The sequence below is a fragment of the Paramormyrops kingsleyae genome, chromosome 25 (assembly GCF_048594095.1).
Source record: "Paramormyrops kingsleyae isolate MSU_618 chromosome 25, PKINGS_0.4, whole genome shotgun sequence".
Taxonomy (NCBI): Eukaryota; Metazoa; Chordata; class Actinopteri; order Osteoglossiformes; family Mormyridae; genus Paramormyrops; species Paramormyrops kingsleyae.
In genome coordinates this window covers 5,912,217-6,034,112 of record NC_132821.1, presented here as the reverse complement: position 1 = coordinate 6,034,112, position 121,896 = coordinate 5,912,217, and the positions used below count along the sequence as shown (strand labels likewise).

Here is a 121,896-nt window from a genome sequence, read left to right as displayed (position 1 = left end):
ACAGGGAGAACAGTAAAATAATAAAATATTTTTTATTTTTTTACCTGTGACTCCATAAGTAGGGCTGGCCATCTGACCATGACATCTTTCACCTGTGGAGCTACAACAGCTCCAACGATTTCTTGGCGACGAAGAGCATAGGATATGTTCATGAGCTTGCCTATGACTAATTGGTTTCTCTCAGTCTTTTCGACTTCATGTATGATTTCTTCTCTCATTGTTTCCAGAGTGGCTGGGGTTTGATCCTTCGGTAGGTTGATGATGTAGTTGACCTCAGCTTTTCCAGCTTTCTTTATATTTTGATGAGGGTGATCATTGTCGGGGTTGTTTCGGCTCCGCCTCCCTGTGTTGATGGCTACTTCTGCAACCCCAGCTTTGGCCAGATTGTTACGGTAAGACGCAAACTTGTACCCTATGTGACGTTTCCATCCCAACTCTCCGTCTTCACCAGCTGTCATTCTGAGACATGGATGAGCTGTAATCAAAGCTTTAGCAGCCATTGCCAATTCCTTTTCATGTGGGTATGGTTTAAAATTGTAGATCGTTTCTGCCATTTTTTTAAGGATTTCACTCTTATGTGACCTCTTTAACTTCAGCAATTTTCCTGATTCTTCATAAACACGATTTCCTTCTTCTAGAATATGCTCCATTTCATAACCAAAACCAGGAACAACAAAGTGATCAGGCCAACTCTTCTGCGGCTGTAACGCATTAGGGAGTATGTCTGTGTCAGAAGATGCGGTAGATGAGGTGTCACCTTCAGGTCTGATGACTCTCAATGTGCCCTTCTCTGGTAACTCCTTGATGTCCACAAGAAGACAAAGATCACCATCAAAGTCCGGATCCTCATAGTGCAGGCTAAAGTCCTCATCCAATCTCGGCTTGAACCTCTCTTGCATTATTTCTTTCAGCTCCTTCACTGACTTTGGTCGCTCAAGTAGAGTAAGTTTCAGGGCGGTGTCTCGTGCAACATACACACGCAGCACATGTTTCTGGGCAGCAGCCATCTTTTGGTTCCTAAAAGACAGAAACACATTAATTTTCATGGAGAGTAAAGGTGACACACACAACATTTACATGACCACATACCAACTGGTCCACACAGCTCCAAGAGAATGTTAGTCATCTGTTTACCTCCTTCAACAAATCTTCATTTTAATAATATGAAACAATTGGGTGTCAAGAGCAATCTTCCATCTATGTTGTAAGCACAGAGAGGTGTTTTGTCATTTAGCTCTGATAGGGTGTGAACAGTCGGATTGTTTGGGAAAAGTTCGTAAGATCTCAGGTGTTCAATGTAGTGTGATGTGTGCTCTTGGCAAAGAAAGACAACTGTACTGTTAACCAGGAGAACCTGTTGAATTCTACAGTAATTAGGCAGTCCTCCCTCTTGTCCCACAGACAAAAACATTCCTACATCATAATCAGTTCCATCAATGCAGACCTTTGATGTGCTGTAAATAACATTGCTTGCTGTTATTTGTTCAATGTATGTCTTGGCGACATTTGGAAGCATTGATACCAGTACAGAAGAGACATTTGATGTCTGCTGGTGAGGTTTGAAGAATCCTGAGGCACTGAGATGGTATGCTACCATGTATTGATGCCTGTCTGCAAGTGTTTTTAACACATTTTTAAAGTTTTGTGTGTCGTGCACAACTCTCTTAAAAAAACGATGTTTACCCTCAAACCTCATTGTCCACAAGTGCACAAGGGGCCCAAAACGGCGTACAAGATCAGGATAGTGTTCAACGTAGTGATGCTTAGGACGGAGTTTGAAATCTGGAAAGGCTTCTTTCAGCATCTCTTTATGATCCTGTATCGTGGACTGTAAATACTGGATGGACTCCTCTGTGAATTCTGAGCACAGCGATAACTCTACTACCTCTTTTAAGTCCATTAGCACAGTCCATGCTTCATCCTCTTCAGGAACTGCATTCCCAATAATTAAAGGGAGCAGTCTAAGCAATGTGGCATTTTCATGGCCATTAACACCAATGCTTTTCTTTACAGCAAAAGTCTGTGGTATTTTATGAGGTTTTTCAAGCTTGTCTGTGTGCTGGTATGGAAACGATAGAATTCTCTCGTTCAAATATTCAAGGGTGAAGTATTTGCGACGGATCATCTCTCCGATACACAGGGCAAGCTCTACAGGCACAATGCCCTCAAAAAGATCGTGGAGGGCATCAGGTGGAAAGCCAGTGACAGTATGAAAATGCTCTAGATGCTGGCTCAGGACACAATCTGCCTGAACACCATTCTGACTCTGACTTTCCCCATGCATTACAGCATGCACATCACTATTATGGCTGTCTTTTGTCCTAAAACTGAACTCGCCACTTGCAATGTCATGAGTCTGAAGTTGAGCTTGTGTTGCCATGTAGAATCTGCAAAAATATTCTGCTCTAAAAGACTTTGAAAAACCTGCCAAATCATGGGCTGCAAGATTGTCAGACACCACACACATGACTGTTCCTTGAACTACCTTACCAATAGACTCTATGAAGACCCCATCTTGTTCAAGGGTACGGAGGTCTCTCAACAAAGGACCAAGTGCTTTTTCATAGCCAAATGTCTGCATATCAGCCACTTTACATAAAGCTGCAAGCTGAATCACATGAAGGGCTGATCGGTATTTACTGGGAAGATCAGCAAGCGTCCAATATACTGAACATATTTTGTGTATTTTGCGTGATGTGCCAAGTGGATTGGCTATTTCCAAATCATCAATGTACAAAATTAGTGTTATTTTTAACTCATCTGAAGACAAGAATGTGTTCTCTTTGAAGTACAAACCATCTTGGTGGCTTACATAATGACCGTTTTGTGCCACTTTTCTTTCTTTAATTTTGTCCAAAATATCTGTATGATTGAAGATTTTTTGTATCATCTCAAGAATGGGAACATGCACTGCTGTGTGTCCTGGCTGTAGCAGATACTGTACAGGCTTTACCACAGGGTAATTATTTTCGATGAAGGTTTTCCTTTTCTTGGTTGAAGATAACTGCTTCCCCTTAGCTGTGGCACTGACTATAACATTACTGTCCATAACAGTACTGACAACCTCATTTAGAAGTGTTTCACTGACAGTGATGTCATGACTCTGTAAGACCTCTCTAATGTCATGTTTGAGTATCGGTTGTGACAAGGAAAATATCTGAGTCAAATGTTCCACTATTTCCTGAGATGCCATGTCAGATACATGACGAATAGATTGCATCTTTAGGAATAATGATGCCAAGTTATGGTTCAACTGGGCTCTTTAAGTGTCTGTGTCACACTGACTGTTTACCTCATTAAGATCAAATGTGTCCGCAGACCCTGCACTGTGACTTTCAGCAGGTTCCCCAAGACTTTCTGCTGCAACTACAACTGGGGCACTATCATTGTCTGCCAATACAACACTTTCACCAAAGTCTGAATCACCACTATGTTTTCTACTTTTGTGTGCATTAAACGCTGAGTAGCTATTTGTTCTGTAATTACAGTTCTTGAATGGGCATGCTACCATCTCATGACTTCGTAAATGACTTCTCAAATGACCAAATAGAATTTCCTCAGAAAAGGGCTGCTTCAAGTTACACAAAGGACATGTAAAAAAAACACATGCTCTTTCAGTTGGATCTACTCTACATGTATCATTATGAGATCTTGACAGATGAGCTTTCATTGCTTCAAATGATGGAAAAGTACAAATACAACTGTCATAGAGACATGGCAGGGGGGACACTCTTGAATATTGGCTATGCAGTACAGTATAGTGCCAAAATAATTGTCCCTGGGTATTTGATGTTGCAGAACACAACTTGCACTTCCACTCCATTGGGCCAACTTCAGCTAATAGTGTTAATAACACTATTTCATATAATACATCCTACCTGACCTGTTAAAATTATTTCGAGATGATCTCACAACCACACACTTGAGCCTACGAAGAAATACAAACACAGGTCTGGTTAGCATCATGATAACACACTGACATTATGTTATTTAGCATTGTTCGTTTTATGCTAGCACACACATACACACAGCTCGACAATGTAAAATATAGACTGTGTAACGCGGACACTTATTGAAATAAGTATACTCACAGTACTCACATGCATTACCGGCGAAAAGCGATAACAACAACCAGCAGAAACTGGGAAGCAAGGAAAGTTATTCTTCTGGTCCCCGCCAGAAAGTTCAGACTCGTGGACCTAACCGTCAGTGTCCCGGGCAAACATGCATTATGGGAAATGTAGTTCATACAGGAAACCCGCTGATAACATTTCACCGTTGTATGATTGTAAGACGTATTTGTCACCAGTGTTGGGGAAAGTTAATTTTAAATGTAATATATTACAATAGAGTAACTCCCCCCAAAAAGTAACTAATTGCATTACTTAGTTACTTTTTATGGAAAGTAATGCGTTATATTAATTTTGAGTTACTTTTGCGTTACTTATTTCTTACCTGGCTAAAGCTTTATCTTGTTCAGGCCTTAGACGTGTTTTTTTTTACTAAGAAATTCAGCATTCAACAACAGCCTTTATAACCCTCACCTTAATTTTCTTTTAAAAACACATACGGTAATTAAATATTTTTTTAAGCAAATTAATTAAAATAAAAAAGTAACTCGCGCTACTGTTTTAAAAAAAGTAACTCAAATATTAATGTGTAAATTTCTAAAGTAATACGTTATATTACTCGTTACTTAAGAAAAGTAATATTATTACGTAACGCACGTTACTTTTACGCGTTACCCCCAACACTGTTTGTCACATTCAACAACTTCTAAAGTTACAATTACTTGGATTTGTAAACTACTTACAAAAAAATTCACTGTGCACATTGGACAAATGTATTCCCAGTTCCAAATTTAAGACTATTTATCGAAATTCAATAATAAAATAAAAACCTTAGCGTTACTTACCAAATCAGGGCTGATGCTAAGACGGCGCTTAAGAAAACGAGGGCAATAACACTAATGGAAAAAAAAACTGAGGTGGTAGTGGTGGTGGTTTGAAGTGGGGGGATAAAAGTGCGCACTGCAAACAAACAAAAACAAATTAAACTGTGTTCCACATCCACATGGGCTGGCCAAGACTTCTCCGCATCAAGGTAAAATCAAGATGGCTGACTCAGCTTTCCTGAAGGAGAGATAAGACCCACCCACCAGAACGTCATGACGTCGATAACGTTATGACACTACTGTGTGGTTTCTAAACTTTTTGAGTGTTCCACACAAATTAGCTATAAAATATGGAGCCCTATTCAATTAAAGTGGCTCAAATCTCAACAGAGCTCAAAACTTTATAGTTTGGTCAACTGCATAATGACATTTTACTGTTATGACCCTATTAGTTATGAGCTAGTATGACTGTTTGGGATTACAGTGTGGGTTCAAATCCCAGCAGTGCCTTGAGTTTCACTGTAGGGAATGAGATGCTGTGAGGTTTCTGCATTTTTTCCACTGAAGGCAGTCATTGTGGGAAGAAGCTGTCAGAAGCAAATCATTTGCTCCAGGTGAGGCTTTAGTTCAGAATCTCCGCATGGCTCAACCAGTCACTGCCATGTGCATAGCAGACGCTGACTGATTACAGTACAGGAGTCTATGACTCAAGGCGTGTGAGTACACTATGTCAGTGTTTTCTCGAAAAATGTTGTCCACACAATAGTCTTGGGCCCATACCTTACTTTCCTTAAGTAGTAGATCACTGAAATCTGGCTGAAATTTCAGCAGATTCTCATTATCTCAATTGCCACCATCACGATCCACTGAGTGAAGAAGCAGGGGAGTCTTGACTGACTGACATAATGAAGAGTGTACAATCGGCTTGAATCTAAAAATTTTATGCTGTCAGGCTACTAGTTGTAGTACTTGGACAATCCCTGAAGTAAGAGGTGCAATTCTTACCTCGAGGTGCTGTGGCTTAGTTGCTTAAAGCACCTGTCTTGTAAACAGGAGATCCTGAGTCCGAATCCCAGCAGCACCTTGTTAATGCTGATGAATCTTTTGCCAAGAATAACCTTCATGTCTGCTGGAGGCATGGTAAGTGTAGACCTTGTATGTTAAGAGCAAAAGTGTCAGCTAGGCACTCGCACAACGTGTCTTTGCTCCTGCCATGGAGGCATTACAATAGTTCTGCTCGAGAATATAGTTCAATACTGAAGAGTTTGCTAGAAGCCATACAGCTACCTTCTTCGTTGGGCAGTGAACATGACAGAGGTGAACAGCAGTGGCCTGGAGAAGGATAGTTATGGAGAAGAAAGAATTTGAAGCATTTGTGTAGAGGAAGTGTTGACCAATTTCAACGGTTGGCAAGGATCATAGCCACGATCATGTAATTGTGAAATACGTAACTAACAGACAAGGGTAGTGGTGGTCCTACTTTTTCCTGTCTCTTGGTGCTGTGGCTTAGTTGGTTATAGTGCCTGTCTAGTAGGGGTGGCACGGTTCACAAAACCCACGGTTCGGTTTGTATCACGGTTTTAGGGTCACGGTTTTCGGTTCTGTACGGTTCTTGTTATTTTTTCTTTTAATCTTTAACACTCCAGAAATGTACTTCAGCATATGATATATAGCTTAATTATCCACAATTTAGGATACAGTATTAAAAAAGCTATATCATGTAATCATGCATAAACTGAATTTGACTTGACTTAAAGCACATTATTAAAATTATTAAACATTATTAATCCCAGAACAGTAATAAAATAAAAGTCTTGCCTTAACATAAATGCTAAAAGAATAGATCGCTTTAATCGCTATTACAGTTGGGTATGGGCATGCGGTCTTATTTAGAAAACATACAAAAAGAGACGCATATAATGTTTAATCATTCGTTTTGTATTTGTCCGGTCCACGGGGTTAATTTAATTGGGGATCCTTAAAATGATAAATCACCTATCTTGATTAAGCCTGATTCGGTTCGTTATATATATAAATATATATATATATATATATAACGTGAAAAAAATTGGTATTCATTATATTGAATGTTCTTGAGTAATCGATAAAATCCAGTTTCTGTGTATGTACAAGACATCAATCTGTAATAGTTCAAAATATGTCCAGTTGATATGTCTAGTATGATCATCTGGCAATAGCCTGTAGGTCTACTGCAATAAACAGAATTTTTAGGAACATGGCAAATGTTCACATTGCAGCATGGAAGCAGGCTCACTGTTACAACGCTGACCGGGGAAGCAGAGGCGAGGAGACCTAGGATCGGGGGAATGCGGGGTTTAATGAGCAAAAGGAACACAGACGAGCGGTAAAGCAGAATTGCAATATAATGACCGGACTGGAGAAAGAAACGGAAACGCGGACTAAATACAATGGAGTAATGACAAATTTGACAACAATCAGGAACAGCTGGTAAACACGGGGAATCCACACAGGGTTAACGAGGGGGCGTGGCACACGGAAAGAGCGGACGATCGAGGCATGACACTCACTGGAGTGCTTTGTCACAGATAACTTAATTTTCTTTAACAAAGTGCCTAACCGCACATTAAATAAAGTCACACAACAAAGGCGCACAACAGTGTTCAGATGTTGTGCTATCGGTTGGCTGAAATTTAAACGTTTTCTTCAGAGACGGTGGTAACGCCGAAAACACGAGCTAAACGCAGCAAACGAAAGGCTACCGGAAATTACTTAGCTGGCTGAACTTTTACCGGAACTACGTCACAACGCTCTGTGCATATAGCCTATTCTTTCGCGCGAAAGGGAAACACACTGACGTCACATACGGGGCACGAGGCTACATTGCGCATGTCATGAACCGTCGAACCGTGCGACGCATGCATGCTCCGAACCGAGACAAGCGAACCGAACGGTTCGGTTTTTTTTCATGAACCGTGCCATCCCTACTGTCGAGTAAACAGGAGATCCTGGGTTCAAATCCCAGCAGTGCCTTGAATTTCACTGTAGGAAATGAAATGCTGCGAGCTTCTTGCCTTTTTTCCACTGAAGGCCGTCATTGTGGGAAGAAACTGTCAGAAGCAAATCATTTGCTCCAGGTGAGGCTTTAATTCAGAATCTCCGCATGGCCCAACCAGATGCTACCACGTGCATAGCAGACGCTGACTGATTACAGTACAGGAGTCTATGATTCAAGGCGTGTGAGTACACTATGTCAGTGTTTTCTCGAAAAATGTTGTCCACACAATAGTCTTGGGCCCATACCTTACTTTCCTTAAGTAGTAGATCACTGAAATCTGGCTGAAGTTTCAGCAGATTCTCATTATCTCAATTGCCACCATCACGATCCACTGAGTGAAGAAGCAGGGGAGTCTTGACTGACTGACATAATGAAGAGTGTACAATCGGCTTGAATCTAAAAATTTTATGCTGTCAGGCTACTAGTTGTAGGACTTGGACAATCCCTGAAGTAAGAGGTGCATTTCTTACCAGGGGGTGCTGTAGCTTAGTTGGTTAAAGCGCCTGTCTTGTAAACAGGAGATCCTGGGTCCAAATCCCAGCAGCACCTTTTTAATGCTGATGAATCTTTTGCCAAGAATAACCTTCATGTCTGCTGGAGGCATGGTAAGTGTAAACTTTGTATGTTAAGAGCAAAAGTGTCAGCTAGGCACTCGCACAAGGTGTCTTTGCTCCTGCCATGGAGGCATTACAATAGTTCTGCTCGAGAATATAGTTCAATACTGAAGTGTTTGCTAGAAGCCACACAGCTACCTTCTTCATTGGGCAGTGAACATGACAGAGGTGAACAGCAGTGGCCTGGAGAAAGAAAGTTATGGAGAAGAATGAATTTGAAGCGGTTGTGTAGAGGACGTGTTGAGCAATTTCAACGGCTGGCAAGGATCATAGCCACGGTCTTGTAGTTGTAAAATACTTAACTGACAGACAATGGCAGTGGTGGTCCTACTTTTTCCTGTCTCTTGGCACTGTGGCATAGTTGGTTAAAGTGCCTGTCTAGTAAACAGGAGATCCTGGGTTCAAATCCCAGCAGTGCCTTGAGTTTCACTGTAGGGAATGAGATGTTGTGAGGTTTCTGCATTTTTTCCACTGAAGGCAGTCATTGTGGGAAGAAGCTGTCAGAAGCAAATCATTTGCTCCAGGTGAGGCTTTAGTTCAGAATCTCCGCATGGCCCAACCAGACGCTGCCATGTGCATAGCAGACGCTGACTGATTACAGTACAGCAGTCTATGACTCAAGGCGTGTGAGTACACTATGTCAGTGTTTTCTCGAAAAATGTTGTCCACTCAATAGTCTTGGGCCCATACCTTACTTTCCTTAAGTAGTAGTTCTCTGAAATCTGGCTGAAGTTTCTGCAGATTCTCATTATCTCAATTGCCACCATCACGATCCACTGAGTGAAGCAGCAGGGGAGTCTTGACTGACTGACATAATGAAGAGTGTACAATCGGCTTGAATCTAAAAATTTTATGCTGTCAGGCTACTAGTTGTAGTACTTGGACAATCCCTGAAGTAAGAGGTGCAATTCTTACCTCGAGGTGCTGTGGCTTAGTTGCTTAAAGCACCTGTCTTGTAAACAGGAGATCCTGAGTCCGAATCCCAGCAGCACCTTGTTAATGCTGATGAATCTTTTGCCAAGAATAACCTTCATGTCTGCTGGAGGCATGGTAAGTGTAGACCTTGTATGTTAAGAGCAAAAGTGTCAGCTAGGCACTCGCACAACGTGTCTTTGCTCCTGCCATGGAGGCATTACAATAGTTCTGCTCGAGAATATAGTTCAATACTGAAGAGTTTGCTAGAAGCCACACAGCTACCTTCTTCGTTGGGCAGTGAACATGACAGAGGTGAACAGCAGTGGCCTGGAGAAGGATAGTTATGGAGAAGAAAGAATTTGAAGCATTTGTGTAGAGGAAGTGTTGACCAATTTCAACGGTTGGCAAGGATCATAGCCACGATCATGTAATTGTGAAATACGTAACTAACAGACAAGGGTAGTGGTGGTCCTACTTTTTCCTGTCTCTTGGTGCTGTGGCTTAGTTGGTTATAGTGCCTGTCTAGTAGGGGTGGCACGGTTCACAAAACCCACGGTTCGGTTTGTATCACGGTTTTAGGGTCACGGTTTTCGGTTCTGTACGGTTCTTGTTATTTTTTCTTTTAATCTTTAACACTCCAGAAATGTACTTCAGCATATGATATATAGCTTAATTATCCACAATTTAGGATACAGTATTAAAAAAGCTATATCATGTAATCATGCATAAACTGAATTTGACTTGACTTAAAGCACATTATTAAAATTATTAAACATTATTAATCCCAGAACAGTAATAAAATAAAAGTCTTGCCTTAACATAAATGCTAAAAGAATAGATCGCTTTAATCGCTATTACAGTTGGGTATGGGCATGCGGTCTTATTTAGAAAACATACAAAAAGAGACGCATATAATGTTTAATCATTCGTTTTGTATTTGTCCGGTCCACGGGGTTAATTTAATTGGGGATCCTTAAAATGATAAATCACCTATCTTGATTAAGCCTGATTCGGTTCGTTATATATATAAATATATATATATATATATATAACGTGAAAAAAATTGGTATTCATTATATTGAATGTTCTTGAGTAATCGATAAAATCCAGTTTCTGTGTATGTACAAGACATCAATCTGTAATAGTTCAAAATATGTCCAGTTGATATGTCTAGTATGATCATCTGGCAATAGCCTGTAGGTCTACTGCAATAAACAGAATTTTTAGGAACATGGCAAATGTTCACATTGCAGCATGGAAGCAGGCTCACTGTTACAACGCTGACCGGGGAAGCAGAGGCGAGGAGACCTAGGATCGGGGGAATGCGGGGTTTAATGAGCAAAAGGAACACAGACGAGCGGTAAAGCAGAATTGCAATATAATGACCGGACTGGAGAAAGAAACGGAAACGCGGACTAAATACAATGGAGTAATGACAAATTTGACAACAATCAGGAACAGCTGGTAAACACGGGGAATCCACACAGGGTTAACGAGGGGGCGTGGCACACGGAAAGAGCGGACGATCGAGGCATGACACTCACTGGAGTGCTTTGTCACAGATAACTTAATTTTCTTTAACAAAGTGCCTAACCGCACATTAAATAAAGTCACACAACAAAGGCGCACAACAGTGTTCAGATGTTGTGCTATCGGTTGGCTGAAATTTAAACGTTTTCTTCAGAGACGGTGGTAACGCCGAAAACACGAGCTAAACGCAGCAAACGAAAGGCTACCGGAAATTACTTAGCTGGCTGAACTTTTACCGGAACTACGTCACAACGCTCTGTGCATATAGCCTATTCTTTCGCGCGAAAGGGAAACACACTGACGTCACATACGGGGCACGAGGCTACATTGCGCATGTCATGAACCGTCGAACCGTGCGACGCATGCATGCTCCGAACCGAGACAAGCGAACCGAACGGTTCGGTTTTTTTTCATGAACCGTGCCATCCCTACTGTCGAGTAAACAGGAGATCCTGGGTTCAAATCCCAGCAGTGCCTTGAATTTCACTGTAGGAAATGAAATGCTGCGAGCTTCTTGCCTTTTTTCCACTGAAGGCCGTCATTGTGGGAAGAAACTGTCAGAAGCAAATCATTTGCTCCAGGTGAGGCTTTAATTCAGAATCTCCGCATGGCCCAACCAGATGCTACCACGTGCATAGCAGACGCTGACTGATTACAGTACAGGAGTCTATGATTCAAGGCGTGTGAGTACACTATGTCAGTGTTTTCTCGAAAAATGTTGTCCACACAATAGTCTTGGGCCCATACCTTACTTTCCTTAAGTAGTAGATCACTGAAATCTGGCTGAAGTTTCAGCAGATTCTCATTATCTCAATTGCCACCATCACGATCCACTGAGTGAAGAAGCAGGGGAGTCTTGACTGACTGACATAATGAAGAGTGTACAATCGGCTTGAATCTAAAAATTTTATGCTGTCAGGCTACTAGTTGTAGGACTTGGACAATCCCTGAAGTAAGAGGTGCATTTCTTACCAGGGGGTGCTGTAGCTTAGTTGGTTAAAGCGCCTGTCTTGTAAACAGGAGATCCTGGGTCCAAATCCCAGCAGCACCTTTTTAATGCTGATGAATCTTTTGCCAAGAATAACCTTCATGTCTGCTGGAGGCATGGTAAGTGTAAACTTTGTATGTTAAGAGCAAAAGTGTCAGCTAGGCACTCGCACAAGGTGTCTTTGCTCCTGCCATGGAGGCATTACAATAGTTCTGCTCGAGAATATAGTTCAATACTGAAGTGTTTGCTAGAAGCCACACAGCTACCTTCTTCATTGGGCAGTGAACATGACAGAGGTGAACAGCAGTGGCCTGGAGAAAGAAAGTTATGGAGAAGAATGAATTTGAAGCGGTTGTGTAGAGGACGTGTTGAGCAATTTCAACGGCTGGCAAGGATCATAGCCACGGTCTTGTAGTTGTAAAATACTTAACTGACAGACAATGGCAGTGGTGGTCCTACTTTTTCCTGTCTCTTGGCACTGTGGCATAGTTGGTTAAAGTGCCTGTCTAGTAAACAGGAGATCCTGGGTTCAAATCCCAGCAGTGCCTTGAGTTTCACTGTAGGGAATGAGATGTTGTGAGGTTTCTGCATTTTTTCCACTGAAGGCAGTCATTGTGGGAAGAAGCTGTCAGAAGCAAATCATTTGCTCCAGGTGAGGCTTTAGTTCAGAATCTCCGCATGGCCCAACCAGACGCTGCCATGTGCATAGCAGACGCTGACTGATTACAGTACAGCAGTCTATGACTCAAGGCGTGTGAGTACACTATGTCAGTGTTTTCTCGAAAAATGTTGTCCACTCAATAGTCTTGGGCCCATACCTTACTTTCCTTAAGTAGTAGTTCTCTGAAATCTGGCTGAAGTTTCTGCAGATTCTCATTATCTCAATTGCCACCATCACGATCCACTGAGTGAAGCAGCAGGGGAGTCTTGAATGACTGACATAATGAAGAGTGGACAATCGGCTTGAATCTAAAAATTTTATGCTGTCAGGCTACTAGTTGTAGTACTTGGACAATCCCTGAAGTAAGAGGTGCAATTCTTACCAGGGGGTGCTGTGGCTTAGTGGTTTAAAGTGCCTGTCTTGTAAACAGGAGATCCTGGGTCCGAATCCCAGCAGCACCTTGTTAATGCTGATGAATCTTTTGCCAAGAACAACCGTCATGTCTGCTGGAGGCATGGTAAGTGTAGACCTTGTATGTTAAGAGCAAAAGTGTCAGCTAGGCACTCGCACAACGTGTCTTTGCTCCTGCCATGGAGGCATTACAATAGTTCTGCTCGAGAATATAGTTCAATACTGAAGAGTTTGCTAGAAGCCACACAGCTACCTTCTTCGTTGGGCAGTGAACATGACAGAGGTGAACAGCAGTGGCCTGGAGAAGGATAGTTATGGAGAAGAAAGAATTTGAAGCATTTGTGTAGAGGAAGTGTTGACCAATTTCAACGGTTGGCAAGGATCATAGCCACGATCATGTAATTGTGAAATACGTAACTAACAGACAAGGGTAGTGGTGGTCCTACTTTTTCCTGTCTCTTGGTGCTGTGGCTTAGTTGGTTATAGTGCCTGTCTAGTAGGGGTGGCACGGTTCACAAAACCCACGGTTCGGTTTGTATCACGGTTTTAGGGTCACGGTTTTCGGTTCTGTACGGTTCTTGTTATTTTTTCTTTTAATCTTTAACACTCCAGAAATGTACTTCAGCATATGATATATAGCTTAATTATCCACAATTTAGGATACAGTATTAAAAAAGCTATATCATGTAATCATGCATAAACTGAATTTGACTTGACTTAAAGCACATTATTAAAATTATTAAACATTATTAATCCCAGAACAGTAATAAAATAAAAGTCTTGCCTTAACATAAATGCTAAAAGAATAGATCGCTTTAATCGCTATTACAGTTGGGTATGGGCATGCGGTCTTATTTAGAAAACATACAAAAAGAGACGCATATAATGTTTAATCATTCGTTTTGTATTTGTCCGGTCCACGGGGTTAATTTAATTGGGGATCCTTAAAATGATAAATCACCTATCTTGATTAAGCCTGATTCGGTTCGTTATATATATAAATATATATATATATATATATAACGTGAAAAAAATTGGTATTCATTATATTGAATGTTCTTGAGTAATCGATAAAATCCAGTTTCTGTGTATGTACAAGACATCAATCTGTAATAGTTCAAAATATGTCCAGTTGATATGTCTAGTATGATCATCTGGCAATAGCCTGTAGGTCTACTGCAATAAACAGAATTTTTAGGAACATGGCAAATGTTCACATTGCAGCATGGAAGCAGGCTCACTGTTACAACGCTGACCGGGGAAGCAGAGGCGAGGAGACCTAGGATCGGGGGAATGCGGGGTTTAATGAGCAAAAGGAACACAGACGAGCGGTAAAGCAGAATTGCAATATAATGACCGGACTGGAGAAAGAAACGGAAACGCGGACTAAATACAATGGAGTAATGACAAATTTGACAACAATCAGGAACAGCTGGTAAACACGGGGAATCCACACAGGGTTAACGAGGGGGCGTGGCACACGGAAAGAGCGGACGATCGAGGCATGACACTCACTGGAGTGCTTTGTCACAGATAACTTAATTTTCTTTAACAAAGTGCCTAACCGCACATTAAATAAAGTCACACAACAAAGGCGCACAACAGTGTTCAGATGTTGTGCTATCGGTTGGCTGAAATTTAAACGTTTTCTTCAGAGACGGTGGTAACGCCGAAAACACGAGCTAAACGCAGCAAACGAAAGGCTACCGGAAATTACTTAGCTGGCTGAACTTTTACCGGAACTACGTCACAACGCTCTGTGCATATAGCCTATTCTTTCGCGCGAAAGGGAAACACACTGACGTCACATACGGGGCACGAGGCTACATTGCGCATGTCATGAACCGTCGAACCGTGCGACGCATGCATGCTCCGAACCGAGACAAGCGAACCGAACGGTTCGGTTTTTTTTCATGAACCGTGCCATCCCTACTGTCGAGTAAACAGGAGATCCTGGGTTCAAATCCCAGCAGTGCCTTGAATTTCACTGTAGGAAATGAAATGCTGCGAGCTTCTTGCCTTTTTTCCACTGAAGGCCGTCATTGTGGGAAGAAACTGTCAGAAGCAAATCATTTGCTCCAGGTGAGGCTTTAATTCAGAATCTCCGCATGGCCCAACCAGATGCTACCACGTGCATAGCAGACGCTGACTGATTACAGTACAGGAGTCTATGCCTCAAGGCGTGTGAGTACACTATGTCAGTGTTTTCTCGAAAAATGTTGTCCACACAATAGTCTTGGGCCCATACCTTACTTTCCTTAAGTAGTAGATCACTGAAATCTGGCTGAAGTTTCAGCAGATTCTCATTATCTCAATTGCCACCATCACGATCCACTGAGTGAAGAAGCAGGGGAGTCTTGACTGACTGACATAATGAAGAGTGTACAATCGGCTTGAATCTAAAAATTTTATGCTGTCAGGCTACTAGTTGTAGGACTTGGACAATCCCTGAAGTAAGAGGTGCATTTCTTACCAGGGGGTGCTGTAGCTTAGTTGGTTAAAGCGCCTGTCTTGTAAACAGGAGATCCTGGGTCCAAATCCCAGCAGCACCTTTTTAATGCTGATGAATCTTTTGCCAAGAATAACCTTCATGTCTGCTGGAGGCATGGTAAGTGTAAACTTTGTATGTTAAGAGCAAAAGTGTCAGCTAGGCACTCGCACAAGGTGTCTTTGCTCCTGCCATGGAGGCATTACAATAGTTCTGCTCGAGAATATAGTTCAATACTGAAGTGTTTGCTAGAAGCCACACAGCTACCTTCTTCATTGGGCAGTGAACATGACAGAGGTGAACAGCAGTGGCCTGGAGAAAGAAAGTTATGGAGAAGAATGAATTTGAAGCGGTTGTGTAGAGGACGTGTTGAGCAATTTCAACGGCTGGCAAGGATCATAGCCACGGTCTTGTAGTTGTAAAATACTTAACTGACAGACAATGGCAGTGGTGGTCCTACTTTTTCCTGTCTCTTGGCACTGTGGCATAGTTGGTTAAAGTGCCTGTCTAGTAAACAGGAGATCCTGGGTTCGAATCCCAGCAGTGCCTTGAGTTTCACTGTAGGGAATGAGATGTTGTGAGGTTTCTGCATTTTTTCCACTGAAGGCAGTCATTGTGGGAAGAAGCTGTCAGAAGCAAATCATTTGCTCCAGGTGAGGCTTTAGTTCAGAATCTCCGCATGGCCCAACCAGACGCTGCCATGTGCATAGCAGACGCTGACTGATTACAGTACAGCAGTCTATGACTCAAGGCGTGTGAGTACACTATGTCAGTGTTTTCTCGAAAAATGTTGTCCACTCAATAGTCTTGGGCCCATACCTTACTTTCCTTAAGTAGTAGTTCTCTGAAATCTGGCTGAAGTTTCTGCAGATTCTCATTATCTCAATTGCCACCATCACGATCCACTGAGTGAAGCAGCAGGGGAGTCTTGAATGACTGACATAATGAAGAGTGGACAATCGGCTTGAATCTAAAAATTTTATGCTGTCAGGCTACTAGTTGTAGTACTTGGACAATCCCTGAAGTAAGAGGTGCAATTCTTACCAGGGGGTGCTGTGGCTTAGTGGTTTAAAGTGCCTGTCTTGTAAACAGGAGATCCTGGGTCCGAATCCCAGCAGCACCTTGTTAATGCTGATGAATCTTTTGCCAAGAACAACCGTCATGTCTGCTGGAGGCATGGTAAGTGTAGACCTTGTATGTTAAGAGCAAAAGTGTCAGCTAGGCACTCGCACAACGTGTCTTTGCTCCTGCCATGGAGGTATTACAATAGTTCTGCTCGAGAAAATAGTTCAATACTGATGACTTTGCTAGAAGCCACACAGCTACCTTCTTCGTTGGGCAGTGAATATGACAGAGGTGAACAGCAGTGGCCTGGAGAAGGATAGTTATGGAGAAGAATGAATTTGAAGCAGTTGTGTAGAGGAAGTGTTGAGCAATTTCAACGGTTGGCAAGGATCATAGCCACGATCATGTAATTGTGAAATACGTAACTGACAGACAAGGGTAGTGGTGGTCCTACTTTTTCCTGTCTCTTAGTGCTGTGGCTTAGTTGGTTATAGTGCCTGTCTAGTATACAGGAGATCCTGTGTTCAAATCCCAGCAGTGCCTTGAATTTCACTGTATGAAATGTTGTGAGCTTCTTGCCTTTTTTCCACTGAAGGCCGTCATTGTGGGAAGAAACTGTCAGAAGCAAATCATTTGCTCCAGGTGAGGCTTGAGTTCAGAATCTCAGCATGGCCCAACCAGACGCTGCCATGTGCATAGCACACGCTGACTGATTACAGTACAGGAGCCTCTGACTCAAGGTGTTTGAGTACACTATGTCAGTGTTTTCTCGAAAAATGTCCACACAAAAATCTTGGGCCCATACCTTACTTTCCTTAACCCTTAAGACCCCAGACCTATTTCTACTTTCATGAAAATTACGGGGGTTGTAAGTTATATCAAATGAATCATATATAACACATTTCTGAAGTTTTTTTTGTAATAGCACCACCTACTGGCCCAGATCTGAAATGTCACATATGCGTCACATTGGGCAAACAAGGTACATTTGTTCCATATTTAGAAAGTAATTCTGTAAACACTTTCTTGCTTTTAAAAACAGAATTTCCTTTTTATTTTCAAATTCTTAACATGGATAATGATGGTAACACTTCTTGGTTTACTTCAACAAGCTTCTTGGGAAAAAAAATAAATAAATCAGCCCAATGTTGGAGGTACAATTGAACATGTCACTGAAAAAACATTAACATTAGAGAGGTGTAATGAACTAAAAACATGAGCATATAAAAACATTTTGGCAAAATTGAAAAGAATGTTACATAAAGTCAATAACTTGCTCAAATGGCTTTTTTCATTGCAGTTGTTAGAAGTTTACCTTTGGTAATGGTAACTTTTGAAGCAATTTCTTTCCTCTGTGAAACAAAGACGTACATCACATTTTTCACAGAGGGTGGTAGTTGCATTCACCTTGCAATTTTTGCACCGACCTCGCTTTTCACATTTTACCGGCCAATGTGCAACCTCATCAGTCCGGACATCCTCTGGAACTCCAACACGAACTCTCTTGGGTGGTGGAGGTGGTGATGAGATGTTCTGTGATGGGCGCCCCCTGTGTGATTTCCAAAGGATCAGGCTTGTGGCAACTTCTGCCTGGAAGGTTCTTTGTTTCAGTGGCTTTTGGACACCAAGTAGCTTGCAGTCACGACGATAAATCAACCATGCGTTGACAACACCGAGCATGATGGTTTGCCAGAACAGGTAGAGATACCACCTCTGTGACTTCATGTGGTACTTGTACCTTGCAATGCAGGCGTCAAGCAGGTCAATACCCCCCATGAATGTGTTGTACTCCTTCACAATGTGTGGCCTTTTGACCTCAACAAATGCCTTGTCCGATTTGCTCCAGCGACGGACTGTATCTTGAGGCTCAGTTGCACAATAGGATGAGATGAGGGTAACAGATTTGTTGTCATACCACTTCACAATAACCATGCTCTCCTCCTTATTCACCCTGGCATCAACAGATCCTCTGCCTCTCTGGGCAAGACTTTTTTCATCTTCAAGCTGACAACCTGCTAAGCGATTTCCACGAAGTGTTCCTACAAAGTAGATCTGTCGCTGAAGAAGTGTGAGCACAAGTGGGGCTGAGGAGAAGAAGTTATCAGCAAAAACTTTGTAGTTTTGCTCAGCTGGCAGAGTTTCACACAACTTCACCACAACATCTCCTCCAATCCCAAGTAAAGTCTTCTTCCCAGTACCACCTTGATAAACAACAAAATCATGGAGCATACCAGAGGATGAGCACCGGGCCCAGATTTTCAATCCCCAGGGGTGGGGCTTTCCCTTCACATACTGCCTTATTGGGCTGTGTGTCCCCTTGAAGGGTACCATTTGCTCATCAACAGAGTTGTACTCCTCTGGGACGATATCCAGGCATTGTTTGCGAAACATTTCAAGCCATGGACGGATCTTCCAGCAGTTGTCTTCTGCATCTCTGTGTAATAAATCTGTATTGTCAGTGAAATGTAGAGATCCCAGCAGGGTTTGAAATCGGTTGCGGGACATGTTATCTGCTACCATAGGACACCTGGCGTCATTTTCCCAGTATGCTCGATTTCCAGGCATTTGGCACAGACCCATCCTCAGATAGAGACCAATGAGTATTTCTAGTTCTTTAACAGTGGTATTTACATTTCTCAGATGGTTGGATTTTTGTACACTGTATAAATTTGTTTGTTCCATTAACAACAGCAGCATATTATCTGTGATGAAGTTTTTGAAGTACTCCAGTGGAGTGTGGATCTCATCTGGAGGTTTGGCACAGGGTCCCTTGAATGTGGTCTCAGGGGTTTTGAACGTTTTCTTTCTCCAGGAGAATTTTTGTCCTTTGATGGCTGCCTTGGGCTGCCCAGTGTCCATATGGCTTGAATGTGGCTCTGTCTCTAAATCACTTGAATCACAACTGTCTGAATCACTGGATTCACTTGATTCATCACTCTCCACGTCTTTGTGGGGGATGTAATTAGGGTCTTCAGAATCTTCATCTGAGCTACTTTCACATCCCTCATACTCACTGTCCTCTGCAGCGATAAACTCCAGCGCATCTTGAACACTATATTTTTTCTTTTTATCCATTCTACTAAAGAGTGAAAATGACAAAAAATGGGGCGTAACTGAAAAACGCCTCGACAAAGCTAAAGTAAAGTTCCATCACAAATTTAGGTAATTTAATAAATTAGTTATGCTTGAATTTAGTTAAATATGACTGAGAATTAACAACAAAGAATACATTTACTTAAAATAACTGAATGAGCTAAACTGACTAAGCAAATGATCAGTTTTTGTCTTTTTGTGACAAATACTGTATGTCACATCAGTTTTTTAAGAAAATTTGGAGTTTAATGCCTGATGTGACATATTTGTCACAGCGATATTTAACAAACTGATTCTAGATCAAATTGTTTCAGAAATATTACCAAACTAGGTTACAAGTGACCTATGACATCTTATCTAAAGTTTAGAATTGCTGAATGAGTAAAAGCTTACCTTTGCAAAAAGAAAAGAAAGTTTTTAAAATTAGCACAGTGGTCTCATTAGCTAACCAGGTAGACCAAGACTTTGAAAATGGTGTCTTGAACACCCAGAATGCCTCACTTGTCACATGACTGAACTAGTTTGTGCAGTAGACGTCACTTAGGGACTTTATTAGTTAAAAGTCAAAGTTAAACCATTATAAATAGTTTTTCTCTAAGTGTAAAGGGGCGGTGACACCATCTGGTTGAAGTTTCAGCAGATTCTCATTATCTCAATTGCCACCATTACGATCTACTAATTGAAGAAGCAGGGGAGTCTTGACTGACTCAAATAATGAAGAGTGTACAATTGGCTTGCTTCTAAACATTTTCTGCTGTCACGCTACCAACTTTAGTAGTTTGATAATGCCTGAAATGTGAAGTGTTTGCAAGAAGCCACACAGCTACCTTCTTCATTGGGCAGTGAACATGACAGAGGTGAACAGCAGTGGCCTGGAGAGAGAAAGTTATGGAGAAGAAAGAATTTGAAGCGGTTGTGTAGAGGAAGTGTTGACCAATTTCAACGGTTGGCAAGGATCATAGCCACGGTCTTGGAGTTGTAAAATACGTAACTGACAGACAAGGGCAGTGGTGGTCCTACTTTTTCCTGTATCTTGGCACTGTGGCTTAGTTGGTTAAAGTGCCTGTCTAGTAAACAGGAGATTCTGGGTTCAAATCCCAGCAGTGCCTTGAGTTTCACTGTAGGGAATGAGATGCTGTGAGGTTTCTGCATTTTTTCCACTGAAGGCAGTCATTGTGGGAAGAAGCTGTCAGAAGCAAATCATTTGCTCCAGGTGAGGCTTTAGTTCAGAATCTCAGCATGGCCCAACCAGACGCTGCCATGTGCATAGCAGACGCTGACTGATTACAGTACAGGAGTCTATGACTCAAGGCGTGTGAGTACACTATGTCAGTGTTTTCTCGAAAAATGTTGTCCACACAATAGTCTTGGGCCCATACCTTACTTTCCTTAAGTAGTAGATCACTGAAATCTGGCTGAAGTTTCAGTAGATTCTCATTATCTCAATTGCCACCATCACGATCCACTGAGTGAAGAAGCAGGGGAGTCTTGACTGACTGACATAATGAAGAGTGTACAATCGGCTTGAATCTAAAAATTTTATGCTGTCAGGCTACTAGTTGTAGTAGTTGGACAATCCCTGAAGTACTGTAAGAGGGGCGACTCTTATCAGCGGGTGCTGTGGCTTAGTTGGTTAAAGCGCCTGTCTTGTATACAGGAGATCTTGGGTCCGAATCCCAGCAGCACCTTGTTAATGCTGATGAATCTTTTGGTCTCTTGTTGGACCACATTAGTATGGAGCGAATGTCTGCTTCCTCCAAGAATCAATTGGCCAATTTCAACTTGTAAAGGCTTCAAGGCTTTTGATGTTGTTCCCCACAAGAGGCTCTCATTTAAACTCAAAGCGACAGGTATTTTAGGAACTGTAGCGACCTGGATTAACGGATAGGAAGCAGCGAGTAGTTATAAGAGGCTCAATGTCACAGTGGGCCTGCGTTCATAGTGGGGTACCGCAGGGTTCAATTTTAGGACCACTTTTGTTCCTAATTTACATAAATGATATAGACACCAATATATACTGTAAACTGGTGAAATTTGCAGATGACACCAAGGTGGGTGGTGTAGCAGATACTGAACTAGCGGCTCAGCAGCTACAGCGGGATCTTAATTTAATTAGTGACTGGGCTGACACCTGGCAGATGAAATTTAACATAGACAAATGTAAGGTACTCCATGTAGGGAGCAGAAATATAAAGTACAGGTATTTTATGGGACCTACTGAAATAAAGGTAGCTGATTATGAGAAAGACCTTGGTGTGTATGTTGATGCTTCCAGGTCTCATTCTCGCCAGTGCGGGGAAGCAATAAAAAAGGCCAATAGGATGTTGGGGTATATCTCCAGGTGTGTGGAGTTTAAGTCAAGGGAGGTAATGCTAAGATTATACAATTCCTTGGTGAGACCTCACCTAGAATATTGTGTACAGGTTTGGTCACCATATCTTAAAAAGGACATAGCGGCCTTAGAAAAGGTGCAGCGTAGGGCCACAAGAATGATTCCTGGTCTTAGAGGAATGTCATACGAGGAAAGGTTATTTGAGCTAAATCTGTTCAGCCTCAAGCAAAGGAGACTGAGGGGGGACATGATCCAGGTCTATAAGATTCTAACAGGTTTGGATGCTGTTCAACCGAATAGTTACTTCCGCATTAGTTCCAATACAAGAACTCGTGGCCATAGGTGGAAATTAGCGGGAGAACATTTTAAACTGGATTTAAGGAAGCACTTCTTTACACAGCGTGTAGTCAGAGTATGGAATAGTCTTCCTGATAACGTAGTGCAAGCTGAATCCTTGGGTTCCTTTAAATCAGAGCTAGATAAGATTTTAACAACTCTGAGCTATTAGTTAAGTTCTCCCCAAGCGAGCTCGATGGGCCGAATGGCCTCCTCTCGTTTGTATAGTTCTTATGTTCTTATGTAACTCTCTCTGGTCCCCAATAATTGACTCCATCACTTAGTGGGTGTGTGGGGTCATGGCTTTGTTGTTCCTTGTGTCCTTTGGATGGTGGGGGGGCTCTGGGGGGTGTGGGTGCCGGTGGCTCCGTGGGGCTGGGGGCCTGCGGTTCCTGGGCTGGGGGTTGTGGGTCGCTCCTGGGTTGGCAGGGTGGGGGGGCTGGGGGCGTCTACCCGGTGGGCGCGGGGGGGGCCTGGCGGCCTGGGCAGGGGGCGCCGGCCCTGGCCGGGTGGCTAGGTCCTCGTGGGTGCAGGGTGGGGCTCGGGGCTCCGGGGGGCCCGCTAGTGGGGTGGGGGCCTCGTCCGTGCCGGGGGGGCCAGTCTCTCCCTGGGCGCCCCTTCCCATGTGGGACTGACTAGGGTGTCGCTCTGGGAGCCTCTGGGCATGCTGGCCTCTGGGGGGAGGGCACCGGGGCAGGGTACAGAGGGTACAGGTCCCAGGTCAGTCTGTCTGGCGAGTGTAGGTGTTTGTATGAGAGCGGCTCGTCAGCGAGGCCTTCGCAGATGAGGCTCCGGATACCCCCCTCGGGTTGGGGCGGGGGTGCTGCGGCGGGGGGGCGTAGAGCCCGCGTTGGCGTCGCGCTTCCGGGCGCGTCGTGCTGGATGCCCGCTGCCCTGCTGCATTACCACCTATTCCCCCACAGCCCCCTACAGCCCACACCCACCTACACCACACTTCATATAGGTACTGGGGGGTGATCAGCTAGTCACCCCCCATCTCTTTTAATTCCACTTTAGACACCACACCCACAACACCACACTGCATCACAAAGATGGAAGGGGGGGGTGACTGGCCAGTCACCCGCCCTGTATTATTTTAATTGCACTTTAGACATACATCCATGTCACACCACTCTTTCACATAGGGCATTGGAGGGTGGGGGGAGCTGTGCAGGTCCTGGGTCGGCTGCTTTGGCAGCCCACAGCTGGACAGCGCGGCTCCCTTCCCCTCTATTTTAACTCCACTTTAGACATTGAGGGCCTGTGGGGGCTGGTGGAGGAGGACCGCAGCTCTGGCTGGGGTATCCATCCCCCACTTGTGTCCCCCCACATTTTAAGTGCACCCTAGCTCCACACACACGCCCATTCCCACTGATCAAGGGGGGTGGTGGGCGGACCGGGGGAGTCGGGGGATGGCGGGGGCGGCGGGTGTTGGCTGACGGGCCCGGGTGCGGGGCGGCGGCGTCCGCGGGGGGCTGCCGGTCTTCTGCGGGGTGCCGCTAGCCTGCGACCTGGGGGGTGGGGGAACAGCCTCTGGAGCCGTCCACTGGACAATTCCAGGGCATCTGCTGTTGGGCCTCGAGATGAGTGTCTGCGTGTGTGCGTGCGTGTCTGTGCGTGTATCTGGTGAGTGTGTGGGCGTTCATGTCTGTGCTATGTATCTGGTGAGTGTGTGCGTGCATGTCTGTGCGTGTATCTGGTGAGTGTGTGCGTGTGGAAGTGCGTGTCTGTGTGTGTATCTGGTGAGTGTGTGCGTGTGGAAGTGCGTGTCTGTGTGTGTATCTGGTGAGTATGCATGCTCTGTTTGTCTGCATGTATGGCCTGGGACGGGGGAGCACGTCGGTGTTGGGGTGGTGCGGGTGTGGTGAGGTACGAGTGTTTGGTGAATGAGAGTATCTGGGTATGAATGGCTCGTCGGCGATGCCGGCGCAGATGAGGCCCCAGACACCTCCTTGGGTTGGGGCGGGGGGGGGCGCTGCGGCGGGGGGCGGGGGTGTCCCCCTGGGTGTTGGCGCTGTGCGTCCGGGCGTGCCTTGCCCGGCGCCAGCTACCCTGCGGCACTGTCGACTATCACCCCACGCCCCCCCTGCCGGCCCGCATCCACCTACACCACACATAGGTAATGGGGGGTGATCAGCTAGTCCCATTATCTTAACTGCATTTTAGACATACATCCACGTCACACCACTCATCCACATAGGGCCTTGGAGGGAGAGGGGAGCTGTGCAGTTCCTGGGTCGGCTGCTTCTACAGCCCGCAGCTGGACTGCACGGTTCCCTTCCCCTCTATTTTAACTCCACTTTAGACACTTAGGGCTTGGGGGGGCCGGTGGGTGTCTTTTCCCCATATGCTCCCCCATATCTCAACGACACCTTAGCTCACACACATGTACACCATCAATGATCAAGGTGGGTGGGGGGCGGACGGGGTGAGGGGTCCTGGGTGCGGCGGGGGCGGCGGGCGCCGGCGGGTGGGCTCGGGGGTGGGGCGGCTGCATCTGTGGGGTGCTGCCGGTCTCCGGCGGGGTGCCCGCTTGCCTGCGATCTGGGGGGGTGGGGAATATCCTCTGGGCCGTCCACTGGGCAAGTCCAGGGCATCTGCGGCCGGACCTCAAAGACGAGCAGGTGTGACTGGGAGTGTGTGTCTGAGTGCATGCATGGATCTGTGTGTCTGCATGTTTGTCCTGGTACGGGGAGCACGTGGATGATGGGGCGGTGTGGGGGCGGCAGTGAGTGGACCGGGGGGAGGGAGGGTGCGGGGGCTGGGGAGGGAGGGTGCGGGGGCTGGGGAGGGAGGGTTGGGATCTGGGCTTGGGGGAGGGGGGGTCGGGGTAGCCAGGGGCTGCCGCCTGTGGCCGTGGGGTTCCTGGCTCGTGCTCGCCGGTGGGGGGCGCCCGGTGCCTCCCCCCCTGCCTTCCTTGGGTGGGCGCACAGCCTTCCGGTGGCGGGGGGCCCGGGTACCTGGCCGCTGTGGGGCGGCTGGGTCCATGACCCGTCAGGGCTCTCCCGGCCGTCTGGGGGCTCCGGGGCGGCGTTGTTGTGGCCTCACACACTCACTGGGAATCATTCCATGTTAACCTGCACACTCATACATACACTCACAACACACAAACATACACACATACACAAATGCGTACACACACACATACACGTATGCGTACACACACACACATACACGTACATATGCACACGCACACATACACACACTTTCATATCAACACACATACACTTAGACATGCACACACACATAGACATGCACGCACACATACACACAAGAGAGCCTAAGGCTCTCATCCCCTATTTTATCCCTTTTTTCTCCTTGTCTGGGTGTTTGTGTGAGAGTATGTGTGAAAGTTGGTGTGTGGCTTCCACTCCCTCCTCTTAGATGCAGATACGGGTACGACGATATTTAGACAGTGTTCCTGGTGGTCTGCTTATGCATATGTATATATGTGTGTGTGTGTGTGTGTATATGTATGTATATATATATATATATGTATATATATATATATATATATATATATATATATATATATATATATATTTATATATTTATTTATTTTCGCTGGTATTAACGTATTTCATTCCAGGAGCAGATACTGACACAAGCACATTCCCATGTCATAATAGTACCACTGGTTTCTTTGTGTGTATACTGTTTCTGTGTGTCCCTGGATCTTATCTTTCAGATACAGCAGCTGGTGTGATGATACAGTGTCCAGCAGTAAGATGCAGAAGCTGTCCTTTTATTACTCTTTCTTTCTTGTTCTACTGTCAGTATTATTTCTCTTTCCCTGTCTCTCTCTCTGACCCCCCTCCTTATTTTATTTTTATTATGTATTTATTTATTTTTCTACTTCCTCTGTCTCTCACCCCTTTCTCTCCTTTCTCACTTTCTCTCTCTATCTCTTTCCCACTAACCCCCCCTGTCAGCTCCGGCTTTGTGGCGCAATGACATATAACTGATTAATAAAGAGTATACCTCAAGTAACAAGAGGAGCTTAAATCCGAAGCTCCACTTGGCAAAATAAAAGTGTTGGCACAATAAGGCACCCAGACTAACATCCTGGTTGCTAAACTGCCGACACGACAGGGGAAAAAAAAAAAAAAAAAAAAAAATATATATATATAAACAGTCATATTAAGAAAAATGGCCACAGCATCTACAGTTTAAACTACTAATTATAAATATATTTCAACGATATTGTGCCGCAATATTTGCATGTACTATATCAGGACATTCACTGTAGGGAATGAAATGCTGTGAGCTTCTTGCCTTTTTTCCACTGAAGGCAGTCATTGTGGGAAGAAGCTGTCAGAAGCAAATCATTTGCTCCAGGTGAGGCTTGAGTTCAGAATCTCAGCATGGCCCAACCAGACGCTGCCATGTGCATAGCACACGCTGACTGATTACAGTACAAGAGCCTCTGACTCAAGGTGTTTGAGTACACTATGTCAGTGTTTTCTCGAAAAATGTTGTCCACACAAAAATCTTGGGCCCATACCTTACTTTCCTTAAGTAGTAGACCACTGAGATCTGGTTGAAGTTTCAGCAGATTCTCATTATCTCAATTGCCACCATTACGATCTACTAATTGAAGAAGCAGGGGAGTCTTGACTGACTCAAATAATGAAGAGTGTACAATTGGCTTGGTTCTAAACATTTTCTGCTGTCACGCTACTAACTTTAGTAGTTTGATAATCCCTGAAATGTGAGTTTCAGCTTTTAATAGTGGGTGCTGTGGCTTAGTGGTTTGAAGCGCCTGTCTCGTAAACAGGAGATCCTGGGTCCAAATCCCAACAGCACCTTGTTAATGTTGATGAATCTTTTGCCAAGAACAACTGTCATGTCTGCTGGAGGCATGGTAAGTGTAGACCTTGTATGTTAAGAGCAAAAGTGTCAGCTAGGCACTCCCACAACATGGCTTTGCTCACGCCATGGAGGCATTACAATAGTGCTGCTCGAGAAAATAGTTCAATACTGAAGTGTTTGCTAGAAGCCACACAGCTACCTTCTTCATTGGGCAGTGAACATGACAGAGGTGAACAGCAGTGGCCTGGAGAAAGAAAGTTATGGAGAAGAAAGAATTTGAAGTGGTGGTGTAGAGGACGTGTTGACCAATTTCAACGGCTGGCAAGGGTCATAGCCACGGTCTTGGAGTTGAAAAATACGTAACTGACAGACAAGGGCAGTGGTTGTCCTTCTTTTTCCTGTCTCTTGGCGCTGTGGCTTAGTTGGTTAAAGTGCCTGTCTAGTAAACAGGAGATCCTGGGTTCAAATCCCAGCAGTGCCTTGAGTTTCACTGTAGGGAATGAGATGCTGTGAGGTTTCTGCATTTTTACCACTGAAGGCAGTCATTGTGGGAAGAAGCTGTCAGACGCAAATCATTTGCTCCAGGTGAGGCTTTAGTTCAGAATCTCTGCATGGCCCAACCAGACGCTGCCATGTGCATAGCAGACGCTGACTGATTACAGTACAGGAGTCTATGACTCAAGGCGTGTGAGTACACTATGTCAGTGTTTTCTCGAAAAATGTTGTCCACACAATAGTCTTGGGCCCATACCTTACTTTCCTTAAGTAGTAGATCACTGAAATCTGGCTGAAGTTTCAGCAGATTCTCATTATCTCAATTGACACCATCACGATCCACTGAGTGAAGAAGCAGGGGAGTCTTGACTGACTGACATAATGAAGAGTGTACAATCGGCTTGAATCTAAAAATTTTATGCTGTCAGGCTACTACAGTAGTTGTAGTACTTGGACAATCCCTGAAGTAAGAGGTGCAATTCTTACCAGGGGGCTGCTGTGGCTTAGTTGGTTAAAGCGCCAGTCTTGTAAACAGGAGATCCTGGGTCTGAATCCCAACAGCACCTTGTTAATGCTGATGAATCTTTTGCCAAGAATAACCTTCATGTCTGCTAGAGGCATGGTAGGTGTAGACCTTGTATGTTAAGAGCAAAAGTGTCAGCTAGGCACTCGCACAACATGTCTTTGCTCCTGCCATGGAGGCATTACAATAGTTCTGCTCGAGAAAATAGTTCAATACTGAAGACTTTGCTAGAAGCCACACAGCTACCTTCTTCGTTGGGCAGTGAACATGACAGAGGTGAACAGCAGTAGCCTGGAGAAGGATAGTTATGGAGAAGAAAGAATTTGAAGCAGTTGTGTAGAGGAAGTGTTGACCAATTTCAACGGTTGGCAAGGATCATAGCCACGATCATGTAATTGTGAAATACGTAACTGACAGACAAGGGTAGTGGTGGTCCTACTTTTTCCTGTCTCTTGGTGCTGTGGCTTAGTTGGCTATAGTGCCTGTCTAGTGAAGAGGAGATCCTGGGTTCAAATCCCAGCAGTGCCTTGAATTTCACTGTAGGAAATGAAATGCTGTGAGCATCTTGCCTTTTTTCCACTGAAGGCCGTCATTGTGGGAAGAAACTGTCAGAAGCAAATCATTTGCTCCAGGTGAGGCTTGAGTTCAGAATCTCCGCATGGCCCAACCAGACGCTGCCATGTGCATAGCAGACGCTGACTGATTACAGTACAGGAGTCTATGACTCAAGGCGTGTGAGTACACTATGTCAGTGTTTTCTCGAAAAATGTTGTCCACACAATAGTCTTGGGCCCATACCTTACTTTCCTTAAGTAGTAGATCACTGAAATCTGGCTGAAGTTTCAGCAGATTCTCATTATCTCAATTGCCACCATCACGATCCACTGAGTGAAGAAGCAGGGGAGTCTTGACTGACTGACATAATGAAGAGTGTACAATCGGCTTGAATCTTAAAATTTTATGCTGTCAGGCTACTAGTTGTAGTACTTGGACAATCCCTGAAGTAAGAGGGGCAATTCTTACCAGGGGGTGCTGTGGCTTAGTTGGTTAAAGCGCCAGTCTTGTAAACAGGAGATCCTGGGTCCGAATCCCAACAGCACCTTGTTAATGCTGATGAATCTTTTGCCAAGAATAACCTTCATGTCTGCTAGAGGCATGGTAGGTGTAGACCTTGTATGTTAAGAGCAAAAGTGTCAGCTAGGCACTCGCACAACATGTCTTTGCTCCTGCCATGGAAGCATTACAATAGTTCTGCTCGAGAAAATAGTTCAATACTGAAGACTTTGCTAGAAGCCACACAGCTACCTTCTTCGTTGGGCAGTGAACATGACAGAGGTGAACAGCAGTAGCCTGGAGAAGGATAGTTATGGAGAAGAAAGAATTTGAAGCAGTTGTGTAGAGGAAGTGTTGACCAATTTCAACGGTTGGCAAGGATCATAGCCACGATCATGTAATTGTGAAATACGTAACTGACAGACAAGGGTAGTGGTGGTCCTACTTTTTCCTGTCTCTTGGTGCTGTGGCTTAGTTGGCTATCGTGCCTGTCTAGTGAAGAGGAGATCCTGGGTTCAAATCCCAGCAGTGCCTTGAATTTCACTGTTGGAAATGAAATGCTGTGAGCTTCTTGCCTTTTTTCCACTGAAGGCCGTCATTGTGGGAAGAAACTGTCAGAAGCAAATCATTTGCTCCAGGTGAGGCTTGAGTTCAGAATCTCAGCATGGCCCAACCAGACGCTGCCATGTGCATAGCACATGCAGACTGATTACAGTACAGGAGCCTCTGACTCAAGGTGTATGAGTACACTATGTCAGTGTTTTCTCGAAAAATGTTGTCCACACAAAAATCTTGGGCCCATACCTTACTTTCCTTAAGTAGTAGACCACTGAGATCTGGTTGAAGTTTCAGCAGATTCTCATTATCTCAATTGCCACCATTACGATCTACTAATTGAAGAAGCAGGGGAGTCTTGACTGACTCAAATAATGAAGAGTGTACAATTGGCTTGCTTCTAAACATTTTCTGCTGTCACGCTACTAACTTTAGTAGTTTGATAATCCCGGAAATGTGAGTTTCAACTTTTAATAGTGGGTGCTGTGGCTTAGTGGTTTAAAGCGCCTGTCTTGTAAACAGGAGATCCTGGGTCCAAATCCCAGCAGCACCTTGTTAATGTTGATGAATCTTTTGCCAAGAACAACCGTCATGTCTGCTGGAGGCATGGTAAGTGTAGACCTTGTATGTTAAGAGCAAAAGTGTCAGCTAGGCACTCGCACAACATGTCTTTGCTCACGCCATGGAGGCATTACAATAGTGCCGCTCGAGAAAATAGTTCAATACTGAAGTGTTTGCTAGAAGCCACACAGCTACCTTCTTCATTGGGCAGTGAACATGACAGAGGTGAACAGCAGTGGCCTGGAGAGAGAAAGTTATGGAGAAGAAAGAATTTGAAGCGGTTGTGTAGAGGACGTGTTGACCAATTTCAACGGCTGGCAAGGATCATAGCCACGGTCTTGGAGTTGTAAAATACGTAACTGACAGACAAGGGTAGTGCTGGTCCTACTTTTTCCTGTCTCTTGGTGCTGTGGCTTAGTTGGTTATAGTGCCTGTCTAGTAAACAGGAGATCCTGGGTTCAAATCCCAGCAGTGCCTTGAATTTCACTGTAGGAAATGAAATGCTGTGAGCTTCTTGCCTTTTTTCCACTGAAGGCCGTGATTGTGGGAAGAAACTGTCAGAAGCAAATCATTTGCTCCAGGTGAGGCTTGAGTTCAGAATCTCAGCATGGCCCAACCAGACGCTGCCATGTGCATAGCACACGCTGACTGATTACAGTACAGGAGCCTCTGACTCAAGGTGTTTGAGTACACTATGTCAGTGTTTTCTCGAAAAATGTTGTCCACACAAAAATCTTGGGCCCATACCTACTTTCCTTAAGTAGTAGACCACTGAGATCTGGTTGAAGTTTCAGCAGATTCTCATTATCTCAATTGACACCATCACGATCCACTGAGTGAAGAAGCAGGGGAGTCTTGACTGACTGACATAATGAAGAGTGTACAATCGGCTTGAATCTAAAAATTTTATGCTGTCAGGCTACTACAGTAGTTGTAGTACTTGGACAATCCCTGAAGTAAGAGGTGCAATTCTTACCAGGGGGCTGCTGTGGCTTAGTTGGTTAAAGCGCCAGTCTTGTAAACAGGAGATCCTGGGTCTGAATCCCAACAGCACCTTGTTAATGCTGATGAATCTTTTGCCAAGAATAACCTTCATGTCTGCTAGAGGCATGGTAGGTGTAGACCTTGTATGTTAAGAGCAAAAGTGTCAGCTAGGCACTCGCACAACATGTCTTTGCTCCTGCCATGGAGGCATTACAATAGTTCTGCTCGAGAAAATAGTTCAATACTGAAGACTTTGCTAGAAGCCACACAGCTACCTTCTTCGTTGGGCAGTGAACATGACAGAGGTGAACAGCAGTAGCCTGGAGAAGGATAGTTATGGAGAAGAAAGAATTTGAAGCAGTTGTGTAGAGGAAGTGTTGACCAATTTCAACGGTTGGCAAGGATCATAGCCACGATCATGTAATTGTGAAATACGTAACTGACAGACAAGGGTAGTGGTGGTCCTACTTTTTCCTGTCTCTTGGTGCTGTGGCTTAGTTGGCTATCGTGCCTGTCTAGTGAAGAGGAGATCCTGGGTTCAAATCCCAGCAGTGCCTTGAATTTCACTGTTGGAAATGAAATGCTGTGAGCTTCTTGCCTTTTTTCCACTGAAGGCCGTCATTGTGGGAAGAAACTGTCAGAAGCAAATCATTTGCTCCAGGTGAGGCTTGAGTTCAGAATCTCAGCATGGCCCAACCAGACGCTGCCATGTGCATAGCACATGCAGACTGATTACAGTACAGGAGCCTCTGACTCAAGGTGTATGAGTACACTATGTCAGTGTTTTCTCGAAAAATGTTGTCCACACAAAAATCTTGGGCCCATACCTTACTTTCCTTAAGTAGTAGACCACTGAGATCTGGTTGAAGTTTCAGCAGATTCTCATTATCTCAATTGCCACCATTACGATCTACTAATTGAAGAAGCAGGGGAGTCTTGACTGACTCAAATAATGAAGAGTGTACAATTGGCTTGCTTCTAAACATTTTCTGCTGTCACGCTACTAACTTTAGTAGTTTGATAATCCCGGAAATGTGAGTTTCAACTTTTAATAGTGGGTGCTGTGGCTTAGTGGTTTAAAGCACCTGTCTTGTAAACAGGAGATCCTGGGTCCAAATCCCAGCAGCACCTTGTTAATGTTGATGAATCTTTTGCCAAGAACAACCGTCATGTCTGCTGGAGGCATGGTAAGTGTAGACCTTGTATGTTAAGAGCAAAAGTGTCAGCTAGGCACTCGCACAACATGTCTTTGCTCACGCCATGGAGGCATTACAATAGTGCTGCTCGAGAAAATAGTTCAATACTGAAGTGTTTGCTAGAAGCCACACAGCTACCTTCTTCATTGGGCAGTGAACATGACAGAGGTGAACAGCAGTGGCCTGGAGAGAGAAAGTTATGGAGAAGAAAGAATTTGAAGCGGTTGTGTAGAGGACGTGTTGACCAATTTCAACGGCTGGCAAGGATCATAGCCACGGTCTTGGAGTTGTAAAATACGTAACTGACAGACAAGGGTAGTGCTGGTCCTACTTTTTCCTGTCTCTTGGTGCTGTGGCTTAGTTGGTTATAGTGCCTGTCTAGTAAACAGGAGATCCTGGGTTCAAATCCCAGCAGTGCCTTGAATTTCACTGTAGGAAATGAAATGCTGTGAGCTTCTTGCCTTTTTTCCACTGAAGGCCGTGATTGTGGGAAGAAACTGTCAGAAGCAAATCATTTGCTCCAGGTGAGGCTTGAGTTCAGAATCTCAGCATGGCCCAACCAGACGCTGCCATGTGCATAGCACACGCTGACTGATTACAGTACAGGAGCCTCTGACTCAAGGTGTTTGAGTACACTATGTCAGTGTTTTCTCGAAAAATGTTGTCCACACAAAAATCTTGGGCCCATACCTACTTTCCTTAAGTAGTAGACCACTGAGATCTGGTTGAAGTTTCAGCAGATTCTCATTATCTCAATTGACACCATCACGATCCACTGAGTGAAGAAGCAGGGGAGTCTTGACTGACTGACATAATGAAGAGTGTACAATCGGCTTGAATCTAAAAATTTTATGCTGTCAGGCTACTACAGTAGTTGTAGTACTTGGACAATCCCTGAAGTAAGAGGTGCAATTCTTACCAGGGGGCTGCTGTGGCTTAGTTGGTTAAAGCGCCAGTCTTGTAAACAGGAGATCCTGGGTCTGAATCCCAACAGCACCTTGTTAATGCTGATGAATCTTTTGCCAAGAATAACCTTCATGTCTGCTAGAGGCATGGTAGGTGTAGACCTTGTATGTTAAGAGCAAAAGTGTCAGCTAGGCACTCGCACAACATGTCTTTGCTCCTGCCATGGAGGCATTACAATAGTTCTGCTCGAGAAAATAGTTCAATACTGAAGACTTTGCTAGAAGCCACACAGCTACCTTCTTCGTTGGGCAGTGAACATGACAGAGGTGAACAGCAGTAGCCTGGAGAAGGATAGTTATGGAGAAGAAAGAATTTGAAGCAGTTGTGTAGAGGAAGTGTTGACCAATTTCAACGGTTGGCAAGGATCATAGCCACGATCATGTAATTGTGAAATACGTAACTGACAGACAAGGGTAGTGGTGGTCCTACTTTTTCCTGTCTCTTGGTGCTGTGGCTTAGTTGGCTATAGTGCCTGTCTAGTGAAGAGGAGATCCTGGGTTCAAATCCCAGCAGTGCCTTGAATTTCACTGTAGGAAATGAAATGCTGTGAGCTTCTTGCCTTTTTTCCACTGAAGGCCGTCATTGTGGGAAGAAACTGTCAGAAGCAAATCATTTGCTCCAGGTGAGGCTTGAGTTCAGAATCTCCGCATGGCCCAACCAGACGCTGCCATGTGCATAGCAGACGCTGACTGATTACAGTACAGGAGTCTATGACTCAAGGCGTGTGAGTACACTATGTCAGTGTTTTCTCGAAAAATGTTGTCCACACAATAGTCTTGGGCCCATACCTTACTTTCCTTAAGTAGTAGATCACTGAAATCTGGCTGAAGTTTCAGCAGATTCTCATTATCTCAATTGCCACCATCACGATCCACTGAGTGAAGAAGCAGGGGAGTCTTGACTGACTGACATAATGAAGAGTGTACAATCGGCTTGAATCTAAAAATTTTATGCTGTCAGGCTACTAGTTGTAGTACTTGGACAATCCCTGAAGTAAGAGGTGCAATTCTTACCAGGGGGTGCTGTGGCTTAGTTGGTTAAAGCGCCAGTCTTGTAAACAGGAGATCCTGGGTCCGAATCCCAACAGCACCTTGTTAATGCTGATGAATCTTTTGCCAAGAATAACCTTCATGTCTGCTAGAGGCATGGTAGGTGTAGACCTTGTATGTTAAGAGCAAAAGTGTCAGCTAGGCACTCGCACAACATGTCTTTGCTCCTGCCATGGAAGCATTACAATAGTTCTGCTCGAGAAAATAGTTCAATACTGAAGACTTTGCTAGAAGCCACACAGCTACCTTCTTCGTTGGGCAGTGAACATGACAGAGGTGAACAGCAGTAGCCGGGAGAAGGATAGTTATGGAGAAGAAAGAATTTGAAGCAGTTGTGTAGAGGAAGTGTTGACCAATTTCAACGGTTGGCAAGGATCATAGCCACGATCATGTAATTGTGAAATACGTAACTGACAGACAAGGGTAGTGGTGGTCCTACTTTTTCCTGTCTCTTGGTGCTGTGGCTTAGTTGGCTATCGTGCCTGTCTAGTGAAGAGAAGATCCTGGGTTCAAATCCCAGCAGTGCCTTGAATTTCACTGTTGGAAATGAAATGCTGTGAGCTTCTTGCCTTTTTTCCACTGAAGGCCGTCATTGTGGGAAGAAACTGTCAGAAGCAAATCATTTGCTCCAGGTGAGGCTTGAGTTCAGAATCTCAGCATGGCCCAACCAGACGCTGCCATGTGCATAGCACATGCAGACTGATTACAGTACAGGAGCCTCTGACTCAAGGTGTATGAGTACACTATGTCAGTGTTTTCTCGAAAAATGTTGTCCACACAAAAATCTTGGGCCCATACCTTACTTTCCTTAAGTAGTAGACCACTGAGATCTGGTTGAAGTTTCAGCAGATTCTCATTATCTCAATTGCCACCATTACGATCTACTAATTGAAGAAGCAGGGGAGTCTTGACTGACTCAAATAATGAAGAGTGTACAATTGGCTTGCTTCTAAACATTTTCTGCTGTCACGCTACTAACTTTAGTAGTTTGATAATCCCGGAAATGTGAGTTTCAACTTTTAATAGTGGGTGCTGTGGCTTAGATGTTTAAAGCGCCTGTCTTGTAAACAGGAGATCCTGGGTCCAAATCCCAGCAGCACCTTGTTAATGTTGATGAATCTTTTGCCAAGAACAACCGTCATGTCTGCTGGAGGCATGGTAAGTGTAGACCTTGTATGTTAAGAGCAAAAGTGTCAGCTAGGCACTCGCACAACATGTCTTTGCTCACGCCATGGAGGCATTACAATAGTGCTGCTCGAGAAAATAGTTCAATACTGAAGTGTTTGCTAGAAGCCACACAGCTACCTTCTTCATTGGGCAGTGAACATGACAGAGGTGAACAGCAGTGGCCTGGAGAGAGAAAGTTATGGAGAAGAAAGAATTTGAAGCGGTTGTGTAGAGGACGTGTTGACCAATTTCAACGGCTGGCAAGGATCATAGCCACGGTCTTGGAGTTGTAAAATACGTAACTGACAGACAAGGGTAGTGCTGGTCCTACTTTTTCCTGTCTCTTGGTGCTGTGGCTTAGTTGGTTATAGTGCCTGTCTAGTAAACAGGAGATCCTGGGTTCAAATCCCAGCAGTGCCTTGAATTTCACTGTAGGAAATGAAATGCTGTGAGCTTCTTGCCTTTTTTCCACTGAAGGCCGTGATTGTGGGAAGAAACTGTCAGAAGCAAATCATTTGCTCCAGGTGAGGCTTGAGTTCAGAATCTCAGCATGGCCCAACCAGACGCTGCCATGTGCATAGCACACGCTGACTGATTACAGTACAGGAGCCTCTGACTCAAGGTGTTTGAGTACACTATGTCAGTGTTTTCTCGAAAAATGTTGTCCACACAAAAATCTTGGGCCCATACCTACTTTCCTTAAGTAGTAGACCACTGAGATCTGGTTGAAGTTTCAGCAGATTCTCATTATGTCAATTGCCACCATTACGATCCACTGAGTGAAGAAGCAGGGGAGTCTTGACTGACTCAAATAATGAAGAGTGTACAATTGGCTTGGTTCTAAACATTTTCTGCTGTCACGCTACTAACTTTAGTAGTTTGATGATCCCTGAAATGTGAGTTTTAGCTTTTAATAGTGGGTGCTGTGGCTTAGTGGTTTAAAGCGCCTGTCTTGTAAACAGGAGATCCTGGGTCCAAATCGCAGCAGCACCTTGTTAATGTTGATGAATCTTTTGCCAAGAACAACCGTCATGTCTGCTGGGGGCATGGTTAGTGTAGACCTTGTATGTTAAGAGCAAAAGTGTCAGCTAGGCACTCGCACAACATGTCTTTGCTCACGCCATGGAGGCATTACAATAGTGCTGCTCGAGAAAATAGTTCAATACTGAAGTGTTTGCTAGAAGCCACACAGCTACCTTCTTCATTGGGCAGTGAACATGACAGAGGTGAACAGCAGTGGCCTGGAGAAAGAAAGTTATGGAGAAGAAGGAATTTGAAGCGGTTGTGTAGAGGACGTGTTGACCAATTTCAACGGCTGGCAAGGATCATAGCCAGAGTCTTGGAGTTGTAAAATACGTAACTGACAGACAAGGGCAGTGGTGGTCCTACTTTTTCCTGTATCTTGGCGCTGTGGCTTAGTTGGTTAAAGTGCCTGCCTAGTAAACAGGAGATTCTGGGTTCAAATCCCAGCAGTGCCTTGAGTTTCACTGTAGGGAATGAGATGCTGTGAGGTTTCTGCATTTCTTCCACTGAAGGCCGTCATTGTGGGAAGAAGCTGTCAGAAGCAAATCATTTGCTCCAGGTGAGGCTTTAGATAAGAATCTCCGCATGGCAGAGGTGTAAAGAGTACCTGAAAACCATACTTGAGTAAGAGTACAGATACCTTACTGTATAAATTACTCCATTACAAGTTACAAGTCACCAATTCCAATAAGACTTGAGTAAAAGTCGTAAAGTATCCAATTTTAAAAGAACTTAAGTATTTTACTCGTACTGAATGTAGGCTCAAAGAACACCAAGAAATGTAGAAAACAAGGAACTATTTATTTATGAGGCTTTATTTCCTAATATAGACATTAAATTGAACACCTCAATGTTTCAAAATGGCAGAAGAAGAAAATAGAACAAAAAGTCAGTCTCAGTCAAACTCAAATGTTCAAAAAAAAGGTAAAACAATAAAAAAACTAATAAAAAAACAAATTCAGAGCTGACTTTAATGGTGTCTTAAGGGCAATTCTTAAGGGCAATTCTTAAGGGTATTTCAAGCAAAAATGGAGCACTCCTAGTAATAAAATAATGACTTGAATTACACCATGATAATTATCAATATCGTTTGATATGATCATGATAAAAATATTTTTGCTATATCGCACAGCCTTAATGGATGCTACCACAGTGGCTTTGCTAACTAGCTAATAACTAGTAACCCATAGGAAGCAAGCTGAACAGTCGTTTGAGCAGACAGTAATATCTGATGACGCACAAAGTCTTTAAGTGTCAAGTCTTGTTAACTACATGGAAGCTATATTATCAGCAAGAAGGTCTTTACCTAGTTACCATAGTTTTGGTAGTGAGTCGGCTAGATAGTCAGCTAACTGATGGAAACGTTTAACCAGCAGCAAAACAACCACAAACAACCATGCGGGTCCCACAGTAAAATCTTTGTGCAGTAATTGACAGTCAATAGTGTGTCTACCAGAAACATTAACAAACAAAATAATAAATAATAGATAGCACTGTTATTACACTGGGATACTAAAGATTTTTAACTTAATGACATAACAGGTACTACAATGATTCCGTTCTGCGAGTTCGCTTTGGCTTCCGCTTTAAGACGTGTTGGACAAGGGCGTGGCTTTCGCGTTACGAATGGGCCGGGTTGGATGTGGGCGGGGTTGGATGTCCAACCCCGCCCTCCTGCAGGCTGCAGCCAGACATACTTGAAGAAATTAGCCGTGGTAGATAAAGATCCTGACTTGTCGCACGCAATCACAATGTAGCGAGTAACGGTAAGCGTCCGTTCAAATGTAGTGGAGTAAAGAGTACATATATTCAGTCACAAATGTAGTGGAGTAGAGAGTAAAAGTTGCTTATATTTTTGATACTCAGTACAAGTACAAAGTAGCCAAAAAAATACTTAAGTACAGTAACGAAGTCCATTTACTCAAGTACTTTACACCACTGCCGCATGGCCCAACCAGACGCTGCCATGTGCATATCAGACGCTGACTGATTACAGTACAGGAGTCTATGACTCAAGGCGTGTGAGTACACTATGTCAGTGTTTTCTCGAAAAATGTTGTCCACACAATAGTCTTGGGCCCATACCTTACTTTCCTTAAGTAGTAGATCACTGATATCTGGCTGAAGTTTCAGCAGATTCTCATTATCTCAATTGCCACCATCACGATCCACTGAGTGAAGAAGCAGGGGAGTCTTGACTGACTGACATAATGAAGAGTGTACAATCGGCTTGAATCTAAAAATTTTATGCTGTCAGGCTACTAACTGTAGTAGTTTGATAATCCCTGAAATGTGAGTTGCAACTTTTAATAGTGGGTGCTGTGGCTTAGTGGTTTAAAGCGCCTGTCTCGTAAACAGGAGATCCTGGGTCCAATTCCCAGCAGCACCTTGTTAATGTTGATGAATCTTTTGCCAAGATCAACCTTCATGTCTGCTGGAGGCATGGTAAGTGTAGACCTTGTATGTTAAACTAAGCCTGCTTTCTTCTCCTTAGTCATTTCTTTTCTTAATTGTATCAGTGTAATTACCACACACTCGTGTCATTTATGGCAGCTGTGTCTTGTGGTGCTAAATGAAGCAAATTATATTTGTTTCTGACAGACGACCGACTGTTTTATCTTGCGCCAAACCGCACAACATAAACATTGCAAATAATAGTTCTTAACTATTATTTTGGTGTGTTTTTTTTTTTTTTTTAGAAAATCCTGTACATTGCTATACTGATTTGGGAAGATCGGCTCTCAGTTGCCCCATGACTAGTCAATGTACTTCATGATGACAGGTATGAGTGCTACAGGGTGGTTGTCATTCAGGCAGGAGACAGAAGACTAATTCAGCAAAGGTGTGATGGTGGTATTGTTTAAGCACGTGGGGACGACTGCCTGGCTCAAGGAAACGTTAAAGTTATCTGTGAAGACATCATCCGGCTGGGTGTTACACTCCATGTCACATGACCAGGTAACGTTGTGTGGTCCCGCTGCTGTTTGTAAGTTTACTCTCAGCAGAGATCTTCTCACATCAGCTGTGAACAAACACAGTGCCTGTTGAAGAGAGATAGATAGATAGATAGATAGATAGATGATAGATAGATAGATGATAGCATCAGCCTTGGAGGAAATCTCCCGTTTGCGTGTTTCACCCATTAAAACACACCTCACATATCTGTCCAAGTCTCTGGGGCTTTTTCAGCAGCATTTAATGTCTGATGCTCATATTTTTGTGGAATGAAAGAAGCAATAAAGCAGTTTAAGGCACATTTACTCAGCTTTGAAACCAGGGTTACCGACTCTTACGCATCTGGTGTGACGCTCACACTTCTTGACTGTCAGGCTCAGGAAATCTATAATATTCTATTATAAACTCATAATTAGCTACACCAAAAGCGTTGGGGTAGTTCACAAACCCTACAGACTATTTACAAGGTAATAAAACTGTTACATGCATGTAAATGTGTGTGCAGACTTGTCTCCAATTGGAAATGTCACACCAGCCAGCTGACCAAAGTTGGCAGCCCTGTGAACCTCTGAAATATATGTAAATAACCAGGAAAACCTTAGTTTTTCATTCAGGCCACACACTGGATTGTGTTAAATGTCCTAGACAAAAAGTAACGATTAGGCTAAATAAAGATGTGACTCAGAAATGTCTGAGTGATTAGGTATCCAAGGCCTATGAGATACTGGCACCATATCCAATGTCCCCCATTGTGGGGACCCAGATAAACAGCTTTTGGAAATGGATTCATGCATTTGATCTAACTCAGTACAGAAAATCACCTCCATATATCCATATGCATCCACAGGACATCGAGGGCTGTGCTGCATTTAATCGTAAGCTTGTTAAGGTATAGAGGCCTTCATAAATGTCTAGTTTTGCAAGAACAATGTGGTCAATCCTCTTTGAAAGCTGCCAGCTGGGAAAGCATGTTGGATTATTGGACAAGACATACAGTCATAATTGCTTAAACAAGTTGATTTATCAGTCTGTTTTATAATAATACACTGGTCCTTTCTGAATAACCCCTCACTCTATTGAATACAGTGATCTGATGCCCATTGCTAAAATATGGGCTGCAGCACTTGATACACACTCACAGGATGATAATTCATTGCATGGAGATTTCGGTTCACTTACATTTTCTTCATATTGTGTGTGGTAAGTGCAATAACATGATAATCTACTCAAACATGTCTAGGTCTGTTTTAGACATCGAGCCAAGGCAAGAGAAAATGTTATTTACTGATTTTCAAAGTGTTCTCTCATCGGTAACACTTTTCCTGAGGGGGCACAAATAATGTAGCATTATGCTGTTACTTCTGTATTACTTAACCACAAAATAAGTCTTAGTGATCAGCTTGATTTTGTCCGTGAATATGGCCGCTGCACACGCTGCATCGAACTGCTGCTGTCATGGATTTTTAAAGGTCACCGGGCAGGAAACGGCAACATCACGTTCATCTCAAACGGGAAAGTACTAAACTTCAGCGGCGCGATGTCTGTTCCTGCAAAATATCCGAATAATTTATGGCTTATAATATTTGATTTATTTTTATTATAAAAGAACGCAAATGACTGCTAATTACAAACTGGCACAAAAAGAAGCGTCTATTTAAAATGGAGTAATCATGGCATTTTACAAATATTGCGAATAGATCCGCTTTTTTATCATTTAATACTGAAGCTATTATATTTAGTAATCTATGTTTTGATCCACCTATAGTGGCATCCCTGAAAAGTACACATTTGTTGCGGGAATTGCCGTCTTGTGTGTGGCTGGGTGCAGAGAGGAGTGTATGTGATGTGTGTGAGCATGCGCAAGAAGGAAGCGCGGAAAAAGAAAACGAAATTAAACAAAAGAGAGAGTGCGCGTCACGGGTAGAGGGGGGGGACCGGGAGCAGCGTTCTAACGGGCTACAGCCTATGCCGTGTACCTGGAAGTGTGCAGTACTGCCATTAAAGCCTCGTCTCTTCAGTACTCTCCGGTGTCTCGGCTGATTTCTGCCTGCCTCACTACTCCACAAAAGTGAAGGGAGTTAACCCCGAAGGAGGATAAACTTCGGCCCTGGAGGAAGCATCTCCCCTCGCGTCTCCCGACCATGGTCAGGGGACTGAAGGCGAGGAATGGTTGACACTGGCGACCACGAAGGGACTCTTTCACGCTGTTAAAGGAGTGGTGAGCACTGAGAAAAACCGACAGGCTAAAGCGGCTAACGATAAAGCCGAGTGACCGTAATTACAAGTGTACTGGCCCGTAGCTGAGCTAACTCGCGATGGCCGCTGCTCGCCATTCTCGTGTAAACTACGGAATTGAGACTAATTACTTCAACCCATTCATATCGCTGACCAGTGTCTCCGAGGGTGCCGCAAGCATTAGGGAAGCTAACAGAGACAGAGCTGTGGCTAAATGTGAACATATAAACCCATTCCTGTGTGCCGAAAGTTGTACTAACACACACGCTAATGGAGATGGTGTATTCGCGCCGCCCGATGGTCCTGCCCAGCCGCAGTTTTCCCGCACGAATCCCTTCGTCGATGCTGAATGCTACAGCTACGGCCGTGAGGGAAACACAGGCAGCAGCATGAACTATTATCCAGCTCCTACTCCCCAAATTAAAGTGCACTATCCAGTCTCAAACCCATTTTCCCCTGCTCACATGGACAGTTTTGTACACAGCACACCGGCTCAATTTAATGCAATGTTAAATACACCCATGCAATGTTTGCCTTCCAGCAGCCTTAATGAAGCCATAAGCTATGGGCAAATCACTGCACCGCATAAACCCCGCTCAAAACCAGGCAAGACCCGCTGTGTACCCCGTCAGCCACCATCTGACAGTGAAGAGGACGGTGATCCTAGAGAGAGAGTCCCCACTCTACGTCCAGGCCAATATGACGGCACCACACCGTGGAAGGAATTTCTGCACAGGTTTGAGAGCTGCGCTGAAGCCAACTATTGGTCAGAGAAGACAATGACAACTCAGCTTAAATTCTGCCTAGTTGGAGCAGCAGGGGCCATTATCCACAGAAATCCCCGCTCATCCAAATGGAATTACCGCCGCCTGGTGGACGAACTGGAAACTGCATATGGCCCTTCTTCTGACCATGCAGCTGCTGTTGCTGTAGAACTGAGGCAGCGAGTGCGTAAACCTGGTGAGGCCCTGCATGTTTTCAGAGATGACATTTATGGAAAAGTGGCTGTTGCATATGGTGATAGAGCAGAGGTTGAACAAGACTCTATAGCTGTTGAAGTTTTCACCAATGGGCTGGGTGATGCAGAAATAGTACAGAAGTTGCTAGAGAGGCACCCAGCCACACTTGCCTGTGCATACGAAATAGCCCACCGACACGAAACCACTAAAAGGGCTGCATCTTATGTAACCAGTGCCATGCAGCAAGGAGCCCGTAATGCAGCTGAACGCTGTCCCCGAGCTGCCGTCGTCAGAGAAAAAGACAAAGATGAGACTGTTGCTGAGTATGCACCTGCAGCTAGCCCCTCACCAAATCGTTTTGTCCCACACACACCCTCGACAACACCGAACAATCACAGAAATTTTAAAAAGAGCGGGGTTCGCTGCCATAACTGTCAAGGTTGGGGCCATGTCCAAAAGCAGTGCCCTTCCCCTCATAAAACCACCAAGGCCTTAACATTGAATAGTAGCCCTCGGGACAGCCCAAAACACACCGTGCTTCACCTTAAGTGCCAAAGCCAAGAAATGAGTATCCCCATGCGCCTCTACGAAGTGGAGGTATGTGCTGTCTTGGACAGTGGGGCCCGGAGGAGTGTGCTGCCGCTGCCCTACTACAACTCCATCCACCCAGACGTGAGGCCACCACTACAGCCCTCAGTTGTTGAGACCTTGCTTGGTGTGGGACCTGGGAACGTGCCGGTGCTAGGTGAAGCCCAGATACCTGTCAGTATCAACAATCGGCAGGTGGATGTTGATTTCCTGGTGGCAGATATAGCAGGAAATGAGGTGCTGCTCGGGCATCCCTTCCTCACTCAAGCTGAAGCACGTCTTGATTTCGGCAAACGCCGCATCATCCTGTTTGGTGAAGAGGTGCTCTACTACCAAACCGAAGCCAGTACGAGGACACACGCAGTGAGAATAGCTAGAACTGTGGTGGTGGAACCGGGGCAAGAATATATGGTGAAAGGCAATGTGCATCCTGGTGCAGCAGCTCGAGGTGACATGATGCTTAGTCCCACCAAAGGTTTTGTTGAGAAGCACAGAGTACTTATTGCCAGAGTCCTAGTCAATGCACAGCCTTCTAAAGCTGTCCCACTTCGCCTTTTTAACCCCGGCAATAAGGCAGTAACAATTAAGGAAGGATCCATTGCCGGGCTCCTCCAGCCAGCTGAGGCCCTGGAACCCTCCATGGTCTCCCCAGCTGCAGACTCACTGACCAGCCCTCCTGTGGTTCCTCTGCACCTGCAGGAGCTTTATGCCCAGAGCTCCACAAACCTCAATGACTATGAACAGCTCCAACTGAAACGCTTGCTTTGCACTTATGGACATGTGTTTTCTACAGGGCCTGCTGACCTGGGCCGAACCAGCCTTGTGCAGCACGACGTCATAACCCATCCTGGTGCTCCAGTCAAACAACATCCACGAAGAATGGCTGGAGAAAAGCAGCAACACGCTGATCAGCAGATCTACGACAGCTTACAGAGCGGTCTCGCCCAACGCAGCTGCAGCGGCTGGGCCTCGCCCATCGTTATGGTGCGCAAGAAAGATGGGACATACCGTCTCTGCATTGACTACAGGGCTCTCAACGATCTCACCATGACAGACGCCTACCCGCTGCCCCGCATTCAGGACACGCTGGACACGCTCTCGACTGCCAGATGGTTCAGCACATTGGATCTCGCATCAGGCTACTGGCAGGTTGAGCTGACGCCTAGAGCACGCAGGGCCGCCGCTTTTTGCACTAGGACAGGCCTCTTTGAGTGGAACGTCATGCCATTTGGACTATGCAATGCCCCGGCGACGTTCCAGCGTCTGATGGACCGCGTCCTGGCTGGCATGCAGTGGGACACCTGCCTGGTCTACCTGGACGACATCATTGTGCTGGCTAGGGACGTGTCGGGGATGCTGCAACGGCTTGGCCAGGTATTCTATAGACTTCAACAAGCTAACTTAAAACTGAAACCTGCCAAATGCTGCCTCTTTCGCCGCGAAGTTGCTTATCTTGGCCATGTGGTGTCCGAGCATGGTGTGGCTACCGACCCCAGCAAAGTTCAAAAAGTTCAGATGTGGCCTACACCTACGTCCATCCAGGAGGTCAGACGCTTCATCGGCCTGGCCTCCTATTATCGCCGGTTCGTGAAAGATTTTGCCTCTATAGCCGAACCCCTGCACAACCTGACCAAGAAGAACGCACATTTTCAGTGGCATGCTGAGCACCAAGCAGCTTTCGATGAGCTAAAATGTCGACTCACCTCTGCCCCTGTTCTTGGCTATCCACTTGACCATGGTGAAATGATACTAGACACTGATGCCAGCGACACAGGCATCGGCGCGGTGCTGTCACAGATGCAACAGGGCGTGGAACGTGTGCTGGCATATGGCAGCCGTAAGCTATCAAGAACTGGACAAAACTACTGCACCACACGACGTGAACTACTAGCTGTCGTGGATTTCACGTCCCATTTTCGCCAGTACCTCCTCGGACGGCCTTTCAAAGTGCGCACAGATCACAGCAGCCTGCGCTGGCTAACAAAAATGAAAGAGCCAGAGGGACAGTTAGCTCGATGGCTCGAGAAGCTTGCCGAGTACGACTTCGAGATCATCCACCGTCCAGGTCGAGTGCACACCAATGCTGATAGTCTCTCCAGAAGACCCTGTCGCCAGTCCTGTCCATGCAGAGTGCTGGACCCCTCCAAGCATCTCGGGGGGACCAGTCATCAGGCGGTCCAATGTGAGTTGGACTCTGACACCAGCTCCCTGTTGCTGAGTCCGGTGAGGGTGGAGGGACAACCGGCTACTACAGCGGTGTGTCCAGTGGGGGTAGGTCATAACACCCCTACACCAGACACAAAGACTTTAGACCAAACTGCTCTTACTATGTCAGACATTTTATGTCAGAACACTCCTACCAACACAGACGTCTCAGAACAGATAATTCACACCAGCTCAGACATACAACACCAGAACATTTCCACTGGTACACACACTGTAAAGCTGACTGAGAAAGTATATGTGGCTAAAACTCTTGATACTGCTTCTCTGTTTCATGGCTGGACCATGGGGGAGCTGAGCCAAGCCCAGGACGCTGATGCAGACATTGCACCCATACGCGCCTGGATGGAGGCCAGCAGTGAGCGCCCCCCATGGACTACTGTTTCGCCATGCAGCCCGGCCACTAAGACATTCTGGGCTCAATGGAAACGGCTCTACTTCAGAGATGGAGTTCTGGTCCGTCGCTTCTACTGCCTTGACGAGACCCAGTTCTATCCCCAGATCGTACTTCCACGCAAGCTACAACCAGAAGTGATGAGCCAGACGCACGAGGGGCCAGTGGGCGGACATTTTGGTGTCGAGAGGACTGTGGCCAGGCTACGAACCCGATTCTATTGGTATCACATGAGGGAAGACGTCGCTCTTTGGTGCCGTACTTGTACCAGCTGTGCATCCAGAGCCCGACCCCAGAAGACACCACAAGCTCCCATGGGAACTGTCCGGGTAGGAGCCCCAATGGAGCGCATTGCGCTGGACATTATGGGACCACTGAATGAGACAGAGCGCAGAAACCGATATGTGCTTGTGATACAAGACTACTTTACAAAGTGGACTGAAGCCTTTCCTATCCCAGATGAACGGGCTGCAACTGTTGCCGAGGTCGTTGCATCTGAGTGGGTGTGCTGCTACGGGATACCTCAAGCACTGCACAGTGACCAGGGGCGCAATTTCGAATCTGATGTGTTCCAGGGGGTGTGCAGTTTGTTTGGCATAGACAAGACTCATACAACGTCATTCCGACCCCAGTCAGATGGCCAGGTTGAACGTTTCAATGCCACTCTCCAAAAGATCCTGGCCTCCACAGCAGAGCGTTGCCATTGGGACTGGGACCTGATGATCCCATACGCTGTTATGGCTTACAGGGCGAACAAGCACAGTGCTACAGGTTTCACCCCGAACTTCATGATGTTTGGCCGAGAACTGAGTGAGCCAGTGGACCTTGTCGCAGGTCTACCTCCTGATCCAGACAACCAACCCTCAGCTCCAGAGTATGTGCAGCAAATGCGTGAGCGGCTGGAGCTGGCCCACCTCATCGCCAGGGAAGCCCTGCGTGAGTCAGTCACGCGCGCAAAAAGGCAATATGACAAGAACTGTTGCCACACACAATACAAGACTGGAGATCCTGTGTGGTATCTCATCAAAGGAACACGTCACATCAAGAATAAGGTCAAAAAGTTCCTCCCATCGTATGAAGGACCATTCTTTGTCCTGGGGCAACTGGATAACCTAGTTTATCGGATCCAGAAGAACCCAAGGTCTAAAGTGAAAGTTGTCCACCATGACCAGCTAAAGCATAATCGCTGCCGCGAGGCCTTGGACAATACCTGGGTCCTTGATCAAGCTCATCGGTGGTCACCTACGGAGGTCCCACCACCAGCTTTAGAGGATGACCCAGCAGACCGTGATCTGGGTCTGCACAGTCTGTTCTCTACTGCAACTGGCAATGGCCCCAGCTCCTCTCAGTCGTCTGTCTCTGTTGCAGCTGATCCCGCTCCAGTTGTGGTGATCCCATCGTCCCCTTCCCATGTGGACCCTGAGAATGGTGGGGGTGTGGTGGGTGAGCCAGACCACCTGGGCCAACAGTTTCAGCGACCAACTCGTCGGCGCAGAGCACCAGACCGATATGGGGTGTGGATCACTTAGCTTGGTTTACCTACCATGGACAGTTCCAAGTAGGACTGAAGATTCAGTTCAAGTTTAAATCGTTTCAGCCTCCAACACTGTTAGCTACAATGGTTTAAGAGAGTTATATTTTTCATTGTTCCAGTGTTTACATTTAAAAAAAATAAGGGGAGTAAAGTATCTGAAGGACCTGCGGGGTTATCTACATGCACCTATCCATTTGTATGTGTGCCTTCCTAGATGCTAGGATAAGTTAGTTATTCCCGGTCGCCATGTAATAGTTGCAATTGTGTTATTTCTTTCCTACTTAGCAACACTTGAAATGCTTTGTTTTGCACATGTATGTACACCTTGCTCGAGCCAACGTTTTGCCACTGAAGTGCACTAGTTGATACTATACCTCACCTTATATGCAGTAAGGGCTAACACTTTTATCTCCTGTGGGCTCCAAGTGGTAAAGGGGATTGTGTTCCGGTTTTATGCCTTACGATGCTGGAGTGGAATTATTGTTTAATTGCCATCCAGAGTGGGGGTAGTGTTGCGGGAATTGCCGTCTTGTGTGTGGCTGGGTGCAGAGAGGAGTGTATGTGATGTGTGTGAGCATGCGCAAGAAGGAAGCGCGGAAAAAGAAAACGAAATTAAACAAAAGAGAGAGTGTGCGTCACGGGAAGAGGGGGGGGGACCGGGAGCAGCGTTCTAACGGGCTACAGCCTATGCCGTGTACCTGGAAGTGTGCAGTACTGCCATTAAAGCCTCGTCTCTTCAGTACTCTCCGGTGTCTCGGCTGATTTCTGCCTGCCTCACTACTCCACAAAAGTGAAGGGAGTTAACCCCGAAGGAGGATAAACTTCGGCCCTGGAGGAAGCATCTCCCCTCGCGTCTCCCGACCACGGTCAGGGGACTGAAGGCGAGGAATGGTTGACACATTGTTTCTGGATGGCTTGTTCTGTGAAATGTAAGATGTCCAGTGGATGTAAGAAATATGGCAGCAGCTTGAAAGACATTATAAATGACTACAGTCACCGTAGAGAATGTTAATCTGCAATAACAGGGGTAGAATTACTTTGTTCGGGGGGCACAGCAATGTTTGCCTTTTATCCCCTCAAATATAGGAGGGCACTAAGGCATTTTCCCGTAGGTTCGGAGGGCACCAAAGCAATCAAGAATTACTGGCCAGGGCACTGAGGCAAAAAGGTATATAGCCGGATGCATGAAATATTTAGCATTCTGACATTTTCAAGGGAAATAAATGCATTAGCACCCTGTGAAATAGTGTTAGACTAGCTATTGAAAAAAAGATGCTGTTGCCTTCATTCACCTACTCAGTAATGACGAAATGTTTTATGAAAAAAAACAGAACCAGCTATTGTCAGTGATAAAAACTTTTATTTAATGAACATTATTTTTACTGAGACATTGACACTAACATGACTAACAGAACTTCAAAATAATGCATGAGTGACCATATTCAAGCCAACTAACTAACTCGCCAACTGTCCCGAGCCACTCAAACACTGTCCCGAGACACTCAAACACTGTCGCGAGCCACTCGCTAACTGTCTCGAGCCACTCAAACACTTCCGCGAGCCACTACGAACTGTCCCGTGACAGTAGCTGCAGGACAGTACAGTTTATGCTCTAACTCCTTCTCTGTTTTCACTTCAATTCAATGCACATCTGGTATCAATTATTTCAATCTTCTATGAATTATTACAGTCTATTATAAATTATTACAACGTCAAGTAATGACAGATAATTTCCATAACAATAGATGCGGTATGATTGGGATAGACATGCAAAACCAGCGAAATTACCTAAAAAATTTGGTTATTTTCAGGGTCTTAGAAGCAGCGGCCGTCATTTCAGCCTGCTTTCTTTTTTTCACCCGATCTTTGGTAGGCATTTTAATTGGAACTTTGTGGCCTTATAACAGGTCCTTAACATGTATTTGTTGATGTAAATCGATGATTGTTCACGTGCCAAAAATACCACCAATACAGCCTCACTTTCAAAAGAACTTCTAAACCTTCTCACCCTCCCTATTCTATGAACATGTTGCTATTAGTTTCGGAGGGAGGTACGCATCGGCTAGAATAGCCGCTCTGAATAATTTAACCATGGAGGCGTGGCTAACGTAAAATTATGGGATGCGCTTATCAACCCAGACATCATGGACATGGCGACAGAGAAGTAAAAAACGGAAGAACTTCTTGATTTCATAAGTTTATTGACTTTATTATGATCTAAACATACACAATAGGGCACAAAGGCAACTGAGGAAGAGGGCACTGCAAGTATCTGCTGGCAAGAACTTGTAAATATTCAGGGCAGCACGGCAAATTGCTAAGGCACGGCGGCTTTTGCCGTCGATAAATTCGATCCCTGCAATAGATAATGAATTGAATGGCTTAATGGATGGCTGTGCATATTCTTACACGTCTATTATTAATAATTATGCATTGTTGGAGTCAGAACTCCGCCAGGTCCGTTGATGAGAAGAGATTCACTGCACAGTCGAGGAGTAGTTGCAAGTCACCAGCTTATTCTCTGACAGATTGCAATCCAGGAGCAACCATCTGACATACATTCAGCATGTACAGGAAGAAGCTCGAACCATAGGTGTCGGCTCTAGGTCTTTATAGGCCTTTTGGGGTGTGGCCCCCCTTTTCTGTACTTTTCCACCTACGTGACTACCACATACATTGACATTTACTCTAGTTAGCCATTAAGTACGTGTCCCCCCTCCCCTTTTATATTGTGCAAAAATTAGAAAAAGTATTAGTTCAGCCTGTCCTCTGGCACAGGTCATCTCGACCTGTTCTCTCGCTATCAATTCCTGATTTCTGCCAACTTCATGAAGTGAGATCGCCCCATCCTGCAAGCCCAGTATCAGTTCCCATGTCCAGTGTCTGCATTATATTCAACACTGTGTTATTAGACATTAGTAAATTAGTATTGGCATTATTGTATAATTAACCCCTCAGCATGTAGATAAATTTAGTGGTTTTTGCCAGTCGGGGTTGGATTCAGTATCTATCTTATGGAATATTATTTAGCACTATGAAACGAAGAATATAATCATTATGGTATTATTAAAAAGCATGCCAAATACCCATGATGTAATCATTACAATGTAATCATTATAATGTAATCAACACAATGCAATCAATTGAGTATGTATTTGCACCTCGTGTTAGCCCAGGGCTGGGCTGGCCATCTGGCTTACCAGGCAATGCCCAGTGGGCCGACGCACATTATACGTATTTTAAACATGCACTTTAAGGAGTGTTCCAGAAGCACCCTGTAAAAATGCAAATTCACATTTTGCACTGAAGGAGAGAGTCCTCACTGCCTATGGGTGCCGTCTTAGGACAATACTAACGAATCTCGCACAGAAAACACATACACTCACGGCATGCGCAAAAAGAACAAATGCAAAGAATTCTTTTCTTGTGAAATTAAAGATGTACAACTACATCAGAATATATTTTAACCATCTTACACTCCCACACAAAAACAAAGACAATATGAGCAGCTATAAAGTATTTGTAAAAAAATATTTTTTAAAACAATTAAATGAATTGATAGTGTTTTTGGTGATGATTTTGATGTTTTATTTGTCTCATTTGGATGTTGTCTAAAATGACACACAGAAACTCACCTAAAGACAAACATGGAAATCCATCTACACACAATGCAAAAAGACACACTCATCACAACAATTGTGTGAATACAACCATAACATAGTATTAATGGTATTATTAAAAAAAAAAACATGCAAACACACTTACATTTCTGTATGCCTGGTCTGGTCCTGCACTCTCCACTCTGGTCCACACTATAGGAGATGCAGAATGACATAGTGCTGCTGTATCCATTTATTTATTGGTGCCACTTCTTCACATACATGCATAAGTATCTGTAGCGTGTCAGACTCACACTCTGTACTCACTTCAGCTTCTCCAGTTTACAGCTGGGATCCTCCAGTACAGCAGAGAGCAGCTTCACTCCTGAGTCTCCTGGGTGATTGTAGCTCAGATCCAGCTCTCTCAGGTGTGAGGCGTTTGACCTCAGAGCTGAAGCCAGGGAAGAACAGCCTTCTTCTGTGACTCTACAGCCTGACAGCCTGCAGAGAGACAGACAAAGACTCCCCAATAAATAAGATCACCTCACCATTACAAGCATTGGGCCTCATTCACCAATATTCACCAACTAAGCCACAGTGCCAAGAGACAGGAAAAAGTAGGACCACCACTGCCCTTGTCTGTCAGTTACGTATTTTACAACTCCAAGACCGTGGCTATGATCCTTGCCAGCCGTTGAAATTGGTCAACACGTCCTCTACACAACCGCTTCAAATTCTTTCTTCTCCATAACTTTCTCTCTCCAGGCCACTGCTGTTCACCTCTGTCATGTTCACTGCCCAATGAAGAAGGTAGCTGCGTGGCTTCTAGCAAACACTTCAGTATTGAACTATTTTCTCGAGCAGCACTATTGTAATGCCTCCATGGCGTGAGCAAAGACATGTTGTGCGAGTGCCTAGCTGACACTTTTGCTCTTAACATACAAGGTCTACACTTACCATGCCTCCAGCAGACATGACGGTTGTTCTTGGCAAAAGATTCATCAACATTAACAAGGTGCTGCTGGGATTTGGACCCAGGATCTCCTGTTTACAAGGCAGGCGCTTTAAACCACTAAGCCACAGCACCCACTATTACAAGTTGAAACTCACATTTCCGGGATTATCAAACTACTAAAGTTAGTAGTGTGACAGCAGAAAATGTTTAGAAGCAAGCCAATTGTACACTCTTCATTATTTGAGTCAGTCAAGACTCCCCTGCTTCTTCAATTAGTAGATCGTAATGGTGGCAATTGACATAATGAGAATCTGCTGAAACTTCAACCAGATCTCAGTGGTCTACTACTTAAGGAAAGTAAGGTATGGGCCCAAGATTTTTGTGTGGACAACATTTTTCGAGAAAACACTGACATAGTGTACTCAAACACCTTGAGTCAGAGGCTCCTGTACTGTAATCAGTCAGCGTGTGCTATGCACATGGCAGCGTCTGGTTGGGCCATGCTGAGATTCTGAACTCAAGCCTCACCTGGAGCAAATGATTTGCTTCTGACAGTTTCTTCCCACAATGACGGCCTTCAGTGGAAAAAAGGCAAGAAGCTCACAGCATTTCATTTCCTACAGTGAAATTCAAGGCACTGCTGGGATTTGAACCCAGGATCTCCTGTTTACTAGACAGGCACTATAACCAACTAAGCCACAGCACCAAGAGACAGGAAAAAGTAGGACCACCACTACCCTTGTCTGTCAGTTATGTATTTCACAATTACATGATCGTGGCTATGATCCTTGCCAACCGTTGAAATTGGTCAACACTTCCTCTACACAACCGCTTCAAATTCTTTCTTCTCCATAACTTTCTTTCTCCTGGCCACTGCTGTTCACCTCTGTCATGTTCACTGCCCAATGAAGAAGGTAGCTGTGTGGCTTCTAGCAAACACTTCAGTATTGAACTATTTTCTCGAGCAGCACTATTGTAATGCCTCCATGGCGTGAGCAAAGACATGTTGTGGGAGTGCCTAGCTGACACTTTTGCTCTTAAGTAACTTCACAGCACATCGAACTGGGTGTAATACATAATGTTAATTTCATTTAGCACATAGAGAAGAACATTAAAGTAATGTCACCTTTGACTGTAAAATTGATGGCCATACGCCATATTTTACGTCGCTCCTTCTGAGGCACATTAGACATTAATGCCCTGTGTGAAATAAAATCTTTTAAAGTTGAAGGTCTCCATCATTATCCGGTTAAATCTCTTTCCTCTCGCTGTTGACATTCTCATCAAAAATCAACAGATGATGAGATGTGACAAGATGCCGTAAAAATAGCACGCCTCCTTCCAGAAGTCGCAAGCCTGCGCATGCGTAGTAGCGGAAGTTACATTTACGGTTGGTGTAACATTTTCGGTAGTGACAGTAACGCTGTCTTATCTTGCGAGAGGATGTAGCATAAGGCTGCGCTGCTAGCGTTAGCATTAGCAAACCTGGCTGCCTAGCAGTGTTGCTAGTAACGCGTTAGTATAATTCCACTGCTTTTGTCTGTAAGGAGTAATGTAACTAATTACCATATCACATTTTTTAAAAAAGCAAAGTACTTAAATTTAAATGGGCTCTTTGGCTTTGTCTTGCATGAAAATATTAATGGACGAAGGCAGCACGTTCCCCTAATTTCCTGTTTATGATGTAACGCCATCCGACCTCACCGTGGCGCAATGAATGGCTGATATTATAGGTATGGTGATAAATACAATTAGACAGTTGTATTATCTGGCATTGTCATAGCTGCAACACTAAAATAATTGGTTTAAAATAATTTATAACTACCCAGAGAGCACAAATGCATTGGTACTATGTCTCCGCGATGCTTGAAAATCCACCGGCAAACATCTCTGTGTTGCAGAAACATTTGGTTCCATATTCCCCCGATGTCTGCGCCATGTATTTCAACAGCGACGCCATGTTAATGTGATCACTAGGCAGCCTTTAGCCCGCTGTTATTTTCTTTTATTAGGTTATTATACAGGACAGGTCAGGCCGGGGGAGCAGGCGCTGATGCAGCGCGGTGCTGCATCCACCACACGTTGGAACTGCTCGCGATCCCGGCCTGCGACCCCTCAGTCAGACACACGCTCCAGTCCCACCCTTATAATTACTTTCATATGAAGTAATTGGTAACTAGTACTTTTCAGTAATTTGCACAACGCTGCTGGCTAGTAACGTTACCCGTTGGCTGAATCCGAAATAGTTGTAGTCCTACGATGCTGGATTGTTATAGGTACTGTGATAAATGCAAATGCAGATCCCTCTATTCTGATTGAGTTAAAAATCAAATGCTTTTACTCAGATTTCATGCATTTGGCGGTGTGCTCTTTATACTATAACAAGTTTTCCTAAAAGCAGAATTTTTTTTAACGGCAAAATAGAGCAGCGTATTGAATTGTAATCCCTGTATCGTGAAACGTAGCGTGTAGCCAGACTCTCCGATACACAGCTCTATGGTCCATACAGAGGAGATGAGGAACATGCAGTTTGCTAAATCACCAAGTTACCTTTTGTTCGGTGGCTACGTTTAAATGCCTTAATGCAATTAAGATGTTTTCATGTAAACAGATTAATCGGGGAGCTCATTTATAAAGGCTCCGTGTGACTGAAAAAGATGAGAAGAATTTATACACACATTTATAGGAAGATTTTGGGATTTATAAAGAAAAACGTTTTGTGAAAAAACGCACATTTTGTGAATGAGGTTGAAGGAGATGCTGTTTCGACAGGATCCTGTAGAGGGCACTGTGTATGCAAAATCGAAGGCTCCAGGAATGCAATCGGCATTTATAATAATAAACAATAATAATTCAAATATTTATGGGCACATGGCATTTGGCTCTGAAATTAAACAGTACTTTGAAATAAAAAAAATTAATTTGTAAACTGAGTTGTACAGTATGCTGTGTTTGAATGTTCATATATTATTATTAGATATTTCACTGTGTATTTTTCAACTTAATGCCCTCTGAAATTGGTACTCTTTCATTAAGACCGACTTACAAACAATGTATTTTATGCCTAGGTTAAAGGCTACTTATACACAGTTACTGTACGGGGGATAGTGCTCACAGCGGAACATGATGTGCAGTTTACAATAAAGACATTTTGAAAATACAAAATAACGTATGAAAAAAATGATTAAGCTGTAGCACATACTTTTATTTCAAATATGAGTTTCACAAATATCTCTGTAATGAAAATTGTGAAATGACCCAGGCTTAATGTGCTATTTCATTTGTAACACATTTGTTCTCCAAACTTCTAAATTTTTAGCCTTTGGCCACAAGATCTTCCTCTTCCTGCCAGGATCTTTCCTTTCCTTTGATCCTCGCTTGTTGAGATCTGCTCTGCTGCTTGGAAGTTCCCCGGGGAGTCAGTGTTGGGGGGTTCTGGTGGAATGTGACCATCGGCAACCATGGGCTGGATAGCGCTGTGGTACCCAACCTGGCTCTGTGCCCTTCTTCTTTCATCTGCCCGGGCAGTGCCAGTTTGCCTGTAGTCGTCCTGGAGACACTTCGTCTTCCCTTGGCGTACTCTCAAGACTCTGAGACAAGCACAATTTAAGTTAAATGCTTATTAAAATACTTATTTTAAATACATGCCTCAGAAATTGATCATCCCTGATTGTGCATTACCTTCATGTTGCCTTGAAACTTTTGTTTTCTTTATTGTAGCCCTCTTGTAAGACATGTTGTCAATGTTAACTTTAATCCTCTGTAAGTATTATAATGTACTATACACTGTGCGGTTGAAAAAAATAACTGGCAATGCACCGAGACTGAAAATGCACAAAGATGGCAGCATGAGACGATTGCACAGGTTTACCTGAGCTGTGCACTGGACCTGGTTGTACAAGAGGCAGAGATTGTTCAAATAGTTCTGAGGAACAATCACATAGGACTATGGGAAATACAGACAGCTGTAACTGAAAACACCACAATGTACAACTAACAGTCAGCATTTGTTTTTAAATGATCATTTTAAATGAATGACGCTATATATACCAAACTATCTATTCTTATAAATATTTAGGTTAGAGTTGTGCGTAAGGACAAGTCAATGCAGGCCGCAACATGTGTGCCCCCATATATAATAGCATCATTATGGTGTAAAGTATTTAGCTTTGTTTGAGGACGTTGTGTGTGGCCAAATATGAAAAGAGGGAGTATTTACAGATCACAATGATTATTTTCCCAGTGATGATTTGTGGCTTATCAGCTGTTTCAGTGCCAAGAGTGATTCTGATGGGATTGAGTGATGAATTGGCCAACAAGAACCGGCAGATAGATCAGGGATATCCCAGCCCATTCTGAGCTCCATTAATCCTTAGGCTGTGGCTGGTTTTATCCGACTGTCAAGACAGTGTTTTAAGATTCTCTAGTTTGGATGTTTGGACCAACATTACAGTGGAATTTGCAACAGTGTCCAGCTCCCCTAATGCTGTCCGTGATCTTGTCTGCACGCAAACACATGGCAATTAACACCAGAATTACTGAGCTTTTCATTTTCTGGTGGGCTGGGCCGGTGGCTCCCCATCCGGTGTCCTCTGGTGGGTTCCCTCATGCGGGGGGGCTGTTGTCCTGGTGCTGAAATATATGGAATTGAAATACTGCCCATCTCTTTACAAAAGCAATTTCAATCTCTGATGCTAGAACTACTAAGCCTGCACAAATCTGCGTAAATTCCCTTGAAACTGTAAAAGGCCTACCATTAGTGGTCTGTATTTGAATGCTAGGAGTATTAGAAACAAAATTAATGACTTAGAGGCTTTAATTTCTTCAGACAATTATGACATTATAGGAATAACTGAAACATGGATGAGTGACAATGATGGTGATGAATATAATATGGATGGTTATACGTTGTTCCGTAGAGACCGGATAGGCAAGAAGGGAGGTGGTGTTGCAGTATACGTAAAAGAAAACTTGCAGGCAAGGGAACTCACTGATAAAAATAAAAATTCAGAAGCTGTATGGATCAAACTTGATGCTAAAGATTCAAATGGCCTAATTGTCGGGGCTTGTTATAGAGCACCTAATGTAGCTGTAGAGGAAAGCAGAATGTTATATGATGATATCAGGATTATGAGTAATAAAAATGATGTGGTGGTTATGGGTGATTTTAATTTACCGGGGATACAGTGGGACACAGTCTCTGGCTCTTCTGTAAATGAACTTGAGATGGTGGAATTAGTACAGGATTGTTTTTTTACTCAGTTTGTTAATACTCCTACCAGGGGAGAAGCCCTTCTTGATCTTGTTTTCTCTAATAACCAGGATAGGATTGGAAAATTAGAGGTTTTAGACCCATTGTACGGTAGTGATCATAACATGGTTAAATTCGAGGTTAATTTTAGTGTCCGAAGAGCATACCTGTCAAGTTTTGGATTTGAAAATAAGGGAAATTTTCCGGCGCCCGCTACTTCCTGAACTTCAGGCAGCTCCTTTGTTTCCTGTCTGCCATTACTGGACAAACTGATTAATCCAGGTGATCAGTTTGTCCAATAATGGCAGACAGGAAACAAAGGAGCTGGCTGAAGTTCAGGAAGTAGTGCAGCTGTTCATAAAGCCAATGATAGGCCTACCTTTGTTGATATTGACATGCTGTGAACATTCATAGCCTAAATGAAAACGCAAAAGGGTATATATGAAGAGCATTTATTTAAAGGCTTATTTGCATATTTTCTGTTCATTTAACATTGCTTGTCTTTACATTTCATTTTCATTCCACATTCTTTTCACATTCACACACTCATTCATTTCATATTGCTTTTTTGTACAGTTTTTCTTTTCATTTCACATAACTTTTCTTTACTCTTTTAGTGACTTATTGTAAAATAACCAACTAAGCCACAGCACCCCCTGGTAAGAATTGCACCTCTTACTTCAGGGATTGTCCAAGTACTACAACTAGTAGCCTGACAGCATAAAATTTTTAGATTCTAGCCGATTGTACACTCTTCATTATGTCAGTCAGTCAAGACTCCCCTGCTTCTTCACTCAGTGGATCGTGATGGTGGCAATTGAGATAATGAGAATCTGCTGAAACTTCAGTGATCTACTACTTAAGGAAAGTAAGGTATGGGCCCAAGACTATTGTGTGGACAACATTTTTCGAGAAAACACTGACATAGTGTACTCACACGCCTTGAGTCATAGACTCCTGTACTGTAATCAGTCAGCGTCTGCTATGCACATGGCAGCGTCTGGTTGGCTCTTGCTAAAGCTTAAAGTTGCAGGGATTTTAGGAACTGTGGGAGCTTGGATCGAAAACTGGCTAACTGACAGGAAGCAGCGAGTAGTTATTAGAGGCACAATGTCACAGTGGGCCTCCGTTCATAGTGGGGTACCGCAGGGTTCAATTTTAGGACCACTATTGTTCCTAATTTACATTAATGATATTGACACAAATACATACAGTAAACTGGTTAAATTTGCAGACGACACCAAGGTGGGCGGTGTAACAGATACTGATCTAGCAGCAGAGAGGCTTCAATGGGATCTGGATTTAATTAGCGAATGGGCTGATACTTGACAGATGAAATTTAACAAAGATAAATGTAAGGTAATCCATGCAGGGAGCAGAAATATAAAGTACAGGTATTTTATGGGACCTACTGAAATAAAGGTAGCTGATTATGAGAAAGACCTTGGTGTGTATGTTGATGCTTCCATGTCTCATTCTCGCCAGTGCGGGGAAGCAATAAAAAAGGCCAATAGGATGTTGGGGTATATCTCTAGGTGTGTGGAGTTTAAGTCAAGGGAGGTGATGTTACACTTATATAATTCCTTCGTAAGACCCCACCTAGAATACTGTGTGCAGGTTTGGTCACCATACCTCAAGAAGGACATTGCTGCCTTAGAAAAGGTGCAACGAAGAGCTACGAGAATGATTCCTGGTCTTAGAGGAATGTCTTATGAGGAAAGGTTAGCGGAACTGAATCTGTTTAGCCTTGAGCAAAGGAGACTAAGGGGGGATATGATTCAGGTCTATAGGATTCTAATGGGTCTGGATGCTGTTCAGCCAAATGACTATTTCAATATTAGTCTAAATACTAGAACTCGTGGCCATAAGTGGAAATTAGCGGGAGAACATTTTAAAACAAATTTGAAGAAGCACTTCTTTACAGCGTGTAGTTAGAGTATGGAATAGTCTTCCTGCTAGTGTAGCGGAAGCTAAAACCATGGGTTCCTTTAATTCAGAGCTAGATAAGATTTTAACAACTCTGAGCTATTAGTTAAGTTCTCCCCAAACGAGCTTGATTGGCCGAATGGCCTCCTCTCGTTTGTAAATTTCTTATGTTCTTATGTTCTTATACCAGATGACACAACAAATCTGAAATCTAAATGAACCAATTTCTTCAGCAAGACTGTTGGCCTCAACTTTCACTGTGGAGTCTTTAGTCTGTTCTCTGACCTCCAACAAAGCTTCTCTCACCTTGCCTGCTTGGTAGCGTAAATGTTCAATACTGTTCACCCGGCTCTACCATCGCGTTTCACTCCAAGATTTTAGTGTGACATCCACATACTTCTGCAAGATGGCCCATCTTTGAGGAGACCCTGAGAAGAGTCTGTAAAGTTTTTCCACATTTCCAAAAAAAACAAGTGGCATCCTTGGATGCTTTAGCAGCATCTGAAACCATCAGATTTAATGTATGTGCTCCACAAGGCACATAAAAAGCACGTGGATTTTTTTCTAACAGCCTAGCCTGCACAATCGTAAGATTGTCCCCTACAGTCCTGGAAAGGGATGTTCAATTCTTCAAGCCTTTTAAGAATTAGTGTGGACAAGCCTAGACCAGTAGATCCAGGAGCTATTAGAAATCCCAAGAAGTGTTCCTTTATCTCTGGTGTTTTGCCAAGACTTACAATGCGCACAACAACAGACATCTGTTCTTGGTGACTAACATCTTGGGTGCAATCCAATATTATGGCATAATATTTTGAATCTTTGATTTCGCCACCATTGTGTCCAGTATTTTGTCACTGACACAGCTTATCAGCTCATTTTGGATAGTTTTCCCTAAGTATGTGATATGCTGTGCTCCACTGTCAATTCGTCTCACGTGATCTCTCAAAACAGGATCAAATTTAGCTAACAGTTCCACTTCTTTCAGAAAGTTCCCATTGTTTTCCTGATGTAATGTATCAACAGATCCCCTGAATGCTAGATTTCTTTCTGCCAAGGACTGAATAATACTGATTAGGCGTGTGAGAACATCTCTCCAACGGTTCTTTTCTGCCTCCAAGAGGGCCATTTCAGTGCAAAATCCTTCCATTTCACCATGTTTTTGCAGTGATCAAGGCTATTTCATGCTGTTTCAGTAGTGCACCTATATTGACCCAATCCTGTTGTCCCTCTGTTGCCAGTTTTGTGGACTTCTTGGAGAACAATTTGCAGCAGAAGCAGTAGACTGCATCATTTGTTTTTGAATAAGTAAGCCAGCTCCGCTTGATTTTTTCTCCATTAATTAGCTGTCTGTATGTGTAGTGGTAGTGGAAGCTTCGACCATCAGGTTTTTTAGGGAATGTGAAGTTTTCCTTTATAGGCAATGGTCCTCTACTTACAAGATCAGTCCTTTCAGAGTCAGACAGGATAGATGACCACTCAGCTGGGTCAACTGGAGGAGCTGCTGATCCATGGTGTAGGCTGGAAGTAGCTGAGGGAGTAGATGTGACATTGATCCCAATGGCCACAGAACTAGAATGATCTATATGGAAATTAAATTAAAAATTATATTTAGAAATATTAATCACAGGATATTCTACAGTAAACTGAGCAAACACACAGTGCTACTAACTTACCTGCCACCTCCACTGAGGTTGAGACAGACGTAGAAGGAACTGTAGGATCAGTGGATAAAGGTGCTGGTGAGTGCTCCTCACCTGCAGAGGATATACCTTATTAAAGATAAAAATAATAATTATTATTATAAAAATATAGTAATATAAAATAAATGTAGCCATGTTAGATTTCATACTGAAAGGTGATGCTGTCTGCCAAAAACAAACAAATGAACAACAAAAAAGGTATAAACAAATTGATCTAGGATTGTTTTAAATATCATCATCAGCTGTAGCACTGGTACTTGAGGCAGATGGCATTGGTTGTGCCCCACCTCCAAAATATTTCAACAGTGCTCCTAAAAAGTTTCATAAGAGTATAGTTGAATGAACAGAATGTTATTTTAACAGAAAAGCTATTTCAACAACAATAACAACAAACAACAGTTATTTTAACATCAACCTATATGGCGCTGCAGCAAGCCATCTGTACACCTAAAACATTAAGACATAATGATATAATAACACAAACGTAGGCCAGTCCAGTGTAAGTAATGTTAAACTGTTATCAGTACCAAAGTTATAAAACAGAAGCTTATTTTTTATTATGCATCGGTAATTTTTGTCCGTCTCATCCTTTGCATGAATTGACGAGCTGTTAGCTGCCGCTGGTGATCGCTTAAGCGGAAGAAGTAACATTAGCTTGCAATTTAGCCTCGTTTAGTTTATACTCATTTTTTTTATCTTACCTTTATCTTGCTGTTTTTTCTCTTCCTCTGATTTCTTCCGTTTTCTTTTCTCTGCACCAGAAAGATATGTCCTTTTTTGTGACATTATTAGTTGTTTTGCTGCAGTGACGCTGCTTCTTCAATGAATTTAAGTTAACTTACCTCAGGCATCGTATGGCTGTCATACTCCAACTGTGCATGCATCCTGCAGCAGCTAGTTAAAATAATATTGCGTTGTTTTTTTAATTGAATAATGCATTTCATTACCAATATGATATCAGCTGAAATATTAAACATATATAAATGAAAAAAATAAAAATAAAAAACCGATGTAATTTCATGTACTCTTGGGGGCCCCCTGGTGGCCACGGGACCCTAAGCAGCCGCTTAGTTCGCTTATGCCTTGGGCCAGCTCTGCATATGGGCAAAAAAGAAACATCGCACATGCTCCTCACTGTCCTAACCATCGGCAAATAAACAATCCTCGTGAACTGGAAGTCAAAAGAGAAATTAACCATAATTTTCTATTGAGAGAATGTCTGCCTGTACAAAAAATCGACTGACAGAATTTGAATACACTTGGAGCCCAATAATTAATTTCATCATAGTGTTGTTGGGGGTAGTGGGGCTTCGCCACTCCGGCCTCGATACACCTGGGAGGGGGCGTATGGGATCCGGCCAGCGGTGGAGCCCCTGCCCGGACCTCCCCCCCCCTTTTTATGCACCACAGTTTTTAGTTTGCACACACTTCAGTTCACACACTCAATCACACACACCCACATGTACACACCTTACACACACACTGAGCGGGGGGGTGATGGGGGCCTGTGGGGGGGGCGGGTGTCTGGCTGGGCCTTCTTGGTTCTGGGTCCAGCTCGTGACGGGGCTGGGGGTTGTGGGCTGGGCCGGTGGCTCCCCGTCTGGTGTCCTCTGGTGGGGTCCCTCATGCAGGGGTGGTGGGGGGAGGGGCTGTTGTCCTGGTGCTGAAATATATGGAATTGAAATACTGCCCATCTCTTTACAAAAGCAGTTTCAACCTCTGATGGTAGAACTACAGACTACAGAGTCACACAGACTGCTTCAGTGCAACTCTACTGGACACGGTGAATAAAGTTCGCCGTGAACTTCCTCCATCGGCGCGCATGTATTCAGTATGAGCAGCAACACGCAGGTGGCCAGTAGCTGTATTTTACAACATGCTGGACCTGGCGGCGGTGAATGCCTACGTTCTGTACAAGGCATGCACAGGGTGGAAAGGAAAAAGAAGATTGTTTCTGAGTCTTCTAGCCAAGGAACTCCGTTGCCGATTCATGCAGCAAAAGGCAATGGAGACAGAGAGGAACGCTGCTGCAGCGTTTGCTGCTGCTGTGCCAGGACCTGTACAGACAACTCAGTGCCAAGTACAAGAGAGCTGCAACAGAAATCGCAGCAGGTTTACCTGTGTAAAGTCTCACAAATTCACCTGCGCCAAATGCAGGGACGATGGTCACTGGGTCTGCAAACGCTGCAAACACGGACCTAAACAGACAGACAGACTGTGTGGGAAAGTAACCACTGAGAGAAAAGGCAGAAAGATGATGAAGAGATGAACCTGGAACTGAGGGACTGATACAATTTTTTTTTTACATTTGTGTACAAACATACATTGGAGACTGATGTCTTAGCATGTTTTCATTCTATTCATTTCATTTTATTAGCAACTTTTTATTCTATTTTCACTCTATTTTTTGTAAATAAAACAGACTTGTGTTTGCATTAGGGCTGTCAAAATTAACGGGTTAACGTGGATTAATCCATCATCATGATTAATCTGATTAAAATTTTTAATGCAATTAACCCATCTGCAGCGCAGAATGACTCAAAATCCCAGAAATGTCTCTGTCAACCCATTTTGGGCAGTTCTGGTGCGTTCCATTTGCCCTGGGAACTCGTATTCCGAGTCGAATTCCGAGTTTTGAAGCCGGAAGTGACAACGTGCACTCCCGTTTCTCGGAGATCCGAGAAATATCTCAGAGCAGCACAGAGGATCCCGAGTTCAGAATCCAAGATGGCTGTGCCCTTTATCAACAGAAGGGAAAGTTGTAGTTCTATACTGTTTAAGCACTACTTCTCATTTGTGACTCATTAAATCGGTCGCACACACTATATTGTCCAACTTATCTGTGGACGTGTTGCAAAAAAGATTGCTTTTTGATATGGGTCCATGGTATTGCATTTCTGTGGCAGATTGATTGCATCCGACTCATGTTCAGGATGTTCTATAAACATGTTAAGTGCATATATATTCCCTTTTTCTTGAGTCTGTTTGGTCATGCAAAATGAAATGCAGTTAAGATTAAAAATGAATGATATTTGATAGTGATTAATCGAAATTAATCCACAGAAACCCTGTGATTAATCTGATTTAAAATTTTAATCGTTTGACAGCACTAATTTGCATGTATTTTGTGAATGTGAGTCTTTCTTATTTGCAGGTCAGTCAGTGTGTGGGATATATTGTATAGATATCACAGGCTTTTGTGAAGGTTTCCATGTCACACACATAGGTTTGGACTGCCTTGTATTTGAACTAGGAGTCTGAGTAAATAAATGCAAATGTGCCAGGATTCACAGGTAATTAGTGTGTTTGCTCAACAAAAGCAGGAGGACAATGGAGCTGAAGACCTGAACAAATCTGCGCAGGTTTAGTAGTTCAAGGGAATTTACGCAGATTTGCGCAGGCTTAGTAGTTCTAGCATCAGAGATTGAAATTGCTTTTGTAAAGAGATGGGCAGTATTTCAATTCCATATATTTCAGCACCAGGACAACAGCCCCCCCGCATGAGGGAACCCACCAGAGGACACCGGATGGGGAGCCACCGGCCCAGCCCACCAGAAAATGAAAAGCTCAGTAGTTCTGGTGTTAATTGCCATGTGTTTGCGTGCAGACAAGAGCACGGACAGCATTAGGGGAGCTGGACACTGTTGCAAATTCCACTGTAATGTTGGTCCAAACATCCAAACTAGAGAATCTTAAAACACTGTCTTGACAGTCGGATAAAACCAGCCACAGCCTAAGGATTAATGGAGCTCAGAATGGGCTGGGATATCCCTGATCTATCTGCCGGTTCTTGTTGGCCAATTCATCACTCAATCCCATCAGAATCACTCTTGGCACTGAAACAGCTGATAAGCCACAAATCATCACTGGGAAAATAATCATTGTGATCTGTAAATACTCCCTCTTTTCATATTTGGCCACACACAACGTCCTCAAACAAAGCTAAATACTTTACACCATAATGATGCTGTGTGTGACATATGTAGACAGGGGTCTTTTTATACCTATTATATATGGGGGCACACATGTTGCGGCCTGCATTGACTTGTCCTTACGCACAACTCTAACCTAAATATTTATAAGAATAGATAGTTTGGTATATATAACGTCATTCATTTAAAATGATCATTTAAAAACAAATGCTGACTGTTAGTTGTACATTGTGGTGTTTTCAGTTACAGCTGTCTGTATTTCCCATAGTCCTATGTGATTGTTCCTCAGAACTATTTGAACAATCTCTGCCTCTTGTACAACCAGGTCCAGTGCACAGCTCAGGTAAACCTGTGTAATCGTCTCATGCTGCCATCTTTGTGCATTTTCAGTCTCGGTGCATTGCCAGTTATTTTTTTCAACTGCACAGTGTATAGTACATTATAATACTTACAGAGGAGTAAAGTTAACATTGACAACATGTCTTACAAGAGGGCTACAATAAAGAAAACAAAAGTTTCAAGGCAACATGAAGGTAATGCACAATCAGGGATGATCAATTTCTGAGGCATGTATTTAAAATAAGTATTTTAATAAGCATTTAACTTAAATTGTGCTTGTCTCAGAGTCTTGAGAGTACGCCAAGGGAAGACGAAGTGTCTCCAGGACGACTACAGGCAAACTGGCACTGCCCGGGCAGATGAAAGAAGAAGGGCACAGAGCCAGGTTGGGTACCACAGCGCTATCCAGCCCATGGTTGTGTAGCGCACTTCGTTTCACGCCACAAAGAACTCCACGACACCACTGGCTTCGGTGGCCCACGTCTGCAGTTTATTAAAGACAGGACAGGGATTAACACCACGCAAACACACTCTCAATTCTTTGATCTGTCTCGCTCAAGTCCGAAGCTGTTCTGACTACACTAAATAATAAATACATCTGGTCTCACTCACTTTCTTTCTTACACATGTCAGGTATCACACACACAATTCAATCTGATAACCGTATCGTGAAAATAACGAACGTACTATACTGTAGTTTCACACTTTGAAAATACAGAAAACTGTTCTAACTTAACATTACAATAACATATGATCGTATAGTGGTAATTATTTTACTGGGATCTCATACCTGCAGTTTATTAAAGGGGGATTAACACCACGCAAACACACTCTCAATTCTTTGATCTGTGAAAGTCGAAAGAAGAGAGAATAGTGAACCGCTGTCCCCATTAACACGATAACTGCAACCAATTAACAACTCAAAAGATAATACGTCTACAAATCCACACAAACATAAAATGACAATATACTTTTTACAAATTTAACTGCACGATGTTTTTTAAGAACGTAATCCACCTTTTTAATTTTATCTAAGAAACAAAGGTCAGTAGAAAATTAAAAAATGGCGCGGCGGCAACTTGAACCAAGCCATTAACAGCTCACAAACACAAAACTCACGATATAATGAAAAAATAATACTAAACGAATCCACTGTTCGACTCAATCCAGCATTAAAACAAATCATCCACGGATATCACTTAACATTTTGACTCAATCTTAAATATTTTAACACTATGTCACGGAGCACATTCACAATGTACCTGTCTCGCTCAAGTCCGAAGCTGTTCTGACTTGAGCGGGACGCGATTGGCCAACTCGACAACAGGAAGTGACATCACATGACACAAAACTTAATACATTAATTTAAAACAAAAATACATATCCTTCACATACTCTCATAAGGTTGCAAATAATATTACTTATAGAAAGAAATGAAAATAAAGAACGAAATAATTATAATCTATTCATTAAACAAATAGTTTGCTGGAATGGTCAAAATCAAAACACTACACTCTCCCCTCCTTACTTTCAGCAAACTTTAAGACCGTGGGTGAGACACTTTCCTTAACAAGGGGCCCCCTGACTCAAGTCATTCAAAGGAATAGCAAAGAGACATTGCTAGGTAGAAATATGCCCTTATACATATTACCATACAACCCCAAATTAAGTACTTCTCAACCCCTATTAAAGCTCACTCAGGTCCAACCTTGAATTATCTCCTGAAATTCAACTTTAAACATCAGTTGAACCCTCTATAAAATTTGCTAAAATTTTAAGCAACTCTGCCCAAGGATCTTTCTGTCCTGATTCAGTCATTATTATGCTCATACACTCAAGCAGGCGTCTCACAGGCCTCACCAGCCTTCCTGCCCTGGTTCTCACTGCTCCTTCACCTGGTATCAAGGCAGTGTCTACTGTAGGCTTTGTTCCTGGAGATTTCCCCTGTGAACGTACACAACTCGAGCCTTTACACTTAGAGCTTCCGACTGATCTACTCCTTGAACTGGCATCATTTAACACAGCAACTGACGCAGCCCGAACACTCTGGTTGCTCACAGATTCTCGGGACCTTTCCCCATTACTGGTGCACACTGGATCTGGTTCCCATCCATGTACACTACCGTCAGCGTCAGACTGTTCACTGTCAGAGGTCACTCCCCTTGCGTCACATCCATCACCAGAACCTTCAGTGTGCTCACACCCACTCCCGGAAGGAAGATTCTCCTCTCTAGGCTGACACACACCGTCTGATTTTCCCAACTCTGTGACGTGTCCTCTGATCCTCTCTTTCACAGTACCTTCCACAGTACTCCGTGATACTTTGCGGCCTCCACCTTGTAGAATCCATACAGCAGTTCTACTGTTCCTGGACTCTCTATCCGAACTGAACAAAGATCTTTCGCTTCTGTCCTTTGTTCCATACATTTCCTCTCCTGACACCTCAGATGGAACTGTAGTTCCACTGTCCGGCTCTTCCAAAGGAAGGAAATTAACTGGCAGGAGGAAATTACGATGAACCACTTTGCTGTTCTTCGTAGTGGGATTCTCAACCCTGTAAATGGGCAACGATGAATCTTTCCAAGTCACTACATGAACTGCTGAGTTCCACTTATCCGCCAACTTTCCCTTTCCTCTTTCCTTCTTATTTGCCAGGAGGACATGATCACCAACCTCCAGAGGAACACCTTTAGACCTTTTATTATACCCTTCTGTCTGTCTTTTCTGCGCGTCCCTAGTGTTACCCTTAGCAACCTGTACAGCTTCCCTGAGATCGTTCTGAAGGGACTTCACATACTCATCATAAGTCTGAACGTCCTCATCTCTCAGAGCACTCCCAAACATGACGTCTACAGGTAACCTAGGAATCCTTCCAAACATCAAGTAGAACGGCGCAAACCCTGTTGTTTCATGGGTAGTACAATTGTAGGAAAACGTGAGCGTCTGGATCATTTGTGGCCATCTTTCTTTCACTCGAGGAGGTAAAGAGCGGATCATGTTTCCCAGGGTGTGATTAAATCTTTCTGTCTGTCCATTGCCCATGGGATGGTACGGTGTAGTATGGGACTTATCAACACCAGACACCAGCAACAACTCAGCAATCAATTTGCTCTCAAAATTTGCACCTTTGTCAGAGTGTATTCTCTGTGGGAATCCATACACACAGAAAAAGTTGTTCCACAATTTCTGAGCCACGACTCTAGCTGTCTGGTTGGGACAGGGGAACGCATGGGCTAGCTTTGTGAAATGGTCTGTAACCACAAGGACATCAACACTCTCTCCATGCATCCCTTCTGCAGACCAGAAGTCTATACACACAAGTTCAAGAGGTGCACTCGTCCTGATAGACTCCAGTGGAGCTCTGGCCTCCGGTTCCTGAGTCTTCCCAACCACGCATCTTTTACAGTGCGAGACATACCTCTTGACATCTGTGTCCATCCCAGACCAAAAAAACCTCTGACGGACAAGGTGAAGTGTCCTACTCTGGCCTTGATGGCCTGCATCATCATGAGTTCCTCTCAGCACAACAGTTCTCAACGTCTGTGGAACCACAAGCTGGTACCTGACTTTACCAACCCTATCTTTGGACCTGCGATAGAGCACTCCGTCCTTTACCTCAAGCTTCTCCCAATGCTTTAGTAGTCGCATTACTGGTGCAGTTTCATTGTCCCTCTCTCTACGTGATGGTCTCCTTTTCCTGTCAACAAAGAACACAACACGCAATACAGTGGGATCTGCACTCTGCCTCCTGCGTATCTCATCCATAGAGAAAACTGGAAGAGTACTGACGCCTCCGTGGACACAATGACTGTTCTGCGCCAGATGGACTCTATGAACTGGACTGCCAGCTTCCCAGGTAAGACAGGACTCGAAGACAGCTTTCACCCCTTCACTACTGACTGTCCTCAAATCTCCAGCTTGGGAATCTACACTGCTTCCGCTCATCTGATTGTGCACATTCACTGACAACCGAAACGTTTCCTGGATAGTCTCAGAAGTCACGTGTTCAGCTTTTGTCTTCAGAGCATCACAAACCTCTAACGTCCTGGTAAATGGCCGGCGACTCAACAAGTCAGCTGGAACATTCTGGGTACCAGGTATGTATTTCAGATCGAAATCAAACGGGGCAAGCTTAGACACCCATCGTTGTTCGCAGGCGTCTAACTTGGGCTTTGACAGTATATACGTCAGAGGATTGTTATCAGTTAGCACTGTGAACTTCGTCCCCTTCAGCCAGTGGCCAAACTTATCACAAACTGCCCACTTTAATGCATAGAATTCTAACCTATGGGCGGGGTAATGGGACTGGGCTTTCGACAGAGTTTTGCTCGCAAAAGCAACTGGTCTAGGTTTTGCCTCACCTTCTGGAATCTGACTCAAGACTGCACCAAATCCATCCATTGATGCATCTGTGGACAGCAGGAAAGGCCTTCTAAAGTCTGGATGGGCAAGGACAACAGCATGAGAAAAGGCTTGTTTTATCTTCTCCACAGCTGTGTCACACTCTGCAGTCCAGTCTTCAGGCCTTAGATGCCTAGAATTGGGAACGTAGCGGGTTTTCTGTCCACTTTTCCTTCTAACTTTCTGTCCAGCTGTCAGTTTGAACAATGGTCTAGCCAAAGTCGAGAGGCCTTCAATGAAATGTGAACAGTAATTCGCCATCCCCAGAAAAGACTTAACTTTGGTTGGTGATGGAGTCTCTCCATCTGCCTCCATCAGGTCTGTAGATTTGATGTCATTAATCGCAGACACTTTAGTGGGATCAGTTGCTATGCCACTCTCTGTTACGATATGTCCCAGAAATCTGACCGTCTTCCTTAAGAAGTAACACTTCTTTTGCGCCAGTTTCAGATTATGATCTTTAAGCCGAGAAAACACCATTCCAAGGCGGTCGAGTGCTTCTCTCTCAGTTTTGCCAAAGACCAATAGGTCATCTAAATAGCAGAGAAGTGACAAGTAGTTCTGGTCTCCAAAAATCGATGTCATCATACGTGAGAACGTTGCTGGGCTGTTACACAAACCCTGAGCCATCCGGTTATATTCATAAAGCCCCACTGGAGTTGTGCATGCCGTATACTTGCGGTCATCCTCATGGATCGGAATGTTATAAAAGCCTGATGTTAAGTCCATGGTGCTAAAATAACAATTCCCTCCCAATGACGCAAGGGCATCGGCCTGATGGGGTAAAGGATATGCATCCTTCTCTGTCCTTTGGTTAAGCCACCTAAAGTCAGTACATATCCTTAGCTCTCCAGAGGGTTTCCAGACTAAAACTAAGGGTGAAGCCCATTCAGTGTTCGATTTTCGAATAATGCCACGCTCCTCCATTTCATCCAGCGTTTGTCTTAACTTCTGGTAATGGGTAGGCGGAACTCTTCTGTAGGGCAAACGGAAAGGCTTTTCGTCCTTGAGTCTTATCCGGTGGACAGTATTCTTAACTTCCCCACAATCTAATTTGCCACGAGAGAAGGAGCTCTCATACTGTCCTATGAGGTCAGCTAGTTCTCTCTTCCAGTACTCACTCACTTCACAAGATTCAATGTCAATTTCCGTCAGCCCTAATTCTCTCAGCTTCACTTTATAGTCAGTCCGCAAGTCACTTTTCTTATTAAGCCTACTGACCTGTACAACATTCCGCCGAGCTCCTACATGCTGGTAGTCTGTGCGCTCTTCCGTGAGATCCATCTCCTCTAATGCAAGACACGGGTGTACATGCGCTATTTTAGTGTTGCGTCTCAAAACAATGGGGCGGTCAATCATGTTGATCACTCTCATAGGAATCCATTTATCGCCCCTGAGAGGGCAAACACTGCGAGCCACCATGACATTTCTTGGTGCAGACCGGGAAGTGGAAGGTTCAAGCATTACTGTGCTTCCAACAGATAAGGGAACCTCCTCCTTTAACCTTCCCCAAACCAAATGTTCGTGTTGTGGCTCTAGCGTAACACATTGCCTCAATACTACTGTGCCAACTCTCTGTGGTATCTTTTCTCCATGCCAGCGGTCAACATTAGAAAGCAAATTCAGCAGAGGTTCCTGCCTATCCCCTTGAACTGGTTGAGATAGACTTTTCCAGTACCAATTGGTTTTCTTCATCTGACGAGTCACATGCCTGATGACATTTGACCCAACTATCATGTCGTCCTTCTGACCTGGAACAACTAGGAAATTGACCGTCATTTTGCATTCAAGCATATCCACACTTAACTCATATGTACACTTTGGTCTTGTTTCATTCCCTCCACAACCAGTAAGTACTTTCGTCGTGGGTTTACTTGAATCCGTGCGAATCAAGTTCCACTCTCTAAGTGTGTGCTCAGCTGATTCACTCAACGTACAGGTAACAGATCCACTATCCACGAGGGCTAATAGTTTCACTTTCCCTTCTACCATTACCGGAGCATAAAACAAATCATCTTCGTCATTAATTCTCTGATAGGTAGTTTTTGGAATACCACCAGGAGTTTTCTTCTGACCTGCAGTTACTTGACTTATACCATCTTGACTCAAGTGGTCACTAGTAGTTAAGTGAACAATCAGAGGGACTGGGGACTCTACTTGTATAGCACCCACACTGCTCCCCTCACGGTGCAGGTTTTCTAGTTTAAATGGCGTTCAGTTCCAATGGCATTGGCTGTGCCTGGTTTCGGTTGTCTTTTGTCAGGGCACTCAAAACCTCTGTGCCCAGTCTTGAAACACTTAAAACATAGCCCTTCCTTAAAACAATGAGCCTTGGTTGTATGACCTAAGGCTTTACATATCTTACAGGGGGCTGCAGGGTCTACAGGCACTACCTTACCCTGTTCAGGTTTCTGTTCTTGCCCCTTTTGCTGAACAAGGAACTGCTCTAGTAGAGAAACTACTCGGCCAAGGACAGCTGAGTCCGAACCGCTTGCCTGATTAGTGGCAGTGGACTGCTGCTGTGCCATGCACCAGGCATTAGGAGAAGCGTTACCAGCCCTCTTCTCCCTATCTACTCGTACGGACTGCTTGTCTCTGTGGTGGCTGTCAATCAACGCTTGAATTTCACTTACGTTCCAAGTCTCCAGTGGTTTACTTCGAAGCGCTGTATATAAACTGGGTTCAGGGCAATGCCTTACAAACATCATTGTCACCTCATGACTTGGGTCTTCAACTCTTTTCCCTTGTCTTCTCAGGCATTCATCAGCCAGGTCAACAGCCTTGTTCAGTCTAATCCAATACTCTAAACTACTCTCTGACTGCTTTGGCAAGGTCTCATAGAAGTCTCTCATGGGTGTCGTGGAGGAAATAGCATCTCCAAAATGCTGCCTTAGAATCGAGAAGATGACATGTGGGTCTCTAGCCACATCTATCAGAGGATTGTTGCGAATACATATCCTCACTATGTCCTTGGCATGGCCCATTAGCTTGTCAAGGATCTCTTGGCCCTGCTGAGATGCACTGAACCCCTTCTTGTTCAAGTAGGTCTGCATCAGCTTTTGCCATTCACCGATGGTGCATCGATCTGTCTTATCACCCCTAGAGGTAGGCGGTTCCTTGAGGTCTTGATGCCTAACAATAAGGTTAACTCTTTCATTGTCGCCGCCTAGTGGTTCGGACGCATACGTCCAAATTTTCAATAACAAAAAAAAATGACGTTCAATAAAAGAAACAAATGTATCAAATCAACCAAAAACGGCTTGTTACACTACAAAAAACCTTTCAGATAATATCTGTAGAAAGTTGCGCAATTTTTGTGCCATGGTTTTTTTGTAACAAGTAAAAATAAAATGACCATGGTAGCCATCTTTAAACGGGTCGAGTGTCGGGAAGTAAAATATAAGTGTTAATAAAATGAAAACTAAGCACTTCAAACTATTTCTTTCACGGCCAATACTTCATAAACCGTCACAGTATTAAGACAAAACACGCATTTTTCCATAAATATGACTGTAATGCTCTCAAATAGCTTGCTCACTCATCGCGGAAAAATGTCAGTCGGCATTCTGTACATTCGTGCAATGTTTTTTATCTTAGGAGTTTTAGAAGAAAACCAATGAATAAAATGACAAAGTTACCCTCGTTTGAAAGCTTGATCTCTTATGTACATAAATCAATCACTGTAATCCTTCATTGTCAAGTATTTTTTCAGATATATGCTCTGCTTCCCTGCTAGCACATTATTTTTTACGCACTGAACCTTTGCCCATGGTTATGTTTCACCATAATAAACTTTTTACATGAACATCAAATTACAGTGTCATTTGCTTCATCCAATAGAGGTGTGTCTAAGGTTTGCAAAATGGTATGGGATGTGCTGATTGGGCATTGTTTTTCGCGCTGGGGACATGAATGCGCAACTTATTATCTGCAGGTGCAGTATTTGTGGGAGTGTCTCGATTACGCATTGCGCACGTAGTCTCCGTGAGTTTACCCAGTTATTTTCGGACAACAACTTTTTTGACTGAAGAAAAATGGCTCGGATGACTTTCACTGTTGAGAAAGCACAGAAGATGATTTTGAAGAGTGGTTCGGGGGAAGAAAGTGTCGCTTTTATCCATTGATTCGATGGAGGAGGACGCTTTTTTGCGCGGAGAGGATGCAACGCTCGACATAAGTACATTTATTTACAGTTTACTCTTTTATTCTATAGATTTTTATAATTCCGTGATTCAGTAAATTACAATTAACATTTGCTTTGGTAACACTTATATTGTGGTACATTGGGAAAAGTTCCGCATCGCCTTTGTCAAGCTTTGAAGTGTGCAAAGTAATGCAGCGCTTTTGGCTTTCACTTGGGCAAAGTTACGCGGGGCTTTGTTTGGGCAAAGTTATGCGGGGCACTTGTCGGCCTTGTTTGAGCAAAGTTATGTACAGTACTTGTCGGCTTTGTTTGGGCAACATTATGTACGGTACTTGTCGGCTTTGTTTGGGCAAAGTTATGCGGGGCACTTGTCGGCTTTGTTTGGGCAAAGTTATGCGGGGCACTTGTCGGGCTTTGTTTGGGCAAAGTTATGCGGGGCACTTGTCGGGCTTTGTTTGGGCACAGTTATGCGGGGCACTTGTCGGGCTTTGTTTGGGCACAGTTATGCAGGGTTAGGGTTAGAAACAAAATGTTTCTTATGACCCATAAGTGGTAATGCATTTAGAAAGAAAGACGCTATCCCAAAACACTGCTAGTTACACTGCGGCCATTTTGGATAGGTTTTGGATAGGTTTGGCACAAGTCGTGTGAATAAAATATAGATTTTCCTACAAATGTGTGGTGATTTTGTGTGACAAAATGTTACTTATGACCCATAAGTGGTAATGCATTTAGAAAGAAAGACGCTACCCCAAAAAACACTGCTAGTTACACTGTGGCCAGTTTGGATAGGTTTTGGATAGGTTTTGGATAAGTTTGGCACAAGTCGTGTGAATAAAATATAGATTTTCCTACAAATGTGTGGTGATGATGTGTGACAAATTGTTACTTATGACCTATAAGTGGTAATGCATTTAGAAAGAAAGTTGCTACCCCAAAAAACACTGCTAGTTACACTATTGCCATTTTGGATAAGTTTCAGATTAGTTTAGGTTAGGTTTTGGATAGGAAAGGCTCCCAGTTGCACCATTTGCTCTTTCCTCCGTAAAACCTGTTGGGCTGCATCAAATGATATGAAATTGGGCACACATGTAGAAAACAAGTTTGGGAACCAGATTTTTAAAATTGGACCTATTCCATCATGTAGTTTTTGAAATATTTACAAAAATCCAAGACACAAAGACAGGTTTTTGTATTTTTCCAGCTGTTTTTGTTATATTCGCATGTCCATAAATTATACACAGGTTATTCATTTCGTTATTGAACTTCCTACAATCAATTGTAAAGGGGTCCACATTTATTTTAGGTATCAGGCATGTGTCTGTGACTTTTATATCTGAAGTTATAAGGTAATTATTCCAAAGAGGGAAGAAATGCCCCCCCATGCAAGGGGCCCCTGGTGCCCTCCATAGAGTTAAAGTTGGGCAGCTCAGGACTCTGGGGTGAGGACTGTTGGGCACCCACGTAATCTCTCGGAGCACTTTGCCCTTCGGATCTAAGGTTTGCAGCAATCTGGTTGCCTATCTCACTGCCCATTTGCTTCATTAGATCTGCCATCGTCTGCCACTGATTAACTTGTTCACCCTCAGGGGTACTATACAACCTTCCCCTTTGAGGTACTGTTGCTTCACTATTCACACCCTGCACCATTGCGCTACCAGTTGGTGGGCGAACTGGTGAAGCTACCATGCTCTGTTCCAACATACTGTTTAATTGGGCCCCCCTCCCAATCCCAGTAGGAAACCTCTGCGAGCTCAAAACACCACTCCTAACACAAAAGGGTGTCACATTCGCAGAATCTGCACCTGACATATCTTCTTGTGTTTTATTGTGCGTAGAACCGTAACTGTCCATATTTAAGTCACCCTGCAGAGTTACCCCGAAGTTCAGTTGACTGGTGATATCGATGAAGATGACTTCCCCCGGAGTTCGGCAGCGGCTGATCCCTTGAGATCCGGGTCACGGCACCAATTTTGTAGCGCACTTCGTTTCGCGCCACAAAGAACTCCACGACACCACTGGCTTCGGAGGACCACGTCTGCAGTTTATTAAAGACAGGACAGGGATTAACACCACGCAAACACACTCTCAATTCTTTGATCTGTCTCGCTCAAGTCCAAAGCTGTTCTGACTACACTAAATAATAAATACATCTGGTCTCACTCACTTTCTTTCTTACACATGTCAGGTATCACACACACAATTCAATCTGATAACCGTATCGTGAAAATAACGAACGTACTATACTGTAGTTTCACACTTTGAAAATACAGAAAACTGTTCTAACTTAACATTACAATAACATATGATCGTATAGTGGTAATTATTTTACTGGGATCTCATACCTGCAGTTTATTAAAGACAGGACAGGGATTAACACCACGCAAACACACTCTCAATTCTTTGATCTGTGAAAGTCGAAAGAAGAGAGAATAGTGAACCGCTGTCCCCATTAACACGATAACTGCAACCAATTAACAACTCAAAAGATAATACGTCTACAAATCCACACAAACATAAAATGACAATATACTTTTTACAAATTTAACTGCACGATGTTTTTTAAGAACGTAATCCACCTTTTTAATTTTATCTAAGAAACAAAGGTCAGTAGAAAAGTACCGCGCCATTAAAAAATGGCGCGGCGGCAACTTGAACCAAGCCATTAACAGCTCACAAACACAAAACTCACGATATAATGAAAAAATAATACTAAACGAATCCACTGTTCGACTCAATCCAGCATTAAAACAAATCATCCACGGATATCACTTAACATTTTGACTCAATCTTAAATATTTTAACACTATGTCACGGAGCACATTCACAATGTACCTGTCTCGCTCAAGTCCGAAGCTGTTCTGACTTGAGCGGGAGACGATTGGCCAACTCGACAACAGGAAGCGACATCACATGACACAAAACTTAATACATTAATTTAAAACAAAAATACATATCCTTCACATACTCTCATAAGGTTGCAAATAATATTACTTATAGAAAGAAATGAAAATAAAGAACGAAATAATTATAATCTATTCATTAAACAAATAGTTTGCTGGAATGGTCAAAATCAAAACACTACAGTTGCCGATGGTCACATTCCACCAGAACCCCCCAACACTAACTCCCCGGGGAACTTCCAAGCAGCAGAGCAGATCTCAACAAGCGAGGATCAAAGGAAAGGAAAGATCCTGGCAGGAAGAGGAAGATCTTGTGGCCAAAGGCTAAAAATTTAGAAGTTTGGAGAACAAATGTGTTACAAATGAAATAGCACATTAAGCCTGGGTCATTTCACAATTTTCATTACAGAGATATTTGTGAAACTCATATTTGAAATAAAAGTATGTGCTACAGCTTAATATTTTTTTTCATACGTTATTTTGTATTTTCAAAATGTCTTTATTGTAAACTGCACAGCATGCACCGCTGTGAGCACTATCCCCCGTACAGGAACTGTGAATAAGAAGCCTTTAACCTGGGCAGAAAATACATTGTTTGTAAGTCGGTCATAATGAAAGAGTACCAATTTCAGAGGGCATTAAGTTGAAAAATACACAGTGAAATATCTAATAATAATATCTGAACATTCAAACACAGCATACTGTACAACTCAGTTTACAAATTTAAAATTTTTATTTCAAAGTACTGTTTAATTTCAGAGCCAAATGCCATGTGCCCATAAATATTTGAATTATTATTGTTTATTATTATAAATGCCGATTACATTCCTGGAGCCTTCGATTTTGCATACACAGTGCCCTCTACAGGATCCTGTCGAAACTGCATCTCCTTCAACCTCATTCACAAAATGTGCGTTTTTTCACAAAACGTTTTTCTTTATAAATCCCAAAATCTTCCTATAAATGTGTGTATGAATTCTTCTCATCTTTTTCAGTCACACAGAGCCTTTATAAATGAGCTCCCCGATTAATCTGTTTACATGAAAACATCTTAATTGCATTAAGGCATTTAAACGTAGCCACCGAACAAAAGGTAACTTGGTGATTTAGCAAACTGCATGTTCCTCATCTCCTCTGTATGGACCATAGAGCTGTGTATCGGAGAGTCTGGCTACACGCTACGTTTCACGATACAGGGATTACAATTCAATATGCTGCTCTATTTTGCTGTTAAAAAAAAATCTGCTTTTAGGAAAACTTGTTATAGTATAAAGAGCACACCGCCAAATGCATGAAATCTGAGTAAAAGCATTTGATTTTTAACTCAATCAGAATAGAGGGATCTGCATTTGCATTTATCACAGTACCTGTAACAATCCAGCATCATAGGACTACAACTATTTCGGATTCAGCCAACGGGTAACGTTACTAGCCAGCAGCGTTGTGCAAATTACTGAAAAGTACTAGTTACCAATTACTTCATATGAAAGTAATTATAAGGGTGGGACTGGAGCGTGTGTCTGACTGAGGGGTCGCAGGCCAGGATCGCGAACAGTTCCAACGTGTGGTGGATGCGGCACCGTGCTGCATCAGCGCCTGCTCCCCCGGCCTGACCTGTCCTGTATAATAACCTAATAAAAGAAAATAACAGCGGGCTAAAGGCTGCCTAGTGATCACATTAACATGGCGTCGCTGTTGAAATACATGGCGCAGACATCGGGGGAATATGGAACCAAATGTTTCTGCAACACAGAGATGTTTGCCGGTGGATTTTCAAGCATCGCGGAGACATAGTACCAATGCATTTGTGCTCTCTGGGTAGTTATAAATTATTTTAAACCAATTATTTTAGTGTTGCAGCTATGACAATGCCAGATAATACAACTGTCTAATTGTATTTATCACCATACCTATTATATCAGCCATTCATTGCGCCACGGTGAGGTCGGATGGCATTACATCATAAACAGGAAATTAGGGGAACGTGCTGCCTTCGTCCATTAATATTTTCATGCAAGACAAAGCCAAAGAGCCCATTTAAATTTAAGTACTTTGCTTTTTTAAAAAATGTGATATGGTAATTAGTTACATTACTCCTTACAGACAAAAGCAGTGGAATTATACTAACGCGTTACTAGCAACACTGCTAGGCAGCCAGGTTTGCTAATGCTAACGCTAGCAGTGCAGCCTTATGCTACATCCTCTCGCAAGATAAGACAGCGTTACTGTCACTACCGAAAATGTTACACCTACCGTAAATGTAACTTCCGCTACTACGCATGCGCACGGTTGCGACTTCTGGAAGGAGGCGTGCTATTTTTACGGCATCTTGTCACATCTCATTATCTGTTGATTTTTGATGAGAATGTCAACAGCGAGAGGAAAGACATTTAACCGGATAATGATGGAGACCTTCAACTTTAAAAGATTTTATTTCACACGGGGCATTAATGTCTAATGTGCCTCAGAAGGAGCGACGTAAAATACGGCGTATGGCCATCAATTTTACAGTCAAAGGTGACATTACTTTAATGTTCTTCTCTATGTGCTAAATGAAATTACCATTATGTATTACACCCAGTTCGATGTGCTGTGAAGTTACTTAAGAGCAAAAGTGTCAGCTAGGCACTCGCACAACGTGTCTTTGCTCCTGCCAAGGAGGCATTACAATAGTACTGCTCGAGAAATTGGTTCAAATACTGAAGAGTTTGCTAGAAGCCACACAGCTACCTTCCTCGTTGGGCAGTGAACATGACAGAGGTGAACAGCAGTGGCCTGGAGAAAGAAAGTTATGGAGAAGAAAGAATTTGAAGCGGTTGTGTAGAGGACGTGTTGACCAATTTCAACGGCTGGCAAGGATCATAGACACGGTCTTGGAGTTGTAAAATACGTAACTGACAGACAAGGGTAGTGGTGGTCCTACTTTTTCCTGTCTCTTGGCGCTGTGGCTTAGTTGGTTAAAGTGCCTGTCTAGTAAACAGGAGATCCTGGGTTCAAATCCCAGCAGTGCCTTGAGTTTCACTGTAGGGAATGAGATGCTGTGAGGTTTCTGCATTTTTTCCACTGAAGGCCGTCGTTGTGGGAAGAAATTGTCAGAAGCAAATCATTTGCTCCAGGTGAGGCTTGAGTTCAGAATCTCAGCATGGCCCAACCAGACGCTGCCTTGTGCATAGCACACGCTGACTGATTACAGTACAGGAGCCTCTGACTCAAGGTGTGTGAGTACACTATGTCAGTGTTTTCTCAAAAAATGTTGTCCACACAATAGTCTTGGGCCCATACCTTACTTTCCTTAAGTAGTAGATCACTGAAATCTGGCGGAAGTTTCAGCAGATTCTCATTATCTCAATTGCCACCATCACGATCCACTGAGTGAAGAAGCAGGGGAGTCTTGACTGACTGATATAATGAAGAGTGTACAATCGGCTAGAATCTAAAAATTATATGCTGTCAGGCTACTAGTTGTATTACTTGGACAATCCCTGAAGTAAGAGGTGCAATTCTTACCAGGGGGTGCTGTGGCTTACTTGGTTAAAGCGCTTGTCTTGTAAACAGGAGATCCTGGGTCCAAATCCCAGCAGCACCTTGTTAATGCTGATGAATCTTTTGCCAAGAATAACCTTCATGTCTGCTGGAGGCATGGTAGGTGTTGACCTTGTATGTTAAGAGCAAAAGTGTCAGCTAGGCACTCGCACAACGTGTCTTTGCTCCTGCCATGGAGGCATTACAATAGTTCTGCTCGAGAAAATAGTTCAATACTGAAGAGTTTGCTAGAAGCCACACAGCTACCTTCTTCATTGGGCAGTGAACATGACAGAGGTGAACAGCAGTAGCCTGGAGAAGGATAGTTATGGAGAAGAAAGTATTTGAAGCGGTTGTGTAGAGGAAGTGTTGATCAATTTCAACGGTTGGCAAGGATCATAGCCACGATCATGTAATTGTGAAATATGTAACTGACAGACAAGGGTAGTGGTGGTCCTACTTTTCCCTGTCTCTTGGCGCTGTGGCTTAGTTGGTTATAGTGCCTGTCTAGTAAACAGGAGATCCTCAGTTTAAATCCCAGCAGTGCCTTGAGTTTCACTGTAGGGAATGAAATGCTGTGAGGTTTCTGCATTTTTTCCACTGAAGGCAGTCATTGTGGGAAGAAGCTGTCAGAAGCAAATCATTTGCTCCAGGTGAGGCTTTAGTTCAGAATCTCCGCATGGCCCAAGCAGACGCTGCCATGTGCATAGCAGACGCTGACTGATTACAGTACAGGAGTCAATGACTCAAGGCGTGTGAGTACACTATGTCAGTGTTTTCTCGAAAAATGTTGTCCACACAATAGTCTTGGGCCCATACCTTACTTTCCTTAAGTAGTAGATAACTGAAATCTGGCTGAAGTTTCAGCAGATTCTCATTATCTCAATTGCCACCATCACGATCCACTGAGTGAAGAAGCAGGGGAGTCTTGACTGACTGACATAATGAAGAGTGTATAATCGGCTAGAATCTAAAAATTTTATGCTGTCAGGCTACTAGTTGTAGTACTTGGACAATCCCTGAAGTAAGAGGTGCAATTCTTACCAGGGGGTGCTGTGGCTTAGTTGGTTAAATCACCTGTCTTGTAAACAGGAGATCCTGGGTCTGAATCCCAGCAGCACCTTGTTAATGCTGATGAATCTTTTGCCAAGAATAACCTTCATGTCTGCTGGAGGCATGGTAGGTGTAGACCTTGTATGTTAAGAGCAAAAGTGTCAGCTAGGCACTCGCACAACGTGTCTTTGCTCCTGCCATGGAGTCATTACAATTGTTCTGCTCGAGAAAATAGTTCAATACTGAAGACTTTGCTAGAAGCCACACAGCTACCTTCTTCGTTGGGCAGTGAACATGACAGAGGTGAACAGCAGTAGCCTGGAGAAGGATAGTTATGGAGAAGAAAGAATTTGAAGCGGTTGTGTAGAGGAAGTGTTGACCAATTTCAACGGTTGGCAAGGATCATAGCCACGATCATGTAATTGTGAAATACGTAACTGACAGACAAGGGTAGTGGTGGTCCTACTTTTTCCAGTCTCTTGGTGCTGTGGCTTAGTTGGTTATAGTGCCTGTCTAGTAAACAGGAGATCCTGGGTTCAAATCCAAGCAGTGCCTTGAACTTCACTGTAGGAAATGAAATGCTGTGAGCTTCTTGCCTTTTTTCCACTGAAGGCCGTCATTGTGGGAAGAAACTGTCAGAAGCAAATCATTTGCTCCAGGTGAGGCTTGAGTTCAGAATCTCAGCATGGCCCAACCAGACGCTGCCATGTGCATACAGTAGCACACGCTGACTGATTACAGTACAGGAGCCTCTGACTCAAGGTGTTTGAGTACACTATGTCAGTGTTTTCTCGAAAAATGTTGTCCACACAAAAATCTTGGGCCCATACCTTACTTTCCTTAAGTAGTAGACCACTGAGATCTGGTTGAAGTTTCAGCAGATTCTCATTATCTCAATTGCCACCATTACGATCTACTAATTGAAGAAGCAGGGGAGTCTTGACTGACTCAAATAATGAAGAGGGTACAATTGGCTTGCTTCTAAACATTTTCTGCTGTCACGCTACTAACTTTAGTAGTTTGACAATCCCTGAAATGTGAGTTTCAACTTTTAATAGTGGGTGCTGTGGCTTAGTGGTTTAAAGCGCCTGTCTCGTAAACAGGAGATCCTGGGTCCAAATCCCAGCAGCACCTTGTTAATGTTGATGAATCTTTTGCCAAGAACAACCGTCATGTCTGCTGGAGGCATGGTAAGTGTAGACCTTGTATGTTAAGAGCAAAAGTGTCAGCTAGGCACTCGCACAACATGTCTTTGCTCACGCCATGGAGGCATTACAATAGTGCTGCTCGAGAAAATAGTTCAATACTGAAGTGTTTGCTAGAAGCCACACAGCTACCTTCTTCATTGGGCAGTGAACATGACAGAGGTGAACAGCAGTCGCCTGGAGAGAGAAAGTTATGGAGAAGAATGAATTTGAAGCGGTTGTGTAGAGGACGTGTTGACCAATTTCAACGGCTGGCAAGGATCATAGCCACGATCATGTAATTGTGAAATACATAACTGACAGACAAGGGCAGTGGTGGTCCTACTTTTTCCTGTCTCTTGGTGCTGTGGCTTAGTTGGTTAAAGTGCCTGTCTAGTAAACAGGAGATCCTGGGTTCAAATCCCAGCAGTGCCTTGAGTTTCACTGTAGGGAATGAGATGCTGTGAGGTTTCTGCATTTTTTCCACTGAAGGCAGTCATTGTGGGAAGAAGCTGTCAGAAGCAAATCATTTGCTCCAGGTGAGGCTTTAGTTCAGAATCTCAGCATGGCCCAACCAGACGCTGCCATGTGCATAGCAGACGCTGACTGACAGGGTATCTGCAGGTTTCTACGAGTTATATTTAAGACTTTTTAAGACCTTTTTAATACCGTACAGAATGAAATTTAAGACCAATTTTGTAGTAACAAATTTGCAAAAACCACACAACACAACCAATTACCTTAAACTCTTTATTGATTTACAGAAAGAGTGAAACAAAATTGCAAAACATAGTCTTTGCACTGACTAATCATTAGGAAGAATATTGACAGCCATGGGCTTATGAAGATTTCAAACAAACACTGCACAGCAGTAAGTACACTGCATGCCATTAACCTGAACATTTGTTTTTTACTGTATTGATCTCAGTTCTTTGCCCTTTGCCTCCAACTCGGTCTCAATTTGCTGTAATTCACTTGTTTTTTCTTTATATCTCTTCCTCAGTGTGTTTGATTTTGTAATGAGCTGTGCCATCAAGGTGCCAGCTTTTCCTTCAGCTTCTTCTGCAAGCTGATCTGCATCCCTCTGCAGGCTCATAGATACCTGGACCAGAATTTTCTTTTTCTTTTTCAGGTGCTCGATGTTTTCTTCTAAAGATTTCCGTTTCTGTGCCTGGACATCTGTAATTTTCTTAGCCTTCTGCTGATCAAGGTGCATTCTATATCTAGACCTGGCAGATGCAGCTGAGGCCAGTAACTCTTTAGAAATAGGCACATTGAGGAGCCCCCCACAGATGTTGACATAATCGCATACCAGTCGATGCGTGACCATTGTCTCCTCCTGCATATTGCAGGTCTCCACTTCTTTGTTAATGGAGAATCCCCTCTCCACTGTAGCCTGCCCATGGGACAGGAGAAGCAGTTTCTTGCAAAAGCCCCACAACTCATCATAGCGCTCGGCAAGTACACCATGCAAGAACGTATCTAGCCTGGTCTCTGTGGATCGGTATGAGACAAGGGTCTCATTTTCAGCAGATAACATGTCACTAAACTGCTGGATTATCACATCACCTACAGAAAACAACAGTAAGGAAAAAATACTATTAATTTTATTTTTTTTTAAAAAGTATGCATATAAAGTATTAATACAATGTTTACACAAGCCATTTTTTACATTTAGAATAATGGCATATTTCACAACTTGATTTACTACACTTCGATAGAACTGAACTATTCTTTCCTACCAGCAGACACCCCTCCTGACAACTGTTGGGCTTGCAAAAACTTCTGCACCAGTTTTGTCATGTTGCTCTTGCACCAGTCAGGGTCAGACAACATCATGCTGGGATCCAAACAGGCCACCTGCCTCACTACAGGATACTTTAATGGGCTCTTTTCCTGTACTTTCTGGATGATGGTAGACATCATTTTAAGACAGTCTTTCCTAAACTCCAGAACTGTGAGTTCCCCTATCTTTTTCTGTTTCTGTAGTTCCTGATTGGAGGATGCAAAAACCTATTATAACCTATTATGACCTTTTATGAAATCAAGCTTTTAGCCGAATAAAAATAACTTGAAAACAATACCTTAAGAAGAGATTCTGCACCCAAGCCTATGTTTACTTCCTTTGGGTTGACCCAGCTCTGATTGTCACTGACATCCAATCTGACCAGCTGAAGTGGACTGATATCCTTGAGTACTTCTTTCTTGACAAAACGCCTCAGCATACTCTGCCAAAACACACAAAAAAGTTACATTTACTTGAGTTCAATTTTAGTATACTACTGTAACAACTATTGTTAGTGTTTGCTTCATCTCCTAGTTCCATAAACTATGTATGCCATTAAATGGAAAACTTCCAAACAAGATTTAAAATTAAATAAAATTATTAGATTAATTATTATCAATATGAGAGTGCTGTACTGGAAATACAATACCTTCAACAGCTCAGCCAAGTCTTTGGCAAAGAACGGAATCACAGGCACATCTGTTTGATAGAAGGTAAGGAAAGGACTGAAGGTCCTTGTGATAGCCATGTAGAAATGTAGCTTTGCCAGAATAAGAGGATCTTTTTCAGCAGCTTCAAGAGTGTCATAAGATGCCGTTCCTGGATTTGCTATCTTCTTTTTCCTGACTGCATCCATGTACATGGTCACTGATGGCCAAACCTCCAAAGCTCTCTCCACGACTGGTAGATTTTCGAGCCACCTGTGTCCACAGAACGGAAGTGGAAATTTTGTGCATTTGGTTAGAGCTGTGAAATCCTCTCTCCTAGCTGGCGCATTGTGGAAGAGTATGTGCAAGGCCCTTAGAACCTTCTCCATGTGCCAAATGGAGAAGCCACGTTTGCAGGCATTGTGGAGGGTGTGGAGGCCACAGCTCCCCACCACAATTAGCTGTGTGCCACCAAACTGCTCATGATGCTCCTGTTGCAGGAGATCTAAAAACCTCCAATTAACATTTGGTCCATCCATAGAAACAGATAGAAGGTTTTTCAAGTCCAACTGCAATGCACATTCCTAGGGAAAAGGTAAATAAATAAAAATATAAAAGTGTATATATACACACACACACACACACACACACACACACATATATATATATATATATATACATATACACATACATATACATGTGTGTGTATATATATATATATATATATAAAACTTTTATACATAAAACATGTTCTATTAAAACCATAATAGATTGATTGTTAATGAAACAAAATTAAACACACACACACATACATACCTATCTATCTATCTATATCTATCTATCTCTCTCTCTCTCTCTCTCTATATATATATATATATATATATAGAGAGAGAGAGAGAGAGAGAGAGAGAGAGAGACTCCATATCATATAAGAATAATTATTGCTTCCAATGATACATAAAAATTTGATTTGTGATGGGTTGGTACTTACTTTGAAATGGTGAAGCAAATCCTGAGCTGTTCCATGTCCCATGAATTGTGACCCTAGGTATCTTGACTGGACGCGATCCTGCCCCCAAAATCGAACATGCAAGTCCAACTGCTTACTTTTGGACGTTTCATTAAGGCTCTCATCAAACATTAAAACAAACATTTCCTTGTTAACATCCGCAACGAGGAGCTTGGTTATGTAAGGAGCCAGTCCAAATCTGGCAATGTATGCGGTTTTGTCTTTGCCACACTTAAATGTACGAGCGATTTCAGAGTCTGGAAACATAGTTCGGAAAACGTCACCGACAGCTTCGTTAGCAGTATAGGACTGATGCTTCGTTATCGTATGCAGACACCAGAGTACCTCGGCTCTGAGTGTTGTGGTAGAGGCAAACGTTGCTCTGATGTCTGCTGGAGCGGAAACCGCAGTGCTTGAAGTTGAAGCTGATGCAGTCGCCGATGTTTGGGATGCAGCAGCGCTCTGTGGTAGGCCGACTGTTGTGGGCTCGACGGAGCAGAACTGGTAAATGCCAGGTGTTTTCCGACAGGTTTCCGCAGCCACTTTGTGTTTTTTACACTGCATGTGCGTCTCCAAAGCTTTCACTCCCATTGTTCCGAGTTTTAAGTTTTTTTTGCATAGTATGCACCGGACCTCGAACACACTGCCACTAACTGCTCTTAACCACGGCGCAAAATTAGGGTTATGTAACCAATTTTCACTAAATTTACATTTCCCCATGGCTAAACAAGGCTAAAGCTCAAACTTTACCATGGTTCACGCAGCGTTACCGTAAAGCCTGTGTCACGCGAACTCCCCGCGAACGCGTATTTTAATTGGTTCCGCCCATTATGTGATACGTGACAAATAGACGAAAAGAATTCAAATTGAATAAATAAAATCTTATTTACAGGGTCGGTTAGATTTCATTTTTAAGACCTTTGAAACGCGAATTTAAGACATTTTAATGCTAATTAAGGCCTTATTTTTAAATTATCGAATTTAAGACTTTTTAAGACTTTTTAAGGATCCGCGGATACCCTGGACTGATTACAGTACAGGAGTCTATGACTCAAGCCGTGTGAGTACACGATGTCAGTGTTTTCTCGAAAAATGTTGTCCACACAAAAATCTTGGGCCCATACCTTACTTTCCTTAAGTAGTAGACCACTGAGATCTGGTTGAAGTTTCAGCAGATTCTCATTATCTCAATTGCCACCATTACGATCTACTAATTGAAGAAGCAGGGGAGTCTTGACTGACTCAAATAATGCAGAGTGTACAATTGGCTTGCTTCTAAACATTTTCTGCTGTCACGCTACTAACTTTAGTAGTTTGATAATCCCTGAAATGTGAGTTTCAACTTTTAATAGTGGGTGCTGTGGCTTAGTGGTTTAAAGCGCCTGTCTTGTAAACAGGAGATCCTGGGTCCGACTCCCAGCAGCACCTTGTTAATGCTGAAGAATCTTTTGCCAAGAATAACCTTCATGTCTGCTGGAGGCATGGTAGGTGTAGACCTTGTATGTTAAGAGCAAAATTGTCAGCTAGGCACTCGCACAACGTGTCTTTGCTCCTGCCATGGAGGCATTACAATAGTTCTGCTCAAGAAAATAGTTCAATACTGAAGACTTTGCTAGAAGCCACACAGCTACCTTCTTCGTTGGGCAGTGAACATGACAGAGGTGAACAGCAGTGGCCTGGAGAAGGATAGTTATGGAGAAGAAAGAATTTGAAGCGGTTGTGTAGAGGAAGTGTTGACCAATTTCAACGGTTGGCAAGGATCATAGCCACGATCATGTAATTGTGAAATACGTAACTGACAGACAAGGGTAGTGGTGGTCCTACTTTTTCCTGTCTCTTGGTGCTGTGGCTTAGTTGGTTATAGTGCCTATCTAGTAAACAGGTGATCCTGGGTTCAAATACCAGCAGTGCCTTGAGTTTCACTGTAGGGAATGAGATGCTGTGAGGTTTCTGCATTTTTTCCACTGAAGGCAGTCATTGTGGGAAGAAGCTGTCAGAAGCAAATCATTTGCTCCAGGTGAGGCTTTAGTTCAGAATCTCCGCATGGCCCAACCAGACGCTGCCATGTGCATAGCAGACGCTGACTGATTACAGTACAGGAGTCTATGACTCAAGGCGTGTGAGTACACTATGTCAGTGTTTTCTCGAAAAATGTTGTCCACACAATAGTCTTGGGCCCATACCTTACTTTCCTTAAGTAGTATATCACTGAAATCTGGCTGAAGTTTCAGCAGATTCTCATTATCTCAATTGCCACCATCACGATCCACTGAGTGAAGAAGCAGGGGAGTCTTGACTGACTGACATAATGAAGAGTGTACAATCGGCTAGAATCTAAAAATTTTATGCTGTCAGGCTACTAGTTGTAGTACTTGGACAATCCCTGAAGTAAGAGGTGCAATTCTTACCAGGGGGTGCTGTGGCTTAGCTGGTTAAAGCGCCTGCCTTGTAAACAGAAGACCCTTGGTCCAAATCCCAGCAGCACCTTGTTAATGCTGATGAATCTTTTCCCAAGAATAACCTTCATGTCTGCTGGAGGCATGGTAAGTGTAGACCTTGTATGTTAAGAGCAAAAGTGTCAGCTAGGCACTCGCACAACGTGTCTTTGCTCCTGCCATGGAGGCATTACAATAGTTCTGCTCGAGAAAATAGTTCAATACTGAAGAGTTTGCTAGAAGCCACACAGCTACCTTCTTCATTGGGCAGTGAACATGACAGAGGTGAACAGCAGTAGCCTGGAGAAGGATAGTTATGGAGAAGAAAGTATTTGAAGCGGTTGTGTAGAGGAAGTGTTGATCAATTTCAACGGTTGGCAAGGATCATAGCCACGATCATGTAATTGTGAAATATGTAACTGACAGACAAGGGTAGCGGTGGTCCTGCTTTTCCCTGTCTCTTGGCGCTGTGGCTTAGTTGGTTATAGTGCCTGTCTAGTAAACAGGAGATCCTCAGTTTAAATCCCAGCAGTGCCTTGAGTTTCACTGTAGGGAATGAAATGCTGTGAGGTTTCTGCATTTTTTCCACTGAAGGCAGTCATTGTGGGAAGAAGCTGTCAGAAGCAAATCATTTGCTCCAGGTGAGGCTTTAGTTCAGAATCGCCGCATGGCCCAAGCAGACGCTGCCATGTGCATAGCAGACGCTGACTGATTACAGTACAGGAGTCAATGACTCAAGGCGTGTGAGTACACTATGTCAGTGTTTTCTCGAAAAATGTTGTCCACACAATAGTCTTGGGCCCATACCTTACTTTCCTTAAGTAGTAGATAACTGAAATCTGGCTGAAGTTTCAGCAGATTCTCATTATCTCAATTGCCACCATCACGATCCACTGAGTGAAGAAGCAGGGGAGTCTTGACTGACTGACATAATGAAGAGTGTACAATCGGCTAGAATCTAAAAATTTTATGCTGTCAGGCTACTAGTTGTAGTACTTGGACAATCCCTGAAGTAAGAGGTGCAATTCTTACCAGGGGGTGCTGTGGCTTAGTTGGTTAAAGCGCTTGTCTTGTAAACAGGAGATCCAGGGTCCGAATCCCAGCAGCACCTTGTTAATGCTGATGAATCTTTTGCCAAGAATAACCTTCATGTCTGCTGGAGGCATGGTAGGTGTAGACCTTGTATGTTAAGAGCAAAAGTGTCAGCTAGGCACTCTCACAACGTGTCTTTGCTCCTGCCATGGAGGCATTACAATAGTTCTGCTCGAGAAAATAGTTCAATACTGAAGACTTTGCTAGAAGCCACACAGCTACCTTCTTCGTTGGGCAGTGAACATGACAGAGGTGAACAGCAGTGGCCTGGAGAAGGATAGTTATGGAGAAGAAAGAATTTGAAGCGGTTGTGTAGAGGAAGTGTTGACCAATTTCAACGGTTGGCAAGGATCATAGCCACGATCATGTAATTGTGAAATACGTAACTGACAGACAAGGGTAGTGGTGGTCCTGCTTTTTCCTGTCTCTTGGTGCTGTGGCTTAGTTGGTTATAGTGCCTGTCTAATAAACAGGAGATCCTGGGTTCAAATCCCAGCAGTGCCTTGAATTTCACTGTAGGAAATGAAATGCTGTGAGCTTCCTGCCTTTTTTCCACTGAAGGCCGTCATTGTGGGAAGAAACTGTCAGAAGCAAATCATTTGCTCCAGGTGAGGCTTGAGTTCAGAATCTCAGCATGGCCCAACCAGACGCTGCCATGTGCATAGCACACGCTGACTGATTACAGTACAGGAGCCTCTGACTCAAGGTGTTTGAGTACACTATGTCAGTGTTTTCTCGAAAAATGTTGTCCACACAAAAATCTTGGGCCCATACCTTACTTTCCTTAAGTAGTAGACCACTGAGATCTGGTTGAAGTTTCAGCAGATTCTCATTATCTCAATTGCCACCATTACGATCTACTAATTGAAGAAGCAGGGGAGTCTTGACTGACTCAAATAATAAAGAGTGTACAATTGGCTTGCTTCTAAACATTTTCTGCTGTCACGTTACTAACTTTAGTAGTTTGATAATCCCTGAAATGTGGGTTTCAACTTTTAATAGTGGGTGCTGTGGTTTAGTGGTTTAAAGCGCCTGTCTCGTAAACAGGAGATCCTGGGTCCGAATCCCAGCAGCACCTTGTTAATGCTGATGAATCTTTTGCCAAGAATAACCTTCATGTCTGCTGGAGGCATGGTAGGTGTAGACCTTGTATGTTAAGGGCAAAAGTGTCAGCTAGGCACTCGCACAATGTGTCTTTGCTCCTGCCATGGAGGCATTACAATAGTTCTGCTCGAGAAAATAGTTCAATACTGAAGACTTTGCTAGAAGCCACACAGCTACCTTCTTCGTTGGGCAGTGAACATGACAGAGGTGAACAACAGTTGCCTGGAGAAGGATAGTTATGGAGAAGAAAGAATTTGAAGCGGTTGTGTAGAGGAAGTGTTGACCAATTTCAACGGTTGGCAAGGATCATAGCCACGATCATGTAATTGTGAAATACATAACTGACAGACAAGGGTAGTGGTGGTCCTGCTTTTTCCTGTCTCTTGGTGCTGTGGCTTAGTTGGTTATGGTGCCTGTCTAGTAAACAGGAGATCCTGGGTTCAAATCCCAGCAGTGCCTTGAATTTCACTGTAGGAAATGAAATGTTGTGAGCTTCTTGCCTTTTTTCCACTGAAGGCCGTCATTGTGGGAAGAAACTGTCAGAAGCAAATCATTTGCTCCAGGTGAGGCTTGAGTTCAGAATCTCAGCATGGCCCAACCAGACGCTGCCATGTGCATAGCACACGCTGACTGATTACAGTACAGGAGCCACTGACTCATGGTGTGTGAGTACACTATGTCAGTGTTTTCTCGAAAAATGTTGTCCACACAAAAATCTTGGGCCCATACCTTACTTTCCTTAAGTAGTAGACCACTGAGATCTGGTTGAAGTTTCAGCAGATTCTCATTATGTCAATTGCCACCATTACGATCTACTAATTGAAGAAGCAGGGGAGTCTTGACTGACTCAAATAATGAAGAGTGTACAATTGGCTTGTTCTAAACATTTTCTGCTGTCAGGCTACTAACTTTAGTAGTTTGATAATCCCTGAAATGTGAGTTGCAACTTTTAATAGTGGGTGCTGTGGCTTAGTGGTTTAAAGCGCCTGTCTCGTAAACAGGAGATCCTGGGTCCAATTCCCAGCAGCACCTTGTTAATGTTGATGAATCTTTTGCCAAGATCAACCTTCATGTCTGCTGGAGGCATGGTAAGTGTAGACCTTGTATGTTAAACTAAGCCTCCTTTTTTCTCCTTAGTCATTTCTTTTCTTAATTGTATCAGTGTAATTACCACACACTCGTGTCAGTTATGGCAGCTGTGTCTTGTGGTGCTAAATGAAGCAAATTATATTTGTTTCTGACAGACGACCGACTGTTTTATCTTGCGCCAAACCGCACAACATAAACATTGCAAATAATAGTTCTTAACTATTATTTTGGTGTGATTTTTTTTTTTTTAGAAAATCCTGTACATTGCTATACTGATTTGGGAAGATCGGCTCTCAGTTGCCCCATGACTAGTCAATGTACTTCATGATGACAGGTATGAGTGCTACAGGGTGGTTGTCATTCAGGCAGAAGACAGAAGACTAATTCAGCAAAGGTGTGATGGTGGTATTGTTTAAGCACGTGGGGACGACTGCCTGACTCAAGGAAACGTTAAAGTTATCTGTGAAGACATCATCCGCCTGGGTGTTACGCTCCATGTCACATGACCAGGTAATGTTGTGTGGTCCCGCTGCTGTTTGTGAGTTTACTCTCAGCAGAGATCTTCTCACATCAGCTGTGAACAAACACAGTGCCTGTTGAAGAGAGATAGATAGATAGATAGATAGATAGATAGATAGATAGATAGATAGATAGATGATAGATAGATGATAGCATCGCCTTGGAGGAAATCTCCCGTTTGCGTGTTTCACCCATTAAAACACACCTCACATATCTGTCCAAGTCTCTGGGGCTTTTTCAGCAGCATTTAATGTCTGATGCTCATATTTTTGTGGAATGAAAGAAGCAATAAAGCAGTTTAAGGCACATTTACTCAGCTTTGAAACCAGGGTTACCGACTCTTACGCATCTGGTGTGACGCTCACACTTCTTGACTGTCAGGCTCAGGAAATCTATAATATTCTATTATAAACTCATAATTAGCTACACCAAAAGCGTTGGGGTAGTTCACAAACCCTACAGACTATTTACAAGGTAATAAAACTGTTACATGCATGTAAATGTGTGTGCAGACTTGTCTCCAATTGGAAATGTCACACCAGCCAGCTGACCAAAGTTGGCAGCCCTGTGAACCTCTGAAATATATGTAAATAACCAGGAAAACCTTAGTTTTTCATTCAGGCCACACACTGGATTGTGTTAAATGTCCTAGACAAAAAGTAACGATTAGGCTAAATAAAGATGTGACTCAGAAATGCCTGAGTGATTAAGTATCCAAGGCCTATGAGATACTGGCACCATATCCAATGTCCCCCATTGTGGGGACCCAGATAAACAGCTTTTGGAAATGGATTCATGCATTTGATCTAACTCAGTACAGAAAATCACCTCCATATATCCATATGCATCCACAGGACATTGAGGGCTGTGCTGCATTTAATCGTAAGCTTGTTAAGGTATAGAGGCCTTCATAAATGTCTAGTTTTGCAAGAACAATGTGGTCAATCCTCTTTGAAAGCTGCCAGCTGGGAAAGCATGTTGGATTATTGGACAAGACATACAGTCATAATTGCTTAAACAAGTTGATTTATCAGTCTGTTTTATAATAATACACTGGTCCTTTCTGAATAACCCCTCACTCTATTGAATACAGTGATCTGATGCCCATTGCTAAAATATGGGCTGCAGCACTTGATACACACTCACAGGATGATAATTCATTGCATGGAGATTTCGGTTCACTTACATTTTCTTCATATTGTGTGTGGTAAGTGCAATAACATGATAATCTACTCAAACATGTCTAGGTCTGTTTTAGACATCGAGCCAAGGCAAGAGAAAATGTTATTTACTGATCGGTAACACTTTTCCTGAGGGGGCACAAATAATGTAGCATTATGCTGTTACTTCTGTATTACTTAACCACAAAATAAGTCTTAGTGATCAGCTTGATTTTGTCCGTGAATATGGCCGCTGCACACGCTGCATCGAACTGCTGCTGTCATGGATTTTTAAAGGTCACCGGGCAGGAAACGGCAACATCACGTTCATCTCAAACGGGAAAGTACTAAACTTCAGCGGCGCGATGTCTGTTCCTGCAAAATATACGAATAATTTATGGCTTATAATATTTGATTTATTTTTATTATAAAAGAACGCAAATGACTGCTAATTACAAACTGGCACAAAAAGAAGCGTCTATTTAAAATGGAGTAATCATGGCATTTTACAAATATTGCGAATAGATCCGCTTTTTTATAATTTAATACTGAAGCTATTATATTTAGTAATCTATGTTTTGATCCACCTATAGTGGCATCCCTGAAAAGTACACATTGTTTCTGGATCGCTTGTTCTGTGAAATGACGTGTCCAGTGGATGTAAGAAATATGGCAGCAGCTTGAAAGACATTATAAATGACTACAGTCACCGTAGAGAATGTTAATCTGCAATAACAGGGGTAGAATTACTTTGTTCGGGGGGCACAGCAATGTTTGCCTTTTATCCCCTCAAATATAGGAGGGCACTAAGGCATTTTCCCGTAGGTTCGGAGGGCACCAAGGCAATCAAGAATTACTGGCCAGGGCACTGAGGCAAAAAGGTATATAGCCGGACGCATGAAATATTTAGCATTCTGACATTTTCAAGGGAAATAAATGCATTAGCACCCTGTGAAATAGTGTTAGACTAGCTATTGAAAAAAAGATGCTGTTGCCTTCATTCACCTACTCAGTAATGACGAAATGTTTTATGAAAAAAAACAGAACCAGCTATTGTCAGTGATAAAAACTTTTATTTAATGAACATTATTTTTACTGAGACATTGACACTAACATGACTAACAGAACTTCAAAATAATGCATGAGTGACCATATTCAAGCCAACTAACTAACACTCGCCAACTGTCCCGAGCCACTCAAACACTGTCCCGAGACACTCAAACACTGTCGCGAGCCACTCGCTAACTGTCTCGAGCCACTCAAACACTTCCGCGAGCCACTACGAACTGTCCCGTGACAGTAGCTGCAGGACAGTACAGTTTATGCTCTAACTCCTTCTCTGTTTTCACTTCAATTCAATGCACATCTGGTATCAATTATTTCAATCTTCTATGAATTATTACAGTCTATTATAAATTATTACAACGTCAAGTAATGACAGATAATTTCCATAACAATAGATGCGGTATGATTGGGATAGACATGCAAAACCAGCGAAATTACCTAAGAAATTTGGTTATTTTCAGGGTCTTAGAAGCAGCGGCCGTCATTTCAGCCTGCTTTCTTTTTTTCACCCGATCTTTGGTAGGCATTTTAATTGGAACTTTGTGGCCTTATAACAGGTCCTTAACATGTATTTGTCGATGTAAATCGATGATTGTTCACGTGCCAAAAATACCACCAATACAGCCTCACTTTCAAAAGAACTTCTAAACCTTCTCACCCTCCCTATTCTATGAACATGTTGCTATTAGTTTCGGAGGGAGGTACGCATCGGCTAGAATAGCCGCTCTGAATAATTTAACCATGGAGGCGTGGCTAACGTAAAATTATGGGATGCGCTTATCAACCCAGACATCATGGACATGGCGACAGAGAAGTAAAAAACGGAAGAACTTCTTGATTTCATAAGTTTATTGACTTTATTATGATCTAAACATACACAATAGGGCACAAAGGCAACTGAGGAAGAGGGCACTGCAAGTATCTGCCGGCAAGAACTTGTAAATAATCAGGGCAGCACGGCAAATTGCTAAGGCACGGCGGCTTTTGCCGTCGAAGCCGTCGATAAATTCGATCCCTGCAATAGATAATGAATTTAATGGCTTAATGGATGGCTGTGCATATTCTTACACGTCTATTATTAATAATTATGCATTGTTGGAGTCAGAACTCCGCCAGTTCCGTTGATGAGAAGAGATTCACTACACAGTCGAGGAGTAGTTGCAAGTCACCAGCTTATTCTCTGACAGATTGCAATCCGGGAGCAACCATCTGACATACATTCAGCATGTACAGGAAGAAGCTCGAACCATAGGTGTCGGCTCTAGGTCTTTATAGGCCTTTTGGGGTGTGGCCCCCCTTTTCTGTACTTTTCCACCTACGTGACTACCACATACATTGACATTTACTCTAGTTAGCCATTAAGTACGTGTCCCCCCTCCCCTTTTATATTGTGCAAAAATTTGAAAAAGTATTAGTTCACCCTGTCCTCTGGCACAGGTCATCTCGACCTGTTCTCTCGCTATCAATTCCTGATTTCTGCCAACTTCATGAAGTCAGATCGCCCCATCCTGCAAGCCCAGTATCAGTTCCCATGTCCAGTGTCTGCATTATATTCAACACTGTGTTATTAGACATTAGTAAATTAGCATTGGCATTATTGTATAATTAACCCCTCAGCATGTAGATAAATTTAGTGGTTTTTGCCAGTCGGGGTTGGATTCAGTATCTATCTTATGGAATATTATTTAGCACTTTGAAACGAAGAATATAATCATTATGGTATTATTAAAAAGCATGCCAAATACCCATGATGTAATCATTACAATGTAATCATTATAATGTAATCAACACAATGCAATCAATTGAGTATGTATTTGCACCTCGTGTTAGCCCAGGGCTGGGCTGGCCATCTGGCTTACCAGGCAATGCCCAGTGGGTCGACGCACATTATACGTATTTTAAACATGCACTTTAAGGAGTGTTCCAGAAGCACCCTGTAAAAATGCAAATTCACATTTTGCACTTAAGGAGAGAGTCCTCACTGCCTATGGGTGCCGTCTTAGGACAATACTAACGAATCTCGCACAGAAAACACATACACTCACGGCATGCGCAAAAAGAACAAATGCAAAGAATTCTTTTCTTGTGAAATTAAAGATGTACAACTACATCAGAATATATTTTAACCATCTTACACTCCCACACAAAAACAAAGACAATATGAGCAGCTATAAAGTATTTGTAAAAAAATATTTTTTAAAACAATTAAATGAATTGATAGTGTTTTTGGTGATGATTTTGATGTTTTATTTGTCTCATTTGGATGTTGTCTAAAATGACACACAGAAACTCACCTAAAGACAAACATGGAAATCCATCTACACACAATGCAAAAAGACACACTCATCACAACAATTGTGTGAATACAACCATAACATAGTATTAATGGTATTATTAAAAAAAAAACATGCAAACACACTTACATTTCTGTAAGCCTGGTCTGGTCCTGCACTCTCCACTGTGGTCCACACTATAGGAGATGCAGAATGACATAGTGCTGCTGTATCCATTTATTTATTGGTGCCACTTCTTCACATACATGCTTAAGTATTTGTAGCGTGTCAGACTCACACTCTGTACTCACTTCAGCTTCTCCAGTTTACAGTTGGGATCCTCCAGTACAGCAGAGAGCAGCTTCACTCCTGAGTCTCCTGGGTGATTGTAGCTCAGATCCAGCTCTCTCAGGTGTGAGGCGTTTGACCTCAGAGCTGAAGCCAGGGAAGAACAGCCTTCTTCTGTGACTCTACAGCCTGACAGCCTGCAGAGAGACAGACAAAGACTCCCCAATAAATAAGATCACCTCACCATTACAAGCATTGGGCCTCATTCACCAATATTTTCTTAAGAATTCCCTTAAATATGTTCCTACGAAATTTAAGAACAACCTACGTCAGATTCATGATGTGTTCTTAAGTAGCAGAATTGTTCGCACCTTTGTTCTTAAGAATGGTGAGTCCCACGTCTTCGTAACTGAAAGAGCGTGCCAGTTTGTTCTAATTAGCATAGGGAAACGCCCTGCAATTTCCCATAAAAGGGCGTGAGATTGTAGGGCCGTGGGCAAGGAATGGCGAAGAGACGCGCAGGCTGTCAGCCGCTTGGCACTAAGAGGAAAAAAAACTTCAGTAATGCTGAAGTAGAAGTATTAATACAGTAAAATCCCGTTATAGTGGTCTCGCTTATAACGGAATATCGTCTATAACGGACGAGGTTCGCTGGTCCCGGCCGTGCGCCTTTAAGAACATGCAGAAAAAGCATTGGATATAACGGACTGGCATATAACGGAATTTCGCTTATAACGCACAAACAATTTGGTCCCCAGGGCCGCTTTTAGCTGTAGTTCTGTTCGGCTATAACGGACATGCAGGCTCCGCCAAGTTGGATTACTACATGTACAATATAATAATCTATACCACAAGTGTGTCTACTGGGGTGTGGCATGAGTAAATGGTGTCCTGTAGTTGTGTTCTGGGCATACAGCAACTCTGGATGTAACAGACTTTGGGTATAACGGACTGTTTTGCCAGGTCCCTTCAAATCCTTTATGACTGGATTGTACTGTACAGGAGGTAAATGCAAATAGACACATTATTTAGTAGCATAACCAGTGGATATAAAGCCCCCAAGAAAGCTGATACATGGAAAGATATCACCTTCTCTGTGAACGCTGTGTGCCAAATAAATCTAAATGATCTTCAAACATGCGTTCCCTTCTCAGAGCACGATTGGCAAGCTCTTCAAGAAGTAACAGAAATGCCATTTTGATAGCAAGGCCAATGCGCAGAAACAGACCTATTTATAATCCGCATGATCGCCGTTATTACCATGAAAATAATTTTTACACTTTAAAATTCTTTTTTTATATTTTACTTTTAGAAATTATTCAAATACTATCATTTTATCAACTGTAGATTGAACAAAACTGTTATAACCGATTATTTTGAACAAACTATCATTGCTTAAATGTGCGTACGAATGGTCTTGAGTGTGCGTAGATTCTGTTATTAGCTAAGAACAAATTCAGATAAGAAAACATTGGTGAATGTTAGAGGTGTAACGATACGCGTATTCGTATTGAACCGTTCGGTATGAGGCTTTCGGTTCGGTACGCATTACAAACCAAACGATTCAGAAAAATACTTTTATCCCTCTGGAGTCGACGGCATCATCAGCGATGCCGAGTATCTTTCTTGTCTATTTCAGTTCATAACTCGCTGAAATCTTATTATACTGTAGAAACATGAAAAAAACGCTGACTAAATCCGTAATTGGTCTTCTTTTCAAAACGTCCATTGTCGGAATTATTAAAGTTTTTAAAATTAGGCTAAATCGGCAAGAAAGTAAACCATGTCACCTTACTTTGATTTACCTGCATCGGGGGCGTATAGTACCACTCTCACCCGAAGATCGCTATTCACATTCTAAATAGCCGCATTAGCGCGTATTCAAATCGCATTCGCATGGTCATTTTATTAACAGCGCAACAGTGACAAAGTAAACTAAGATTAAGATGAGTTTAATGCCAAAACAAATATATAAGAAATAATTTATTTGCCATGAATTATGTTTATGATATTGAATGAAATGTGTGATCATGCCCCAGTCAGTGAAAGTGTGTTCCCTACCCCTAGACTCCAGAGGGTTATATTTGAAAAAAAAATAAAAGAGAATAAAGTGTGTAAAATATAATGTTTTCAGTGCTACTACGCTCAACAAGGCAGCCCAAACGACGTGACAGGCAACGTGTTGACTGCCCCTCCCACCCCCAAACACTACTCCAGTCAGTCAGGCATTTGCTGCACTAGTTCGTTGCAAAATGGCTAGTAACATTAATGCAATTATCAGACCAGAAATAGAGGATCCTCCTATAACCAACAGGTCTGGAGTTTGGGAGCACTTTGGTTTCCCTGTAAGTTATGAGGGTGATGGCAAGAGAGTGGTGGATAAAATGTGGACACACTCATCTTCCTGGAAAAAAAACTTAAAAATTGATTGAAACTGAGTTCCATATAAAAACAAAATTGTTCTTTTCTTTCTATTAGTTTACAACTACTACAAAATGACATAAATATTTTTTATCAGGAGCTTTTTGGTTTTGGTTATAAAGGAGGTTTTGTTTTATTTGCTGCTAAAAAGAAACCTCAAGATGGGTGAAGAATAGCTTCATCATTGTTTAAAGTAAAAGAAAAAAACAAGATCATACTTTTTTGATGTTTTAATAAATAAAAAAGTGAAAAAAATCAAAGAAATTATCTGGCATTTTTTTTTATTTTTGCTGTACCGAAAACATACCGAACCGTGTCACCACTGTGTCGTATCGAACCGAACCGTGATTTTTGTGAACCGTTACACCTCTAGTGAATGTCAGAATCTTCGTAAAAAAACATTCGTACGTGGGGTTTAAGCGTCTGTGTCTTGAAGCGGCTCTGATCGCCCACCCACTTGCAAATCGCGCTATTCGCATGATAATAACATGATAATCCGACAGTTAGTATTGGGTAAAGAAATATGTGAATACGCCCATCGTGACCAAAATAAACAAGAGCACATGTCTGGGTAGTGTTTATACTGATCGGCTACAATATAGCACACGGATACATCTCTGCCGCTGAAGCTTTGCGCCAGTGTTGCCACTTTCAGCAGCGAAGCTCATACCTGCGTTCATGGCTCAGTGGGCTAAGCCTGTGTGCCTGCAATCATGTGATCGCCGATTCAAACGCAGTGTATTTACAACGTGAATAGCGATCTTCCGCTGAGAGCGGTCCTAAACGCTCGCGATACAAGTAAAACAAAGAAAGGTGACATGATTTGCTTTTTTGCCTATTTAACCTAATTTTAAAAACTTTAATACTTCTGACAATGGAAGTTTTGAAAAGAAGACAGATAACGGATTTAGTCAGTGTTTTTTTCATGATTTTACATAATGATTTCAGCGAGATATAAACTGAAATACACGAGAAAGATACGCGGTCCACGATGCCCTCGTCCCCAGAGCGTTAATAATAGTCACTACATCATATTTATCGCTTTCTATATTTATATAGTAACAGTTTTTCATTTTTCATTCCATCTACCAATAAATTGTGAAAGGGATTTTATTGTTGCTACTTTTCTTGCATTTCAAACTGCTTTTCCAAAGTGATGGGTGTGGGGTGCAGTGACATTCCAGACTGATGGGCCATTGACAGCATGCAAAGTACTACAGGTGTGAGGACACCTATCTCATCAATATTCATTGTGAAGGCCACTGACTTTGAGAAAAAGAGTGTCACTCTAAAGTACTAACACTTTAGTAATCAAACTACATAAAATTTCAGAATGTCACTTTCACCTATATGTAGCCAACCCCTGTGTCTATAAGTTTCAGAGCTCAAAAGTCTTACCTAGAAATGTCTATAATGTGATTTTTTACAATTTCTCAGCATGTCTGAAAATAGGTTTTTGAAAAGTATATGTTTATAGTTGATTTTAACAAAAAATAGAATAATAACATTCTAAGAGGTCTCAGATTATTGGTGCTGAGTTTGTGCTGAATAAAAGCAAATGTATCACTTTGGGATAAATGTTTTTTAGATAGGTGAAATATTTTAAAATGTCAAGGCATGTCAGACTACCCCGAAAGTGGAAAACATGCCTCAGACCCCAGGGGGTTAAACTCCTCCACTTGCGGAAGGATCCCATCCCTGACCCAGAGAGAGCATTCTACCCTTTTCCGGCTGAGGACCATGGTCTCGGATTTGGAGGCGCTGATTCTCATCCCAGCCGCTTCACACTCGGCTGCGAACTGTCCCAGCGAGAGCCGAAGGTCACGGTCTGATGAGGCCAACAGGACCACATCATCTGCAAAAAGCAGAGACCTAATCCTGAGGTCACCAAACCGGACACCCTCAACGCCCTGGCTGCACCTAGAGATGAACAGAATCGTTGACAAAGGACAGCCCTGACGGAGTCCAACCCTCACCGGAAACAAGTCCGACTTATTGCCGCTCATGCGGACCAGACTCTGGCACCGGTCATACAGGGACCGAACAGCCCTTAAAAGGAAGCCCGGCACCCCATACTCCCGGAGCACCCCCCACAGGACTCCCCGAGGGACACGGTCGAATGCCTTCTCCAAGTCCACAAAACACATGTAGACCGGTTGGGCAAACTCCCATGAACCCTCCAGAACCCTGCGGAGAGTATAGAGCTGGTCCACTGTTCCACGGCCGGGGCGAAAACCACACTGCTCCTCATGAATCTGCGGTTTGACAATCCGGCGGACCCTCCTCTCCAGAACCCCCGAATAGACCTTACCAGGGAGGCTGAGGAGTGTGATCCCCCTACAGTTGGAGCACACCCTCTGGTCCCCTTTCTTGAAAGTCTAGAGGCACTGCCCCTGATGTCCATGCGATGCTGCAGATGCGTGTTAACCAAGACATCCCCACAGCATCCAGAGCCTTCAGGAACTCTGGGCGGATCTCATCCACCCCTGGGGCTCAACCACCGAGGAGCTTTTTAACCACCTCAGCGACCTCCGCCCCCGAGATAGAGGAGTCCACACCCTAGTCCCCATACTCTGCTTCCACATCGGAAGGCGTGTTGGTGGGATTGAGGAGGTCTTCGAAGTACTCCCTCCACCGACCCAAAACGTCCCGGGTTGAGGTCAGCAGCACCCCATCCCCACCATAAACAGTGTTGATGTTGCACCGCTTTCCCACCCGGAGCCGCCGGATGGTGGACCAGAATCGCCTCGAAGCCGTCCGGAAGTCGTTTTCCATGGCCTCGCCAAACTCCTCCCAAACCCGAGTTTTTGCCTCAGCGACCGCCGAAGCCGCATCCCGCTTGCCCTGCCGGTACCCGTCAGCTGCCTCTGGAGTCCCACAGGCTAAATAGGCCCGATAGGACTCCTTCTTCACACTGGTGTCCACCAGCGGGTTCGCGGATTGCCGCCACGACAGGCACCGACTACCTTACGGCCACAGCTCCGGTCAGCCGCCTCCACAATGGAGGCGCGGAACATGGCCCATTCGGAATCAATGTCCCCCGCCTTCCCCGGGACATAGGAAAAGTTCTGCCGGAGGTAGGAGTTGAAACTCCTCCTGACAGGGGATTCAGCCAGACGTTCCCAGCAGACCCTCACTATACACTTGGGCCTGCCAGGCCTGGCCGGCTTCCTCCCCCACCAGCGGAGCCAACCCACCACCAGGTAGTGATCAGTTGACAGCTCCGCCCCTCTCTTCACCCGAGTGTCCAAGACATGCGGCCGCAAGTCCGACGACACGACTACAAAGTCGATCATCGAAGTGCGGCCTAGGGTGTCCTGGTGCCAAGTGCACATATGAACACCCTTATGCCTGAACATGGTGTTCATTATGGACAATCCGTGGCGAGCACAGAAGTCCAACAACAGAACACCACTCAGGTTCAGATCGGGGGGGCCGTTCCTCCCAATCACGCCACTCCAGGTCTCACTGTCATTGCCCACGTGAGCATTGAAGTCCCCCAGCAGAACAAGAACAACACCCCTTCCAGAGACTCTAAAAAGGGTGGGTACTCTGAACTGCCGCTCGGCGCATATGCGCAAACAACAGTCAGAACCCGTCCCCCCACCCGAAGGCGAAGGGAGGCTACTCTCTTGTCCACCGCGGTAAACCACAATGTGCAGGCGCCCAGCCAGGGGGCAATAAGTATGCCCACCCCTGCTCGGCGCCTCTCCCCGCAGGCAACTCCAGAGTGGAATAGGGTCCAACCACCTTCAAGGAGACTGGTTCCAGAGCCCAAGCCGTGCGTCGAGGTGAGCCCGACTATGTCTAGCCGGAATTTCTCAACCTCGCGCACCAGCTCAGGCTCCTTCCCCATCAGAGAGGTGACATTCCATGTCCCAAGAGCTAGCTTCTGCAGCCGAGGATCGGACCGCCAAGGTCCCCGCCTTCGGCCACTGCCCAGCTCACAATGCACCCGACCCCTATGGCCCCTCCTACGGGTGGTGAGCCCATTGGAAGGGGGACCCACGTGCCTTGTTCGGGCTGTGCCCGACCAGGCCCCATGGGTATAGGCCTGGCCACCAGGCGCTCGCCATCGAGCCCCACCCCCAGGCCTAGCTCCAGGGGGGGGCCCCGGTGACCCGCGTCCGGGCAAGGGAAAACGTGTTTCCAATATTTTTCTCATCATATGGGGTCTTTTGAGCCGAACTTCGTCTGGTTCCTCACCCCGGACCTGTTTGCCATGGGTGACCCTACCAGGGGCATAAAGCCCCGGCCAACTTAGCTCCTGGGATCACTGGAACACGCAAACCCCTCCACCACGATAAGGTGTCGGCTCCAGGAGGGTAGGGGAGTCTTTAGTGATTGCAAAACCCAGTTTAATAATGCTAATCCATTTCTATTCATCTTATTCTTCCCAAGGATTGATTTTTGCTACTTGCCTCTGTTAGTTGGCTGTTTATTACATATGCAAACACAGACAAGTATTTATTTGTTTGACTGTATTTTTCTGATTCTTTATTGCATTGAACAGTAGCCGCACGCCTAGTTTTGTTGTGTATTTTATATACAATGACAATAAAGCTTCTATTCTATTTTATTGTTATTCAGTGCCAGGTGCCAGTACTCTCAGCAGATACTGTGAGGTGCCGGTACTCTGAAGAGAAAAACAAAGAGGTGCTGGTACTGCATACCTGTGAGTACTGACCCACTTCAAGCACTGAATACACTGATAGAAAAGCATATAGTTTAATTTGCAAAGTACCAATTGAATATGGAAGGAACATGCAGTGTAATGGCTATATCTTTTTTTTTTACTTAAACACAGGGTGAAATATGGCCCATAGTTATGAGTCCAAATGATCAGTGGACGTATCTTTGCCAGCGACTGTAAACTGTCTGTGTTAGTAAAAACTGACCAGTTTGCTTTGGTTGTAAGATATTACAGCTACTAAACTGACTTTTGAATATAAAGCTAACATTACTTTTGGTTTTCATTACAGAGTCAGACTGATACACAGGACCTGGTTTCCTTACAGCCATAAACATCTAAGCAATGGCTCACCAAGAGGTTTGGCTACAGCATTTCGGCATTTGATGCATTTTGTCCATAAATACCAGACACTGAACGGCAGGGAAGCTTAAGCTGAGTAGCGATTTTCAGCTGAAGGTTGCTGAACATATCAGACAAAAAGCTCCCTCTCCACAGTGCTCTTCCCCAGGCTACTTCCATACCGTACCGCCCTACACCAAATGGTACAGACGGGCTGCAACAGAATAACTTAATCTAAAATATGTATAATTATATTACTTCCGTACCGCCCTACACCAAATGTTACAGACGGGCTGCAACAGAATAACTTAATCTAAAATATGTATAATTATATTACTTCCGTACCACTCTACACCAAATGTTACAGACGGGCTGCAACAGAATAACTTAATCTAAAATATGTATAATTATATTACTACCGTACCGCATACACCAATTGGTACAGACGGGCTGGAGAAAAATAACTTAATCTAAAATATGTATAATTATATTGGATGCTGCCTTAACTTGATGTTTGTAGTCTGTTTTGATTTGATTTTTGATTCCCTGATCCGTCCTTCGGTTACTGCTCGCAGCCTTGGGGTTACCATGGACAATCGTCTGTCCTTTTCCTCACATATCGCCAACGTTTCCCGCTCTTGTCGGTTTCTCCTGTTTAATATCAGAAGGATACGTCCATTTCTTTCCACACAGGCTACCCAGATACTCGTTCAGTCCCTCGTCATCTCCCGCCTTGACTACTGCAACTCGCTTCTAGCGGGTTTACCACTGAGCGTCATTCGTCCCCTCCAACTGATTCAGAATGCAGCTGCTCGACTTGTTTTCAGCCTTCCCAAGTTCTCCCACACCACTCCTTTGCTGCGCTCCCTACACTGGCTTCCTGTGGCTGCCCGCATCAGATTCAAAACACTGATGCTCGCATACAAAGCCAAAAATGATCTGGCTCCATCCTACCTAAAAGACCTCATCACACCCCACACTGCACCACGATCTCTCCGGTCCTCCAGCACTGCTCGACTGGTCCCACCACTCCTCAAGGCACAAGGAAGACACACCTCTCGGCTCTTCTCTGTTCCGGCACCAAGTTGGTGGAATGAACTCCCCCTAGATGTCCAAACAGCTGAGTCACTGAATGTCTTCAAAAGACGACTTAAAACACACCTTTTCCAGAAATACCTGAATTAGCACTTCTGGCATTTATAAAAAACGCACTTTCCCAACAGAGTATTAGATCGATGGTATTCATAGCCTTGGTTTTATTGAGCTAGTATCTGGAAAAATTCATTGTAGAGTCTTAAAGCACTGATGTCAGTCGCTCTGGCTATGGCTGCCAAATGCTGTAAATGTAAATGTAATTTTGACCCTATTGTTTTAATGTGCTCTATTGGGTCTTAGACTATTTTTATTGCTGTTTATATTGGACAGGTTTAAATAAGCTTAAATAATAAGGCAGAAATAAACACATGTGTGTCTCCTATAGTAATGAAAAATCACAGCAGGTGTCTTCAGCAGCCACATAAGACTGTGAGCAGGAAAACTGACTTCTGTTAACGGAAAGTTCAGTGCATGTGTGTGAGTGACCATAAACAGGTCTGTGAGTCTCATGGACTAATCTCTGACATTCTGCACACTCAGAACTCACTCGCCGACCTCTTGCTGGAGTATCTGGAGGAACTTGATGATGAACAGCTGAAAAAATTTAAATGGAAACTGAGTCGCACTAAGTATAAAGAGTTAAAGCCCCTTCCCAGGGGTCAGGTGAAGGACTTGGATAGAACAGACCTCGCCAACACGATGATAAGTTACTACAAGGAAGTTGGTGCTCTTAGGGTCACACTTGAAATCCTGATGAATATCACCCTGAATGACCTTGCTGAGAGACTGAAGGCAGACATGCAGAAATGTAATCATATTTTAACCTTTCTTGTTTTTCATATAAAATGTAACCTTTTTTAGGTCTTGAAAAATATATTAAACAACATTATATGGGAAATAATGAAAAGTTTGATACATACTGATGTTGAAGACAGAAATGAATATGAAATTCTTTTTTATTTCAGGTAACCAAGCAGGAAGTGAGCTGGGTGACGTATCAGAGAAAAGTAAGAGCTGTACGCTATTATCTATATGTATGTAGTGTTTCAGAAAAAACTCTGTATCATGTGACATTTATAATTTATCATAGTTAAATAATGATCAATGTGTGTGTGTGTGTTTATACTGGTCAGAAATTGTCCATTTTCCTCCCATATTTCTTCAGGGGAACTCATGATGGACAGAATAAAATGGAACCTGAAGAAGAAATTTGAGTTTGTCACTGAAGGGAAAGCTAAGGAAGGACAGCCAACACTTCTCAAAGAGATTTACACAGAACTCTACATAACTGAAGGTGGAACTGGAGGAGTCAATGATGAACATGAAGAGAGACAGATTGAAACAGCATCCAAGAAAAGGCGAACAGAAGATACTACAGTCAAGTGCAATGATATATTTAAATGTTGCTGTCAGTACTATTAACAAATATGTGTCTGTGTCTTAACATATTTTCTTTTTCCAGGCTGAACAGCTGTAATCTCACAGAGACATGCTGTGACACGTTGGCTTTAACTCTCAGATCAAACACCTCACCCCTGAGAGAGCTGGACCTGAGTGACAATGACCTGCAGGATTCAGGAGTGAAGCTGCTCTCTGATGGACTGGGGAACTTTCACTGTAAGCTGGAGATACTGAGGTCAGTCTTACTGGGTATTCACTGGCTCCTCGTAGACTTTTCGTTTTTGTGTCTGTATTTTTGTTATTGTCCCTGTTTGTACTGCCTGTTTGCTGTTTCATTAAGTACGACCATTCAACACTGATAAATATCGGAGCAACAAAGGCACAAGTCGCGGCTTTTGAAATTATCGACCAGGGGCTGCTCGTCACAATAACTCGAAACCAAGGTGGCGGACGCGACTCACCCGATCAAACGTGGCCGGCGTGGCCGGATCCAAGTGAGGGCGAAACGCCGTGGACTACGACATCCACTGCGTAGCATTTTCCTGGCCAATGTCCAGACTCTGGACAACAAATTGGACGATCTCCGTGGTAGACTTCATCTTCAGCGAGATCTGCGTGGCTGTTGTGTTTTCTGCCTCACAGGAACATGGCTCACCGCCTGCACACCGGATCCGGCTGTACAGCCAGACGGCTTCTCTATCTATCGCGCTGATCGGTCGGTCTCCTCCGGGAAAAAGAGAGGTGGCGGGGTATGCTTTCTCATCAACAATGCATGGTGTACGGATGTGGGAGTTATCTCACAAAGCTGCTCTCTGGACCTGGAGTGTTTGATCATCAAGTGCCGGCCGTTTTACCTGCCTAGGGAGTTTACAGCTGAGCACATGGCAGCTGTTTACATCCCCCCGCAAGCAAACACCAGCACCGCACTTAAGGAACTATACCGCCTCATTACGGACTGCGAAAACACACACCCCGACGGTCTGGTTATCATTGCTGGGGACTTCAACAAAGCAAGCCTAAGGTCCATTTACCCCAAATACTACCAACATGTCTCCTGCCCCACCAGGGGTGCTAATATGTTGGACCACAACTGCACCGCACACAAAAACGCATACCGCTCGCTCCCACGGCCGAACCTCGGCCAGTCAGACCATCGCTCTGTGCTGCTCCTCCCTGTTTACAAGCAGCAGTTGAAGCACGTAGAACCGGCCGTGCGAGAGGTGCACTGATGAACTCAGGAAGCGGGGGAGACGCTTAGGGACTGCTTTGAATCTGTGGACTGAAATGTTTTCAAAGAGTCCCCTGGAAATCTGGACGAGTATGCCACAGTGGTCACGGGCTTCATCAGGAAATGTGTGGAAGACTGCGTACCCACAAAGTCTGTACGCGTATTTCCCAACCAGAAGCCCTGGATGTGTGCTGAAGTTCGCTGGCACATCCAGGAGCGCAGCAGTGCATTTCACTCTGGAGATACTCAGGCATACAAAAAGAGCCAGTATGATCTCCGAAAAGCCATTACTGTAAATACGCAAAGCGTCAGTACGCCCACGAACTAGACTCTCAGTTTAACAGCACAGCAGACGCTCGTTGGATGTGGCAGGGCATTCAGTCGATCACGGACTACAAACCCCGGACTCACGCGGCCACAGTTACCGCCGCTTCACTGATGAGCTGGATGAGCTGAACGTGTTTTTCGCTCGCTTTGAGCTCGCTAACATGGACAAGCCCGTGCGTCCCCCCGCAGCTCCGCAAGACTCCAGCCTGAGGCTCTCCGAGGATAACGTGAAGAGGACTTTTTCCCGACTCAACATCTGTAAACCCGGCCCAGACAGAGTTTCAGTTCGCGTCTTAAAAACATGTTGCGACCAACTAGCTGCTGTCTTTACGGATATTTTTAATACATCTCTGAGAGTCTCATCTGTCCCTACCTGCTTCAAGCACTCAGCCATCATCCCTGTCCCTAAGAAAAATAAAACAGACTGCCTTAATGATTACCGCCCAGTAGCACTTACTCCCATAGTCATGAAGTGCTTCGAGAGGCTGGTGCTAGAACACATCAAGGACATCATCCCTGACAGTCTGGACCCCTTCCAGTTTGCCTACTGTAGCAACAGGTTCACGGAGGATGCCATCTCCATAACACTCCACACCACCCTGTCTCATCTGGAAAACAAGAACTGTTATGCCAGTCTGCTGTTTGTGGACTACAGCTCTGCATTTCACACCGTCATTCCATCCCAGCTCATCACTAAACTCCTGGATCTGGGGCTTAGCTGTTCACTGTGCAACTGGGTACTGGATTTCCTCACCGACAGACCTCAGCAAGTGCGTATTGGTGGAAAAACCTCCTCCATCATCACCATGAGCACTGGCACCCCGCAGGGCAGTGTGCTGAGCCCCCTGCTTTACTCTCTCTACACCCATGACTAAGTACAGCTCCAACACCATCCTTAGGTTTGCTGACGATACCGCCGTAATAGGTCTGATCAGCGAGGATGATGAGACGGCCTATAGGGAGGAGGTCAGACTCCTGGCAGAATGGTGTCAGGACAACAACCTCACCCTCAACATCAACAAAACTAAGGAGATGATTGTGGATTTCCGCAAACAGGCAACAGAGCACAGCCCCATCTACATCGAGGTGAGGCTGAGGAGCAGGTCAACAGCTTTAGGTTCCTCGGAGTCACCCTCACAAATGACCTTAAATGGTCAAGTCACACTGCGACAATAGTCAAGAGAGCACAACAGTGCCTCTACTTCCTCAGGAGACTGAGGAAAGCCCGGATGTCCCCCAGAACCCTGTGCAGATTCTACAGGTGTACTGTGGAATCCATCCTGACAGGATGCATCACATCCTGGTACAGCAGCTGCTTTGTTCAGGACAACAGAGCTCTGCAGCGTGTGGTGAACTCAGCACAGAAGATCACGGGCACACAGCTCCCTTGCACAGAGTGAGATTTTCTGTTCTACACACACATTTACATGTATGTAAGTTTTTTACCTTGTAAATAGTCTGTAGGGTTTGCAAACTGACGTAACCCAGGTAGCATTCCCATGCAGCACTTTTAAAAAACATCTTAAATTACATCTTAAAAGTACTCAGTTGTGCTGTCATTTTTAATTTTAATTTTTTTTTTTTTTTTTTTTTGTGTGTTTGTCATAATTTTCTGGATGATTTCATGTCGTCTTTGTATGTCATGTTTTCTTATGTAGGGACTACAGATGTAAACTAGCGATTGTGCTACAATCTGGCTCATTTACAAGCATTACTTGATTATGTCATTGTAGTGTTTGTTCATTAATGTGCATTGTCCCAAAAATAAAGAGACTAATATGGGGCCCATATGGGAAAGACATGGGCCATCTGGGCTGGCCCAGCTCACATTTTACCCATGTGGGGCCCATATGGGCAGAATCTGGGCAAACCCATATGGGGCTGAACGATATGGGCCCCATATGGGCAGGATCTGGGCAAACCCATATGGGGTAAATGTGGGCTTAACGATATGGGCCCCATATGGGCAGGATCTGGGCAAACCCATATGGGGTAAATGTGGGCTTAACGATATGGGCCCCATATGGGCAGGATCTGGGCAAACCCATATGGGTTAAATGTGGACTGAACGAAATGGGCCCCATATGGGCAGGATCTGGGCAAACCCATTGTGTTCACTATAATTTGCAGGGGTGCCACATGTGTTTTTGTTAAAAATAACTATTTCTTGAAGGTTTTTTTTTTTTTTTTTAATAAATTTATTTCAGTGAAAGGTTGAATTTCTCATTTTTTTTTCAGTGTGAGATGAAGCAACTTCACCAGAAGGTGGATTTTTTTCTTACCCTTGTACAAAGGGGTGCCAATAATTTCGGAGGGCACTGTACAGTATGTATAACTGAGGCTGATGTGGTACAAAGCCCAGCTAAGCTCAAAATAAATGAATCACAGGGCCCTGATGGCATACTACCTATAGTTTTAAAAGATGAGGGATATTATTAGCCAACCTTTAACTTTACTATTCCAGAAATCCTTATCTGCTGGTGTGATACATTCTGATTGGAAGTGTCACGATCCAACACGGAAGCAGGCGAAGGGAATTGTGGATACGTACAAACGACTTTATTCGCGGGGAAAACACGATAGAACACACATAACGTTAATGACCGGACTGGGGAAACAAACTGAAATGCGGACTAAATACACTGAACTAATGACAGCAACAGGAAACAGCTGGTGAACATAGGGAATCCACACGGGGTAGATGAGGGGGCGTGGCACAAGGGAGGAGTGGACAAGCGGGGCAGGACAGTTAGCATGCTAATATAATGCCCATATTGAGAAAAGGGGATAGAAGTAATCCAGCAAATAATTATTAATTTAACTCACATAACCGGAAAAGTAATGGAAGCTATAATCCAAGTGAAAATGGTAGATTACCTGGATACAAATAACATTTTGAAGGATAGCCAACATAGAAACATTTTTGTGTGACTGGGTATACAGGCCCACATAGCATGCAGATAATCATCTGTGACACCCATGGTGCACTGGGGGCAGGTATACAGGCCCACAGAACATGCAGATAATTATCTGTGACACCCATGGTGCACTGTGAGCAGGTATACAGGCCCACATAGCATGCAGATAATCATCTGTGACACCCATGGTGCACTGTGAGCAGGTATACAGGCCCACATAGCATGCAGATAATTGTCTGTGACCCCCATGGTACACTATGAGCAGGTATACAGGCCCACAGAACATGCAGATAATTTTCTGTGACCCCCATGGTACACTGTGAGCAGGTGTACAGGCCCACAGTGCATGCAGATAATCATCTGTGACACCCAAAAATTACCTATTCTCAACTCCGTATTTATGGGTTGAGTCTTTGAATGTCATGAAATGACTGTTATCGAAAAGAAGGCGGAGATGTGTAATCCCTTTCAGTTCCTGTGAGTGATAGTGAATAGTGAGATTGTGAAGTTGTAAATTCGGATTATTCCAGATTGTGGTGTATTTACAGAGTATGAGAGTGCAGTTTGTGATTTTAATGGCTTTCCACTGGGCTGTCAGCGTTGTGCAAATGGCAGTATTGTTAAAGCAGTCATGTTTCTTTAAATAAATATTGAGAAAGTGTAAGTCTGCACATCTGAGATTTTTACAGTACAGCTGCTCCTGCTCTAACCATGTAGTGTGACCATTTAGTTAAGTGTTACAGTTGATTTGCTAAGTAAAAATGAAGAAAAATCTGAGCTTGTAATCTGCCTTGAGATTAATTTTCATATGTGGAATGTTTGATTTTTGCGTTTTTGTTTTTCCAGTAAAAATGGAAAATTAATGAGTTCAGAGTTTGAAAGAATTTTTCTGAAGGTATGATAGGAAGCATTGAGAAATAGTAATTAATCTGGAGGAGAATTTTTATTTTGTTTGTTGAAATATGTCCTATTAGTCAGAGTGGGAGATTCATCTTTTGTTGTTTATTCCAGTTTATTATGTACAGTAGTTTGATAGTTTTGAAAAGGTATTAATAAAATTTACATTTCATGTAGTGAGGGTTGAGGGTTTTGTACAAACAGCAAGATATCATCTGCATAGAGAATTTTCTGTTGAGTTATCGGTATGAATTCCATTTATTTCAATGTTCTGTCATATTGCTGCCGCAAGTGGTTCTATGAAGATGGCAAACAATGAAGGAGAGAGTGGGCAGGCAGGCCATCTTCCCCGTCGGAGTGTGAATGCAGGTGATATGATCCCATCTGTGACCACTGTAGCTTTGGGTGAGGTGTACAGTATTTTAACCCAGTGGGTGAACGACTCTCCGAAGCCAAATCTATGTAATGTATTAAAGAGAAATGTCCAACTGACTGTCAGATGCCTTTTCTGCTTCTAATGATGTAATTATGATTTTAGTATGGATATGCTGAGCAATATTGACTAAATTAAATAATCTACGGATGTTTTCCGAGGCATGTCTTGTCTTGATGAAGTCTGTCTGATCAGGATGGATTATAGTAGGAATGATTGTCTCTAACCAAGTGACGAGAGCTTTTGTAATGATTTTCAAGTCTGTATTCATTAGTGAGAGTGGCTGGTAACTGGAGGGTTGTGTTGGGTCTTTATCAGGTTTCAATAACACTGTAATGGTCGCTGTGCTCATATGTGATGGGATTTGTGATGTATGTTTAATTTCTCTATCTGTCTATTGAAGACTGGAGATAATACATCCCAAAAATGTTAATTGATTTCTGCAGGGAAACCATCCGGTCTGGGCACTTTATTGTTAGGCATTTGGTTGAGGAACTTATCGAGTCCTTCTGATGTTAATGGTGCATCAAGGGTATCTGCTATTTCATTGGTTAATATGGGTAAGTCTAGATTATTTAAAAATTATTCTATATCAACTGCATCTGGTTCTTGTTCTGAGGAGTATAGGTTCTTGTAAACAGTTCGGAAGGTGTTGTTCATTTCGCGTCATTATTGAAATATTTATTAGAGCAGTCACTTTTACTTAAAAGTAATGGGCCTCATTCACCAACCGTTGTTTGTTCTTAAGTCAGTCACTCTTGTTCTTTCAATTCGTATCACGAAGCTGTAAAAATATATTTAGTTTCTACCTATATATATTTATCCAAGCTGTCATCCCTGTTGGATAACATCTCCCACCCCATGCAGGAGACTCTGATGGCACTGAGCAGTGGCAGGCTCCTGCATCCACCATGTGGGAAGGAGAGATTCAGAAGGTCTTTCCTTCCAGCCGCTGTCAGACTCTACAACAAAGTCCTTGCAGCTGACCATACACACATAGGCTAACAAACACACACATCCAATACCCTATGGTAGTTTCTATGTGCAATATTTCTATTTATATTTCTATATATACATTTATATTTTTTAATCACTCATCCATGTTTATGTTTCCAGATTGTTTGTATAGTGTATGTTTTATACTGTACTGTTGGTATAGTTTTTATTATATTGTTTTTCATTTTTGCTGCTCTTATCTTGTACTGTCCACTTTCTGCCGTGATGATGCAATTTCCCGCTTGTGGGACTAATAAAGGATTATCTTATCTTATCTTATCTTATCTTATCTTATCTTATCTTATCTTATCTTATCTTATCTTTTATCTTATCTTATCTTATCTTATCTTAGCTTAGCTTAGCTTTCCTTGGGTTGACTTGCCTGAGTGCACATCTCACTTGGTGTTCCTGCAGAGTCAGTGTGTGAGTGCTGGAGGCTGGGGGGGGCAGTGTGACTGTGTCTGACCTGTGTGTCTCAAAGCAAGCAAAGAAGCTGTTTAGCTCCCCTGCCAGTAGGGCGTCTGCATTAACAGTAGCGGTCTTGCTGCCCTTGAAGTATGTGATCTGCTGTATTCCCTGCCACACCCGCCCTGGTTACTGTCTGTGAAGTGGTCCTACATTTTCAGTTTCTGTGCCGTCTTGGCAGCTTTGATGCCCCTCCTCGGGCACAGCCCGAAAAAGGCACGCAGGACTGTCCCCAGGTTGGCCCACCACCCGCAAGAGAAATGTCAGGGGTTTGATACATTGTGGATTGGGTGGCGGCCAAGGGAGGCCCTGGCAGTCCGATCCCCGGCTGACAAAACTGGCTTTCGGGACATGGAATGTCACCTCTCTGGTGGGGAAGGAGCCTGAGCTTGTGCGTGAGGTTGAGAGATATCGACTAGATGTAGTTGGGCTCACCTCAACGCATAGCTTGGGTTCTGGAACCAATCTCCTGGAGAGGGGCTAGACACTCTTTTCTTCTGGAGTTGCGGCAGGTGAGCGACACCAGGCTGGGGTGGGGCTACTGGTAGCCCCACAGCTCGGTGCATTAACAACAGAGTTTACCCCAGTGAACGAAAGGGCTGTATCCCTGCTCCTTCAGGTCGGGGATAGGTCTCTGACTGTCATCTGCACTTATGTGCCAAATGACGGTTCAGAGTACCTGGCCTTATTGGACTCCCTTAGTGGTGTGCTGGTTAGCGTGCCACGAGGGGATTCCATCGTTTTGCTGGGGGACTTCAACGCTCTCGTGGGCAATGACAGTGTGACCTGGAGGGGGGTGATTGGGAGGAACGGCCTCACTGATCTGAACCTGAGTGGTGTTCTGTTATTGGACTTCTGTGCAATGCATGGTTTGTCCATAACAAACACCATGTTCGAGCATAAGGGTGTCCATACGTGTACATGGTATGAACATGCCCGGAGCTACAGGTCAATGATCGATTTCATAATCGTATCATCTGATCTGCAGCCTTCCACCTTGGACACTCGGGTAAAGAGAGGGGCAGAGCTGTCAACTGATCACCACCTGGTGGTGAGTTGGCTGAGGTGACGGGGGAGGAAGCCGGTCAGACCTGGTAGGCCTAAGATACATCTACCCTGCCTCAGATACATCTACAGTATAGGCACTGCCTTTGAGACATCTGAGGGCACAGAACCCGAGGGTGCTGGGGGGGACTTGCCCATCACTGGGGCTGAGGTAGGCAGGGTGGTTAACCCTCTGGAGTCTAGGGGTAGGGAACACACTTTCACTGACTGGGGCATGGTCACACATTTCATTCAATATCATAAACTTAATTCATGGCAAATAAATTATTTCTTATATATTTGTTTTGGCATTAAACTCATCTTTATCTTAGTGTACTTTGTAAATATGTCAGATTTATGTTAAGTTTGTAATTTGACATCAAAGTATAGACATTGCAAAATGCAGTTTGGAACAATTGCAGACACATTATAAAAGTACATAGTAAGCAATGCTGGCAGTTTGTTTTGGTCACAGATATCTGATCACCAAAGTCTTGGCTACATGAAGATGACTAAATGGTATAGTTGCAACATTCAGTTGGATTTATAAATAAGAAAAACCCGAACTCATGTCACTATTTCTGGCTCCTTTCATTGAATATCCCGGCAAACATTTGGACGTTTGATGACCGTTGAAATGACGTCCCTCCGACACGTCCCGTCATGGTTGAAAAATAGTTCCGAAATGAAAGTTGAACGGACGTCTTTGACGTCAACTTGCCGTGTATGTTGCCAGACTCAGTTTCAGTAGAATCAGTATCATAATTGTATTCTTCTTCATGTCTAATTGACACCACTGCTGTGCTAACAGAAGAACTACAGGCCACCACAGGATGTATTTCGTCGTGTGTTGATCCCTCCGTGAGGGGACTGCCCTCTCCCGCCAAGGCTGGCTCCACTGACCCCTCAGAATCAGAGCTGCTATCATATTCCACTAAGGAATCAACCTTTGCCCTTCGTCGTCTCCACTTCCTCTGGTACTCAGAGGACATGTTTAGCAAATCTAAAATTACAAAATTATTTTAAAGTAGTTACTGAAAACATCCATGTTAAAATTCATTTACAGACACCAGCCCATGTTATTCTTGAGCTCTTCCTACATTTTGCTCAACATTTCACAGTCTCTTTCAGGTAATTTACTTTTTGAAAAATCTCAAAAGGCTACATTGAACAGTAAAACTTACTGGATCATTAAAACATACTGGTATGCTATTATCGACTGCATTTCATAGCTACTACAATATTTACCATTTGCTTGGGTTTTAACAAATTAATTTTTTTTACTTTATTTAAAAGATCTTTCACTAAACATCTCACTTTAAAGTCAATTTAAGCAGTTACAATAGCACTTCTTACCCTACCAAACGCACTACTGATTTGCCCTCCCCCACTCCAATCTTATCTTATCTGAAATGATATCTTCCAGCTTCTGATTGACTGAACACACCTGATCCAGGTAACCAGCAGTGGGTAGGGCAGGGATAATTAGAAAACAATTAGGCCAGGTGTCCTTGAGACCGCATGGGGCTTTATACCTGCGAACTCATGCTAACAGAGTGTGTTTTTAGGAGCAGCCTAACGTTAACACTACTAACTTTTAGCCTGCTAGTTAATTTTAGCCAAACTCAAACTACATTTTAGTTCCTTCATGTCAAACGTAAAATTTATAAAACAATACAAAATGGACTTACCCAACAGTAGTTTTTTTATATAGATATATTAAGTTTCACTCTCCTCTCTTCTTGTCAGTAAATAAGACTCGTGAAAATGCGTTAACTTTTCCTCTCTCTCTCTCTCTCTCTCTCTCCCTCAAGATAATCTGGAATATCGCGGTATATCGCGAGACTGCCAACTAGTGGCGGCACTGTTTCCAAATTCAAATTAAAAAACTTTATGTATCCACATGGAGAAATAAAACGCACGCAGAGTAAAACGAGTAAACTTTTTTTTTATTTGACAATCCACAACCGATTCGGACTTTAAATGGTAACCAGATATATACCTGTTCATATGTAAATGCATAAATTTCATAAAAATAAAATATTTTTTTTATATTCAAAAACACGGGCCGCATAATGCCAAATGCAGTGGCTTCACAATCACAGAGCACTTTGTGAATAATTTGTCATAAAACAATATGTAAATAAACATTATTGTGCATTTCATTTAAAAAATATATCCTTTTCCCCCCACAATGAGTCTTGCTTGAATAGACGTGTAAAGGACGTCAGTGGCCGTCTTTTCACAACCTCTTAAAAACTACTCCGGGCACTTACTTTTTATTGCAGTATTAACCAAGGTGTAAGCACAATCGCATTTGCATGTTTCGTGCTCAATTTCACAGTGGATTTAATAAAGGATCATGATGGACTGTAAATGCACGTGTAAAGGACGTCACATAGTGGACCTTCGCTCACACATGCACTCACTATTAAAATGCACTTAGCTAAAACTCAAAGTGACAGCTATACATGCAACCCCAGACAACTGTAGACATGTACAAATGTATCTGAATGCATTTTTAGGCAATGTTCTGTGTCACATATTTTTACCGATTTATGCCGTCTTACCTCGACTGTTTTTGGCCGGGGACACAACGTCGCCGTCGGACCAATGTTTGCTGGGTTATTGTGAAATATGTATATATTTTTTTTCAAAGTCAGTATTTATTTCATAATGCCGTTTTTCATCATTTCATGATGCCTTATTTCATCATTTCATGACGCTGAATGATGAAATACTTTACTTTTCCCGCTTTACTGCAAAATGGAAGTCGTTCTGCACTCACAAGAGCGCTAAAAATATATGAAATCATATTTCACAATAAGTAAATTTATATAACAGAATGCAATATATTTCACAATAATGAGCTGTATTTCACAATATCATTCTCATATATTTCATAATACATAATACACTTTGGAGTTCCATATGTACAGATGTGTCTTACCTTCAGATTAATTATGTGGACATATTGGTTTGCAAAAAAGTCAGCAATGCGATTATTAAACAATGTACACAACTAAACAATGCTAAATACTACTTACCTTAAACTTTAAACTTGTCCACAACGACGTGCAGTTTCTCACAACCGCTTTACTGCAAAATGGAAGTCGTTCCCGCACTCACAAGAGCGCATGTGCGACAGTGTCGGCTTTTTTTTTTTTTTTTTAGCGCTACGGCAACAGAACTTGGCCAAACCACACACCGGACGTGCATCGGCAAATTGTGATTATGGGATTTGCTTACGTGTAGCAGTTTATTCTTGGACATTTTAAAACATTAAAATTACAATAGCATGAGCTACAATAGGCACCAGAATAGACGCTGACAATGTTTACATGGAATTGACGATCTGTCTACAAATGTCCAAAAGTCGCCTACCTGGACGTTCAGCTTGAACAACATATCTACGTCCAAGAGGGGTCAGAGTTAGACGTGCAGATACTGCACCTGATTTGCACGTTGTGTAGACATCCAGATATGGTTCTGGACCGACCGACCCCATCTAGACATGATCTGCACGTCTGATGGACGTCTCATGTTTGGTGTGCTCGTACCAAGCGGTTCAATAGGAATGCGCGTATCGTTATACCTCTACTGATCAGGGTGAGACTGTCCCCTACAGTAAGCACTACACACACTGATCATGGTGAGACTTTCCCTACAGTAAGCACTAAACACACTAAGCTGGGTGAGACTGCCCCCTACAGTAAGCACTACACACACTGAGCTGGGTGAGACTGCCCTCTACAGTAAGCACTACACACACTGATCATGGTGAGACTTTCCCTACAGTAAGCACTAAACACACTAAGCTGGGTGAGACTGCCCCCTACAGTAAGCACTACACACACTGAGCTGGGTGAGACTGCCCCCTACAGTAAGTACTACACACATTGATCTAGGTGAGACTGCCCTCTACAGTAAGCACTACACACACTGAGCTGGGTGAGACTGTCCCCAACAGTAAGCACTACACACACTGATCTTGGTGAGACTGCCCCCTACAGTAAGTACTACGCACACTGAGCTGGGTGAGACTGCCCCCTACAGTAAGCACTACACACACTGAGCTGGGTGAGACTGCCTTCTACAGTAAGTACGACACACACTAAGCTGGGTGAGACTGCCCTCTACAGTAAGCACTACACACACTGATCTTGGTGAAACTGCCCTCTACAGTAAGCACTACACACACTGAGCTGGATGAGACTGCCCCCTACAGTAAGTACTACGCACACTGAGCTGGGTGAGACTGCCCTCTACAGTAAGCACTACACACATTGATCAGGGTGAGACTGTCCCCTACAGTAAGCACTACACAAACTGAACTGGATGAGACTGCCCTCTACAGTAAGTACTACGCACACTGAGCTGGGTGAGACTGCCCCCTACAGTAAGTACTACGCACACTGAGCTGGGTGAGACTGCCCCCTACAGTAAGCACTACACACACTGATCTGGGTGAGACTGCCCTCTACAGTAAGTACGACACACACTGAGCTGGGTGAGACTTTCCCTACAGTAAGCACTACACACACTGAGCTGGGTGAGACTGCCCCCTACAGTAAGTACTACGCACACTGAGCTGGGTGAGACTGCCCTCTACAGTAAGCACTACACACATTGATCAGGGTGAGACTGTCCCCTACAGTAAGCACTACACAAACTGAACTGGATGAGACTGCCCTCTACAGTAAGTACTACGCACACTGAGCTGGGTGAGACTGCCCCCTACAGTAAATACTACGCACACTGAGCTGGGTGAGACTGCCCCCTACAGTAAGCACTACACACACTGATCTGGGTGAGACTGCCCTCTACAGTAAGTACGACACACACTGAGCTGGGTGAGACTGCCCTCTACTGTAAGCACTACACACACTGAGCTGGGTGAGACTGCCCTCTACAGTAAGCGCTACACACACTGAGCTGGGTGAGACTGCCCCCTACAGTAAGCACTACACACACTGATCTGGGTGAGACTGCCCTCTACAGTAAGCACTACACACACTGAGCTGGGTGAGACTGCCCTCTACAGTAAGCGCTACACACACTGAGCTGGGTGAGACTGCCCCCTACAGTAAGCACTACACGCTTAGCTATATGAGGCTATATCAGTACATTTACATTTATATTTATTTATTTATCGAAGCCTTTTGTACAAGTGAGTGACGTACACTGTAGACATTAATTCAGGTTAGACTGCCCTCTACAGTACATTTAAATAAACACCTGTGACCATCTCAGGGTGGTACATGGAGGTGGATGCGAGCCAGGGAGACATTAACAACTTTGCGGCACTGTGGAGCCCGGCTATGAAAGAGGTGAGCTCACAGTGCCAACTGTAGTTCTACTATCACATGAATGGGAAAGGTAGGTGTGCCTTTGGTTCTGTCTGTGAGCATTTGCTTCTGTCTGCGCGGGAATCATTCAGTCCAGTGTGGGTGTCCAGGCATCGGCCAGCTGGGAGTGCGCCTTCATGAGATCTTGGGGTTCACGCAGCTGTGGAGCCTCTTGGGGGACCAGGACCGGGAGTGGAGATGAGCCTCCGTACATGTGGGTCGCATCCAGGTGGTGTTCTGGCTGCTCTTTGAGGTGACTCGTACCTACAGCATGCTGGGAGACATCGCCATAGACGACATCTCCCTTCTGCATTGCTCGCAGCTCTGGATACTGGTTGGCTGCAACTAAATTGGTATTGGCAAAAATGTCCTGGATGCCAGGGCAGGACAGATGCAGGAAGTGAGTTGCTGTGTCACAGTCCTCTTCTCTCCGCCCCAGAGCCCCAGGGCAGGACAGAGGCAAGAAGTGAGTTGCTGTGTCACAGTCCTCTTCTCTCCGCCCCAGAGCCCCAGGGCAGGACAGAGGCAGGAAGTGAGTTGCTGTGTCACAGTCCTCTTCTCTCCGCCCCAGAGCCCCAGGGCAGGACAGAGGCAGGAAGTGAGTTGCTGTGTCACAGTCCTCTTCTCTCCGCCCCTGAGCCCAAGGGCAGGACAGAGGCAGGAAGTGAGTTGCTGTGTCACAGTCCTCTTCTCTCCGCCCCTGAGCCCAAGGGCAGGACAGAGGCAGGAAGTGAGTTGCTGTGTCACAGTCCTCTTCTCTCCGCCCCTGAGCCCAAGGGCAGGACAGAGGCAGGAAGTGAGTTGCTGTGTCACAGTCCTCTTCTCTCCGCCCCTGAGCCCCAGGCCTGATGTCCCTCGGATAATTTCCGATGCTCCAGTGCCGTGTGTGTCAAGCCCTGAAGGGTGTGTGACTTCACCGATGACTGCGGGGACCGGAGCGACGAGACAGACTGCGGTGAGGCCAGACAACCGATAGTGTGTATGTGTGTGTGTGTGTGGGGGGGGGGGGGGTCCAGGTATACATTACAATGTGGGGACATTTCTGATTAAAAAACTGTTACTTTGACATTGTATGGACAATTTGTTCAGTCCCCACAAGGGAAATTCAATTTTATAAAAATTCCAAAAGTCTTGTATTTTGCTTCGTTACTTATGGTTAAGGTTAGGGCTGGGTAGGGGTTAAGGTCTTCATGTTGGGATTAGAGCTTTCCCCATAGAAAAGAATGGAGAGTGCCCACAAAGATATATTTACTATTATTTAGTGACATATTACTGTGTG

General features: G+C 43.7%; 1 protein-coding gene, 2 long non-coding RNA genes and 38 other non-coding genes across 42 annotated transcripts; 37 read left to right on the top strand and 4 right to left on the bottom strand.

Annotated features, from left to right (window-relative positions):
- The first annotated feature begins 5,904 nt into the window (after positions 1–5,904).
- Positions 5,905–5,978, top strand: trnat-ugu (transfer RNA threonine (anticodon UGU)). The gene has a single exon. It is a non-coding gene; the product is annotated as a tRNA-Thr (tRNA).
- Positions 5,979–8,406: 2,428 nt separating this feature from the next.
- Positions 8,407–8,480, top strand: trnat-ugu (transfer RNA threonine (anticodon UGU)). Its single transcript has one exon. It is a non-coding gene; the product is annotated as a tRNA-Thr (tRNA).
- A 411-nt stretch (positions 8,481–8,891) lies between these two features.
- Positions 8,892–8,965, top strand: trnat-agu (transfer RNA threonine (anticodon AGU)). Its single transcript has one exon. It is a non-coding gene; the product is annotated as a tRNA-Thr (tRNA).
- Positions 8,966–9,465: 500 nt separating this feature from the next.
- On the top strand, positions 9,466–9,539 carry trnat-ugu (transfer RNA threonine (anticodon UGU)). Its single transcript has one exon. It is a non-coding gene; the product is annotated as a tRNA-Thr (tRNA).
- Positions 9,540–11,967: 2,428 nt separating this feature from the next.
- Positions 11,968–12,041, top strand: trnat-ugu (transfer RNA threonine (anticodon UGU)). Its single transcript has one exon. It is a non-coding gene; the product is annotated as a tRNA-Thr (tRNA).
- Positions 12,042–12,452: 411 nt separating this feature from the next.
- On the top strand, positions 12,453–12,526 carry trnat-agu (transfer RNA threonine (anticodon AGU)). Its single transcript has one exon. It is a non-coding gene; the product is annotated as a tRNA-Thr (tRNA).
- Positions 12,527–13,026: 500 nt separating this feature from the next.
- trnat-ugu (transfer RNA threonine (anticodon UGU)) lies at positions 13,027–13,100 on the top strand. The gene has a single exon. It is a non-coding gene; the product is annotated as a tRNA-Thr (tRNA).
- Positions 13,101–15,528: 2,428 nt separating this feature from the next.
- Positions 15,529–15,602, top strand: trnat-ugu (transfer RNA threonine (anticodon UGU)). The gene has a single exon. It is a non-coding gene; the product is annotated as a tRNA-Thr (tRNA).
- Positions 15,603–16,013: 411 nt separating this feature from the next.
- trnat-agu (transfer RNA threonine (anticodon AGU)) lies at positions 16,014–16,087 on the top strand. Its single transcript has one exon. It is a non-coding gene; the product is annotated as a tRNA-Thr (tRNA).
- A 500-nt stretch (positions 16,088–16,587) lies between these two features.
- Positions 16,588–16,661, top strand: trnat-ugu (transfer RNA threonine (anticodon UGU)). The gene has a single exon. It is a non-coding gene; the product is annotated as a tRNA-Thr (tRNA).
- A 4,070-nt stretch (positions 16,662–20,731) lies between these two features.
- Positions 20,732–20,805, top strand: trnat-agu (transfer RNA threonine (anticodon AGU)). Its single transcript has one exon. It is a non-coding gene; the product is annotated as a tRNA-Thr (tRNA).
- A 505-nt stretch (positions 20,806–21,310) lies between these two features.
- Positions 21,311–21,384, top strand: trnat-ugu (transfer RNA threonine (anticodon UGU)). Its single transcript has one exon. It is a non-coding gene; the product is annotated as a tRNA-Thr (tRNA).
- A 5,714-nt stretch (positions 21,385–27,098) lies between these two features.
- Positions 27,099–27,172, top strand: trnat-cgu (transfer RNA threonine (anticodon CGU)). The gene has a single exon. It is a non-coding gene; the product is annotated as a tRNA-Thr (tRNA).
- Positions 27,173–27,583: 411 nt separating this feature from the next.
- trnat-agu (transfer RNA threonine (anticodon AGU)) lies at positions 27,584–27,657 on the top strand. Its single transcript has one exon. It is a non-coding gene; the product is annotated as a tRNA-Thr (tRNA).
- Positions 27,658–29,222: 1,565 nt separating this feature from the next.
- Positions 29,223–29,296, top strand: trnat-ugu (transfer RNA threonine (anticodon UGU)). The gene has a single exon. It is a non-coding gene; the product is annotated as a tRNA-Thr (tRNA).
- Positions 29,297–30,281: 985 nt separating this feature from the next.
- Positions 30,282–30,355, top strand: trnat-ugu (transfer RNA threonine (anticodon UGU)). The gene has a single exon. It is a non-coding gene; the product is annotated as a tRNA-Thr (tRNA).
- Positions 30,356–30,766: 411 nt separating this feature from the next.
- Positions 30,767–30,840, top strand: trnat-agu (transfer RNA threonine (anticodon AGU)). The gene has a single exon. It is a non-coding gene; the product is annotated as a tRNA-Thr (tRNA).
- A 1,564-nt stretch (positions 30,841–32,404) lies between these two features.
- On the top strand, positions 32,405–32,478 carry trnat-ugu (transfer RNA threonine (anticodon UGU)). Its single transcript has one exon. It is a non-coding gene; the product is annotated as a tRNA-Thr (tRNA).
- Positions 32,479–32,889: 411 nt separating this feature from the next.
- On the top strand, positions 32,890–32,963 carry trnat-agu (transfer RNA threonine (anticodon AGU)). The gene has a single exon. It is a non-coding gene; the product is annotated as a tRNA-Thr (tRNA).
- A 1,564-nt stretch (positions 32,964–34,527) lies between these two features.
- Positions 34,528–34,601, top strand: trnat-ugu (transfer RNA threonine (anticodon UGU)). Its single transcript has one exon. It is a non-coding gene; the product is annotated as a tRNA-Thr (tRNA).
- A 985-nt stretch (positions 34,602–35,586) lies between these two features.
- trnat-ugu (transfer RNA threonine (anticodon UGU)) lies at positions 35,587–35,660 on the top strand. The gene has a single exon. It is a non-coding gene; the product is annotated as a tRNA-Thr (tRNA).
- Positions 35,661–36,071: 411 nt separating this feature from the next.
- On the top strand, positions 36,072–36,145 carry trnat-agu (transfer RNA threonine (anticodon AGU)). Its single transcript has one exon. It is a non-coding gene; the product is annotated as a tRNA-Thr (tRNA).
- Positions 36,146–36,644: 499 nt separating this feature from the next.
- On the top strand, positions 36,645–36,718 carry trnat-ugu (transfer RNA threonine (anticodon UGU)). The gene has a single exon. It is a non-coding gene; the product is annotated as a tRNA-Thr (tRNA).
- Positions 36,719–37,129: 411 nt separating this feature from the next.
- Positions 37,130–37,203, top strand: trnat-agu (transfer RNA threonine (anticodon AGU)). The gene has a single exon. It is a non-coding gene; the product is annotated as a tRNA-Thr (tRNA).
- A 1,860-nt stretch (positions 37,204–39,063) lies between these two features.
- On the top strand, positions 39,064–39,137 carry trnat-cgu (transfer RNA threonine (anticodon CGU)). The gene has a single exon. It is a non-coding gene; the product is annotated as a tRNA-Thr (tRNA).
- Positions 39,138–52,248: 13,111 nt separating this feature from the next.
- trnat-ugu (transfer RNA threonine (anticodon UGU)) lies at positions 52,249–52,322 on the bottom strand. The gene has a single exon. It is a non-coding gene; the product is annotated as a tRNA-Thr (tRNA).
- Positions 52,323–52,822: 500 nt separating this feature from the next.
- On the bottom strand, positions 52,823–52,896 carry trnat-agu (transfer RNA threonine (anticodon AGU)). The gene has a single exon. It is a non-coding gene; the product is annotated as a tRNA-Thr (tRNA).
- Positions 52,897–79,724: 26,828 nt separating this feature from the next.
- trnat-agu (transfer RNA threonine (anticodon AGU)) lies at positions 79,725–79,798 on the top strand. Its single transcript has one exon. It is a non-coding gene; the product is annotated as a tRNA-Thr (tRNA).
- Positions 79,799–80,298: 500 nt separating this feature from the next.
- trnat-ugu (transfer RNA threonine (anticodon UGU)) lies at positions 80,299–80,372 on the top strand. The gene has a single exon. It is a non-coding gene; the product is annotated as a tRNA-Thr (tRNA).
- Positions 80,373–81,357: 985 nt separating this feature from the next.
- Positions 81,358–81,431, top strand: trnat-ugu (transfer RNA threonine (anticodon UGU)). The gene has a single exon. It is a non-coding gene; the product is annotated as a tRNA-Thr (tRNA).
- A 990-nt stretch (positions 81,432–82,421) lies between these two features.
- Positions 82,422–82,495, top strand: trnat-cgu (transfer RNA threonine (anticodon CGU)). The gene has a single exon. It is a non-coding gene; the product is annotated as a tRNA-Thr (tRNA).
- Positions 82,496–82,906: 411 nt separating this feature from the next.
- On the top strand, positions 82,907–82,980 carry trnat-agu (transfer RNA threonine (anticodon AGU)). Its single transcript has one exon. It is a non-coding gene; the product is annotated as a tRNA-Thr (tRNA).
- A 291-nt stretch (positions 82,981–83,271) lies between these two features.
- On the bottom strand, positions 83,272–86,956 carry LOC140583057 (uncharacterized). 2 transcript variants are annotated; one of them, XM_072707631.1, is made up of 5 exons: positions 85,970–86,948; positions 84,981–85,562; positions 84,630–84,773; positions 84,288–84,537; positions 83,272–84,114 (listed from the first exon to the last, which is right to left on the bottom strand). In XM_072707631.1, the coding sequence occupies exons 1-5, from the start codon at positions 86,705–86,707 to the stop codon at positions 83,456–83,458; spliced, it is 2,373 nt and encodes a 790-aa protein (XP_072563732.1). In that variant the 5' UTR covers positions 86,708–86,948; the 3' UTR covers positions 83,272–83,455. The 2 variants fall into 2 exon arrangements, 1 of the variants encoding a protein (XP_072563732.1); XR_011985850.1 differs by lacking the exon at positions 84,288–84,537 and having other exon boundaries at positions 85,970–86,956.
- A 385-nt stretch (positions 86,957–87,341) lies between these two features.
- trnat-ugu (transfer RNA threonine (anticodon UGU)) lies at positions 87,342–87,415 on the top strand. Its single transcript has one exon. It is a non-coding gene; the product is annotated as a tRNA-Thr (tRNA).
- Positions 87,416–89,459: 2,044 nt separating this feature from the next.
- Positions 89,460–89,533, top strand: trnat-ugu (transfer RNA threonine (anticodon UGU)). Its single transcript has one exon. It is a non-coding gene; the product is annotated as a tRNA-Thr (tRNA).
- A 411-nt stretch (positions 89,534–89,944) lies between these two features.
- trnai-aau (transfer RNA isoleucine (anticodon AAU)) lies at positions 89,945–90,018 on the top strand. Its single transcript has one exon. It is a non-coding gene; the product is annotated as a tRNA-Ile (tRNA).
- A 500-nt stretch (positions 90,019–90,518) lies between these two features.
- Positions 90,519–90,592, top strand: trnat-cgu (transfer RNA threonine (anticodon CGU)). Its single transcript has one exon. It is a non-coding gene; the product is annotated as a tRNA-Thr (tRNA).
- Positions 90,593–91,003: 411 nt separating this feature from the next.
- trnat-agu (transfer RNA threonine (anticodon AGU)) lies at positions 91,004–91,077 on the top strand. The gene has a single exon. It is a non-coding gene; the product is annotated as a tRNA-Thr (tRNA).
- A 499-nt stretch (positions 91,078–91,576) lies between these two features.
- trnat-cgu (transfer RNA threonine (anticodon CGU)) lies at positions 91,577–91,650 on the top strand. Its single transcript has one exon. It is a non-coding gene; the product is annotated as a tRNA-Thr (tRNA).
- A 5,224-nt stretch (positions 91,651–96,874) lies between these two features.
- Positions 96,875–97,629, bottom strand: LOC140583148 (uncharacterized). The gene is made up of 3 exons (XR_011985908.1): positions 97,384–97,629; positions 97,036–97,209; positions 96,875–96,921 (listed from the first exon to the last, which is right to left on the bottom strand). It is a non-coding gene; the product is annotated as an uncharacterized lncRNA (long non-coding RNA).
- An 8,859-nt stretch (positions 97,630–106,488) lies between these two features.
- Positions 106,489–107,141, top strand: LOC140583011 (uncharacterized). The gene is made up of 3 exons (XR_011985800.1): positions 106,489–106,567; positions 106,726–106,937; positions 107,023–107,141. It is a non-coding gene; the product is annotated as an uncharacterized lncRNA (long non-coding RNA).
- The last annotated feature ends 14,755 nt before the right edge of the window (positions 107,142–121,896 follow it).

What these genes read in the sequence shown, in the direction of transcription:
- LOC140583057 (XM_072707631.1), bottom strand. Translation starts at nt 86,707, where the DNA reads ATGGGGAAATGTAAATTTAGTGAAAATTGGTTACATAACCCTAATTTT. An exon ending in ATTTGCTTCACCATTTCAAA is followed by an intron (nt 85,563 to 85,969) that starts GTAAGTACCAAC and finishes CCTTTTCCCTAG; the next exon opens with GAATGTGCATTGCAGTTGGA. An exon ending in GTCAGGAGGGGTGTCTGCTG is followed by an intron (nt 84,115 to 84,287) that starts GTAGGAAAGAAT and finishes TGTTTTCTGTAG; the next exon opens with GTGATGTGATAATCCAGCAG.